The sequence below is a fragment of the Phalacrocorax aristotelis genome, chromosome 1, assembly GCF_949628215.1.
Source record: "Phalacrocorax aristotelis chromosome 1, bGulAri2.1, whole genome shotgun sequence".
NCBI lineage: Eukaryota > Metazoa > Chordata > Aves > Suliformes > Phalacrocoracidae > Phalacrocorax > Phalacrocorax aristotelis.
This window is the reverse complement of record NC_134276.1, coordinates 21854326-21998504: the sequence shown is the minus strand read 5'-3', so window position 1 is coordinate 21998504 and position 144179 is coordinate 21854326. Positions and strand designations below refer to the sequence as shown.

Below are 144179 nucleotides of genomic sequence, written 5' to 3'. Positions count from 1 at the left end.
CAGGGCATGTATCCATTTGCCTCTATCGATGTTTTGGGGATTTTTTTTTGATAAGTGATTCAGTCTTGAGATCCTGTCACTTCTGTCACTTTGGTTTCACCAAAATGCAAGATTTGGACAGGAGCAGGGGAGGTGTTTGGCCTTCTGTGTTGTGGGTCCTCCTAGAGGTTGCTTCCCAGGGAAGCACTGATTAAGTGTAGCCTGGATCCATGCCTCAGCACTTATTAAACTACAGAGGCGTGAGTCACCAAAGCTTGTCTGCGACAGCTCATGCTTTCCCAGTCTCTGCTTTATGTCACTGCCACTTATATTCAATATGTTGCGTTTAAATAGCATCTGAAGATGATTAAGTACAAGTTTGTATTTGGACCGTTTTGCATGGTCCTTACTTTCCTTAAGAAGAGTCCCATGTCACTGTAAATAACAAAATCATAAACCCTTTGCTTTGGACTGGCATGTGTCAGCCACTAAGGCTCCCTAAACAAAACACGGTTCTGAATTAGTTACAAAAAAGACAAATCAAGTTATTTGTCATTTCACATAGCCTTTCACTGTCTCTTAGAGCACCTGCTATTTAAGTTGCCTTGCTGGCATCGGGCTTCACAGCACACCAGACTTTGTACTACTTAAATACCTTATCCCCATGTCTATAAGTTGAATGATAAATTATAGTGAAGAGGTAACTGCTGTAATTAGGGTTGAGTAACATTTTGTTTGCAGACTGTATTTTAAGTGCTGCAAGATGTGTCTGTTGACTCATTTATGTTTGTGCCATGCAGAAGTCAGTGGTCCCAACTAATCCACACTGTGCTGTCCCCCAGTGCTCAGCTGCTGGCAGAGTTGAGGTGGTCTTTCCTGTACAGGTCTCTTGGCTCTGATTATTGAGCACAGATGGCTTAACTTGGGGGACAGCTTATGGAGGAGAGGAAGAGAAGCTGTATGGGTGTGAAGACAGAGAAACTCAGCTCTGTCTTCACTGTTCATCCTTCTGATTTGTTGTTTCAAATCATGTCCTCATAGTGAAGCACCAAAGGATGGTGGCTGGATGTGGTCATGTTCAATACCCGCAAGGAGCATACGGCAGCCAGGAGCTGAGTGTGGGCATCCTTGGTACCTACTGCAAGCTCCTGAGCACTGTGGGGCTGGGCATGAGCACACGTGCTGCGAGTTAGCTGATTTCAGCTGTCTGAACTCCTCTTCTTGGATCTATTCACCTCTGGTTCATCCACATGCAATTTGGAGTGTGGCTTAATCAGCTTTATCTGTATAACTGCAAATGTGCTAAAGTGTGAAGCATGATTAGATAAAGAAAGGTGGGAACTTTTTAAACAGAGTTAACTCCTATGGGAGTATTTACTACCAGAGTGAGGACCCAGACTCCAGAGGTGCTCTGGTCTTGCTGGCCACAGGGCCTGAGGACAGAGTAGCAGAGCACTGTAACAGGCTCTCAGCAGCATCTCTGACAGCAAACTGCAGTTTCAGTTAGACCGAGTGACACTGGATTTATGCTAAACTCTCTGAGCTGTTCTGCACAAGTCAGGATGTGTTCACACAGTGTCTCCACCCTTCACAGTTGCTCAAAAAGCGACTTCCAAGAGCGCTTGCACAGAGCTAAACCAGAAACCACTGTGCACTGCTACAAACCCAAACTGCAGAACCGATCACTGAAATGATGCAGAAGGGAGTCCTCAAACGACATGTGTATCTTCCCGTCACAGCAAAAACTCTTCCAACTCACTGCAGCAGAGCTGTCTGCTATTCTGTACAGCTTGTAATCATTTGTTGCTGTATCCTCTACTAGGAAGAAGTAAAACAAGGCAGTGGTGACTAATCTGAATTCTGGATCAGGTTAAATTTTAGACCAAGTAACTGCAGTGCTGAATAAAATTGGCCATTCCTGAAAACTGGTAGAGTAATCCAAGGGTCATTGCCATCCCTGCAAATGGGTCTGTGGATGCTGAAAGGGGGAGTTGAAATGGACTCCACTGCAGTTAGGCTGGGGCAAGCTGCTCCTTTTCCATATTGCCTATGTGCTTCTCTGCTTTTCCAGAGTGCCTGATATTTGAATCTGCTGTAGCTCTCCTCTGACACCTCAGTAACACCCAGGCACTGCTCACCCTGGGAACATGAGTAATAGAACTCCAGAGAGTGGAATGGCACTTCTGGCCATGTAATTTGTTTTTTACATTGAGCATGGTGTTGAGTTGTCAGCATTGAAAATCCACCTTGATGTTGGGAGGTTGCGATGTCCAAATTGAGCACAGGCAGCTGCAGACTTTCCTCTGAGCCACCTGTGTTTCCCCTTTCTGGCATCCAGAGGCTGCTGTGCTGCTCGTGATACCAGGATGCTGAGCGGGATGCTGTGGCAGGGTGGGAAACTGGCCAAGCACAGCAGCCTTGACTCTTCCTACTCCAAGCTCAACCACAGCAGCCTCGCCCTTACTCCATGCTGTAGGAAGTAATAGTTTGCAGATGTAGAGTTGTCCAAGACAGCTCCACCCCACGTAAGCTGGAATTTGTGACTGCTGCTGGGACCTGCTGGTGGCAGGGCTTGGGCTTGGGCAGAGACAATGAGGCTTTGCTCTGGAAGGGTGGAGGGGGGGGGGAAGCAGAGGACCCCTGCCTGAGGAGACACTAAAGAGATGCAAAGGCCTATGGCTTTTTATGTTTTACTCTGTTAGCATGAAGTTCCACTTTCAACCTGTAGTTACCTGGCTTTAGAGGTTCACCAGCAGATGTTACAAAGGCAGTCTGGAAGAAGTTTCTTGTTTTGCCAAATAAAAGGAAAATGGACGTTTTTAGGCCTGTTACTTGATCTGAGGTGTTCTGAGTCGACTTAAAAATTACTTAGAGATTTATTTAGGGATTATTAATGCCTATACATCTGCTAAAAAGAGGTGGAGGATATGAATACTCCCTTACTGTACAGCACATCCTTGCAGTTCCAGTTCAGATACTGAAGTAAAGAAGGAACAGTGTTAGAGCATCACCCAGCCATCCCCAAGTATCAGTCACTGGAAAACTAGTGGAAACAGTTTTCTGGTTTTAGCACGCTTGCATTTTTATATGATTGAGGAGGTGATTTCTGCAAAGCAAATACTTTTCCCTGCAAACTCCCCTATGCCAGTTGGAAATGTTACCTGATTTGGTTTTGGAAATGAGTTAGAGAAGAGGATGAAGGAAATCCTTGAGGCTGAAGAACAGATCTGAGAGTCATGAGATCCACTTCTTGTTTCCAGTTCAGCCCTATGCTTACTCTGTGACTTACATGACTTAACTGCTTTGTGTCTGCTCCTTATCTGTGAAATGTGGATATTAGAGGTGAACTTGCTAATCATGATAAGACACGGTGCTGAGAGGGAAAGCATTATGCTTGTTTATGTCAAGCAGGCTTTCAAGGATCAGATTAAGTGAAGCAAACCTGCCTTAAAAATGCCTTAGAAATACACGGCCAAATGTTTTTTGTGGCTGTGGCTATATAGCCTGATCTTTTAATGTGGTTTTATAGATGTATTTGTTAGTTAAGACACCACAATTGCTTTGGTGTGAACAAATCCTAAAAGTAGAATTATATGATTTTTTTTCCAATTTCTAAAACTTCTGAAATGAATGTTTTACCACAGTAGCTTGTGTTGCTAATGGGGATTGATTTTACCATATTACAAGGCACAGTAATGTAATTTTACCTTATGACAATGCATAGTTTTTACTGCATCCTTTCTAGGAGCTTATAGTGGTATAGTGCGGTGGTGTTCCTTTAGGGGTCCCCCTTTGAAGCAGTGCAGTGTTCTTCCAATTTTTAATCTGTGGGTCTGGGTTCACCCAGTTTTGAGGGGGGCAGGAATGAAAAATAGGCAGATTATCTTGCTACAATGTTTATAACTCCCAAGCAGCTAAAACTTACGTTAAAATTTTAATATGGTTGTATTACTCTGCTTTCTTCTGCTTTGCTTGTTTGTATAGGTGTAAGTGCATACGTTCTTAAACAGTTTTTTTGCAGTTGTTTCACAGATTGTATTCTCCTGTCTTGCAGACGAATAGCACTGTGTATTCTAGAGATAGATAATCAATGCATTTATTTGGGGCCTTCTCAAAGGCTAATTAAAAAGAACAGATACTAGTGGCAGAGGAGGCACAGGCGTGTAAAGAAAAAGGATATAGTGCAATTTGCATTTGATTAGAAAGGAATTGATGAAAATTTTCTTCCTGTAAGTGAATTGGACTGGTTTAATGATTCTGGTTAGTTTGAGATAGAAGATGCAAACATGGACTGAATGGGTGCTTTCTTCTACAGTAAAAGCAGTCATTTCCATGGTAACTATTGCTGTGATGGTATCACGGTTGGAAACTGTCAGCCTGTTGGATCAACAGGGAATCACTGGGCGCTCAGGATCTTTTTATAAAATCTGGAAAGAAAACAATAAATACATATTCTCTGGGAGGCTGTATTGTATCCAGAGTCTCGTAATCTCTGTATCTGTCAGAACAGTTTGCAAATAAAAATACTGGTCATGTCCATGAAACAAAAAGCAAGCTTTTGACCTCAGTTCGTAGTGATGATAAATAAACTTCAACTATTGCTTCCCCTTTTAGCGACAAGATAAAGCGCAAAGGTTGCCTTTTATCATGTACCTGGGTGGAGACACATTGTCCAGACTTCTACTCTGTTAAGTGAAGGTGATGAAATAACTTACGGCCACTAGGTCATTATCACTTTGTCCTTTATAGTTTTGCTAGCTTGTATGAATTGAAAAATCAATTCCAGTATTACCACTGAGTCCCTAGCATTTGGCAGTTAATGTGTTATACAGAAATATCAGCTAATTAATAGTAACCAGTTATAGTACTGGCACGTAGCTGTCATCTAGCATAAGAAGTTTGTACATTTTTATATAGACTCCTAAATGCAAGCAGAAATGTGTATTCATGTGATCAAAACACAGAGATACCTACATGAAATAGCACAAATGCCATGATTTTTCCTTATAAATATTCCAGTTTATGCTTTTAAGCCTTGTCATTTACAAAGAACATGACTGATTACCCATCACAAATTTTCACTGAGAATATGTGGTAATCGTGTTCTAATACTTCTCAGCCTACTCAGGTTTTCTTTGTAATTTATTCTCAGCCAGAATTATTATCTCTGGGATTTATCACACCTTTTTATAATGGCATTTGGAAATGAATATGCATTTCTTACAAAGACATGATTAGATTTTCATTATCTCCTTTCTCTAGATTAGAAAAAAGCAGCCATAGTTAGGTTGCATTTCAGCCAGGCAGCTCAAAAATACCAAAACAAGAAGCGGTGCAAGTTACTGTAGAGCTAAACAAACAAACAAACAAAAAAGGCAGAAGGAGGCCAGTTGCTTTAGTGAAAAACAGCTGTGAAATATCCTTGTGCATCAGCTCCCCTGGTGCTGGTTGGCAGCAGCAGCCTGTCTCTGTGGCCCTGTGGCACAGCTGGCGCTTTGGAGAGGGAAGGGAGAAGGATGCTCTTTCCTGTGGAGACCAGCAAGGCTGGAGGCCCTTGTCTAGGAGGTACCTACTTGTGACTTCCCAGCAGACTTCCAGGTAGAGAAAAAACTTTAGGGAGATTTAAGGTCCCTTAATACTGTCATGCTTGTCTATATATATACATTACGAAGCATTAATTGTATCAGTTCATTTAGAACACAAAAATAAAATTAAAAAAATCCAAATAGGTAATGGGTAGGGGAAGAAGTGCAGATTAGTGGGCAGGGAGCCTCAGCAATGTACACAGACATCAACATATTTCAAGAGTGGTGATTTTATTTTTATTAGGGAGTTTATTGGCATAAGCACATTAACAAAAAATCACCCAGGGATTGATTGTTTTTCCTTTGCCATCAGGATGGCAACTGTATGTCAGCTCTCACAAGTGTACCTACAGCAGCGAGCTGGCCAGCAGTGGGCTGTGTCGAGTCAGACTCATAGTTTGGGCTTTTTCTGTGGTGGAGGGTGTGGTCAGCTATAGGATGAGGGGTTATTCATGGTTGGTATAACTGTGCCAGCAAAAGTCCTGCCATGCAATTTCAGGTACTGGCAATTTTTTGCCATTTCACTGATAAAAGTTGCATCCATATAAGCAATGCTTTCTCTGTACTGTACCGATCAGATCTTATGCAGCTTGGGCAGCGCTCCCTCGGAAGACAGTTTTGGGTGCTGAATTTATCAAATATACACTGTCGTCTGAGTAGCACTGTAGCTGCAGAACCTGGCTTTCATCTGGCAAAGCTGAGATTTCAGTGGTTAAATACCTGATGCTGCTGTTGCTTACATTGGTATTAATGAGTAACAGGGAATGCCAACAGCAGTCATGTGCCATTAAGTGCAACAGGGTTGTATCAGTGCCAGGGTGAGTTGAGTGAGATCATGATCAAGTCCCTGAAGCTGCCATGCCTGAATTGGGAAATCAGTCTGGGTCCAGGCAAAGGAGAGATTTGGTCTGTCTGGGCTCCGCAGTGTAGTTGTCTACCTGGGAACAGCCTGGGAGAACTCCCGTCGTAGCCTGGTTGGTGCGGTCAGGGGACCCTGGGGAGCACACTCTGAACAGCACCTGGAAGTGGCACACAGAGCTGAGCCAAGTTACCTAATAATAGCCCTCAGGTGCAATAAGGGACAGGTACCCAAGACAGCTGCATACAGGTGGAAAGCACCTTGTGGGGAAGCTGCACCTTGCTGGAGTGGGAGATGGGGACCAAGCAGGGTTCCCCACAGTCCTGGGGAACATGGTTGTGATGCCATCTACATCTACCTGCAGTCGGGTTTGGCATGTGATTCTTGCCTGTAATGCTCTGTAGGCTTGGCTGACACTCTTGTTTGGGGGCTCAACTTGACTGCCTGAACATCAGCACCTTGCGCTGCTGGAGATGCCCTCACTGGTTCCCCCTTGTCTCCAGGGGTTGCTTCTGGATGGCCCATGCCTCCTGTAGGTCCTATGTTGTACTTGCATGATACATGGTATGTGAAGATATATTTTAGATCCCTTAGGACATTCACAATGGCCCCAGGTACCTATGTTCAGGGAACAAATTCTCACCCCACATTTCTGAAGGCTATGATGGCAGCTTTAACATCCAGCTAACATACAGACACCTCCATTGCAGATGTCAAAATTTACATGTGGGAATCTGGACCAGAATCCTACCCTAAGAGTGACATATCACATGGAACAATAGCAAACAGAAGTATAGCCTGGATTGAAGTAAATGTTTATTTTAAATGGTTGTATTTGTAGCTATACTGCTGTCAGGAAAATGACTGAAATACAGCAATTTAACTAATACACTGTTGTAGGAATTAGCTGTCCAGATAACATTGATTAATTTGCATCAGTATAAATAAGTAGAGCTGTTTGTGTTTGAAGTCTCAGAAGAAACCTAACCTAGGATGCAGCCTAAAAGACAAGATCAATAATCTTGATTCCTAGCATTGGTGATCCCGTGCGGTAGCTAGGCTAGCAGGTGTGAATTTCAGAAAATCCAGTGTGGATTCAACTTAGACCTTTGCTTCTCGAAAATCTAGGAATTCCTTGAATTTTCAAACCAGCACTTATAATGCGTGAGTCAGCACATGACATTTTGATTTTCATCCTATATGAAGTCCTGTATACCTCTACTCATGTCTATAGAAGTTACTGGTAATAATTGTAGAACATAAACCTATTTTCACTTATAAGGGATTAATCAAAAGAAGGTCATTTGAGGTCAGCGGTGCTGCACTGGTGTAAAGCCAATGATAAGTGGAATAGAATTGTTTCCTCTGAATTTTTTCAATGATTTCAAGATTCACACTTATACTTAAGTGGCTGCAGTACTGGAGCCTATGAGTTGTGTGCTGGATATTTCATTCCTACTAGTAAGTGGTCACTTGATCAGGTCCTGCTTGAGTAGGTCACTTGGAGGAATGAGAGGTTATCAGTCTGGTTTCCTCTGATTTTTCTATGAGAGGATTATGTTTTCTGTTTTATTATTATTCTTCAGTGCAGTTTATAGATCTAAGCCTAAAAATACACATCCTTCAGCATTGTTTATTGTACAGCAGAGATTAATCTTGCAGTCATTTGGATCACTACTGTAGGTGGAGTGCTGCAGGAGGAGAGCAGTCGTCTCTTTGCAAATGTTATTGCTCAAGATAAGGGTGTAAAAAGCAGATTAGGAAATGACATGTGATGTGTCCTTCTCTCAGTCTAAAAGTACAGGATCATGGGGTGAACTTTGCCTGGCTGGTTATGCAGAGAGTGTGCTCACATTTGTAGCTCTTACAAAGACTGCAAAAACAAAAAGATAAAATGACTCTTATGAGCTCCTTTCTCAGTCACTGCATATGTGGAGACCCTCTACCTGTGTCTGATTCTGAGGTAAGAACCTTATTTAACCTGCGATTTTGCTACTCTGACCTTGGAGGGACTGGTTTAAGGGACAGCTTTGCTGACTCTCTCTCAGTGCACCAGCCAGGGAGTCACACTCTACCGAATCACTTATACTACTAAAATTGGTCCTGAGCTAAAATCTGCAAAGAAGCTGAAGCGTCCTTGAGTGACAGGTGTGACGCCATAGAAATCAGAGTTTATGCAAGTGCTCTATTTAGAATAAATTTCATGCTGTAAGGGAAATAATTGGATGTAATGGATGACATTGATAATTTTTCAGACCTTAATAGCAGTAATCATATTAAAATGCTGACTGTTAATAACCCTGCCTACTAGCTGAAGTGGTTTCATACAGTGAAATTTGTCTTAAGCTGTCCAGTGTACCAGGTGGCCTTCTAAAAAAGGCTTATTGGAGTTGTATGGGCCTGGTTGAAAATGGTAGGTGGAAATGAAGGTGACAGGAGGTAAGTCCCCTTTCACAGGCATCATTGTAAAAGGCTGATTCTAGGCTACATGTTTGCTTTGAATATGCAGTACCTAAAATGGCTTCACCCTGTCAGGAACATGAACAAAATATAGCCAGAGGCAGACAAAATGATGCCTTTCTTTTTTGGAATGGTTATTAGCTTTGAATATCACCAAAAATGCACATGGGTAATCTAAAGATATCCTAATAAAGAAGTAGGCTGGTTTTTTTACCAAAAAAGAGTCAGAATTAGTTCATAATTTGTATGACAACTTGGGACAGGGCTCACTTGCTCAGCAGTGCTTTGGAGTTTGCCATTCACTCCATCAGGCATTCATGCAAACTGTCACCCAGCCCAGAAACACCTCTGTTTCTTTTTTGCTCTTTATAGAGGAGCCAGAAAGAGCCAAGGAAATACTGAGAAGTTGGAAATTTGAGGGAAAAGTGAATATAAATTTTTATGTGCGGTATTTTTTCTCAAAATAAAAACTGCAGGGGTTTTGCTAGAAAAGTTTTTGGCAGTATTACTTCAAATGCATTGAAATCTTTAAAAGCGTCCCTCTAACAAGTATCTCAGTTGAGGTTATTTTATTTCCAAACTTGCAGTACCAGTGCCATTATGATACCTGTAGGCATTAACCTCCATGAGCCAGATGTGCTATTAAATAGGAACAACAGGCTCGTTTTCCAAGCTTCCTCTCTAAAAACTTCGGTTTTTCCTGCATTTGTGGTATAACATATCTCTGGTCCTACTCTTTATGACTGTAACCTCCCTGAGCATACAGAAAATTTGCTTCTCCCTCCCAAACTGGATGAACTCACTCACCCAGTTTGTACATGGCTACACAACCCCTAGATGTGACCCAAGTGAAAGTGTGGGAGTAAGTGGCAGGAGGGGGTGCAACTGCCTGTTTTGGTATCAGCTTACAGTTACGTGGGATTGGCAAACAGTCAAACTGCAGCCTTACTGTTTATTTGCATTACTGAATAGAGGTAAAGCAGAGGAATATCATAGAATCATAGAATGGTTTGGGTGGGAAGGGACCTTTGAAGATCATCTAGTCCAACCCCCCTGCCATGGGCAGGGACATCTTTCACTATATCAGGTTGCTCAGAGCCCTGTCCAACCTGGCCTTGAACACTTTCAGAGATGAGGCATCTACAGTTTCTCTGGGCAGCCTGTCCCAGTGACTCACCACCTTCGTTGTAAAGAATTTCTTCCTTCTATCTGACCCAAATCTAGACTCTTACAGTTTGAAACCGTTGCCCCTTGTCCTGTCACTACAGACCTTGGTAGAAAGTCCAAAAACACAGTGTGCTTGTTGAATTATTTTTACTGGTGTTACATGTAGCATCCTACTTGTGCACAGGAACAAGTCCCATGAGTGGCAGAGCTGTCTTTCCAAGACAGCATTCAGTGAATTCAGTGGTTAAGATAGGTAGGGCCTGTCTGTACTGCTGAGGTAATAGGTGAGTTTTTAGCGCTGTTAGTCATGTTTGCCTAAGAGGTACTGATGGTTGGGTGCTAACCTTACTCAGCACAAGCATCATGATGTCTTCCCTTTGCAAAGTTACTTTCTTCCCAAATTGTCAGTTGCATGTATTGTATTTATTATGGTAATGCTTTCTTTTTAGCAATGTTAAGTTGATGTGCCATATGAAAAACGCACAAATTATTAAGTGTCAGAAAATTCTGTGGCTTATTTGACTTGTTCACATTTAAAAAGGTTGTTTCTGATGACCACTGGAAGAGGTCCCCATCCCAGGAGGACGAAAAGACAGACACACAAAAGGTCACACCCAGGAGATGGGGCTCTGGAAAAAGATCTCGTCCCAGACCTCTCTCAGACTATGGCCAAATGTCCATCAGAAGTTTCTCAATACCAGAAGATGCAGTTGCGGTGGAGTCTCAGAAGACAGACTGCACAGATGGAGAAAATCAGCCAGGACTGGCTTCTGTTGGGTCTGCGATCCAAAGCAATACAGTAGGTTACCACAGAGGGCGAAAAAGAAGACCCATCTCCGTAATAGGTGGGGTCAATTTCTATGGAAGCGGTCCGACAGAAGAGATAGAAGGTCTGCTGACACAAGTAAGATAAGAGATGTGCTCTCTGCAAACTGCAAAAGACCCTTTCACTTCCTTGTCTCTATCTTCAGCCTAGAAAATAGAATGGATGCTTCTTTCTCTTCCTTCCCTTTTGTCAAGCTGACATCGTGTGCTTACAATTCTGCTTTCCTGGTCACTAATTACTTTGTCTTGTTTAAAAAACAAAACAGCATGGAATAAAACTGATACTGTCTTTGGGATAATCTTCTTTGTATTGTAAATTAACCTTATTCCTTTCTTGGAATGGTTGTTACGTCTCATATTGGTGTATAAGAGTTGATTTGTGTGTAATACAGCTGTGTGTTTATTCACCTTACAGAGTATAGGGCCTGAGGAAGAGAGGAGTACAAACAATATGATAGTAACACATTATTTAGTGATAATTTCAAATTCTGCAAAAACAATGCCTGTTCAAAACCTGTGGCATTAACTGTGGTGTTCAAAATCTTGGTATTGGCATAGCAATGATACTTAAAACTAATAAGGAAGTAGCTTTAGAAACTTGGTAATAAATTAAGGATTTAATGAAATAAAGAATCTAATAAAACTGTGAATATGAAAAAAAAAAACCCAAACCCACCCTGTTTATGTTCTACTAAATTGACCTGATGGAGCATAGGAAGCCAGTAAGAAAATAGTGTGCCATTGAGTAAGTACTTGAGCAGTACTTATGTACTTATTTGCCTTCTCTGTTGGCTTAGGTAAGAGACTTAGAAGTAAAAAACTTCTGAAGATAAAAATAGCTGCTTTTGTCCTGGAGGTAGTCCTGAGCGGGTACAATATGTAAAAGAACTTACTGTTCTGATGGTAGTGGTGGCCCTATCTTGTAGCTGGTTACAGAGCTTCAGGCTCATATGTTTCTGTAACACTGATCAGGTGTTTTCCACTTTCCAGAAAAGCTGGAAGACTCCTACCTAAAGCAATTGTCAAGCTGATAAAGCAACAGAAAAAAGAAATAATATTTACATCCTCAAAAACTGCAATTCCAGTGGTTATTAATGGAATCTGAATCTTCTTAATCTTTCTCATGCTACTTGATCTCCTGTTGGGAAGTTCAATGCAGTGTCATTCATGGGTACGGTACTCCCATAACTGAAATCAAATGCTGAAACAATTTCAGGATTTTCAGTCTCCAGAGAAAAGCAATTTTTAACACGAACATTGTTATTGTATATTGCACATTTTTTCTTTATAATTCCCTGATGCAAAAATGCATCTTGAAGCAAAACTCCAACTAAAGCCAATTAACTTTTTACCCAGGCAAAGGCCATGGTTTCAAACCCTACATAACTGGGATATTTTAAAATTAATTTTATCGCTACTTAGCCTGGGGGGGTGGGGAAGGAAGATAATTGTTGTAAATTCTAGGCCATCTTAGTCAAGAATAGTAGATGGATTTTAAGGGATAATAAGTATTGGCAACCTAAATAATCCTTGCTGTAACATGGAAGTGATTTAACACTCTCCAAGCCCTTCATTTACTGCTGGAAACAACTTGATCTCTCTTCCAACCTTATTAACAAAGGAACATGCATCAAAGCAGCTGTTTGAGTTGACTTCTTCTGTGCTCCAGTGCTGCCACAAGGGCTGGCTGGGGTTAAATGAGCACATTGCTGGATCACTTTGGTCAAGACCAAAACTATGGAGCATTCCCAATGGGGACACATTTTTAACCTAAATGATGGCCTTCCCAGGCCTGCCACTGAGTAACAGCACATCCTTCTCTGTCCGGGGAAGGGATCTGGACTGAAGCCTTATAAGAAAATGTTAGTTCCCCAGAAATAAATAGCTTTGTTGCTTAATCAGCCAGTTATTTGCACACAGTAATTGCCATCACTTCTATTAGCTATTTGATGCAATATGTCAGACTTACTCTTTGTGGTGTTATTCAGTGATAGGATCCTGATGTATTGCTAAAGCACCAAAGAAATTAGGTTTAAAGATGAGGCTGTAGTTAAATCATATTCAATACGCACAAATTTTTTGGCAGTCATATTAGAAAGTAAATTTGTAGCTTGAATGTAAAAAAGAACTAATGAAGCAGGAATATGTGTGCTGGAAGTATTTTATGTGGGGCTTAGCAAAGACTGATTTTTACCATGCTGATTTTTTTTCTTAGAAGCTTTGAAAACCCACAGGAATATTTGAAAAGTGTAATGCTAATTTGTTCTTTGTTGTGTATTATTTTTGTCTGACAGCTTAGGTGTGAGAAAAGTTTTCAAACAATCCTAAATAATTGGTTTCATAATAGAGTGTCAAGAGATCACAAAAACCCCAACCCTGATCTTTCAAATTACTTGACAGAAGGGCCTATGACCAGTAACAACTGAAAGATAAGAGAAGATGTAAAGACGAGTTTCTCTGAAGTTCTTATGTTGAGGTCAGGTTGCTTAATGTTGAATGTTTATGCAAAGTCATTCAGCATGGTTAGCGTGGAGTTGTTCAGGGACGACATAGAATTAGACTAAATTTGCAAATAAAATGCGTAGGTTCTCTAATCATAATTAAGCAAGTGAACGGTTTAACTAAAGAAAATGGCTTCTAGTTAAAGTTACAAGTAAACGTAATATTATCTTTTTTTAATGAGACTCCTGGGATCTTTGGAGGGAGGATAATTTAGACAATTGTTTTTGTCTTGTAAACTATGTTTATTTTACTTAAAAGCAATACATGTATTTGAAGAAAGCAAGCATCCCAGGAAGTGAACACAACTTCCAACCATAGCATTTCTGGTAATTCTTTCACTTTGGGTTTCCCTTCAGATGTGTGTTTACAACGCCAGCCGGCATCGTGCAGGCTGTTCTCAAAGCAGTTAGATCCCAGAGCATTTGGGCACAAAGTATTACAAGATTAAAATTATAGAGCATATCTGATCACAACAGAAGGCTGAGGAGCTTTTAATGTAACAGAGTACTGTAGCGTAATAAAATATTCTCTGCAATGCTGGTGGATATGGTATGCAGTGCTTAAGCAATGTTGCTTCAAAGTAGGGGATTTTACTGCCTCTGTAATTAGCCAGACTATCTGACGAAACCTTACTTCATGCCTAAGTTTTGTGCAGTGGGACTTGCTGGTAGCTTTACTAATACTGGATTTTCCTGTTTTCTCTGTAGCCTGTTACACGGCCACCTGTTCCAGCGCACCAGGTACCCCCTTACAGAGCTGTTTCAGCCAGGTTTCGGCCGCTCACCTTTTCACAAAGTACCCCCATTGGCCTGGACCGGGTCGGACGAAGGCGGCAGATGAGAACATCTAACGGTAAGATGGGCGAGTCTTTTTAACTTTCTAGATCTCAACTTCATACCCCAGTTTGGTCAGAAAGTAGGTTAAGTGTGGACCACAAACGGGTGCAAACCAATTCAGTGACAAAGCAGTACCCAGCTAAGTTGCTTTGTTTTTTTGACTTCCCATTAGTAGCTTTTCCAGCTGTGTACATGTAAAACTTGTTTTTCACATGTACTGTTGACATTGCTATGGTTTATTCCTCTGTACCAGTTGCACTCCTATATTTTCCACTCTCCATTCACATACTTGCCTGAAGGTAATAACGGAATATGAAGGAAGGTGTAATATGCTTGAGTTCATACCCGAACCATAGCCACACTACACATGTATTTTTTAATTTTCTCTTTGCCATGCATTCAGCTTAACTACCTGGTCAGACAAGCCTTAAATAATTAAACAGCTTGTTTCAGAGAACTGTATGCCGTTGCAATTGCTTACTCAGTGGTGAGTGTAGCCCAACCAGGGTTCTGGGACATGATGGACAAATTCTTGAAAAAGATTGCCTTTTGGAAGCAGTACCCTTTATTAGACTTTCTGATGTGCCCTGTTTATTTTTTCTGTAATTGTTTACTGTTAGCATGCAATGCTATCTTGAGTTAATAGAAAGTCGTATCTAGTATTAGTGGAATATTTCTTGGCCCGTGGGACCAGAAGAACCTGGGTTTATACCACCTGTGTTCTTTCAGACCGCCATGAGCATAATCTAAAGAGTTATTCATGTTTCACTGGCAAGGGTTGGACATAAAAGCAAAATTTTCACTTTATATTCTTCACTTAATAAGGAACAAAACACTATGGGGAACCTTCACTTCTGCCTCTCTGTGGAGAGAATAAGTAAAGGTGTCTGGATCAGGGCTTGCCATAACTGAAGTAGGAAAGTTAATAAATAGCATTTTCAGTGTTTCTTAATTAAAATTATACATATGTTTACTAGTCAGTTCTTGGCTTTTATGGTTCTAAGTTTTAGCTGCAATGATACTCAAATTCTGCTCAAAAAAAAATCCTTCAAGTACAAATTTATTTATATAAGAACCTTTCCCAGTCTTCAATAGAGCATGACAGTTTTCTTCAGAAGGTGCTCTCCAAGGAACAGAGTTGAGAATTTCTAACTATAGCAATGAGCTACATTATGTAATATATATATATTATATTAGTATTCTCCTTTTAATTTATATTGTAGTAAAATATTGGGAACTACTTTAAAACCCATCTCTGGAGTGTGTCTTTGCTGTATGCATCTCAATATACTAATGATACAGATTAGACATCAAGGTAAATTTGACATCTAATGCAACCCTTGCTGAGAGTACGTGGTATCTCAGTCCCTGATTCCAGAAGGCTCACTCACAGAATAACAGGTTTGCCATGAGCTGGTTTTGAAAAAAGAGAGTCTTTACACATCACAGAGTAGGGATTCCTTTTTTTATTTTTAGTTATCCTTTCCATTTCATGTTTGCAGGTATTCAGATTTCGAATAACTGGTCTCCTAAAGATAAGCAACAGGATGACAAATACATAAAGCAAGGTTTCTGCTGCTTTTCAAGACAATGAAGCCAAAGCCATATTGATTTTGCTAGATGTGACTTTCATGACTCATTACAATAAACATAGCAGCTGAGCAGGAAAAGCTGAAATCAAAGCCCTGAAGGCAAGTGGGGAATATCATAGACTTTGCAGTTTGAGAACAGTTGCAAAGATCTGTTAAGTAGCTCCAGCAGAAAATAATAAAGTGACTAGTGTCACACATTCTGATCTCTTTCCTTTTTCTCTTAAATTCACAAGGCATTTCCTTGTCTTTGAACATGTGAGAGTTTTTTGTTTGCTCATGTACAGTGAAATTTGATAGCACAAAAGCCCTTTATTATAGAAATTCTAAACCCAAGCACTGAAAACCAGTGGTATCTTTAGTTACTTGCTAAAGCCTAATACATTGCATGTCTGCTTTTATAACAACGGGAGATAGAATTGGAGATGTACATTTTTAGAAAAACAGCTGTTACAAGACAGTAAATCATCATACTGTAGGAGACAGATTAGCAACCAGCCAACACGGAAGGGAAACGTCCCTTGAGACTTATATTGCTACTCTTGTGCTTAAAGGGTTACAGGTTTTAAATTATATTAAAGAATTTACCTATTTTTATAAATATTTTAAAAACTAAGCTATCTTTTTTGCATATTGTGGTGTGGGACTTGAAGTTGTCTAAATTAATTGGTGAACTCCTTTAGATAGGTTCAGCTCTGAGTAGGCGGGGTGGGACTCAGCTCAAATTTAAGTCACCTAAATTTATCTAAATGTAGGTACCTACATAAGAGTTAAACTTTTGAACACTTCTTAGAGGCAGTGGAGGTCTAGGGCTTGATTCAGTTACCCACCCACCCCAGGGCCCAGATATGTGTGGGGTACCCGAGTATATGCCTGCAGCAGGAAGATATGATGGAGGTGGGAGACCCATTCCTTTTTCCAGTGGCAGGTGGACGCCAGCGGGATATCCAAAATACTTAAAATGGCACTAAGTATCTGCGTTTAAACAACGGTTCTGAGGCCCTAGCCATTGCAGTCAATGAAGGTTTGAGTAGGAGCTGCCTTTGGATGAGGTGAATTGCTCTCTCAGCTGTTTTAGTTATGACCAATACCTGCTGATTTAGATGGTTAGTCCAAATGTGGATTTCGGTATTTAGATTAATACATTTAAATGTCTGTAATTCAAGTAGTATCCTGACCTGGATGTTTGCCTACAATGTTAAACTACCATCAAGCTTTTCCCAGTTCATCAAGATTGGGTAACCGAGTAGGTTTCAGGCTGTGGAGCACAGCTCAGGAACGGAGGTGCAAACAAACTGGCTTGTTGGAGATTTTCGGGTTCTCCATCCCTATCACCGATCAAATACACAAACCTCACCCCAAATAGTTTTTGGCCATGGAAGTGAATTAATAGAAGCTGTTAATCACTCCATGAGAGAAAACCATCTCCTTGCTACCCTGCCGCTGCTTCCCCACCCCAAAAGAGTGAGGACGTAAGTAGGACAATATGCAGGAAATGCAAATTCCTGGCTTGCTATACTGCGTGCTGTATTTGTGATTACCAGGAGGTGGGTGGCATATGTCTGATGTTGCAAGCAGCTCCATGGCAGTTGCTGTATTCTGCAGCCAAAATGCCTGAAAAGCTCAGGGAGACAGAAAGACACATGATCAGTACCTGAAGTGGCATCATGAAATCCACTACTGCAGGCTAACAAGTCCCAGTGTTGCTGGGGACAGAAGAGCCTCTGGACTGGAGGATGATGGCTGTATGATACTTTGAAGGATGGGGAAGGACAAAAACTATGCTGGTGGGTAACGGGATTGTTAGTCGCATAGATAGCTGGGCTTGATGATGCAGTGTGCTGGAAGCAGCTGGTGCACCAGGTGAAGCACCTAGGCAGTCCTGAGGACCCCGGAGGGGAGGTGATAGCTACGGGGCAGGTCGGTGCCACGGAGAGTGTGGTGGCAGGAGGCAAGCACTGGAGGTAAAGTTAAAGCTGTCACGTAGAAGCTAAAGGACCAGGAGCCCAATGGTAAAATTGTCCAAAGGGCTGCCAATACCACGATCAGTGTCAGAGAGGCCTTTTTACCTCCAGGCACCTTCATGCAAAAAGTTGTATTCAAAAGAGGGAGATTTAGATTATTTATGAACAGAGGAACATTTGAAATAAAAAGATCCTTTGTTTTCTGAACCTAAGCAGAACCAGGCTGCTGACATACAGGTCAAGAGAGCATAGAGTAGTTTCTAAACAAAGAATTAGGGGAGAGCTGGCAAGGTGAAATAATACACTGTACATGACAGCATGTCCTTTACAGGCGATGTCAATGATCACTGCATCCTCGAATGAAGGATGGGGCAGAAGCTGACAAAACTCAAGCAAGAAATAGTCAGGACCAGCTGGACAAATGTTGTTGAAAGAGGGTTTAGAAAAACAGGCGTCCCTGCTAGTAATAGTGAAAGTTTAAAAAGTAAGATGGAGAAATAAACATATTTTTAAATAAGCTGGATGGCATACATCAGAAAATTAGTTGAAGGAAGATATCCAGTGGAGCATAACCAGCATATTGCCATCGTGCAAGCTGTATAGGAATAACAGAAAAGATTAGAACAGTGAAAGAGGGTCTCTTAATGTATTAAAGAAAAGCTAAGAGCCAAATCAAATAAACAAATTTACTGTGTCATCCAGTGTCACAGGATCCATGGACTGGAATGCCATGCCTAAATGGGGAAAAAGTATAGTGATAGGATTAAATTGTGAACCACCTGAGATCACCAGGATGTTGACAGTAAATGTGACAAACTAATGAAACCAGGGAAGTTTTAGGGGCAGCAAGCACAGTCATAAAAGGACACTTAAATTGCTGTCATGTGGGTTAAGCGTTGTAATGGGGCACAGTGCTATGTTTTTAGGGGTACCATAAGTAATTCCTTGGTGCAGCTGATCAGGAGACCTACAGGAAGGAAAACAATTCTTGAACCGTTCCTGAGGTGTGTGCAGGATCACACATAAGAGCTACTCTGAAAGGGTGGGATGTGTCTCATCTGACTTTATAGACTTCTAAGCTAAGCTAGGTGACCTTGACTGGAAGAAACAGGTAATTTAGGCTGCTGTTCATTGACCAAATACAGACAGATAATGAATCTGGCCCCCCATGTACATAATGCGCTCTGAGCCAATATCCTTGCAGGGGTGAGAAGAGTAGAACAATCCAACACAGCGTGTGTTTTAATTTAAAAGAGGGAAAGTTAAATAAAAGTGAGAAGTCGTTTATGTAACAAAGGAATTTAAAGGAGCAGAAAAAGGTGTTGAATGCTTGCAGGCAGCACTGAGGGTGTTCAAGGACAGCATATTTGATGCTCAGAGCAAATTCACGTCACCTGTCAAAACAGAATTTGGCAACACCAGAAAAGGGTTCTGTCATTAAACACAGGGGAAAAGAATCTATCAGAAGGAAAAAAAAAAAAACGTCCTTCAGATTGTTCAGCTGTATCCAAATAGAAAAAATAAACCTCTCGCAATTTTGAAGTAAAGCTACAGGAACATAGAAACAATTTGTTAAAGAGATAAAAATTACGTCCTTTTTAAAAAATATGAGAACCCGGTAGACTGCCAGACAGTTTGTAGGCCTTGTAAGTGACTAAGAAATAAAACCTGAGCTCAAATTAGATAAGGATCTGTCTCAAAATATCAATAAAAGTTTTAGAGTAGATAAATTAATAGTAAAATATGGCCAGAACCAGGACTTCTAAAGGGATTTAAGAATGAAATTGCTCAGCTACTGCCTCAGCATGGAATTCATTCCTCAAAAATTGCCTCAACAGAAGCAAGAAGGCAACAATGGGGGATAACCATTTTTAAAGAAGTATCAGGAGGGATATAGTGAGCAGTAGTCCAGTGAGTCTGACTTAATAGCACATAGAATATATAAAGGATGCATTTAGGACTTAGAAACGACAACAGAGAGTAACATCAATAGACTGGTGGACCCTTATGATGAAGTTAAGAGTCCATGTGCCCTATGTAGGGGAAAGCTGTGCCCCACAGATGGATTAGATTTTTCTGAAAAAAATCACTGAGGATGTGACCAAGGGGACTTAGTAGGTATAGGCTACTTGGATGTTCAAAAGGCCTCTGACAAGATCTGTTACAAATGTCTCTTAACAGAGGCCTGGGATAAGAAGGAAGATCCTCCTATGCTGTAAGAAGTGACTAAGCACTAAGTAATGGAGAATAGGAAAGCAGTTGGTTTCCTTACGGAGAGAGCCTACGGGTGGAGTCAGATGTTACAAATAATGTGGGAAGGGAGGTGTGGAATGAAATTATTATTCTTGCTTGTGTGCTGAATTATTCATGGTAGTAAAAACACAAGCTGCATGAACAGAGTTGCAGAAGGATTTCACAATACTGAGACACAATGTACTGGTGGCAGGTAAATTCCGTGTTGATAAAGGCAAGGTGGTACACATGGAGGAACACAAGCTTGGTATGCTTGCAGAAGAATGGACTTTGAGCTGGATATTGCCATTTACAAAGAGTCTTGCAATCCTAACAGATAATTAAAGTGTCTGTTCAGTGCATAGTAACAGTCAAAACAGTAAATAAAAGGGCAGGAATTTGTAGGAAGGGAATAGAGAACAAAACAGAAAGGCCAATTGTGCCACTGGTGGCATGTGGGGGCCATCTCCCTGATCCTTTCCACCTCAAAGGACATTTTTTACAGGGGTCGATACAGAGAAAGGCAAAAGCACAAGAAAACCTACTCAGTAGCTTTTTGTGAAGAATGATTAACACAGCTAGAGCTCTGCAACTTGGAAAAAAGGACAATAGGGGAATAAAAGTCTGATTGGCATAGGAAAAATGAACGGATAATAGTTACTGTTTCCAATAATGTAAGAACTAAAGGGCACCAGGTGAAGTCATCAGATAGCAAGTTCAAAATAAAAGATAGTTTTTACACTCTACAAAATTAAACTGAGACTAATTGCTACACATGATATTTCACATCCCAAAAGTTTACTGAAATTCAGAAAGTGGTTTGAAAAATTCAGTTCATTAAACACAAAGATATCACTTCTGCCCCAGGAGGAATCTGACTCTGATCTGCAGATAGCTGCAGTTTACTAAAGTACATCAGAAAGATGCCATTACATGCCTTATTTATTTTTATGTTCTTTCCTGGGCATCTGCTGCTGTCTGCTGTCAAAGCAGTGGGTGGGGACATTTTTGGTCTGCCCCAGGGTGGAGGGTCCTATGATACCAGAGGGATATCTAGAACTGGATTTTCCTGAGGCAGGTAAACTAGCTTTTAGCTTTAGTATTTTAGTATGTGCTACCCACAGCCTTTTCCGAGCGCCCAGCTCAGTGCATAAGCCAGCTCGGCATGATGCATTTGGACAGGGTCACTCACTGTGGACTGCCACTAGAAAGGACAGCCTGCACCTCCTCCTGTCCCTGGCAGATCCTGTGAGGAAATGAACCTGCCACCAGCTCACCCCAAATGAGTACTTTTATGGTGGTTCAGTTTGTGACTGCACGGTTGCTAGATGTGCTCATGCAGAGGAGGGAGAACAGATCTGCCCCCCGCCCTGCCAGCAGCATCCCATGGTAGCACTGGGTTAGTCATTAGGCAAAAGCACACAGCCCATTCTGTTCAGCAAAAATCAAACCAAATGAGTGTTTTCCAGAGGTAATTTTTAATGTATCTTCTAGAAGAGCTGTGTGGGGTTTGATCTTGTTTTCCTTTGGCAGTTCAGCTGTTTTTCCCCTGTGGGTAGGGGTTTGACATGGCAGAGAGCTTGTGCTCTGGCTGATGAAAAGCATGAAGCCTTCACTTGCAGGTCGCAGGATCATCAGCACTTCAGTATCACTTCTGTTTACTGGGTTGGTTTATTTTTTAATGATTTGTGCCGAGAAAAATGTGTGGGGCTGTGTATAAATTTCTTATAATATGTGATAGGTTGTTTTTACTGTGCTATCCAACAGTCCTTGCAGCAAGAAATAATAGGGAAGTTTGGAGATTCGGAATAGAATTCCTATCGGTTTCCTGTGTAGTGTAGCACAGCCTGGATTTTTGTAGGAAGATGGCATTAATATTGCAGGGCGATGTTTGGCCTTTCCTTCTCCGTCTGAGGCAGCGCTAGGGGAAACCATGTGATTTCAGTGGGTGTTGAGAGGTCTCTGTGTGCAGAAATGCCTCCAGGGTTCTGCGAACATGTCCCTGCTGGAGGCAGTCCCCAGTGAAAGGACAGGCTCAGCTGAGCAATGCAGTTTGCAGGTAAAGAGTGAGCCACAGAGATTTTGGAGCTTTCCAAATTGTAAATGTAGTGCTGTGTACAAGCACAGGTTGTGGCAGGCTTTGCAATGTGCAGATGGGAGCAGCCCTTGCTTCCAGTGCATGAACCGATCCAGCTTCACTGCAGAATGACACAGATGTAAGGGTGGTACACTCTGGCCCATGGTGAATGAATGAGGTTGTGCTCTGGCTGGGTCAGTCCCGGTGAAAGCTTGACTGTTTGGGTGCTTTTCTGCTTCATGCCCTATTTTCTGGAGCAGCTGAATTAAGTTTGTAGTTTGAATGAGAAAATGTCCCCGTCCTTCCCTCTTTTCCTGGGAGCAGTCTGCTGCAGCCTTAACACTTTGGCTGCTTGTGCCCTAAATAATGATACAGCATTTGCCTGTGAAGGAAGTGAAGTATTAACAGGCATGCAAAAAATACCTTAATTGTCTGCTTCTACTGGAATTGTAACTGGTATAATGTAACAAAGATAGACCGATACTCAGAACAGTGTTGTAATACAAGGAACTCCCCAACTCCCATCCAAGTAGTCTTTCCCTTTGAATTGCAGTCGTTTGAATATAGATTGAGATCGCATTAAGCTGCTTTAATGAAAAACAAATGTACTTCTTGGCTTGCTGCGTTTGAGATGTTCAGGCACTTTGGGCAGCGCAGGCGGCTGCAGGCACAGCGCGGCTGGGGCCAGGCAGCCAGGTTTTTGTTTCTTTTCTGGAACTTCCTCCCTAAGGGCACCCCATGATGTCAGCGAGCTCTCGGGCGGCCAGGCTGAGCGCGCCGCTGGCAGTTCCCAGCTGGGCTCGGCCTCGGAGGCACAGCTGGGAGCCGAAGGCAGTGAACAGGCTGTTTCTCTGCGCTGTCAGTAGCTCAGAGCCTTTTGTCATCCTCCGCCAGCCCTTTAAGACCGAGCATCACCTGTTAGAGGTCAGCCCTTGCCCTGGGCTCGAGTCTGACGGCAGCATGGTAGCCAGGGGGGGAATGGCACGATTTTGGAGTCTGGAGAGCCTTCAGATGGGTACGTGTGAGTAGAACATGCTCTCTCTCTCTCTCTCTCTCCCGCTGTGTGTAGCTATTTTTTTTCAGTGTTTTTAGATTGAACTAATAAAGTGCGGCAGTCAAGGGGCCTGATTCTGATCACGCTTATACCGTGTCATCCACGGGAGCCTGCAGCCTTACACTGGTGACAAAGCTGCTAGAAGATCAGAATCAGTCCCAGGCTGTCTTTTAAGTTTTTGCATCCCGTTGGTGTGATCAGGAAAGCCCACCCCTACCTCTGATATTTCTCTCTGTAAACAATAGAGGAATTGATGAAGAACGCAAGCGACTGATTTTCGCTTGAGAGTCTTAACTATGAAGACAATGTGAACTTGTTGATTTGGTACAGAATAATGAACAGTTATCAGTCCCAAAATTGCAGTCATTTTTCATCTGGAGCCAAATGAATTAGCTTATTTTGATGTGCCGTTGTTACTGGAACAAACCAACAGGCAGTACTGGTAGTACAGTGGAAATCTATAAACAATCACTGGGATTAATTTTTTTAATGTTGCTTTAAAAGCTAAAAATTGATTTAATGAATTATTTGTTTGCAGATTTTTTTTATAAAGCAGTTTCAGTAAGTTTCACAACATGTATTTTAAAAGTTTATCAGTGCTCACATTTCTGATATTTCCTACAGGGGAAAAAAAATTTCGTGTGTTTTAAGTAGGGTTTCTGCATCCTCCCTGGTTAGGCAGATTATACCATTAATGTGAGTGTGTATTTAAAACGCTGGGGAGTAGAAGAGAATGGTGGAATAGCCTTGTTCTGTTGCATCAAGACTATGCCATATTTTTCTACTTTTAAAGGAAAGAAAAATTCTTCCAAGTTTTTTAGTGAATCTGTAAAGTAATCAGCTTTGATCTCTCTTGCAAATTAATACCCAAATGACCAAAGTTGCTAGTGATGTATAAGCGCCCATAAGGAGGGGGTAGAAGTGTTTCTCCCTGTAAGGTAAATAACGGGTAGGTAACGGCATGCCTGTTAGTTGTGTAGGTGTGTGGAGTAAAGCCAGGAGTCATCTCTTTGAGACTGTCACCCGTCCGGAGCCCAGAGGCTGGCAGGCGGGCGGTACCCAGGCTTGAAGCAGGGCAGAGAAGAGGCAGGGTCCAGGGCACTGCTGCTCAGCCTTGCTGCTCGGTGGGGAAGTGGCAGGTTCAGTAACTCTGCTTAAAGGTCCCTTCCCAGCACTCGGGAGTGAGCGAGATACTTTGCAGGCTGCATGGCAACTTATCTGGAACACAGAAACCATTAGGAAAGGACTTCAGTGCTTAGCAGCCCGTTCTGAGTTTTATTTTTTAATTATTTTTTACTTTTTATTTTTTATTGGATTTTTGAGCACTGTATGATCTTCAGACTCTCTAGATATTCACAGCTTGGGCCTGCCGTAGGAATAAATATTTAGGGATAAATTTACAAGGACCAGAGAGTGCACTCAAGCACTGGGCCATTGGTCATGAACGCTTCTTGATTACTAGCTCATCCCCTGATCTGTTTGAACACAACAGCTAGCTTTCAAAGGCAAACCTCCTCTGAAAGGGTCTAGCACTGGGCAGTATGGACGTGAGTCAGTCAGTATTACTTGGTCCTGACATCAGTCCCCAGTCCTTTTCATCTGCCAGTATGGAGATGATCGCCAAAAGGATTTACCCCAAATGTGTTTTACCATTTTATACAATAACTGCAGATTTACGTGCCCATAGTGACAGTCACTTGCATGACATTTCTCTTGGTTTTATGTGGCTGTGTAATAAGATGAAGCCCATCTTAGTTCCAGCCTCTATTTCTGTACAAAGCTGCCTCTTTGGTCAGAAAATGTACAATTGTCAAGCCAAGAATTTTCTGTGATTTGGGGCAATTAGAACAAGTTTTTTCTCAGGCGGTTACACTGTACTCAGTCCAGTCATGCTGTCCCCTTGGGCCTCCCAAGTATCTCAGTGCTGCTCTCAGCATCTTGGTGCTGCCAGAGCCTCCCCTGGCACGTGGGAGAGGTGGCTGTGGTCAGCTCAGAGCAGGGTCTGCGGCGTGGGCTGCCCACCCCTCTCGCGGGTGGGTGGGCACGGAGGTGTTGGGTCGTTACATCCCTGCAGGAAGTGACGATGTGACGGGACCCAGCCTGGGACTGGCAGCGGCCCCCTCTGACCGCCAGGGGCCCACTGGGGCTCCCATCTGCCATGTGGGAAACGGCATCGAGATCTCCCTTCTGATTCAGGTCATTTCAGATTTCCTCTGGGTAAAAAAAAATAAATAATCCTTGTAGTTCTATTTTTCACACAGAAAAAGGAGGAATTCTCAGTTCCAGCAGCTGCTAAATGAGAAAATTCTGAAGCAGAGTAAAAAGTATTTAATGGTAGAAAAGCAGTTTTCCTGAGAGCTCTGCTCCCTTCACTTCAGCTGTTACTGTTATATTTGTGACAACAAAGGCAACTTCTCAGCAATTCCTCTTGCATTGTTTTTTTTTTTTTTTGATCATAAAAATGATGAAGCAAACAGCTGTTGCACCTTTGTTTTAGTTGCTGCAGATGGTGGGACTGAATCTTCAGCTTTAGCGGACGACAATGGCAGTGAGGAAGACTACAGTTATGAGGAGCTCTGCCAAGCCACTCCCAGGTACCTGCAGCCCGGAGGAGAACAGCTAGCAATTAATGAGGTAACGTCCTGGGCTTTGCATTGCTGTAACGATGGAGGGGAGGAGGGGGGATGGTTTCCACAGGTCTGAGGTTTCATGTTAATAGGAAGTGCCACAGCAGTACCCAGCATAGCAAAGAATCCAGCAGCCACGGTGTCCTGTGTCTGTCAGGGCCCATGAGCAGATGCCAAGGGAAGAGCACAGTGGCTAGTACGTCACTGGGAGTGTAACTCGTTACCGTATGTAACTGCTCTGGAGTTGGACTTTAATTGTTCTCACTAATAAATATACGTATAGATTTCTGAAAATCTAGAATTTTAGTTTTATCCTGTAATAGGAGTAATCATGGGCACTCTAGTAAGGTATTTTGATCTTTTGGTAACTTATAAACAGTTTGTTGTTTATCTTTCATCCTTCACAACCTCATTTTCTTCCCATCTCAGCTGATAAGTGATGGCAGCATTGTCTATGCAGAAGCTCTCTGGGACCATGTGACTATGGATGATCAAGAGCTGGGCTTCAAAGCTGGAGATGTCATTAGAGTTCTAGAAGCTTCCAACAAAGACTGGTGGTGGGGAAGAAACGAGGACAAGGAAGCCTGGTTTCCAGCTAGCTTTGTCAGGGTGAGTAACTCTTGCTTTTGCACCATTGTCACGCAAGATTCCTAGCAGAGTGCAACAGCAATGGTCATGACATTGTGTTTAAGTGAAGGGCCTGATCCTCAGCATCTTTGTATCTGAACATCAGTGGTGCAACTCCTAATGACTTCACACTCCAAGACCCCTTAGCTCCTCTGAGACTTTTTACTTTGGCTTCTTCTGTTGTGTGGTCCTTTTGTAACCAAAGGAATTTCTCAAGCAGAAATGAGGGCAGCAGAGAGCTCAACCAGGAGCAGTCAGTGTACATGGAGAAGACACAGCAGTTTTCATGAGGGAGTGGGGAAAGCTATGCTGCAGGGATTTCTTGGTAAAATAGGGCTCAATTTATTATCACAACATTTTGTAGGAATCTGGTTCACAGTCTGAACTCCCCAATCAGAACTCAGCCAGATCAATGACAGTATAACTCTTGCATGGTATAAAATTTAACTATGTTTTAGAAATTAATTTAAATTAGTTTTTGAGAGCCTGTAATGAAGCTTGGCCCATGCTGTATGAAGGACTACACAACGTGCCAGAGATGGTTCCTGCCTTTGCCTTTCCTAAATCTCCAGCCAACATGGGCAATCAGACAAAAGTCGAAAAAGGAGGTGCTGTTATCCACATCATAGACATGGGGAACTGGGGCAGAGGGAGAGTTTTAAAAAGTGTTTGAGTTGTCTACTTTTGTAATTTTTACCCATAGACTGGCTTGGCCAAAAGAACACATATGACTTAAGTCTGAAAAATGCACAGGCGACACAACATGGTATCTCTCAGATACCGTGAGTAGAAAGCCATGTATTTAACCAGACAGAAACCTCAACACTTTATTCAAATATGCAGTGGGTACAATGAGACAAATCCTGTTGTGGAACCCACTCAATAAGGTATGAATGGGAACATTTCTGTAGCAAGTCCTTTCTTAATTGTAAGAAGTTTGTTAACAGTTTTATCACATTTTGTAAGTTTGCTGCTTTACTCTAGTTTGCTTTGTCTGTTCTGGCTGCAGCTGCGAGTTAATCAGGAAGAAGTGCCAGAAAATTGTAGTAGTATCCAGGATGAAGAACAAGATGCAGATATTAGCAAGCATCGTCAGAAAATAGCTGAAAACAAGGATCAGATGAGAACCAACGTTATACAGGAAATTATGAACACAGAACGAGTCTATATCAAGCATCTCAAGGACATCTGTGAGGTACATGCTTTAACCTGAGGGCATTCTGCTGACCTAATGTGAACAAAACATCCCATGTAAGCCGAGAACCATAGCGGTTTCTCATATCAAAATATTCGCAACTGCACTTCTGAGGCTGTCAGTCAGACCCTTCTTGTGTCCTCATATGGCTTTCCTCTCTGCCAACTGCCACAAGGCACCGCTTCCTTCGCTTCCTTTTTTTTTTTTTTTAAAAAAAAAAAAAAATATTCCGCTTTTGACATGGGAAAAGTGCTTTGCTTATCTGACTGCTATTTCCATAATAATGAGAAAGGGAAATGCAGTTTCTTTTAGAACTTTTTACCACTTGGTTTAGATAGAAATCTTTCAGTAACTTAAAGAAAATCAATTACAGTTCAGGGACAAAACTTTTTGCAAGTAACTTGCAAAGAGAATGTTTGCTGGGTGAGACTTTTTTTGTTTCCTCCAAGAAGCAGATTTTTGCTGGATGCTTAGAAGCTATGAAGAAGTCTTGAAAGATGTTTTAGAACCGCCTTGCTTGTTTGAACCATAAAATGTGCAGGGTTTTCTGCTTTTTGTTTAAATTTTGTTAGAGGCCCATACTTGCATGAGAAACTTCTTAATACCTTTCACTAAAGTTTGCCTCTTCTGACGTGGACTGTGATGCATTTGACCTGTATTTGACTTGTATTTGTGGTTAGCATCTGGAAGGGTGCTAAGCAACCTACCAAAATATTCTTTGTACCCTTAGTTTACTAGGTCTCTCTCTGTATTTGTCATGTTGTCATCCTTTAGTCCACCATTCATCATTGGATTCTTTCATGGACAACAAAGTAGGCAAGACAGCAGTGTTTTTTGTTTGGGTTTGTTTTTTTATTTTTTAGATCAGGCCTTTTTCATGCATTTTGAAGAAAGAAACAATGGAAAACAAAAAGGCAAAAATTGGTTGCTAATTGGCTTGTTTCAAAACATTAAATGTAAGTTTTGTCATTTAGATTCACTATTTACTTAAGCTAGGAAGCTTGACTGTGTGCCTAAAAGATCACGGGTCAATTTGTACACGCAGCTGTGTCGCTGCCATGGTTAGCTGAGTTCTAGGACATGACTTCATATTTTACTGCCTTGTTAATTCTTAGACTGATCTTAATAATTAATTTTCTCTAATACATACATCCTATCACTCTCTTTAAATCTGACATGCCTCTGAGTTTAGTACAAGAGAGCAAATGCACATTTTCCAAGTAGAGAAGTGATGCTCCATGTTCAGCATGCCGGGTAGAGGTGGTCTGCTTTCCTCAGAGTGAATCTGTAGGGTGGTGCAAGCAGGAAATAAGGCTGAAAATATACTTGGGTAAGACTAAGCCAGAAAAGCTACTTCAGGTAGTAATCCAAATTTGCAAGCTCTGCACTAGAATGAATCACTAGGGCTGGTTCAGTCACGATCATGAAGCCGGAGTATACCCAGAAAAACATTTTACATTCAAGAAGTGTCTGCAGTCCACATTACAAGAGCTGCACAGGATTTAGTTTTCCATGTTGGAGTTACCCTCCTAACAGTAGTAAATGTGGTAGCTGGCTTGCAGCGTAGCCACTGCACAGCTGTCAGAGCAGATGCCTGTGGAAGAGACAGGAATATTCATAACAGTGCCAGCAGTATTCAGGGTTACTTCCTGGTAAACCTCACCGGAAAAACTGCAAGGCTTTTTACAGCTGTCCGCTCCCAAAGCGATTTGGGGGAAACCTGCCTGAAAGCAGCCAAACGGAGGAGCCTGGCAGATAACCCCTATCATACCAGTTAACCTTCGCACTCGTCTGTGCCCCGGCGCCATAACTGATATGAGAGTATGAGCACAGCAGCTATTCCTGGATATTCAGCCCCTGCACTGTATCTGCCTCGCCACACTCAGCTTTCTGGATCGGGTACCTGAGGATGTGCTGGCCGCGCGCGGCAGCTGCTGCTGCTGCATTTCAGCCCTAAGAGGCCCCTGAATGTACCTTCGCTTCTTAGCTATGCACATGCCGATGTGATCTATTGTCAGTTACTGATCGCAGAGCAGAATTTGTTTCAAGAGTGTTTTAAAACTGGAGGACTCAGTTGTGTACCTATTTAATGCTAGATACAAATAAAGTGAACTGGACGCCTCTGAAACATCACAGGTACAATTAAAGAGGGAAAAAAACACACTTACAGGTAAAGAGAAAAAAACTGGAGAAGTGATTGTATTTTTATGTACAGTCTTGCCAATGCTGTTACCTCCTGCCAATACCATATGGATTTTACCAAGGAGCAGCATCCTGAATGCATTATAAGTTCTTAATTTTGCTTTTCTGGCTTAGACTGTGCCATACTTACCTACTGTTTAAGGAACCAGTACTTTAGCCCTGGTAGAAGTTGTCTTTGTATTAATTGTCTTAGGGTTTGTTCTTATTGGCATAGAGAAGAGCTGTTATGGCACAGAGAAATTGCTGTGAAAAAGCACGGCAGCTGAAGTAGTAGCATGCATGGGCCGTGCGCAGGGCTCACCTCCAGCTTGGCAGGCAGTCGTAACAAGGGCTTTACACACACTGCAGGTTTCTGGTTCCCGGATTCATTTACAGTACTGTGAGGTAGAATTTGGACTGAAAGAATCACTATGTAAATGTTTCAGATGCAAATCTGAAATTGCGCGCGCGCGTGTGTGTGTGTGTGTGTATGGCTGGGAAACCACTCACCTGCCCGCAGATCTCAGGGGTTTTGCCAGCTCAGATGGGCTTGTTCAGGGTAGGACCTGTTTTCACGTCTTCAGACTAAAAGAGGTTTTTTTTACTTAATTTCCAGGGTTATATTCGGCAGTGTCGCAAACATACAGGAATGTTCACCACAGCTCAGTTAAGCACCATTTTTGGAAATATTGAAGATATTTACAAGTTCCAAAGGAAATTTCTGAAGGATCTTGAGAAACAGTACAACAAAGAGGAACCTCATCTAAGTGAAATAGGGTCATGTTTTCTTCAACATGTACGTTGCAGAAGTCCATTTTATTTATGAAATTAACAAAATACGATAAGAAAATGCCAAGTTACCACGTTAGGAGGGGATTTTAGTAACAAGTACTTATCGAATACTGAACTATGTATAGGTAGTGTTTTAGACTGCAAAATAATTTACAATTAAAGAATTATTTAAATGTTTTAGATTTCTACTCATCTTAGCAAGCATGTAACTTTGTATACAATTTTAAGTTTTCAAAACTGTAACGATTGCAGATGAGCTGGACTATTTGCAGTGATCTCATATTGGGCATGCAATAACTTCCTAAAGAAAATAACAAAAGAAGGCGGTGGGGAAAGAGGCTGTGAGTTCATGATAGACACTTCCTAAATCCTATAGCTGTCTCCCCCAAAGAAAAGTACTTAAAGTGCATTTGATTATCCTGACTCAATGAAGGCCTTTATTTCTGTATTCTTACAAAGAAGGTACATAATTTTGACAGTTACAAAGTAGATTTCTGCATAGTTTCAGGGCTGATTAGCCTGGAAACAGTATAGGAAATGAATTAATTATTCTAATTAGTCATAATAGTTGTTATAAAAATATCTTTCCTCCTTTATAGAGAAATACTTTAGTTAAAGCTTTGACTTTTATTTTTTTTAATAGCAAGAAGGCTTTGCTATTTATTCAGAGTATTGTAACAATCATCCCGGTGCCTGCATTGAACTTGCCAAGCTAATGAAACAGGGCAAATACCGTCACTTCTTTGAGGCCTGTCGCTTGCTTCAGCAGATGATTGACATTGCCATTGATGGTTTTCTTCTCACGCCTGTTCAGAAAATCTGCAAATACCCTCTGCAGCTTGCAGAATTGCTCAAATACACCACTCAGGAACACAGGTGAGAGAATGAAAAAGCCAAATCTTAAAATAGTAATAACACCTAATTACTCAAGCTTTCTGGGTGACACAACACTGAGGCTTTTGAGATGAGGAACAAAAGTCCCATTGACCGCTATAGACAGGAGCTCCTTACTAGATGGGCACCTTGGAACCATTGCAAGTATTAACAAAACCAGTATCTGATAATGAAGCACAGGGGCCTGACAGGGTGCAAGACAGAATGAGGAATAAGTGAAAGAGGGGGAAGGGAAGGGAAGGAAAGGAAGAAGGTGCTGAAATAGGATGCAGGGTGGGATGTGTAAATCCAAGTGGAAAAAAGCCAATGTGTCAAAGAAAGGAAGGAGAAGAAAATCCACAGAAGAAAGTGAGAAGCTGCATAAAAGATGTGGATGCAAGAAAAGTTAAAGAAGGCCTTAGAAAAAGACACAATCTGAGCAAGTTTGAAGGTAATGTTTTTAGAAAGTTATTAGTAATAAACATTGCCTTTGTTTGCAATAAAGTCCAGAAATTAGATTTTCAGCTGGGATAAATAAGAACTGAAGTTGCAGGTTATTAGCCTTTCTAATGTACCCCTGAGCTAATTAAATCTTTGACTAAATTAAGATTTTATGTTTAAATCTCTGCCTTTTTACCTGTACAACTGCAAGAACAATTTTCCATTGTGACCCCTGTGCTCAAAGTCCAGATGCAGCCTGGGGCAATGCTTCCTTGGCCAAAGTCTGCACTTTAACCTTGAGAAGACTCCCCTTGGAGACCAGGGGCAAAATAAAGGGGATGAGAAGTACTGACATTCAGGTGTGGCTACCTGGGAAGTCCTGTAATAACAATTACTAACATAGAGATACCCTTATCTCTTTCACTGCTACTAATTTTAGAAAGATTGTTCTGTGAGCTATGAAACCTGTAGATGAAGTGACAGGAAGGTCTTGCCACCTTCCACCCATAGTACCTGTTTTCCTTTTCTGCGGCACAGCATTTGGAGATGCCTACAGGTGCAGACAGGCGCCCAGTGTACAGAGGTGTTCACAAAAAGGCAGGCCTACACCCACAGAGGGCCTTGGTAAAGAGCCAGCCAGCTGGTATTTTTGAAGGTTTTTGTTTTGTTTTCATAAAAAGTTTGAAGATCCAATGTGCACAGCCTGCCGTGAAGGGCACGGGTTATGCAGCAAGTGTGGACTAACGTGCGCACCAACAGACAAAGAAGGAACTGAGATAAGGAAGGGCAAGTGTAGCAGTGTGGATATCATGCGGTCACACTGTGGGACATCTCCCTGACATTAGTAGGATCCTGTTATTGTTAATCTTACTTTTTGTATACAGTGTGGCAGAAAAGAGTTCCCATAGATATAAACAGAGGGAGGAGAGTAACCCGCAGATTCAGAAGGGAAGCGCATCCATCAGCAGCAGCCGATGAAAATAGGAACTAAGACAAAAGCAGATAAAAAGGACAGCGAGGCTGACCCCTTTAACAGGGTTTATTTCTGGCTTGTGCTGTTTTCTACCTCTGGCTCCCTTTTCTGCAAGAGGTATTTTGATAAAGAGGGGAAGGCAGCTGCTCTGCTGGGACTCTTAAGGCAAGAAATAGGTCTCTTCCCTTCTCTCTTCTCAGAAACTCCGTTTGAGGAAGGTGAAGGAGTGATGGATGCTATTCAAAGGGGATTGAAAACAGGTCGGAGAGATTTGTATGCATGTGGGGAGCTCAGGGAAAGGAGGAGGGGAGCAGAGCAATGCAAGAAGGACAGGAGGCTTGCGTTTGACCTGGAGCAGGCAGGGGAAGGTGACTGTCTTGGCTCTAATACACGTGTTTCATGAAAACAGGCCACTTTGTCGGCATTGTCTCCTTTACCTCTTTCAGTGCCCACGTTCTTGGGTCCTTTGCTTACCCTGTTTGAGATTGCTTTTGGTATTTTTCCTGCCGACATAGCATTCCCTGTTTGCACTCATTGACCCAGCCATTGGGAACAAAAAGGAGAAAATAAGGTTGTTAAACACAATTAAAGAAATGCCATTCCCAATAAAATCCCACTAAAATCTTGCTTAAAAACAAATTTCTTTGGTGAAATGTAGGTATCACTGAGGTCAGTGGGAGTTCTACCATTGTTTTGAGTAGAGGCAGTATTTCAGTTCATTAATCTACCTCCTCTGCCTCCTTCCACTGGTTTAATAACTTGCTCCTGGACAAAGCCTATCAGTACAGCAGCACTGAAGTGTACAGGCTATGTGAGGCTCAGGATAGCTGAGAATCAGGTTTCTCTTATTTAAGTACCCTGAGCAGAGCAATAAATGGGTAATACTTCAAGCACTGTGTCACAGTTTGTGATTGCATCATATCTATTGCATAAGTGATCTTTGAAACGTGCCTACATTTCACAGTGATTATAACAACATAAAAGCTGCGTATGAGGCTATGAAGAATGTAGCGTGCCTGATCAATGAGCGAAAACGAAGACTAGAAAGCATAGACAAGATTGCACGTTGGCAAGTCTCTATCGTAGACTGGGAGGTAAGTGTCGTCAGCCTGTCCCTTTTCTGAGCAAAGGTACTGTGTACAGTACTTCATGTCCTCTACAGGGAATCCAATGATTCTGTTACTGATTACCTTGTTTATGAGTCAGGAAGAGCAATATGTATTAACACGGACACTTGTCTTTGAGGTGATACTGGATTGAGATGATTTATAGAATCTTCTGTGGATTTTTGGTAGTTCTTTCAGAACTTGAACCTGCTTCACTGACTTTAATGAGTTTCCTCCTGATTTGTGCAGAAATGAAGTAGAACAGAACCACATTCATTGAGTTTACCTGTATGAGATAATCTACGTTCTATGACATTTTCAAATCTAATAATAAAAATAAAAGAAAAACTAATAAACTTAAGACTTTATTATAAAATGAGACTGGTTAGGCACACAGTAAGATCTTAAAATATTATTTACTTACTACATATATATATATATATTCTCTTAGGGACCAGACGTGTTAGCCAGAAGCTCAGAACTGATCCACTCAGGAGAATTGACCAAAATATCAAAGCAAGGAAAAAGCCAGCAGAGGACGTTCTTCCTTTTCGACCATCAACTTGTGTTCTGTAAAAAGGACTTACTGAGAAGGGACATCTTGTATTATAAGGATCGTATTGACATGGATGAGATGGAAATTGTGGACGCTGAAGATGGCAGAGACAAAGACTTTAACATTAATGTCAAAAATGCTTTTAAGATAATAAACAGAGCAACAGAAGAGATTCATTTGTTCTGTGCAAAAAAGCAGGAGGATAAAAAGAGGTGGATGGAGGCGTGCGAAAGTGAGAGGAGAAGAGTTCAGGAAGACAAGGAAATGGGTGAGTGGAAGGATTTCCCCTATAAAAGGTGGTAAAACCAAAGGGCAATGTTCTTGCTTTTACGCTTCTTTATCCTTTATGCAGATGTGCACTCTGCCTTCTGGGACTGGTGTCTCTTTCTTACCCGACATGACCTTTAGCTGTGTAAGTGAAGCCTGTTCAGGTGTGTTTGCCCTGTCATTGTGGACCAAAGGTCCAGGGCAGTTAGCTGTCATCCGCCTCACAGTGTAACCCATGTGATTCCGATGCATTATGGAGCAGAATGAGATATGACAAGATGGAATTCACAAAGACCAATCAATAATAAAAATCCATCCAAAATTGTAGCACTTTCATATAAATCAATGGTCCAAAACAACTGTTCATAAAGGACACTGTTATACAGCCAATCAGCAATAATTGTAGATTTATACTGCCCATGTCATATAATGGCACTGTCTGTGTCCAGGAGAGCTGTGCAGTTGCACCGTATCATCAGTTACAGACCCAAAAATAGCACCACTGGGCAGTTTACAGGGAAATTAAGCCTAACCTTGAGTAAGCAGGGAAAAAGGCAGCAAATCCTAGGATCGGCTTTAGACCCACAGCTTGTGGGACATTCTTAAGGGCAGTGTCTTTTGTGTGAATGTACATTTTTGAGAGTTATTTGATTTTATTTCTTATATAGTCTCATGTTTCTTTTAAAATCAGTGACAAAAGTTCCATTTGCACAATTCCATTGGCAAAACATACACAAAGAAGACAGCAGCACTAGTAAGAAAAATAAAACTCTTTTTAATGTTCCTAAAGAAGTAATGAAAATATTAGTGCATCTGTGTGTGTTGACTGCATGAGAACTTCTCCTTTTTGTAACACTTTTCAGGCCTAGGCTTTGGATGACAGCAGGTTAGAAGTGGAAGTGCAGTGATATAACTCAGAAATTATTAAAATTTAAACAAGATGCCAAATCTCATATTCCATGTTCTCTTAAAACACCTGGTCAGAAGAATAGGAAGACAGGAATAACCCTTAGATTACAAATGTAAACCTTTGTACCTTAGTGGCTTTCTCTTGTTCGATACTGTTGTAAATATGACAAAAATAAGGCCTTTTCCACATGTATTGTAGAAAGTCTGTAAGCTGAAGAAAATACTTTTAAGTTTACCAATTCATACTCTAAAACCAGTTTTAACTCTTCCCCATTGCACCAACTGTTGCAATTAACCCCAGTAGCCTCAAGTCTAGAGTAAACAGTGAAGCAGCCACAGGTGTACTTTCCTCAAACTTTTCAAGCTTTTCCAAACTAACTCTTCTCCTGTGCTGAACATCACAGTGTGACATTATGATCCTGTTGGGCACGACACTGATGGCTTTCACAGGCTGCTCTGTGTAGAGCTTGTTCAGTCACCTTGTACTCAGGGGGATGGGTGGTGGCTGCCTTTCCTAATTCACCTAAAATAAAGTGGATATTGCAAAAGGGTGAAGGTGATCAGAAGGTAATAAAGCAATGCAGAGGATCCGTTGATGAGTGTCCAAACAATCCCTCTTACAACAAAGTTACAGAAAGCCTCCTCCCCAGCATATGATTTGAACAGTAGTACAGTCATACAGAAGGGTGATAGGAATAAACCATAGCTCCTGCACTTTTGTGAGCAGGACTGAGCAAAAGAAGATAAAATGTGAACATTTTCCATTGCCATCCTTTCTGAGGAGCGTTCCTGAGCTCTTTAAATTTGTATCTACACCTCCTCCTGCAGTGGTTGCTTTATGGAGCACTGTGAGAGTATGTTGAGCAGGCTAAATACTGTATGGCAGGATGCTTCTGAGGCTCACACTAGTGCTTGCCCTTGGCAGTAGCAGGTCCGTCTTGTGCAGGCAGTGGGGTGTTACCATTCCTTTAAGTGACAAAGTGACACTGCTGCAGAAATCCCCAAGCATGAGGAAACTGCAAGGGTGTAGCAGCTACAGCCCTAAATTTCGTAATTTTTCCTACTGGGACCTCATGAAAATCAACATACGATATTCAAAAGGGTAACCATTCAACAATGGTGGCAGTGATAATGATGAGATTTGTCATAACAGCACTAACCCTTATTTAGAGCTGGGTCACAAATTCCCATGGTGCTGAGCACAAGGATTGCAAGGGAGGGTCCATAGTGCTCGCTGCTTTTCAGGCACTGCAATATAGTGAAGAAAATTCAATATAACAAGAAATGGTATTTTTGATAATGGCACATGCAGTCTTTTCTTTTCTGCCCATGTAACATCCAGTCTTCTGGAAACTTGCTTTTCAAATGCCGCAACTCATTATTCTGATGTACCTGTTTTGGCACAGGTATCACGAACCAGAGGAAAGATAGGTGAGTTGTAGTAGCTAATGCCCATCCGCTCTTGTGAGTCACAGTGGCTTGGATGTTTTATCTGTTACCCAGAAGACTGCTTCTTTTCTAAAATTTCTCTTTTTTTGGCAAAATGGAACATTTCCTTTAGCCAAAACCAGTGGAAAGATGCCAGTATTCTCAACCTCAGGTTTAAATTTATCTTGTTGATTTTGTAATCTGTCTTGCTGGGCTTCACACAAAGCCTCTGATCTAACTACTCTGAGAACAAATACATACTCTTCCAATTCAGAACTGCAAATGGCATTTTACTTCTATTTTCAAATATAGTTTGTTTCAAGTCGCTGTCTCCCAAACCATATCTAGCTTTTCTTAGCTTTTATGAATATATGGGAAGAAAAGGCTACAGCCAGAAAATCCTTTTCCAAACCACTAATAGTAACCCTAAGAGAGTGGTCTGATCTCTGTTGATGAAATTGCTTTTTTTTTAAATCTGTTTTCTTGTTTGTATAAAGGAAAAAAAACCCCTGCAGAATAAAATAACTTCTGCTACCCCAAAATTATGGCTAACTGCTGTTGTATTGTAAGTTAATAGGCTGATTTGTAATAACGTCTTCCTAAGTTCAGGCTGAAAAAGTAAAGGGAATTTTAAAATATAGAGAAGTGTGGGAAGATGCCAAATGGAACCAAACCAGACGCTTCATTGTGACTTTGAATTGCAACTTTTGTGCTCTTTATGTGCATATGAGTGAAATGAGAGACAGGATGTGTACCCTGTTGTCTCCTTGTGCAAACGTAACATACCCATGTGTCTCAACTGTCCTGTACACCGGGAGAGGAAATGGAGGTGCCTGTCCATGGGCTTCAGATGACACTAGTCACTGGCGTCACCTTTCATAGCAGATGCTTGGCATCTCTGTACTCAGCACAGATCAGTCACACACCTACCACATGATAGTAAATAGCATAGCGTTGACCACGTACTATAGCATCATGTAAGTCGTACAAGTATGCAAACAAGTACGTGAGAAACCGGAGTGAGGGATCCAGCCCCAGTCTGATGCAGCTACAACTACATCACAGCCTGCTTTGGTATCTGGCAGATTATATGGTACTGTCTCCTCCGAGTGGCGGGAAAGATATCCAAATTTGTACTACTGCAATACCAGTGACTTCAATTTGTTACCCCAAGTTAGCTCAGAGTGAGTGAAAAAAGAAACAGGTTCTGCATTTGTGATCTATTACTTGGTGGCTTGTAGCTTTCAGAAGTGTTCATTTACACTTTTTTAAAAATTTCTTGTTATTTGGACTTATCTATAAAAAGAACTTTTTGTGTGGTTTGTTCCCTAGTGATTGCCATTTGCAGGAACTGGAAAACAGCTTTTCCCAGTAATCTACAGACAAATTAATCTTCCTATTGTTATCCCAGTGAAAAACTATCTCTAAATTTATATGACAAGGTAAAACATACTTCTAAAAACTTCAGGTATATACTATTAAACTTTACTAAAAAATGTTTAAAATTTAGTTTACTTATTTGTTATAATTTAATGTAGTCAAGTATTAGATAAAGTGTCTTTATACCAGTGCCCTAATTTACACTTTGACATAGGAATGGAAATCTCAGAAAACCAGAAGAAGCAAGCCATGCAGAATGCCCGAAAGTCAAGGCATGGAAAAATTAAAGGTGGGTGTTCAGAATTGTTTTACATTCTTACCATGTTCCAGTGTTCTTTATGTTAGGAAATAGCACAATCTGGCTATGGTTGAGTTCTTCAATCTTTTTAAAAATTTTCATGGTTTACATGGAATTCAAATAATTTCCATTGACCTGTATTTCAATACCAAATTCCAATGCCTTTGTAAACTTTCTACTAAATCAGCTCCCCAGAATCCTTCAGACAGGCAAGTCGGTATTGTCTTTATTACAGAAGAAACTGAAGAGGTAAGGCAAGTGGTTTATTTAAGGATGTAAGAAAGCGCACGTAGAGATTAAATTGGAAATGAGGGTTCCTAATTCCTTCCTTTGCTTTTACTCAAACAGCATGTTCTACTTGAGCAGTTCTGTGCTTTGTTTAAAATATCCTGAAGTTCTTTTTGCAAGCCAAATGTTGCTGTATTTATGATAACACACTCAAAATGGCTTCCTTCTGTCCTAGACTAGAAGGATGGGGTAGAAACATCTTTCTCTGGAAACAGCTTTTTTATTCCTTTTCTCTCTCAGAAAATGTGTTGTGATTTTGTCCTTATCCATCTTAAAGTCAAATTTGGGAAAATCTGTAGTGCACTGAGAGATTAAACCAAGAAAGTGGGACCAGATTAGTCTGAATTTAGGAGTGAAGGAGTTGATGTTAGGTAGTCCTCTGCTGCCTGGGGGTAATACTATTAAAGCATTTTCTCTTTATCAATCACTAGATGCCTGTAAAACCTGTCCAGATTTTCAGGGGAGTGGCTGAAAATTGCAATCAGGATATTGTATTCAGAATTCACAAGGGTCAAAGTCTGACAATATTAGACTGGAAAAATATTTTCCAAATTGAAGAAATAACATTGTTGCTGGTAGCAATATTTTACCTAGCCTTATTCCGAGAGTTGACTAAACTATGAGTATCTACTCTGTTAAGTCCTTTGAAATACCAGAATGTACCTGTGCAAACAATATAGCCAGGCTTTGAGAAACTGCTGCTTATTTTTGGTAATTCTGTCATGTTATTTTTACTGGTATTATTCTCCTCTTCAGCCAAATCAATGCAGCAATTAAAAAGTCTTAACATCAGAAAAGGTGACCTTTAGCAGTGCTTCCATTCAAGATCATGGCAAAATTCATACTGGCTTTATTGACCATTGAATTTGGTCCATGGTCCTGTGCTTAAATTTTCCCAGTATTGATTGCTCTGCTTGCTGACTCATATGCTTTTTTAAACTGTTCCTTTTGCAGGTGTAAGCTATAATGGGTGTCCTGTGCCTCCTCCACACCAAAGCCTGCATCCTATTCATCAGCGCCACATCACTGTGCCTACCAGCATCCCACAGCAGCAGGTTTTTGCCCTGGCAGAACCCAAGCGGAAGCCATCCCTCTTCTGGCATACCTTCAACAAACTCACCCCCTTTAAAAAGTGAGGGAACAAGGACCTGGGAAGGACATCAGCATGGAGGGAGACTTACTCCAGAGAGGGACCTTGGAGATATGGTTAAGCTTATTTGAACTCAGTGAGTCTCCTATTCCAGAGGGAAAACCTTGGGCTCCCTTGAGCCAGAAATACAACCTGTGTCTAGAAGAAGAATGAAGTTCCTCAAGACTGCTCTGAAGTCAATGTGGCCACCTGTTAGCATTGCTGATGAAGAACAGTCTCCCTTCTGACAAAGACAACTTACTGTTACTCTGAAGCAGCAGTATTTGATCTCTTAGTTATGTTGAAGTAGTGATGAAATCATGCAGGTCATTGTAACATTTCATTTTTCTTAACCTTATATTGACGGCCAAATTTAGGATAGAGAGGAATTTTTCCTTAGGGGTATATCAGCAAGGAATCTTAGGAGAGTTTTCTCCTTCCTTGTAGAGCACTGAGCAGAGACCACCCATTAAAACCAGGTGGAGACATCCCATGTGATTAACCAGCTGTTGCAGAGTTTAGTGGACCCTCATTCTTCCTGTCTTTTCCTATTAAATTGCCAAATGGCAGGAGAATATCCCACAAGGCCTTACCATATTCCAGATTGGAACAGAGAAATTTTATACTGTCATATAGAAACATGAACAGAGTGTGAAATGGACTATAAAGATATGTGCATTTATTGCACACAAGTAGAAATACGAGGAGCCATCGGCATCTCAGATTGGTTACTTTCAGTCACAGCAATACACTGCATGCATGTATGCTCTTCAGTATAGAGCTTTTATATCACTTTTTGCGCACTTCCTCCCCTGAGAGACGCTTCTTTATATTTCCGGTATGTTTATTTCTCTGTGTAAAAAGTATTTTTTTATTTTCTAACGGAGATAATGTGAATGTACAAAGTCAGAGTTGAGTCAGTACGTGCTGACTGCTGGCTATGTTACATAGTTCTCACACTTTGTATTCATATAGCTTGACTTAGGAAACGGATAAATGGTAATGTAAATATGTTGAAGTGGTCTGGATCCATGCTTCTTACAGACAATTGCCAATGGGTTTTGACCAATTGTTTCTTCACAAAGAAAGAGAAATCCTTTCTGGAAGGGACAGAGAAATTGCGTGGACTGGAGATGGATTTTTTGTCTCAAGAGTCATCAGTCTGTATTGGAAGGCGAAGAACCTGACTTGATTAAGGTCAACTCTGGCCAGCATATGCAATATGTGATTTGCATTGCTTCGATTTGCCGACGACATTAAGTTGATTTGGGAGAATAACTTTTAAAAAGCCACCAGGAAGAAACAGGATCTTGATATTTGCAGCACTGATCATTTCTGCTTGATAGCTCTCATTAAGGATGACAAGACTGCTGGTAATATGGAAGGAAAGACAGACTCCATATGTTTCAGAACTGATTTTCTATGAATGTCTTTACAATACTTTATCCTATGCTGCTGATTAGGGGCATTATCTAATGATAAGGATAGATCCAATGACAATGGACACAATCAGCTTTGTCATGAATCTGTAATATATGAAGAACAAACAAGGGGCTAGAGGCCAGGCATCTTTACAACAATATAAAAAAGCCTTATTTTAAACACGTATTTGTTCCTGCTACTATTGTTACCTCTATATTTTTATTTATCGTCAGTGTTGTGAAGCCCACTAGTGACTAGATTTTGTGATTTGATAACTTTGTGGCAACTTCTGCCCAGGTTTGTGGTTTTGATTTTAAATTACATCTTTTGACAACTGTACATTTCAAATGCCTTGTGTATATAGCTCAGCAATAATGCAAAGTCTGGTGATGCTCAGCTGAATTGTTCACTGAATAGTGGACTTCATTGTTTGTGCTTTCCCGTAGCGATGGAAGATGACCTGAAACAGTTAAGAACTGGAAATATGCACTGACATTTTCAACGATACAGCTTCAAGAAAATGCACAGGAAAGTTAGTGAAAAAAAAACTGGCTGGGTTGTATTTTTCTTTTGATGTTTAAAACAAGCCATTTCTGTTCAGATTTTTTTTTAAAAGGATAATTCTAAATGCTCAATTTAAACACAAGGACCAGACTTCCAAATGCAGGCATGGATGCATGCCCTTCCCCTTAAATGAGTAATCCTTTTGTGTTTCCTACATACCCATTTTTGTGGGTACTAGCCACGTTCAGGCCTGCAAACCAAAGTGATGCATGTACTGTGGAAGTGGAGATGATGTTTTTCATATTCACATTTTGAAAGACTTGTTCTAGATGCAAAGTCTGAAGTTGGATTGCAGTGCTCACCCAGAAACTTTCCCAGCTGGACCCGAAGACATTGCAAATGTCCACACTTACATATGTGTCTTTGCTAAAACCTACTTCCTTCCAGGGCTCGGTTCTGTGGAGTGCTGGGAAAAAAATGAGGTTTTGGGATGTATCTTCTGATGTGTCAGTGCCCATGAAGGCTCTTCCCATGTAGCAGTGCTGGTGCCTTAGCCCTAAAAATGAACAGAAATGTTTGCATATGGTTTTGGATGCAGCAGTTTTTTTCTCAAGAAGTGAATTTCAGAGAGATAAAAAGCAAATGTTTGATGGTGCAGATTACTCAGGACAGTTTTACATGTAGTACCCTACATATAGACATGGTTGTTTTATAATGTTCTCTGTGTCTTTCTTTGCAATCTGACCTTGCAACAGATTAAGATAAAATACAACAAGACAGGCCAAATTTAGACTACACCATAATCTTTTAAACAAATTATAGTTAAATGAAAACACACAATTACATCATCCAACAATTAAGACACATATTTACTTGGGGTTCAGCCTGACTTTAGAGTCTGTGGGAAAAAGAGTTGCAACTAAAATATAAAAGTTTGTGGTCTAGCAACTCTTGCACTGATCCTCCTTCTGATGACAAAACTTACATATGATCAGAAAGGTGTGACAGCAACATCTGTTCTGTTCCTCTTGCTTTTGCATGCTTTAAGTTACTATAAAAAATTGTAGGGCAACTACTAAGCACATTTGTGCCTCATTTAGATAAAGCACAGCCAGAGCCTTCCCAATGGCCTGCTGAGCAGATAACCTCAGACTTTATGCATGAGATGCAGTAAAATATAATTGTCCTCAAATGTGTTCCCACTGAGTTAGGAAAATGCCAAACCATAATTGCATCTAACTCGGAACATTTGATGTATAAAATAATAAGATTGTTTTACAAGTGGCTCTTGCCATGCTAAATTTCACATTGAGTTTTAGTGGTCAGTGTAATAATGGCATTCAAAGACAGACTACTCAAATGTTCCACATTTTAGTTGTCTTTTGAAAATAATTATAACAGAGTTTTGGAGCCAAAGGTCTTTAGCCATAACTAAGACAGTACCTTTCTTTGACTGCCTTTCTGCTTTTTTTCTATATGTGTGGCATTTGTATGTAGGAGATGCCTTCTGAACGATCTCTAATTTAAAACTATTCATTGTAAATACTAGGGATGACATGCATATGTATTTTATTTTGACTAGTGTTTTGTAACATTTTCTCTTACACACATTGCTTTGTGCATCCCACCATCTGTGTGCTGTTACACGTGTTGTAAATGAAGTGTCCTGGCTATGGAGCAGACGAATTGGCTGTTGACGGCTGAAGTACAATGTACAGGACTGCAGTAGCTTGATGTGCATTTGTTCTGAAGTAACTGCTTTACAAGGTTTATTTACTCTTGGAACATTGTTTGTCAAATGAATCTATTTTCTGGAAATAAGTACAAACTTACATTCCCATTTTTTTTCTCTTATTGTACGTGTTTGAATTAAATAATGTACAAAGCTGAAGTTCCTCAGCTGTGTCTTATAAAACTTTATTGTGCAGTTTTAAAATTGTTGGTTTTTAATTGTCTACAAAATATCCTCTGTGATGCAAAAATGTATCAACTGTCATATTTATTTTATTACTTTAAAGCAAAAAAGTCACACCCTCCTTTCTTGGTTTTGCAGTAACGGCTACAGTAATTCCCAGCATGAGTTCGTTTTAACAACTACTAAACCTGATTCTGGGATGGAAGTCTTCATCATTCAGGCAAAACCCATCCTTGCCACTGTCCCAGCCACAGGCATCTGCAGTCACTGTGCTTCACCTTGTCCTGGCAGACAGCTCCCACAATACCCCATGGAAATAAATGCAAATGCAGCTTCTGTATTAATAAAGCTCGTGCTCACACAGGATGGTGACTTAAGTACTGTAGTTTAGGTAAGGAGAATTAAATTTTATTTTCTTTGGAACCCTTTTGAAAGGCTTCACCCAAAAGGTGGGTTCTGTAAATGTGCGTGGACAGGCTTACTGGCCTGCTTGTTAGAGCAATGGGCAACGCTCCTGGAGAGTCAACTTACTGCTCTGATTCAGGCAAGTTTTTTGTTTCTTGTTAATCTGACAGAGCAGGGCACCACATCTGAAAGGCATGTGTGTCCTTCCTGCTCAAAGCTGCATCAAAAAATATGTTTCGCTGAGACACATGAGCTTTAACAAAATAACATACTTTGCTGAAATCTATTCATCAAAAATGCTTTGGCAAGTTCAAATGCCGACAGAATAGTTGGGTTTGCCAAGTCTTTCCCCCTCCTTCCAATGTCCAATCTCTTGTTTCTATTTCTTGGTTCACCTCGAAGTTGAGAATTTCCCAGGCCTCCCAAGTGCTGCTGCTGCAGCGGGAGGCGTGCCAAGTGCTCCAATATCAAAGTGAAAGGCTCAATCTGAGCACTTAGTGAGGTCGCTCGGATTACCAAAAAACATACCTTGAGCAAACACTGGAGTAGGACGTTGTGATCAATAGGCTTTCTAAGGAGCCTGCAGTTCATCTGGCCATGGTGAGCTCATTTGTGCATTTTATTTCATGCTTTGGCCATCAGGCTAAATGCTGTAGATAATTGCATACCATCAGCTTTTAGGTTCTTTGAGAGCTGATCTATCAGGTGGAGCTTTTAGTGCGCGCAGAAATAGCACTGCTTGTCTTGGGTTTTTTTGGTTTAGGGGTTTTTTTTAGAGGCTACATGATGATCTGTGCTTAGTAACAGAGACAAGGATTTGGGCCTGTGTTACAGTAACAAAGGAGAAATTAAAAAGTCAACAATGGAAAACTGTACATCATGTAGCCTGTACAGAAAGCACGCAAATATTTAGTGTGTTTCTGACTACTTTTCAAAATTCAGTTATTCTAACTAGAGAACATACAATTGTGAGAATATGTCAAAATTGTATAAATTGGCAGCACAACATAGGGGTTTTTTAATCTTAGGTCTGTTAGGTTTAGTTCACTGCAGTCAGAACTGATTTCTGATTGTGCAGGTGAGCACCTAGGGCTGAGAACTCACTGCCACTATTAGGTATTTAGGCTCTGATTTAAAAAAAAGATGTGTGTGTGTGTACGTCTATGTTTACACACACATCCCCTTTATAGACTCCATACGGCATCTCCAGATAATGTCTCTGCTGGCACCTACAGCAGGTTGACCAGACGAGTAATCCACACCCATCACACCCTCCTTCTCTTTATGTTGCATCTTATATTTGTGTTCTGCATCTTGGTGGGGACACAAACACACAACACACAACACCTGGGCAAGGTTCTACCTGAGTCATTTTAATGTTTAAGCATTCAGAGTGGGCCACCAGCAACGGCAGACATATCACTCCACAGAGAAGTGAAGGTTGGAAGGTGTCTGCATCACTGGAGGCTGGTGTCAGCAAAGTTCAGAAGGGCAAATCTGAGAGGGCAGAGGTTAGCAGAGCAAGGAGTACCACTGCTCTTCAAGGGCTGAGTTTCACTCAGAAGAGAAACACAATATGATGTAGGACTGATCGACTGTTTCTCCTGGTGATTTTTGGAAAGCTAAAACTTCTTCAAGGTGAAGGAGAAGCTCCAGGTGCTCCTGAGGGACTTTGCTGGCAGAACCAGGCACATGCCAAATTCCTCCTGTTGCTGGCACGTGGAAGTAAGAAGGCAGAAGGCCCAATCTATACACTGAAGTGAACTGTCAGTAAGCAGATTTGCTAGGCACAGTTAACCTTGGCCTCTACCTATGAGCGTACTCCAGGCTTTCGAGAGATCAATTCATGAAGGACTGAAAAAGTGTCTAGAAGGTGCTCTGCTAATATGGTTGGGCATATCTTCTTTTATTAACCATCCATCTCATGGCCATTACCACCATATACAGTTCCTAGCAAAGGTAATTAGCAAAGCAACCAATCAAAAAAAAAAAAACAAAACCAAAAAACCCAACCTGTATCTCCTGCCATTCAGATGCAATGGTTTTTAAGAGCAATTGATGAACTTTTGCTACTGTGTAATTGTTTTCAAGGCATTATGCCGTGATGAGACAAGGCACACTAGAAAGCAGCGGACCGTAATGTTTGTCTTTAAGGCCTACAGCAGTTTTCTTGGTCCTTTACTAAAGAAGCATCAAACCAAACTAATTGCAGAGTCCAGCTACTGACTTATGTAATGAATTACGTCATTCTCAATTCAGGATTGGGATAGACAGACCGTGACTGTTGTCACTGTAAAATTCACAGCCTCTTTTGGATCAGTGTAATGACCCTGCCACCCAGGGGGCCCTGCTGCTGCTGGTGCCATGACCCAGGAGCCCCCACTGCCCCCAGTGCTGACCTCCAGAGCCACCGGCCCTCCCAGCACCCTGCAGCCAGGAAGGTTCATCAATAAATCCAGGTTTTCTGCATGGCGTGACAGATCACTGCAGGCACAGTGCTAAGATGGCAGGGTGGGCTATTTTTTTAATGACTCAAATTTCTGAAGTGTGAGAGGAGGCCAAGGCTAAACAATCTTAGAAAATTTCTGATGCAAGTAAAGAGAAAAAGGTTGTTTGCCATGGATCTCGTTTTTTCTTCTCTCGCACAGCAGCGAGGCTAATTTTGCTACAGAAGTTCATTCAAGTAGAGCAGCTAATTGCTGCACATTGTCCTTCCTTTTCCTCAGCGAACAGTAGATACAATGTCCCAGATACAAACCGGGCACCAAAACGCTTGCAATATTTCCTTATTACCACAGGGTGGTGGTGAAGACCTTAGCAACAACTATTCATTGCTCCCCTGTGCTGAGGATACATTATTTGATACGGAGACCACACATACATCTTTGCAGTGTGGGAACGCCCTCAGACACAGTGTTTTCAGTTGCTTGCACCAACAGGAGTGAATTAAGGCCACTTCCTATAACAGATTAACTACCACTACTGCTGGTTTTATCCTTCACTGTTCATGATCAGCATTTAAGGAGTTGATGATATGCTCAGTTGCTTTACTTCTACTAGTCCTTACACAGCAGCAGCTTCAGTAGTTTCAAGAAGACACAGTTAAGTAACAAGTTATGGCTTCTTCAAATTTAGTTACCAATTCAAATTTAGTTACCAACAACTTAGCAGCGCAGTAGCTTTGACTGATGCTTGAATGGCTAGATGGGAGCCTGACAATTACACATGAAAAGCTCTCTTTGACATTCAATTTATTTACTTTAATTCAACCTTGTTACTTCTTTTCCATAATCAGCTAATATTTGTAATGCCACATTCATAGCACTGTTCTTTTTAGTTTCTACAGTCTTTTTGTCCCTAATTCCACTGTAAATTGCTTGATCCAGAAACTAAGCTTATTACATTTTTTTGCAGCACAATAATGGTATGAGACATGTTTTCCATCCTATAAACCAATGAAGCTGTAAAAGGCTAACATTTGTGTAATGTATTTGTATAACGGAATAGGCAAATCAAAGCCTTAATAATGCATTTTAACAATTTTATTTCATGTAACAGTGGTAAAAGCCAAAGTACAGAGCACTTCAGCTTAACATTGGTATAAATAGGAAGATTCCAGTTTAAACCTCTGTTTTAATTATTGAACAGCTCTTAAAATTAAATCACTGACCTTTGAGAATTTAGCGACCAAACAAGTGTTTGTCCTCAAGGCACATATTTGAAGCATGTGTTCCTTTACATGAAGTTTTTATACTCTGGTTAGAGGTGCCCAAGAAGACCACAAGTACAAAGTGAATGAGGTAAGACCAAAGATCCTATATATGTGGTGATGATATTGATGTTGTCAGTTTGTGGAGATGAGTGCACGAATGGGGACCAAACTGTCTAGTCCTTGGGCAAGAAACACTCTCTTAGACAACTGGGAATGGGGTTGTCTGTCAGTGGACAAGGACTCTCAGACTTCTCCATGGGGTGCCTCATATCCTAACAGCATCATACAGAGCACTTCCTCCTTTTGCACGCCTCCGGAGTCCTTTGACTAAGGCAGCAAATGTTATATGGCTCAGAAGTAGCAAATGTTTCATCTATTCTCAACTTTCTTTAGTGCCAACCAGCAGCAGCAGACAAAGTGGGATTTTGCTGGTGGGTGATCAAACATCTCTCTGTAGACCATTGGCAGAGGTGCCATAAATCACATTTCCAACAATTGTTGCATAATGGAGAAATTTTCTGAAGACATAATAAAAAGATTAAGGAATGTGTCCCAAAGTTAAGGTCTTCCTCTACAAATTAAGTTAAAAGAATATTTAGATTGAATATTTCTAACAGAGAGTAATTATTTTTACTGAGAACATACTAGCCTCTACATCATATTTATGTGCATTGTTTCATAAGACCGAGAAATGATGGCAAAGAGATTAAACAGAAGACAGTATTTTAGACAATGCTAGTTAATATTTCAAAAGGAATACTGATCTTAGTATTAAGTTCTGATTATGAAATAACTGATTCAAAAGACAATTATGTAAAATTTACTCATTATGACTATCACTTTTGCCTGTGTAAGTACTTAACCTATACAGCCCAAGCTTCTGTGCCTTAGACATTTATGAATATTAATTCCAAATAAAACAGGCATTATTTTTGCTGCTATTTGATTTTTGTTCCTCAGCCTAATCTCTTCCCAGTATTTGCTCTTACACTCACTTAAACCTTTTTTGTTCAGAATTAAGTATTAATGTATTTTGGTGGGCCTATATTAAAAGACATTATGTAGGAGGGACACTCTAATGAAAGGATAAATATAAGCTGGACTTTAAGTAGCATAGTTACGTGAAGGCGGAGAACCAGACTAAAGACTTGTTTTTGCCAAAAAGCTCTTTTACTTGATCCTTCACCTCCTTGCCCTCATCTCACTCTGCTTCAGCTCTGACCCCCTGTGAGGTCATTCAACTTATTAACCCAGCAGGCAACTAACTCCAATGGAAAAAATTAAAAAAAAAAAAAGATTGCTTTGTGCTGAATTAGGGGGTTGAACTGCCCTAGCTCACCTCCTGTGACACCAGAGCCAGCTCCTGAGAGATGAGAGGTACAGCTGTGCAGTCATAAGTAGGTGCAGGGAGAAATGTGGATGGAGAAGTGGGCATTAAGACCTCTGCTTCTTCTTGGTTATGAGCTGTTTGCCTGGCTCAATTATTAATTATCAGTTAAGAAGCTGTTAGACAGATACTGGGTTATTAATGGCCAACATTGATAAAAGGTTGGAGACCAGAAAGAAGAAGGGTTTCCTTACAGACTCCAAATGCCTAAGATGTCATTTGGCAGGAAGTCTTTGAACTAGGAAAGAGGACACTGGAAGATGTAGACAGGCTTATGCAGAAAGGCTTATGTAGAAAGGCAGCAGTGGCTATGAAATAGCTCCAATTTGGGCACTGTTTTGGCCAGAGAAGTTTACAAAGAGACTTCTGAACAAGGAGAACACCTACATGTTATGTAAGCAAAGCTACAGCTCAGAGAAACAGGACGTCGTACAAATCGTTGTGGATGAATGCAGGATCACTGGTCCTACCTGAATCATGCCCCAAGACTTGAAATTTTAACTGTCCATTTGGGCTCAGGACAACAACATTATTATTAGCACACTTCCTTGTAGACTTTGCAGACATTGGGGTTTCATGGTTTTGGCTGCAATAAGACAGGTCACGGGAAGTTCTTTGGCATATAGCTGCTGCAACCGTATATTCCTTGCTGTAATTGCTGGGGCATGGGGGAAGTGGATCACTTTTGCCCAAGTTGGCTATTTATTATGATCTTGAAATTTGGGTTAAGTCAGCCAAATCCATGAAATCTGGGCTTTGTCAATGCACTCATGGTTTCAACAGAACAGTGTGAAACTCTATGGGATGCACTGAGCTGTTGTTTTCTTGTTTGCCAGCTAGGTCCTGAGGACATCACGGGTAGCTCTAAACCTCCCCAGAGCTTTTGTGACTTTCAGCTGCTCACCATCTACGTGCATCAAAACGTCCCTTTGCAGAGTCACTTATTTCCACAGGTTATACTGCATAAGAAAATATGAAACAGAACCTGATGCTCCAAATCACAGGGAATTAAGGAATATTTTAAATTGTGTAAAGCTGAGTCAATATTTCAAATGTATAATGATGCTATGGCTGATATTCCCATTAAATTATTACTTGAAATAGCACTCAGTAGTCTCCAGGACTGCACTTAATGCATTTATAGGTCTCTATAGACCTATAAATAAAACAAAACAAAACAATAGACACGGTGAAAACCCATTTCCTTTTTTTCCTCCCTCCCCTACCCTGCATCCCCTTCTAAGGTAGACTTATGCATATGTACTTTTGCTTTCTTAAATCTTTCAGCCAAAATCATATAACCTATCTAAAGAATGACAAGCTGGATTATACTGCTGGCTATTGTAGTCAGCGCAGCAGAAACACGAAACCAGGACGTCTGTACCCAAGGGTATCCTGGCATCCCTGGCAATCCCGGGCACAATGGCATACCTGGTCGTGATGGACGTGACGGTTCAAAAGGTGAAAAGGGAGATACAGGTACAGTGGTCAGAATAACTGATTTCATGTATCAAATGCAATGCCATTAGTTCCAAAAGTTGTCTGTAGTCACTCTGCATTAACGGGATTATTCTGCCTAGCCTTCAGAAAACATTTCAGACATTTGTCATTTACTTGTTTGAAGAAGGAAATATAAAGAAAGACCTAATAATGAAAGCAAGATACCTAGTACTATGGAGAGGTCAGGTAAATGGGATAAAAACAAAAGAACAAAGACTTTACATCCTGTTTTGGGAGTATCTACATGTCTATTTGAAAATTTTTAAGCCTGTAAACCTACTCCTACATCTTTAAGATAGCAAGTCTATTTCTGCAAAGAGCTTCAAGCCCAGTAAAAAAACGCAACAACTGATACCTTTTTTGGTGTCATAAGACATGTGCAGTGGTAAGAATATTTCTTTTTCTTATCTAAATTTTACATTTGTAGGACTTGCTTCTGAGTGTGCATACTTGTTGTAAATCAAGAGCTATTAGAGGGAAGTTCAGCAATGGAGATTATTGAAAAACAGTGTAGGATTCATGTCTGCTCTAACAGGCTACAATAGAGATTTTTGTGTGATACTGTAGACAGAGGTAATCTTCTCAGCATCCTAAAACTAGTAATTCCCATAGTACATTAAGCCTCAGGATAATGATGGCCCCTGCATCCATGCTGGAGTATCAAGGCCAGGGTTGCACAAGGTGACAAATCTGTCCACATGTGGACATATAACACTTCATATGAAGTGTCACAACTCCAGAATGCGAAGCACAGGACAAGTGCAAATCTGCTGCTTCAAATTTGTTCACAAAATTTTGGGGGTGAACTTCTCCCCAACAGGCTTTATGTTAACGTCAGCTATTGTGTGGCATCACACAGGTGGCATTATGGCTTCATGCATAGAACTGCCACACTGTTACTGGGGGCCTGGCTAACTCAGCTGCACAAATCAATCCGGATCAAACTTGTACTTATACGATAAAGCCTTCACCGAGCGCTATTCTTAAGGACTGTGAATCACAGCTCTTTTCAGTGGAGTATATAATGTAGTACGTAAACCAAACTGAGATCAACAATCTAAAAGAAATTAACTTAAAATGCGCTAAAGTGTTTTACTATGTCTTTCAAGATAGTGGAAATGTCTGCCTTTAACAGACTGGGTTGCTAAACTAATGGATCACGTGCTCCACTAGAAAAGTACATGCCTCCACAGACTGTGCTGCAGAATCGGTGTTGAAGGTGTAGTTTGATGTGCAGTTCTTTGACAGCTATGCTGGCATAGGCAGGATCCTCTGCCAGATCCCCTTCCGACACTTGACTTTTCTCTCTTATACACCACAACTGTTAGTGTGGCTATACAGTGAGGTAGATCAGCTGAAAAATAACCAGCACTTATAATGGCAATTATAAGCAGTTAGTCACTGCTTATGGCCTGCCCTGGACACTGAAAGACCCACTTACATATTTACCTCAGTGATTGCTAAAGAGTTACTTTGAATTCCCTTGTTTACAAAATTATTTAGAGTTCTCTGTCAAGCAACCACTTACATGCTGCTTCTGCTTTCAGTGCCCTAGCCTGGCTAAACCCAAAACCTTTTAAAATCCAGAAACAAACAAATAAAAAATCCATTAGCCTCTTAATAGGCACATACAATTAACTACTTTCTTTTTTCTATATACGGGGGTCCTGGAAAGTCTGAAAATGGAAAAATCTAGAGCTTACTTGGTTTCATTTATCTTATAAAGCTCCTCACTTTACTCCAGTGAGTTATTGCATGACATGGCTAGTTTCTGATAAAGTCCCCAACGTTTTTCCTAAATTAAGCTATTATGATGACTGTACTGACTATTCTTTGTTTGAACAAATTGGGGTGACCGTACCATTCTTTATATTGTATGTTTATATTGTATGTACATTCACCTTTGCAGTTAAATAGAGGAGACTTAGCTTTGTTCCTTACCAAGTCAATGAAATTTCAGCTGGATGCTGGACTGTGCCCATTGTGCAGAAAACTGCTGAAGAACCATTCTCTAGTCCGTATGGCTGGAGAGCTACTCTTGCAATATGGTTACAACCAAACTGCCAACTCTTTTTCCTTCTGTTGCATTCTGGATGCAACTCCAGGTATTTGATCACACACCTCCTGGTCACCTATGATGTTACTACAAAAATGACTTCTAAACCTGCTCTCTTTAGAGCGTTGAAAGTCTGTGTCATGCTTGATACAGGGATCAAGAGTGTGTATGCCTTCCTCAGATCTACAGGCAATATTATTCCACAGTAACGTTTCGTTGTCATTGGCCAAACACCTGCAGATGTCTCTCCTTGAGAAGGGCGTTCACCATTGCTGCACTACTAGGCTTCCTGTCCCTGCAAAGCTTCTTGATGAATGTGACTTCCTCACTCCTTTACCTGCTGGCATCTTCCATGGACGGAGGCAGCAACAGGACAAGAGGTTTTCACACTGGTGGTCCTGACCAGGGTATAGCTCTTCTACATAGCTCAGTAACCCGCCTCTTTATGCCAAGGATTCCTTCTGTCTCAAACAAGCACTGTCCTCAAGCAGAGTTTCTGTGCTCTCTGTCAATCTCTCCATAAGATAAAAGTACCAGCAGTGGCACCCACTTACAAGTCAGGAATAAGACTACTCTTTACATTACTGTTTAGCCAGGCTTGAAGAGGATGGATTAGAGAAGGATTAATCCTAAGTTTTCTGGTAATTTAATTGTTTAATGAAAATCTGTTTTTCTCTTCTGTGCTAGGTGAAGCAGGACTTCCTGGCAGTCCAGGAAAAGATGGTGCAAATGGAGAGAAAGGAGAACGAGGTCAGGCCAGAAGTGTTTCAATTTATTATTTGTCTATCTGCTCCCCTTGTGTTTGTGAGCACTGGATGTGCTATACATTCTAGCTGTAGCAAAAGTACCATAAAGTTTAAAAACCTTTTTTTTTCCAGAAGTAGTAGAGGCTGCACACACACGCTGACAATACAAGAGGAATTTGCCACCTCCGATTATCCCACTGACTCTGACACCCTACAACTTGTTCACTCAGCCTGTTATCCTACCTTTCCCATTTCTGATCCTTTTGTCAGCTGCTGAGGAAGACACTGCATCTGCAGCTACCTCAGGAAAGTGAGGCTCCTGTAGCTACGTATGCAACTTCAGGGAAAGGGACTTTTAAAATCAATTTTAGAAGACACAAGTTATACACCTAAAAATACAGTAGATCCTGTATATTTCACCTGTGTAGCCAACCTATGCATATGCAGCATGTCTCCTGTGTCAGATGGATGTACATGTGCAGAGTGACTTGTGTGTAGAAGCAGGGAGTCAGCCATTGTGCAACTGGCATCACATCATTCTGCACAAATTCAATAACTCTGAGACGCTAGACTTGTTTATCCTTACAGTAATTGTACCCAGACCATGTATATATCAAAAAACATGGAAGCCTGCCAAAGACAGTGTCCAGGTTCTCCAAAATCCTGAAGCTGACAATAGGGTATATGCATTGCATGGGAGTAATTACAAGCTGCTTTACACCCCTCAGACTTTTCTCCAGTCTGTTAGAAATGAACCCAGGCCTGGAAAGAGCGTGAGCCATGAGGCCACAAATGTTTAAAATTACCAAAGCTACCTTCTTTTCCTGTGTCCTTGTCCTGATGGACCCACATTGCTTTTCCCAGAGGCTCACCATACCATCTCGCCTGTTTTCAGTTCATTTCTGCTGTTAAATACTCTCAGTTGTAAACTGAGAACAGTAAACTATGTAAATACAGCACTATTCCTAACAACTGAAGCCAGAGGCTCCTGTGCAGAAATTGTCAGCTTCTTTTCCTCATCAAGATATGACAGAGTGTATGATCATTATGGTAGCTTTTGTGTATCAACTGCTAACATGCCCTTCACGTCTTGAGACCTTCACCTTCAAACTCTTGTGAATCAATCAGGATTTTCAAAGGCTTTGAGCTTCAGTCCAAGAGTGGAGGAAAGACAAATGGAGCATGTGGTAGCAAATAACAGGGGCAAAAAGCCTTTAATTGCACTGCAGTCGCGATCTAGGCAATCCAAGCAATGTTCTATCACACTGAAATTACAGAAACCCATAGCGAGCAAGTTCTGGGTGTTCTCCAAATAGAACCTTCCTCTGATTAAATTGTGAACCATTTCCCCCATTTTGTATACCAAAGGCTGAAAACAAGTATCTGGACAGAAGCTGCTTGTGCCTGAGATGATGGGAGTTGTCAGTGCTACCATCAGCCTGCAGACAAATCTCACCTTCCTTTCCTTGAGCTTATTTTTGCTGCTCTCAGACAGGGCACTTGTTTTCTAACACGACAGCAGGTTCTTCAGATCTTATGCTTATCGTGCACTTAAATGTATGAGAAATTGTATGTACAGTGAGCACAGTATGTACAGTGGTGACACACACCTTGAAACTTGCTGAAACTTGTGTTGTGCCCCACTAATCCAGTGGAAGATCACAAGAAAGTGTCTTTTGTTTTGTTTTTTTTCATTTAGGAGCCAATGGGACTGTTGAAGAGAAGGGGAACAAAGGAGATAAAGGAGAAAGAGGACATCCTGGGAAACTGGGACCAAAAGGAATTACAGGGTCAGTGGGTTACAAAGGTCAGAAAGGAGAGCTGGGACTACAAGGACAAAAGGGCTTAAAAGGAGACATTGGGCCCATAGGTCCAAAAGGGACAAAGGGTGAAATTGGCCATCCTGGAAGAGTTGGTTTCCCAGGGCCAATTGGCCCAACTGGTTATCCAGGTCCTAAAGGTAATACTGGAGATCTGGGGCCACAGGGTAATCCAGGAGTTCAGGGGGAAAGAGGATTGAAAGGAGACAGAGGAGATAAGGGGAACGTAGGTGCCCCAGCAGTCCTGCCAAGGAGTGCTTTCAGTGTCGGCCTTACAATCGCCACCAAATTTCCCCCTGGGAATCGCCCGATCAAGTTTGACAAGGTGCTGTATAACAGTCTAAATGACTACAACTCAGTTACTGGTAAATTCACCTGCAAATACCCCGGCGTTTACTATTTCACCTACCACATCACTGTCTACTCAAGGAACGTTCGAGTAGCTCTAGTTAAAAATGGGATCAAGATGCTGCACACAGTGGACAGGTACCAGAGTGGAGAGGACCAGGCCTCAGGAGCTGCCATCCTCGAGCTACAGGAAGGAGATGAGGTGTGGCTGCAGGCTCACCAAGGAGAGACATTCAACGGGCTGTTTGCAGATGCTGATGATGATACCACCTTCTCTGGGTTCCTCCTGTTCAGCACCTCTGACCCACTGCCGTCGCCTGCTATGTAACTCCACATTATCCATGAACACTGTATGTCTGTGTCCTTCAGCCCTCCCTAATAAAGTTGTTATCTGCTGGCCAATTTCTACTGGATTCAACAGAAAACAAAAATCATCCAGAGAGGCATGCTGAGGGAGACTTAGGACAGCAGGGGAGGTTGGGACTAGCTAGGCACCTTCCTAAAAGTTGAGTAAAATTTTTTATTTTACTGAAGTCATCACTGTGGGAAGGTGCAGGATCACACTACTTGTATCTGTAGTAAACTAGGCCTCATTAGGCACGCACTGCTCGTTGCACAACTGATTGTGCTGAAGTTTTCATGACCAGCTGCTGAAAGAGAGCTCAAGGCTTCAGAGCCATACTCAGAACAGTTTGAATTAAACACCTTCTTGTCCCAGTCACAAGACACCAGGTGTTTATTTATTAAACTGTTGTAATCTACTGTTGTCATCTTTGTTTTTTAAAAGTAAAAAAAAAATCCTTATGTGCATAAACAGTTTTTATGCCTGCAGTTGCAGGACAGTTGGTTTCAGGAACAGCTTCTGCACAAGAGAGGACAACTCTTACTGGGCTTGACACATTGCTGGTTTGATGACTTACTGTAGTTACACATGGGTGTGTACACCAGTTCTGAAGGCAAATGTTTTAAAAGAAAGTGGGATGAAATAAAAGATAAAATTTCAAGGTCTGGAATTACAACATGTGGGTCACTACCGTCTTGTATAAATATTAAGCAGCAGTTACTTCCAAGACAGTTTATATCTTTCTCGGTGGCTTGCGTAGATGGACTTGAAACTTGGTTAGTTTGCACCCAACCATTTAAAAATAATTTTTAAACTTGGGATTAGCGTAGTTTGAACCTCCAGTTCATCCTGGAGGTTACCTCCAGGCATGTAGAGGAAAAGAAGGTTATCAAAAATAGTCAACATGGATTAACCAAGGGAAGATCATGCTTGACCAACCTGATAGCCTTCTACGATGGTGTGACTGGCTGGGTCAATGGAGGGAGAGCAGTGGATGTTGTCTATCTTGACTTCAGTTAGGCATTTGACACTGTCTCCCATAACATCCTCACAGACAAGCTAAGGAAGTGTGGGTTGGATGAGAGGACAGTGAGGTGGATAGAGAACTGGCTCAACAACAGAACTCAGAGGGTCATGATCAATGGGGCAGAGTCTGGATGGAGGCCTGTCACTAGCGGTGTTCCCCAGGGGTCTGTGCTGGGTCCAGGCCTGTTCAACATATTCATCAGTGACCTGGATGATAGGACAGAGTGTAACCTCAGCAAGTTTGCTGACAATACCAAGCTGGGAGGAGTGGCTGATACACCAGAAGGCTGTGCTGCCATCCAACGAGACCTGCACAGGCTGGAGAGCTGGGCCGAGGGGAACCTCATGAAATTCAACAAGAGCAAGTGCAAGGTCCTGCCCCTGGGGAGGAACAACCCAGGCACCAGTACAGGCTGGGGGCTGAACTACTTACTGGCTCTGTTGAGAAGGACCTGGGACTGCTAGAGGACAACAAGCTGACCCTGAGCCAGCAATGTGCCCTTGTGGCCAAGAAGGCCAACAATATTCTGGGCTGCATTAAAAGGAGTGTGGCCAGCAGGTCTAGGGGTGTTATCCTCCCCCTCTGCTCTGCCCTGGTGAGACCACATTTGGAGTACTGTGTCCAGTTTTGGGTCCCCCAGTTTAAGAAGGATGTGGAACTCCTTGAGCAAGTCCAGCGGAGAGCTACGAAGATGATCAGGGGACTGGAGCATCTCCCTTATGAGGAAAGGCTGAGAGACCTGGGTTTGTTCAGCCTGGAGAAGAGAAGACTGAGAGGGGAATCTCATCAATACCTATAAATATCTAAAGGGTGGGTGTCAGGACAATGGGACTAGGCTCTTTTCAGTAGTGCCCAACGTCAGGACAAGGGGCAATGGGCACAAGTTGGAACACAGGAAGTTCCACCTCAATATGAGAAAAAACTCATTTACTGTGAGGGTGCCAGAGCAGTGGAACAGGCTGCCCAGGGAGGCTGTGGAGTCTCCTTCCCTGGAGACATTCAAAACCCGCCTGGACGCGGCCCTGTGCCCCCTGCCCTAGGAGTGCCTGCTCAAGCAGGGGGTTGGACAAGATGATCTCCAGAGGTCCCTTCCAACCCCTACCATTCTGGGATTCTGCGATTCTGTAGTTTGGTACCTCCACAGGGGCTGCTTCCTCTGCAGCACAAATGAGTTCTGTTGCAGCTGGGCAGATTTTACAGCTTTTAAATATGGTTCTTTGCTCTCTGTGTAGCCAAAGGTCTGAAATAGAGTGAAATGGAGTGTCAGGAGGCAGTGCCATGTGGATTCTCTGCTGTGAACAGATATCCAGTGCTGGTGCCAAAATATAGCATAATGCTGCTGTACTTCAGAATTGGCTGGTGCAATACAAATTATAACCTTTAATCAACAGTGAAGCAGACATACTGGAGAATTGATCAAGAGATATTTCCTGTGTCATAAAACTTTCATTTTTATCAGTGTCCTCAGAACTTTTTTCTTCTTTTTTCCCTTTTTCTCCAAAATTGAAAAATGGAACAAAGATGCTGGTAAGTCTCACTCCCTCCCCTTAAAAGAGAATAAAGGAGATATGCCAACTGACATGGGTCAGCATCATGAAATTCAGCGCAAATGCAATGTAGGAGCATGAGGCCTGGCTTCCCATCACCCCTAAGGAAACATGACACATCCCCACAGCTGTTGCACCCCGACTATGGATCACAGACCAAAAACAAACATGGCGAGGTGGGTTTCTTCAGGAAAAATGGATGCGCTTCTCATGTCACCTGAATTACAGTCAGAGAGATACTAGGACACTAAGAAGCACAGGGTTATGCAAAATTTTCAGTAAGAGGAGGTTTTTTCCCATAAGGCACAGGCATAAGTTTGTGTCATAGAAGCATTTAGACCAAAAAACACTTTAAAACGGACATAAGTTTAACTGGAAAACATGTCGGAGAAATTTCAGTCGGCAGAGACCCCTCCTTTCACTGAAGCCCTGGCGACCACCAGGCCCCTGCAGCCCAGCCCAATCCTTCCCCTCCCTCTTCCCTTCCTTTCTCCCCTTTCCCTTCCCTTTTCCCTTCACCTCAGCGCCGGGCCAGCCAGGGCGGGCCCCAGCCGCCCGCAGAGGCCGTCCCCGCCCGCAAGGGCAGGGGAAGCAGCAGGGGCAGTCGGGCGAGCTGAGGGGAGGCGGCGGGCAGGGAGCTCCGCCTCCCTCCGCGCTGTGCTCGCCGGCCCTCCTCCTCCTCCTTTTCCTCTTTCTCTTTCTTCTCCTCCTCCCTCTTTCCCTCCTCCTCCTCCTCCTCCCCTCGGCCCGGACGTGGGGAGGTCGCGGCCGAGCCGGGAGCGGCGGGGCCTGTTCGCGGGGGCCGCTGCGCTCCGCGCCGCTCCGCCATGCTGTCCGGCTGCCGGCGGGCGCTGCCGGCGGCGCTGGGCCGGGCCCTGCGGGGCCGGTGGCCGCGGGGCCGGGCGGCGGGGCCGGGCCGCCGGGCAGTGAGCACCAGCTGGTGCCCGGTGGGCGCCGCCTTCGATGCGAAGCAGCAGCAGCAGCAGCTGCGCGGGAGCGCGGCGGGCGGGGAGACGGTGAGCGGCGCGAGAGAAGGGCCTGCGGCGGGCAGAAGGCGGCCGTGGCCGCGGAGCCTTGCACTTCCCTTCGCTTGTCTCTAATTCTTTATTTTAAAACTTTTAAATCGCGGTGGCGGGGCCAGCCGAGCCGTTACCGGAGGGTTGGGCTGTTACATCTTTGTAATGGCTTGTTTTGGTTCTCGTGAAGTAAAGCATTCTGTCTTCTGGGCACGCAAGAGTTTACAACACGACCTCCTTTATTGAAGCCTTTGCTTAAAGCCTCACTAGATGCCATAGGCATATGTATATGCGTTACCCCTTCCCCTCCCAGCTCTTACCTGGCTGTGCCGTTTTAATCTGTCGGTGTCGTGCCAATGCACTCTGGCAGTGCTTCAAAATCTGTTAGACTGCTGACATCCCCTTGCATGGATATCGTTCTTGACGTTCAGTTGCTTGTGGCAAAAAAAGCATTTGTTTGCTGGGTTGGGTATGCTCAGACTTTTTGATCTATTTCTTTTTAGGACGAGTCGGGTACGTTTGTTAACGAGAATTCTGGGAATCTAAGCAAGTTCCTGGACAGCACGAGATGTGTATTTTCAATCACACAGTGCATGCAGAGTACTTACACCTGTAAAATCCAGGCGTTAGTCTGCTGGTTTAGCTATTCCTGCGCTGGTGCACCAGGCTGGTGAAGCTGTTCAACTCTGGGACTAAAATATTCAGTGAGGACCAATCTGACCTCTGCCTGTAACCCAGCACTTGTTTGGGAAACTTGGGAGGCCTTCCTGCCTCTGCAAGCACACTGGTCTAAGTCATGCTCCAGGAATTGGTGTAGGTTGGGCTCGTTCCCTAGACCAGATTTGCCTGGCCCATGGAGAGGATGTAGAGTTCTGTGGGGATAGAGATGAGTATTTCAGGCTTGCAAAGAGGCTGTGACAGGTAGGGTGTAAATGCTGAGGCTAAGCAAAGAGAATAATGCTGCAAGTCGTGCAGCCGCACCATTAAAGAACACAGAGATCTGCCCCAGGCTTCATTTTTTTGTAATTTTTTAATTTTTACATCAAACTTGGTGTCGTATGGAAGAGGAGCTCCATGGCTAATTTAGCTCTAAGGGAGGATACCCCCTATTCACAGAGGACTACATGTGTGGGAGGAGCTCACTTGGAAGGGTGAGTGATGATGTAGGGCAGTAGGAAGGGCAGGAGCCCTCTGGGACGTTGCAGGACAGCGTATCAGCTGGCTGAGGATCTGAGTGAAGAGGCAATTTTCAGTCTTTTATATGCAAGCATTACTGAAGGGCGGTATGGTATGTGTATGTTTATGTTTGTGTGTACATGTTTATGTACGTGTGTATATATATCAAACTATCTTTTTCAGTGTTCATTTCAGTCCAATTCCTGTTTCCAAATAATAAATTAAAACATGGGAAGTGTGAGGAAAGGGTTTCTGTCTTTGGGTGGCCAACTTACAGTAAGAGCATTAGGGGAAAAAAAAAAAGACAAAGGCAGCTTTAGCAACAGTGGCAGAAAGAAAATAGGACAAAGCAACTCAGAATGTCCCAAATACTTACTTTAGGGGATGATTTTGCTTCAGAATATATACTTCTACAGACAAACTGTCAATTTGCAGCTTTTTGTTTGGTTTGGATAAGTACTTGAAAACTACACGCAAACCTGCAACTGACTGCTATAACAGAAAGATTTTGCAGATGATGCATTGTAAAGTGACTGGCCTGCAGATTTTCAAGTCCAGATTGTGATTTTTAGATGCTGGGGTTGAATTTGGAAATGTTTGGATGTTGTATGAAATTATGTACCTCATACTGTTAGATGCTGTATTTAGGAGGTAAGGAGATGTTCATGTTGCAGTTGGGCAGTTGCAAAGGAAGCGTATTGCTTGCAGAAATACTGTTTTATCTTAGATTTTTTTACTGTTGTAGACCTGTATCATGGAACTTCTCTAGCAGGTAGTGTTAGCAATTTCTGTTTGATCTGCAGTAGGATCTCTTTAACTCTTCCACTACTGTAGAACATAACTGCTGTCTGTGTCTACCCTGCCCAAGCCAGTGTGTTTACCCTGCCCTGTTGGACAGGGCCAGGGCTGGTAAGAACTTCAGGAATAAAACGGTTCATACCATAAGATTTTTGAGTTGTTGCTGATCATTCCTTTGATATCTGGTTCCAGTATTTGGGGCTCATTTAATAAGCCTGAGATGACTGTCCTATTGCTTGCAATCTGTTGATATCTAGGGCTGCTGGCTAGCTCATCCACCGTGTTGACACTCCTGCTTAGTCCTTGCATTCCTTGATAAGTCTCTTGTGCTTCAGAGGGATGACCTTCCCTCACTTCAGAACGTAAATAGACTTCCTATGATTTGTTTGTTGTCCATGCTTTGTAAGTCAGATAAAAATACCATCTTTGAGAAAAAGGTGGTATAGGAAGTTATGGTGTGAAGAGGAGAGTTTGTGAAGATTTGATGCCAAACTCAAGGTTTGCTGAGAACAATTCTGTCTGAGAGAACCTCAGGGAGCTTTTGCTCTGGGAAATGAAGATGTTTTCATGTGATACCAGTGTCTTTGACTGATTTTGTGACTAGTCTTTCTACAAAGACACCCATGTGGGAATGTTTTAATGAAGTGTCACAGTATGCCAGCTAGGGTCATTTTGGTAAAATTTTGTGGTAATAATTCCATCCTTAAACAAAGGGGCAGAAACTGAGGAGGGTAACAGTGATGTGTTTTCATTGTGTTTTGTTCTGCAGGGCCTGTTTGGTGTTCCAGAATTGAGCTGTCCAGAAGGATTTCAAGAGGCACAAGACAAAGCATTGCAAGAATCGGAACAGCTAGTCCAGAAGGCATGTTCAACACCACCTGGGCCAGAGACTGTAATGATCTTTGATCAGCTTTCAGACAGCTTGTGCAGAGTAGCAGACTTGGTAAGTTACTTTTTTTAATTAGTACTTGAAACAATTTCTTTTAAACTGAGTGACTTAATAAGCCTATGCCACGTTGTTCCATTTTATGATTTGCTGCACTGAAGTAAATAGCAGATCAGCTCTGTGAAATTTTGTGTTAAGAAAGAAAATTAAATTGATTGAAAGTTAATTACAAAGGCTTTTACCGAATGATAGGTAACTACAAGTCCTGTCAAACTGTCAAGTTAATTGTAAGAGAGATGAAAAAATAGTATGAAGGTCACAACAAGAAAAATAACAGTGAAATCAGAATTGTATTTCTGCTGTAATATTAACACATAAGCTTTCAGGGATTGCTCTCAAAGTTAAAGCTGGGATTTCAATGCACATGGTTTTAAGTTATGAAAGTTTATAGGTGAAGGTCCATAAAGAACTTCCAGATTAAAATCAGCAGATGATACTAGACAGTATTGCCTCTTACTAACACCAGAAAAAAAGGCAGGTATTTCCTAGATTTCAGTTTCTGTGGTCCATAGAATTCGAGTACTTAGTCTGATATTCTGTATCACAAAATGTTAAGTTTAACAGAGCATTTTGTATTGTTCTCTGGAAACTGTTTGCCTGCAGTGTATCTTTTATCAAAGCATCACTCTGTTTGAAGGAAGCAGACCCAACCTTCAGACTGAAATAAGTTCTTAATAAATAGATCACAGAATTTTTTGAATTTGGTTTTGATGTTTGAATTCCTCTGTGTATTTTCAGTTCTCAAATCTTGTTACTTATTCTTTTCTAGATTCAAGACATCTTTTGTGCCAGGCACTTCTTCCTTTTGAAAGTACTTACATGCTCTGTTGAGTCACTAATTCTCCTTTTGTCTTTTATATTTTATATAGACTATGCCTAATTCCTCATAATCAGTTAATATCTAGCTAAAACACTAATGTCAGAATTCAAAGGTCATAGTTTTGTATCAGTTTGCTGAGTTAAAATTACCTCCTGTGTACTACTTTCAGGTTTATATGTTCAAAGATGCAGAGCTTGCAGACCTCTGTCTAGGAGGAATATGGTAACTGGATGGCAGGAATTTTATGATCTACCATTTAGCATGTATTCTCTCAATATTATACAAGGTTTTAAATAGTGATTCTAAGAAGGAAAAATCTTAAGCATATAATATTTGTAAGGTTGCTTTTTCAGTCAAACTGTAGTCATACTGTTAAAAAAGTCAAACTTGTTTCATGTGCTTTCTGTAAAATCATGCTGAATGTCTTCAATGTGTTCCTAATCTTTAATTAAATATATTCCTAATCTTTAATTATTTATCATTTCAATACCAGAACCTCCCTGAATTCATGTCAGCAGTCATGGAAGCACTTAGCTCCCCAGCCCCATTTTAGCATCATTTTAGTCTTCTGAACTCCTTTAAGTATTTGGAGACTTAGTAAAAATCAGTAAGTCAAATAAAAACCCTGTTCCAAATCCAAAGAACTTCTGGGTTTCCTCTTTAAACATATTTCTTCCTACTAGGTAATGATGTCAAAGCATAGCTTGATCGTCTATACATACGAGTAAAAAGGGTTTGAAAACAAACCCTCTACGCACATTTGGTGGTGTGCTTTCTTAACTGTGAATTTAAGTTTTAGAAATCTTTTGTAATGACATTTAAATACATTGGAGTATCTGTATGCTGTAAGGACTCTAAGATATACACGATACTGAAAATGTTTTCAAGAAGTGTATGGATTAAAGATGGTTTAGTAGTTGTTGATACCGTTTTCCAATAAGCTTTATTTTTGGGGAAAAAAAGAGGCAAATTCTGCAAATATATTGCACAGCACTGCAGAGACAAATGTTAATGTAAATGGAACTACTTGAGTGCTACTTTGTTTATAATTCAATATTTTTTTAATTTATCTTTTTGCCTCACTGTTTCCTTCTACTACGTTAGGCTGATTTTGTGAAAATTGCCCATCCTGACTTTGCATTCAGAGAGGCTGCTGAAGAAGCTTGCAGGAACATTGGTACTGTGGTAGAGAAGTATGTTTTTGGTTTGGTTTTTTTTTTTTTTTCTATTTTTATATGCATTTCTAAAAATCACTGTATGATCATTTCTGAAAACAGCAATCAACAAAAAAATATGTAGGAAGGATTTGCACATGAGAACAAAGTGTCAATCTTGCTGTTACAGATATTTAAGGATTTAGCTTCATTATAGTATCTCAAGAAAGGTTATTCTATTTGAGTTAAATTTAATGTTCTGAACAGTTTTTAAGTTCTCAGCTGACTCCATGTCAGTGAAACCCATCAAAAACTCAAAGCTGTATTTTTCTAGGATTTATGACAGTGAACTAACTGTTGTAAAGCATATGGACAAAACACTGATTTATTTTTAAGATTTTAGATTTCACAACACTTTTTATTCGGGTTTGCTGACCCCTTGAATTCCAGCCAGTGAGTGGGACATGTGGAAGCAGAAATGACAGTCTCCTGTTAAAATGAGTGTTTAAGGATGCGTCTGTCTAGGGCTGTGAGATATGCCTGGTCTACCCTGGCATGCCTGTGCTTTATTTAAAACCCTATTTCACAGAACATGTTCTTAAAGACTTCTGTTTCTGAAGTTTGACTGTTCTTTGGGTCCTTTTTTTAAAAATATCTTAAAACCTAAATCCTGAAAGTTACCTCTGTGGTCCTTGACTACAGTCCCTCTTCTGCTTTTGGTGCTGAGAAGGTGGAAAGGGGTGGTCCTTAATCTCCAAATGCAGTGCCCTTTCAGTATCTTCCCTTCCTGTGGCTTTCAGGAGTAGCCACCTTAAGTGAAAGCTTTACCAAGCAGTACTGTGAAGGTGACCCAGAGTCTGCTGCTTCCCTCAGGATTCCTAGTAACCGTGGAGGCAGTGACTGGTTGACCTGGTGTCCCACAGTAAGTTGCAGAGGCAGCAAAGCCGCCTGTAGTCTGAGGAGGACAGCAGTGCATCGGTTTCTTTAGTAAGCCTTGTGACTAACGTGGCTGGCTAAAACAAGAATTCTAAGATTAAATTCAGTGAAACTGTTGCTTTGGTCTTGCCAGTGTATTTGAGAAACCTTTCGCTTGAAACTGGACTTTTGAAGACTTAGACTGAGCATACCATCTATAACAATATGACTTTAATATCTGAGTACCACTTCAGATTTAAAATTTGGAGAAAGAGGAAAGTATTCACAAATTAACCTGGGAGGTTTATGAGCTATTGTAAATGCTCAGAACTAGCTATTGTTGAATGTTTGTTTTCATGGGCAAATGGTATCCCTCAGGAACTACTAACAATACGTATTTGCTTTTAGCCATTTTCTGACAGAGCGTTAGGCTTCTTGTTTAGCACCTTCTGTACAGAGCCTTTTCTCAAGTATAGGTATGATGCAAGGTCGTCTTCTGTTTCTGAATTGGGTATTGGTAATTATTAAATTCATTTTTACAAATGAGGCTGCAGAGGCTTTTAGCACTTCAGCTAATTTAAGAAATTAGTGCTCAAGACTGTCAGGCTGGGGGTGCTGCCCACCGCAGCTATGATGATGTATATGCACGTGTTTCATTCCCCAGTGTGATTCCCACCCAGTAATCCAGGTTGACATACATGCCTGTAGTTAACATGCCAGCAAATCTGATGGACATAGTATTGTCTAGCACAGGGATGGTGAGAAGCATCTGGAAATATTCTGGGGATACTAAGCTCTTAGTCTACTTCAGTGGCAGACAGCGGCACATTTATCTGGTGGCAAACCTGAGCACAGATTTTCCATAAAGGGAGTCCTTTCAAAGTAAGGATTAGAAAACAATTCTCCTGCCTTTATGCTTTTGCCATGTTTTCCTTTGTGCATAAAAAATAAGCTGTCAGTCTTAGACTTGATGCCACCCAGAAGTATTTTCCTATTGGATGCACAAGACCTGTTTCCATGCCACTTTGTCCACACATCTTTTGTATACAAATTTTGTAGTTTTCAAGTGTGTTTGTGAATCAGAAAGAATTTTGAAAATACAGTCCTTGGTTTTTAAAGTTGTTTCAGTAAATACTAAGCTCTGCCTTTGAATGGGTAATACCAAGAGACTGAGATATTAGTGGTTGTTCCTAATGCATGATTCTTTTACTCTGTATCTTTCCAGATTAAATACAGATGTTGAACTGTGTCAGAGTTTGAGACGTCTGCTAGCTGATGAAACTGTTATGAGTTCCCTGGATCCAGAAACCAGGTACTTATTAATGCTTGTAGGTTTAGATTTTTATTTAGTATATATCATTCCTTATTGTGCTTATATTTTGTGTTTTTTAAATTAATACAATTGGAAAACTTACCACATCTCTGTTATGAATTTATTAGTCACTACTAAATTACCTGCACAGGAGTTAGGAAGTTTGTAGTTGTGTAGTTGTGGAGGATGCCTCTGTGACTGTAGAACACAAGATATATTTGAGCTGAATAACTTGAGATCTATAAAAACAAGAAAATGAGAACTTTGGATTTTTTTCAATAACACTATTTTGATTAAAATGAGGTGCTGTACTGTGGTGTATATATCAATGTTTTTAGCAATAAAAGTAGGAAACAGTCTAACTTGATTTCAGTTTATAGAAACTTATTTATGTATCTTTCAAAATCACATTATCAGTGTATGTATTTAAAGCTTATTTTATGATTGCTATAAAATGTTTTATCAGCTGCTTATTCAGTTATGGTTTTGAATTATTTCTTTGCTGACATAGTTAGACAAGCTTAATGTTTGAGTAAGTTACCTCCTTCCTCCTTTTATCATCACAATCAAGGATGTTAGATTTGAAGAGGTCTTTTTCTGATCTGTTAGAATAGATGAAGTGTCAAATTAAAACAGTCATTTGCAGAAATTGGTTAAACATCTAGATTAATATAGTGGAATTATTTTGAAGGATTTTTTCAATGCAGATGACTAAAATAACTACAAAGGAAAAATCCTATTTCACTGAGTAAACTGTTAAGGACCTAAACCGTAGCAAGCCTGTGTCCATAATAAAAGTACTCATATAATTGTGGTGTTATTCTCTGTAAAACACATGAAACCTAAATAACTACTAAGGGCAAAGTCTGTTAAGAAATTATGCTTACTATCAAATGAGGCTGTTTTAACGGGGATTTACTGTATTTCTAGGCGAGTGGCAGAACTTTTTATGTTTGATTTTGAGATCAGTGGCATTCATTTGGATGAAGAAAAGGTAATTTTTGGCTACAATATATGAACAGAAATTTGCCTGAGTACCAAAGACCAGATAATGAAACGTGGGACATGAATCACGTGATTCTGGGCCAGTTTGCCCTCCAAGATTCCCATTGTGCTCTGTGGAATTTTGTCTTTTCAAAAGGGATTAATTTTGTCTATTTTAAATCACTTCTAAAGTGTGTTTTTTAATGTTGTTTTAGATACTAGTTGACTGTTCTTCCCAGTTTGGCCTTCATCATTCCTTTGTCTATTCTGAAGAGTTATAAGCCAGACCTGGGATCCTGCTTTCTTTGATTGGTGTCTTCATCAGATATTTAAATAGCTGCTTAGCTGTCTGAACAACCTGTTTACAGAGGGGGAAAAGCAGCAGCTCATGCACTGTGATGATGGGTTAATCAAGTAGAGTGTTTTAGAAGGGATCAGTATGAGTCCAGGCTCTCCTTTAGTGCTCACATAACCAGAAGTTGTAAACCTTGTTCAAAATTGAATGCCTGGGCATGGTCTGATTACCTCTCTTGGAGCTTTTACATGCTTTTGCAGCAGTTAGTGATGGATTTGCCAGAACCATCAGCTTTCACCATGCTTTGTGGTATGGATGCTCTGTTGGATGTCTGTTCATAGCTCAAATCCCTATATAAAGTTAATACCTCTTTTATTTGAGTGGTCCCCTCCTAAAAGATCTGTACAAAGGTTCTTTTACCAGATTTATGTAGTAAAGTTACTCTTAAGATCATGGTTTTGATGGTGTTTAGTGACCTGGAAAATGCTTCTAGAATATATTTTTACAATTCCTTTGTACAAAGAACAACTTTGAAACTTGGGCTCTGTGTTTTATTTCTGATTTGCCTATTGGTTCTATGGTGCTTCATCCCCTTTTAGTTATAATTTCACTTGCCCCTTATTTTTGCATGTTTTCCTCCTCCTCCCCTGCCTATTCCACTTCTATTGCTTGCTGCTTAGTGTTTCTTTTCAATTCTCATTTCAGACTTTAGAAATCCTTCAGTGTCGTAAGTTGAAGTTTACTTCTGCTACAAAGAATTTCTGCTTTTCAAAATAAACTCAAAAGATGTGCTTTAAAGAGTAAGGGTGGAATGGGGGGACAGAGATCTGCAGGTTTTGTCAATCTTTGGACTTTACAAGTATGTTGTATCTGTACCCTCAGCCTTTTCTCTTGGGCTATGGACACACAGTCAATAGAGACCATACGTCACTAACATGAGCGAGTTCACTGAAGCAAATCTTATAATAAGGTTAAAAATGTGAAATGCTATATTGATGGTGATAAAACCCTAAGTTACAAACTCCTCAGAGAAAGGTTGAAATACCATAAATTCTTTACAATCTCCAGAAAATAGTGCAATACAAACAGTAATAAGAGAACTGTAATTCTGATTCTATTTCAGGATGCTAGTAGGATTTATCTGTCCAAATGATGCTTTTTTTTCTCTCCTCTGTGTTCTACATAGCAATCATATTAGGCATAGTTTTATAAATGCCTTCTAAGCAGCTAGCAAAGCTTAAGTAAATTCTACTTAAATTCCACTGTATGTTTTCTTACTGCAGGAACAGGCATTTTCTTTCAAATTTCAATCCTGTATGAAATTATTGATCTGTATGAACATCTGAACTTGTTGACTTCAGCTCTACATTAGGATTTTATTGATGCTGTAGGTCTAATCTTAAATTTGCATTTTCTGCTTAATTTCTGGAGAAGTCCTTTAAAGTTTTAGAAACTTTGAGTTCTGCTTATGCTATATCTGAAAATATTATGTATTTTGTACTTTATTTTTCTTACAGCGTGAAAAGGCAGTCAACCTCAACGTCAGAATATTGGATTTATGTAATGAATTTCTGACAGGAGCTCACCTTCCCAACAAGATTGACAAACATGTTTTGCCAGAGCATATTCGGTATAATTTTACAGCTGAAGGCAATTACTTACAAGTTGCTGGTCTGCATGCTGATTGTCCCGATGATCTGGTGTGTATTTCCTGAGTTTCCTTTGGCATATTCTGTAACAAAAGTGCGTATCAGTTATTTTACTTGTTATTGAGGCAAATGCATACAGAACTGTTTTAGAGCATAATAATCAATGGCAGCTTTGGCTATAACAGCTGTGAAATAATGGAGGTAAAGATCCTGAATGGATTGAGGAAGAAGAGGGGCAGAATACAGACCCTGGATTTCATGCAAGCAGACTTCAGCTTATTCAGTAAACTGGGAGGTGGGATCCTATGGGATATAGCTCTGAAGAGTAAAGGAGCTCAAGAAAGCTGGCAGTTCTTTAAAGGTAGCATCCTCCAAGCACACAAAGATACTACGATACTCAATATCGGCGCACCCTGATCCTTAGAAAGCCAAGCAGATGCATCAGGAACCAGGTGTGGTGAGCAGGGAACTTGAGACAAAGCTTCATCTCCAAAAGGTAGCAGACATGAGGTGGAAGCAGGTACGAGATACAAGGGAGGAATTTTGAAATATTGCCTGTACTTGTAGGGATGATGTCAGGAAGGCCAAAGCTCAACTGCAGTTGAGACTTCCAAGGGACATCAGAGGCAACAAGAAGAGCAACCACTGCTGCATTAGTACTAAAAGGCTGGACAAGGGAAAGGTGGGCTTGGTGCTGAGTAAGGGGGGTGACTTAGGGGCAGCAGACACAGATAAGGCTGAGATGCTGATCCCTTTCTTTGTCTCGGTGCTCACTAATGAGTTCTCACAGCACACTGTGCTTAGTGAAAGGGTTCAAAGAGAAGAACAACTGGCAGTAAATGGGGACCCAGTTTGGGATTACTTGAGAGAACTCAACCTGTACAAGTCCTTGGGACCAGATGGGCTGCATCCAAGGGTTCAGAGAGAAGTCGCTATTGTCCTTGAAAGGCTTGCTGTCTTCGGTAGACTGTGAAGATCAGGGAAGAACCCCAATGACTGGTAGAAATAATATGTTCCACCCACCTTCAGAAAGGCCAAAAAAAACCCAAATTGGGGAACTACAGGCAACTTAGCTTCACTTTGATTCCCCAAGAAGGTTATGGAGCAATCCAAGTTAGGAGTTTACAGTCTGGACTGGTGGATAACCAGATGGGTAAAAAACCTCGTTTCATGATCAGACTTGGAGAGTAGTGATTGAAGCATTGTACTCTACTGGAAGGCTGCTAATGAAGGAAGTGTTGCAGGGGTCCGTCCTGGGACCTCTCCTGTTTACCATCTTCATGAGTGACCTAGAGGAAGTGACAGAGTGCTTGCCTACCAGATTTGCAGGTGATAGCAAATTGGAAGGACCAGTCAATATACAGAAGGGCAGGGCCAACATTCAGAGTGGCCTGGAAGCTGAGGGAATGGTCCAGTGGCAACCTCATATAATTCAAGAAGGACAAATGTGAAGTCGTGCACCTGGAAAGGCAGAATTCCTGGCAGTAAGACAGGCTGGGACTGCCTAGCTGGGTCTGATCTGTGGAAAAGGCCCAGAGGGTTGTTGAGCAGCAAGCTGGGCATGAGCCAGCACTGCCCCTGGCAGCAAGGAAGGCCAACAGCATCTTGGACTGCATGAACAGGGGTGGAGTCAGAGACTGAGGGAAGAGATTATAGCCCTCTACTCATCACTCCTTAGGAGTGACTTCAATGGAGGCCACAAAGATGGCCAGGAACTGGAGTGCTTGCACTGTGAGGAGAGGCTGAGGGCTCTGGGCTTGTTCATCCTGTAGCAGAGGTGGCTTTGGGGGGACCCTGACAGCAGCCGGTACCTGCGAGGATATCAAGGAGAAGGTAGAGCCAGGCTCTTCAGAGTGTGCATCACAGGAGGACAAGTGGCAACAGGCACAAGTTGGAAGTGAGAAAAGCCAGTTGGAGAAGTTTTTCCTGATGATGATACCCAAGCAGTGAAACAGAGAGGTCATGCTGTCTCTCCCACCTGTGCAGGGTTTTGGGACATGTCTGGAGAAAGCTTTGTGCAACTTGGTCTTACCTCATAGCTGACCCTGCTTTGTGCAGGAGGTTGGATTAGAGACCTATCTTGTTTGTCACAAAAAAGAGAAAACCTTAGTGTGGTAGAACCCAAGCTGTAATGTTTATTTTCTGTAAGAAATTAAAAATTAATTAAATCATGGCACTGATAGGATATAAATAAAGAATTGATACTCATTGCATGTCATCTGTAAACTCTTGTACTGAAAATAGCGTGATCTTTAGAATTGCTACTGAAGCTATGAGTAATATATCAATTAAAGGATGTAGTTCTCAGCATCAGAGGCTCTTTGGGAATCATGTATTTTAAGTTGCAAGGGGCCTATGGAGCTTGTCAGTTTGAGTCTGATCCTGTTCAGAGCAGGATCAAGTAGATCAGGTTCCTCAGTGACATGTTCAGTTGAGTTTTGAACACTTTCCAAGGATGGAGATTGAATTATCATAAAATCATTAAGGTTGGAAAAGACCTAGGATCATGAGGTCCAACCGTTAACCTAACACTACCATGTCTCCTAAACCATGCCCTGAAGTGCCACGTCTACATGGTTTTGGATCATCTCCAGGGAAGGTGACGCCACCACCTCTCTGGGCAGCATATTCCAATGCCTGACCACTCTTTTGGTGAAGACATTTTTCCTAATATCCAATCTAAACATCCCCTGACACAACTTAAGGCCATTTCCTCTCATCCTATCGCCAGTGACTTGGGAGAAGAGGCCAACACCCACCTCACTATAACCTCCTTTCAGGCAGTTGTAGAGAGCAATAGGGTCTCCCCTCAGCCTCCTCTTCTCCAGAATAAACAACCCCAGTTCCCCCAGCCACTCCTCACAAGACCTGCTCTCCAGACCCTTCACCGGCTTCGTTGCCCACCTCTGGACATGTTCCGGTGCCTCAGATGTCTGTGTAATGAGAGGCCCAAAACCGAGCACAATACTCGAGGTGCGGCCTCACCAGTGCCGAGTACAGGGGCACCACTTCCCTGCTGGCCACACTATTCCTGATACAAGCCAGGATGCTCTTGGCCATCTGGGCACACTGCTGGCTCATGTTCAGCCACCTGCCAACCAACACCCCCAGGTCCTTCTCTGCTGGTCAGCTCTCCAGCCACTCCTCCCCAAGCCTGTAGCGCTGCATGGGGTTGTTGTGACCCAAGTGCAGGACCTGGCACTTGGCCTTGTTAAACCTCATATGGTTGGCCTCGGCCCATCAATCCAGCATGTCCAGATCCCTCTGCAGAGCCTTCCTATCCTCAAGGAGATCAACGCTCCCACCCAACTCGGTGTCGTCTGCAAATTTACTTCTCTGGGCAGCCTGTTTGACCACCCTCACCGTTATCTTTTTTCTCCTGATACAAAATCGGAATTTTTCATCTTCCAGCTGGTGTCTGTTACATCTCTTGTTCTGCACTTCCAAGAGCAGTCTGGTTGCATGTTCTCTACACCCTAGTGCTAAGTAAAGATTAAGAACTCCTTTGAGCTTTTTCTTCAGGCTGGACAAACCCAGCTCTCTCAGCCTCCATTCTGTGTCAAGTGCTCCAGCGCCCAAACACTTGGGAGGCCCTGCACTGGACCCACTCTAGTATGTCAGTGTCTTTCTTGTCCTGCAGAACCAAAATCTGGACATTGTGCTCCAAATGTAGTCTGGACAGTACCAAGTAGAGGGAAATGATCATGTCTGTGGACCAGATGGCTGTACTCTTTCCAATAGAGCTCAGTATGCTGTTGGCCTTTGCTGCTGGCCTTTGCTGCAAAGACACATTGCTGAACCATATGCAAGGAAGGGGAATCACCTCAATTACTTTATTTGCTTCTTTTAAAATGAAAGCTTGGTGGAACAGGGCAGGTACAAAATGACTTGGGAATTATTGTAATTCTTTTTTTATAAACTCAGGAACTGCATTCTTGTTGACTATATTATCCAAGAGAGAAGCTTATTTCAAACGAAGACAAGCATAAGTTGTTGCTGGATTTCTTAAGCCTACTCCATACGTACAAAAAAAATATTATCTTCAGTTGGTTTGTGAAACATAAAAAGCATTTTACCAGATTTCCTGAGGCTTGAGGTGATTTTTTTTGAGAGACTTATGGAAAAACCCAAACAAACCAGACATAGGAGAAAAACTGATTGTCCCTGGGCAGATGGGCAGACAATAGCTTGCTACTTCAAAAGAAATAAGGCTTTTCTCTTCCTCTTTTTCATCTCCCCTGACCCTGTCTTTGCTTCTTATCAGATCCTTCCATAAGCCAGCTTAACTATGTGCAGAGAACAATTTGGCTTTCTTTTGGGTTTATTTTAAGAAGTTTTAGTGAGTTAAGATAGCCCACAGAGTGTTCTGAGAAAGCACAGACGTTGGCAGAAGGAGGGAGGCAATGAGCATCAAGGGGACTGTTGACAGGAGTAGAGAAAAGACCCTTTTTGTCAGTCTTGATCTGTTAGGTTGTCTCATTGCATTTCTTCATTCCATCTTTAATGGATAAGAGAGCTGTAATTTTCAGGCAGTCCTAATTACTATTGTTAAAAGGTGTTAGGCCTTTTCTCAAGAGTATCAGTGAAATACAGCTGTAATGACAGACCTTCAGTTGCATCACTTGTTGCCATTAAAAATTGCACTGTAGTAATGTGACCTTTTTGTTTTGTTTTTTCTTTTATTGTTAGGTGCGAGAAGCTGCTTACAAGATTTTCCTTTACCCAAACGCTGAGCAGTTGAGCCGTTTAGAAGAACTGCTTGCTAGTCGAAACAGTCTGGCACAGTTGGTTGGGTACAACACCTTTGCCCACAGGGCTCTTCAGGGAACAATGGCCAAAAATCCAGGTATAAGGCATGTGTGGAAGGACATGCTGAGAAATCAAATGCACTGTGTTAGGTATGAGGTCAAAAGTTGTTACTTTCTTTTGCAAAGTTTACACATACTTCTTCCAGTGAAGCATCTTCTTGCAGTTACATTTTGCTGTATGCAATACTCATGCTTTCTATAAATGGCAATACTCACTGACTAGGAACCAGTGTTTTTGTTCAGAATCAATGCTCGCTCCTTAGATTATGAAGTTGCCATTATCCCAGCATGTAACAAAGTAAATGTGGTACTAAATTCTTCTGAAATTATCATCTTTTCCTTAATTTTTTTCCCCATTTAACTTATAGAGACAGTAAGACAGTTTCTGGAGAAGCTTTCTGACCAGTTGTCTAAAAGGTATGTCTTTTTCACTAAGTTATTTTTCTAACCATACTATTTATTTCAAGAATAGAGGGACTTGTGCACTAATAAGTCAGTCAGCAGTACTTATTGTATGCTCTGATGAAACAAAAAGCAAGACTTTCTCAGAGTTTTGAGGGGAGCTGTCAGTTTAGAATAAATTCTGTGTCTGTGACCAGAGAACACCCAGGACTGAATGCAACAAATGATGTGCCAAGAAATGCAGGCAACAGCAAACAACATGACCAAGTTTAAGTGTTGAAGAACACCTCTCCAGGTCTTCTCCCTGCATGCACAGCTCCATATGATTTACGTGGATAAGCAAATTCCCCTCTCTGTCCTTCTTGCCTCCCTTAGTTCCACACAGCACAGGACAGTTTCATGATTGTGTATAGTAAGTGTATTGTAAGAAGGAAAATACTTTGGAGGTGTACAACCAGAGTAAGAGGGACTTGATTTGAAGGTACCTGGATGACAAAAGCAAAATGGAGAAGTTCTTTTACTGTAGTGTATGGGTCTGCCATATTACGGAGTACTATCAATCTCTGATGATGGGTATTTTCTTAGGATGGAGTATTATTGTGTACTGTATTCCATTGCTCAAAAATCTTTCATTAACACTTCCATCGTAAAAATATTTTTCAGAACTCAGAAAGATTTTGAAATGATGACAAAGATGAAAATGAAGCTCAACCCCCAGAATTCAGTAAGTTAAATATTTGTGTGTGGTCTTGTATTTTTTTTTTTTTTAAATCTAGTATAACCTAACCTTGTTCTACAAGAAAAATTAACTCTATTTTAGTGTACAACACATAGTATAATTAGAAAGAGAAACTTTGTCGTCTGGCTTTGAATGCTTTTTGAATGCTTAGCTGCTATTTGTATTAAAACCAAGCACTGAGTGCGAGATAGCTGTTGCTTTATAGAAAATGATACTGAGATAACCAAAATATAAAGTGGTGAAAGTAAATACTACTTTGTTTTGAATTAATTGACTAATTTGAAAAATGAAGGCTGTACTTTAGGTTGATGCATGTCCAGTTTGCATACTGTGTTGTAGGTATCCTAATTCTGTGCGTGGCTAGGTTTATCTAGGTGTATTTCTTAAAATCTGATATGAAGTCCCATTATATATTTGAATAAGAAGCACCATCTTAAAGCAAATGTTAAAAAAAAGTTTCAAGTTATGATACATGATGCTTTTTCTGATTACGTTTTTAGCACTGAATGTTTCTCATTAAGTTTTAAAGTTCTGTGACTTGTCGAAACTGCAAAAATATTCAGAGGAAACAAAACTTTTTTTTTGGGTTCACTCATGTCCATTACTGCAGTTATAAGCTGGAATTCTCTTTCAGAAGCTGATGCCCTGGGATCATCCTTACTACAGTGGCGTCCTTCGTGCTGAGAGGTAAGCTCTTTATGTTCATGATTGTGATGTAAATGAGTGTCTTTATTTCATTCCTTGCAATAAGGATAAAGAAAGTCCTCAATGTAAACAGGATTTCCTTCTTTGAAGATGTACTTCAATATGAAAAAGAAAGAGTATCTGGTGGGGCAGTTGTTTGTAACATTTCTTAGTTACTGCTGGAATGCCTGTAGAAGTTTTTGGCTCCTTTGTTGTTTTACAGGGAAGTATTGGCCATCTTTGAAGATACAAGAGGATGAAACTGTTTCAGAACAGCTAGAATATCCTTATTCTTGTTTTGCTTTAGGCTTTTAGCTGAGCTGCAGTAGTGTTTAAAAATAAACTTACATTACTGAATACAGTCCAACTCCTGTTCATATTTTAACTGTACTGTACTTCTTACTGAACATGCACCTATCATCCCCTTCTAGAAGTTTGAAATAGCAACTTCCTGAGTAGATCTTCACTGTTTATGGATAGAATTAATTCTCATCTCTCCTGCAAAGACTGGGAAATAAATCCTCTACACAGACTTAAATAGTGCACAAAACCTTTGCAAATAATGAGATGCCAGCTCTGAAAGACATAAGCCCTGCATGTTGCCTTTATTAGATCAGCACTGGTGACCTTTTAGGTTTGTGTTGGAAAAGATAATTTAAAGTTGTGCTTCTCTCACAAGAGGAAGAGGAAAAATCTTCCTTCGCTGCAGATTCCTATTTTTTTGGTTTTTAAACAAACTTAGACTAGATGTATCTGATTGAAGTAGTTGTTTACTCTGGATCAGAAAGCTGTGGTAGTATAGACATGGCGTGGAAGGATTGCTGGCAGTTGGCCTGGCTGTTCTGCTCCTTTCTTGTATTTTGTAATGGAGGCAGTAGTTTTATGAGCAGGACCTCTAATATTAGCCTTGTCTTAAGTTACTGCATGCTCAGATGGGAATTGAGGTATGTATGTGCAGCAACATTTGCATCCTGGGTGTGCAGAACTTGTTGTGCAGGGGAGGGAGAGGGATGTCCAGCTGCTGGGTTTGCTCCCTGTAGTGGATGCTGGAGCGTGCAGCACTCTGCAGAGTATGTGTGAATTGCGTGTTTGTGGCACAGCCTGGGAGTGGCTCCTTTTGTTTCAAACTGGACAGGTAGCAGATATGCTTCTGTGAAAGTGGGAACAAGGTAGTGGTTATACTGGAGGAGAGCCAAGGTCCATGTAGCTCCAAATCCCGTTTTAGCAGTGGTCAATAGCAGTCTGTGGAGGAGCACTGTCATACTTTTTCAAGATACTACCTTGTAGCTTACAGATAGATCTCTTTTACCTTGGCTGCATGGTGTCTTCAACACAGGATTACATTTTGATACCTAGTACTTAACTTTACTGTCTAACGTTGATTAAATTTCTTGCCTATGTATCGTATTTATTTTCTACATTTCCTATAGTGTCTGCTTTCTCTGTTTTCAGAATTAGTGTGTCCCATAAGGGTTAGAGCATTTGGTATAGAAGGCTCTGTGTTTGTTTCTTTCTCCTCCTGGAAGAGTGTCTTCTGATACTGTCTTATTGTCCTTCTTAGATCATCTCATGAAGCTAACCATATTGTAATTGAGTTGCTGATGATCACAAATATATTATTCTGCTCATTTTGGCATTAGGAGGAAAAATATTTCCTTTCCTGTAGGGCTTTGTAAAAGACCCAGTGAAGTTACTTTAAGAATTGCATGGTAGCTTCACAAAGGGAGAGCTGCAGGTAAAACAGACCAAGACGTTGGCACTTTGTCTTTGCAATTTTTTATCTATTCAGACACCAAGTCTGGCAGCTGGATCAGTGTGCCCCCCTGATTACAATGCAGTGTTGGGGCCCAACCTTTTTCTCCCTCCAGGTTGCACGGGGATATTTTTTTTCTGGCAGGTATAAAAACACCTACAAGACTGCAGGAAAAGTGGTTTTCCTCTCTGTCATGTGCAGCAGTGTTTCCCCAAAAACCAAGGGCGTAGGTCTTTCACTCCCCTGTTTTCTGTATAGTGGTCTGTCTTTGGAAAAAGTTCTTGATCTGGCAGTGACTTAACAGTGCTTTACATTCATTCTGCCCATATTGTAGGTATTTTAACAGGGTACTGGATACTGGGTAATCAGCCCTGGAAAGTAAAACTCACTTCTCCACTGCATAGTATCAGTGGCTGAGCTTTATGACTGAAACCAGCCAGGAGTCAGAGAGTATTTGTACCACAACCAGAGGACAGGAATATACCTTGTCATGTCTGTGTCCTAAACATGTTCTATTTGCCACTTACTATCTATGTAAATGTGAATCTACTATCCTTTATTTTGTACTTTTACTTACCTTTGTTTGACCACATCCTTTCTTGAAAGCCCCTTGGATGCATTGGTGTGTTCAGTTCAACACTTTTGTAACTGGAAGATGAGTACTGTATCTGTCACAAAGCTTCATACTGGCGGGAGTTTGACTTTGGGCTGTTTGTTGCTATTCTTTTTCTAGATAAGCCAATTACCTTGTAGCATTATGTGTCTAAGGAAAAGTGATGTTGTTTTCCTTGGTTTGCTCTTTTTTCCCCTGAGAAGATAATTTATACTTTCTGTTTGTTTTGTTTGTTTGTTTTAAAAATTTTATCTTGTTTCATTTTATTTATTTATAAGATAAATGATTTAATTTTTACTTATTGTATCCTATTTTATTTTGCGTTTTTCCATTATGGAATGGCAAAATATGTTTTCAAACAAGTTATATTTACCTGGTATGCATTTCTCCCATTATTAGTATTTGTTTAGTAGATGAGCTGTTTTGGTCTTCAAGGGCTTCTCTTTTTTGTAAGAAATTTACTTTTATATAAATGCCATGGTCATACTTGTAATAGTGCTGGGCGCAGAGCATGGCTTACGTTTTTTTCTGTTGTGTTTTGGGACTCAGTAGTAGTTTCTGTGGTGGATTTCCGTATTGTTAGGAATTTCTTTTTTTTCTGCTTAGTAAATTTTTTTTAAAGGGAAGCAAATATGTGGTTTTTTGGTATTTCTTTTGGACTACTATTGTCAGTGTGGCTCCAGGTGATGTACAGAACCATAGTTTCCTAGATATTGTCAGGTACATAAGGTGCAGATTATCTTTACAAACCTAGGTATAAAGAAAATTATTACAGGGGTTTAGTTCTTGATTAAGTAACTTAGCAACGTTCTATTATGTCACACATGCACCACGAAGGGGTGCAAGAAACATCGGATGGGACAGTGTCTGTGTCTGTTGAAAAAGGTTTACTGTTTCCTATTTTGGTCTATATGACCGTATTTGCAACCAGAAGTGTTGTGAGCAGGCATAGATAATGTGATCTTGATGTGATCTTTTACTTTGTCTTTAGTTTTCCAGATTTTGACCAGCTACATCAATTTGTCTCAGATGACAGTAAAACTCATGACATATTTTTATTGTGTCTGTTTTATATCTACCTGTTGTATATTTTGATTGTAAATATATTTTAATATTCTAAATATATGTTTATTCTATATTAGAACAGGATTAAGGAAAAAAAATCCTTCATTAGATTCCTCATAATTAGTTTTAAGAGTTGGATATTTACATCTGAAGAATGTAGGATATTCACATGCGTTTGGACTACTGAATTTTAATGACATTTGCTGTCATATCAGGTTGCCTTTATTTTCACTCTTTGCTTCTACAGTTATTGACCATTTCTGCTGTTTTGTAAGTTGAACAGAAGGAGGAGCTCCAGACATAATTCACAGAGTACTTTTTCTCTCTGGAAACAGCCACAATAGTTTTTTTCTTGTCAGCTTTCACCAAGTCTTTTCCCTGGAAACTTGATCCTACTTCAAAAGTGTAAGTCTCCCATTGGTGGTAACAGGATAGTTTTTTTGGGTTTTGTTTTCTGTTTTTTTTTTTTTTTTTTTTTTTAATTATGTTAAGTAACCTCTCTGGCTTTAAACCCACACTTATGACAATATAATGTTTTTGTAGCTATAGTTTAAGTGGCAGAAAAAATAGATGTCAGTGTAAATGTACATTTAAGAGAAACTGGAGACAAAAGTCCAAAATTCATGGTAATAGTATCTTAAAAGAAGATAGAGTAATTAGGAGAACCTCAAGAATTTTGGCAGGCTAAGGGTAATAAAACAGTGAATGCTAGAACATGCTTCAGCCTCTAACAAGCAAGAAGATGTCTAATATGTATATTATAAATATAATACTGTTGAGTTTTAGTGCAGGCAAGCACCATAGTAATAATTATATCCCATTACTTCTCAGTAAGTGCAGCTGCATTTATAAATAATTCACAAGGCCCTGATCTTGCAAAGATGTGGTAGCTTTGCTGACTTCTTCCGGGTCATAAAAAAAGAAAAAAACGCTGGAGGAGACCTTTTGAGGTCAAATATTTGCCTTGAAGGTAGGATTGACTGTGCTTAAGTCACGTCTGATGGAGGCATAGAACTGTTCTTGAGAACCGTCAGTGGTGAGCTTAGTGTATTTGGTAATGACTCCTGTTTCCCTAACCTTTGGTGCTTCCCAGGCTGTGCTGACTTCGCTGGCTATAATTCACTGTTGGGATTTTTGCCAAAATGTCACAGATTGTATTCAACTTGTAACTGGGATGTGCTTGCAGGACATTGTACTCTGTGCTGGTCTGTCTCTTTGGGACTGCAGGAATAAGTAAGACTGGCCTTGGGGATGAACAAATCAATGCCAAAAGAAGCCAGTTTCCTGCTGTGTAGGAAAGATAAGGAACTGCAGGTGTTTGGGGTCTTTGGGTGACCAGATGAGCAGAAATTAGGAATAACTTATCACCTTTCTTCTTGGTACTGTACATAGGCTGCTGGCTTCGGGGGGAGTGGTAGGTTCAATACCAAGGTATCTAAATATGTATGTTTCTCAAGTTGCTAAACGCTGCAACTAATGTTGAGGTTTGCAAGTTACTTGTAATCAAACTTGTATATGGCTGCTTTTTGTTAAATTATTTTTAGTTTTATGAAAGAGTGTTTGTTCTCTGTTGGGAACACCATGTAGAAAACCAGCCCAGACCTTTTGTAGAATATGTAAGAAAACTGACACTCTGTTCAAAATGAAAGCTGAAGTGGAAAAATAATGCAAAATTTAAAAAGAACCAGGAAATCTTTCAAATAAAGTACACATAGAGAAGGAAAACTTTCTATAACTGTCTGTTTATAAGCAAGGGAAGGCATGCCTTCTATTAAAACAACTAATGTAGGTGCAAAAAGTCCATTTAGCTTACCAGTCGCTGAGCTAGTGGACTAAGCTTTTTGGGATAAAACCTGAAAGTTATTGAAAAGGCTTGCTGTAAAGCAGAATTCAAGTTTCAAGACATTTTTTGTTTGTTCAAAACATTGTGGAAAGACAAAGAAATTGTTGATTTGAAAAGAAAGTCAAATCTAGAAGTTCCATGCAGTGTCAATACCAAACCAATATTTCAAATTATCCCGACCTCCTCCGAAATATTCTATGAAGGGCAATTAACAAAAAAAAAAAAGGAGTGTGAGATATAGGCGCTAGTTTATGGTTGATGAGAGTACAAAGGCTTACTATTATTATTATTATTAAGAAGTCCAGAGTCTTCAATAAATCATGATTAAGAGTCTCCCTTCAGGTAAAGAATTAAATTTCATAGTCTGGCATATAATGAAAATTGGAAGGGGTTTTCCTTGTCTTGATCTCTCTAAGTTAACCTGAGGGGTTCATCTCACTTTTATCTTCCACTAACAAGATTTTTTCAAGTTTCTTTGAAAGTTTTGACAGAATCTGTTTTATTAGAGGTAGTTAACTTAGTGTTCTATATTTCGTGGACGTCAACAGGATAATAATTTTTCTCAAAAAAAAAGAAGTCGTCAGAATATATTGGGGACTACATTTAATAATCACTAATAAGAATTCTTGCCAAGCAGTTAATTTGCAGTTAAGAGTCTGAAGGCTCATGTTCTGAAGAACAGTGATCCTTACTCAAATATCCCTAATGTCCAAGTTTATAAAAAGCATTCTTAATAGAATAGATGAAAGTCATGCTACACAGAACAGTCTTAGTTTCCTTCCAAATATACAGCTTAAATGAAAGTGATTTTAGAAGTCTGCATTTTATTTAGGCTCAGTGAAGTCATACAAGCTTAGAAATAATTATTTATAATCACATAGTACATCTTTGTTCTTCATAGGGACACAGCTTTTTTGTTTGAAGCCTGCTGTTCTTGAAGAATAACCAAACCTCATTGTGTCAGCTAACTTCTTAAAATTGGTTTTTAAATTGGTTTGGCTGTATTACTTCTTTTAAAAATAGTGCTGGGCTGCATACGGTAAAAGTAAGGTGTCTGGATTTTTTAACATAGTTTATCCTTTAATATAAAGCAGGAATTTACATCAAAGAAACTACTGTTTTCTTTGATATTTCTACTTTCTTTAGGAGGGTTCTGAGATTTCTCTTTGTAAAGTTTCTGAGCTCACATTCTGACATAAAGTGCATAAAAAAATTTTCATTCTTTCCTGGGCTTTGTTATGAATACAAATGCTTTGGCATTTGAAAGCAGATGTTCAGAGTGAATTAAGTTATTGGAATATGTTTTAAGACAAAATGAAAGCAGAGCAAACTTCTTTTGTTCATTTTTGTGCTTCTCAGTCTTTCACAGTTTTGGACATTCAAGCATATGAGTTATGCAGTTCTACAGGAACAAAATTTGAGATTCATTATTGCAATAAAAGGGACTACTTTTAATTCTTGATTTTTTCTTTTATGTCAAAGTAGCTAACTGAAAGTTTGGCACAGAGAAAAATATTCTTTTCCACTGTAGATGAGTTCATGTATATATTTGTTGATGCTGTTTCTGATTTTTTCAGAGTGAGATTTATATACCGGTGTCCTTTATATTTTGACATAAATGTAGTATGATATTTACTACATCTAAACTAAAAGCAATCTTCTTTTTTAAATATCTAGTCATGTAAAAATGCCGCCTTGATTTCAGGAAGACATCTTTTAGATTAATAATTGTGTTTTCTGGTGTGTATGTCTGTAATGGATAGAAATTTTGGTATTTCCTTTTCCTGCTCTTCCAGAAGTGCATTCAGATGCTTGAAGTTGCACATAAAGTCTTAAGAAAATTTATGTCCTCAGGTTCAAGGGTTTTTGGGAAAACTTTTTGTAGCACTGCAAGTATCAGAAATCAATCCATATCTGTTTATTTAACCTCAGATATCCTAGAAGAAAGGTTCTATGGTAAGAAGTCCTTCTGACTGGAGTATGTAGTTCTCTGCAAAGTTCTGTTGTGATTCATCAGACCACCATTCTTCCATCTCCTTTGCCTGCATTTTCAAAGGCATCTTCCCTCAGGAAAGGCTGTGCTGTTCATCCTCTTGGGATTCAGGTATACAACATGCATTCCAGGCAAGGAAACCTGAGGTCCAGAGATGAGCAAGAGCTCATAACTGAGCTCAAGACTTCTGCTAGTTAGGTCTAGTTGGTGCCTTGCTAAGCCTGAGAGAAGCATATTTGTGTTTGCCTTCCTCTGGTGACATAGGCATCCTAGGTGCCTATTTGAAACACTCTGAATCACCTTGCAGGGGCCCAGGACTCACATTTTAAGTGAAAAGGTATCCAGAGAGGTTGTTTGATTCTTGCACTGGCTTGCTTAGCTGACCTGAATCCTTTTTCTTCCTTTGGAAGTGCTGTAACCATGTTTCCATGTATTTGCCAGCTTTGGAGACAGCAGTATAATGTTCTGCTAGTGGCATTAGCATGCCATGTGTGTCATCCTCCCCATTGAATATTGCCTGTCTGCTTAGCTGGTGCAGTGAGCAAGCTGCAAATTACAGCATACAAGAAAACCTGTCTTCAGGCACTTCTTTGCAGTTGTTGTCACCAAATGGAGCTCCAGCTGGTATCCAATGTGGATTTTAGCTGTCTGTCTCCCAAACCTTTCCTGCTAGTAGCAGTAACCCTTAGCAGAAATGTTACTGGTAGCAGAATGCCTGTCAGCATAGTTCAATATGGGTTGTAATAACTTCCTGTCTGATTTCTTCTCCCAAAAATACTTGAATGCATTTCATGGAGATAAAAATTGTAACTTGGCTGAATAAATGTAGAGGCAGCTTGCCAAAGAGTGACCAGAAAGAGTGTGCTCATATTAAAACAGCTGTTTCTTGCAGTTTTATTGAATTTTTTACTATTCGTTTTAAATAAAAGGAGACAACTATCCAAGCCCACAGTTGATAACAGCTTGAATATCTTGCCTAAAGTAATTCTTAGAATGGCTTCTACTTTAACATGTATTATAATAAAAAAATATATGCACAGTAGGATCATTAACAATTATTAAAACATAAATTATGAAAATTGTTTTGCTCTGACCAGTGGGCAGTTCAGGGGCAGGCTAAGCTGCAGTACTTTGGAAACTGCTGCTTTTTATACAGGGTGAGTCACTATCACTTAATTCATTAACTAAAGTTTTTGTCCTTTCATTCTATCAAAAGAGAAGTACTGAGCAGTGGAATGCCTTGTTTTGATAGGGTTTTGTTGGGAGGCTTTTGTGTGCATTTTCAAATACACTTGGTTTCACATTTGAAAAAAATGATCAAAGAAACACCATACACCTGGGATAGAAGGTGATGAACTTTGAGTTCCCCCTTTAGCTTCAGGAGAAATTTATTTTACAGTCTTGGATAAGCCCCGAAAAGGGCTCTCCATCCTACACAGACATGCTCTCTCTTTGTTACAGGGCAGTTTAAAGTGCTAAAGGAGCGTATTGATAGAAGCCTCCATCTTGGAATTTTATGTAGTCTTTTGGATAGCCTGGCCCGGTTCAGAGAGTGTTCTGGAGATACAACCCGAGACCCTTGAACAGCATTAGAAATTTCATTCAAAGGGCTGAGGGAAGAGAAGTTTGGCTTGCTGTCACAATTGCAGTCCCCATTGCTGCCAAGAAGTTGTGCTACGGTGTTTTAGATTAGCATGAATTTGAACACTGAAATACCATGCCTAGGAAATGTTGTGTTCTTGCACTTTCACTAAGGTGATGAAGCTGTGAATAACTGAGGTTGGGTAATCATTTGCTAGCAAAGAGATGCTTTTTTTCCTGTCATCTGGAAACAATGAAGTCGCTAATGGCTGCTACTGTTTGAGTGCCTGGAATCAAGAAAGAATCTTCAGTAAGGGAGCATGTAGTTTGTCTGTAAACTCTTCCAAATACTTTTCCACCCACACCCTACAGCCAGACATCAGCTTTACAGATCTAGTAGAGATTGTAGGATTTCCTGTTCTACTCATTGCGTATTCTTTTCTTTGGGAAAGATTCAAGTCTTAAATTAATTTCTTCCCTTTTCCCCATTGTCCTCTAATCTTATCTAGTGTTTCACCTTTCATTCTGCATTGAGTAGCATTAAATCTTGAAGGTGGGGGCTCAGAAAAGAGCCCGTTATATGTTTGCTCTTGCTACCGAAAGGCAAGATAATATATGAAAAATAATTCCAGGAACTGCATTTTTGGTTATAGAACATCAGCTTCAGATAGCTGAGGTTTTGGCAATTTTTATTCCTAAATTAGCTCAAAGAGAAAGTTTTCCTGGAATCAGTGCAAGTTTGGGGTTAGGCTTTCTTCAATGATAGTTGGTCTTACTTGATTTGTGAAAAGAGAGTTCATGTATGAGGTAGGACCAAATTAAAAACTTGTGAATTAAATCTGTGTTTTGGTGTCTGGAATGCACTAGACTGGTATTAAAGAAAGATTTTTGAAGGTGTACTCCACTTCCTGGAGCAGTAGCATTTTTTCAGTACCCGATACTCATTTTGAAGTGTTATTGATTATTATAATCTGATTGTGAAAATTGCTTTATATTATCATATTTTAACCACTTTCTTTGTAACTCCTTTGACATTGCAGTGGCTAGCTTAGGGTATAATGATCACCACTGATTGCTGTCAGGATTGTCCAAAAGTAATTTAAATATCAGTCTTGTGTCATAAGACACTAGGGCTATTTGAGGATTTTTCAATATCTATGTCTTTGATCTTTGCTTGTACACTGGTATAGAAGGCAAGGCAGAAATGGAGAAATAAGTGAGATCAGAACTAGAAACATATTTTTTTTGCATTCTGTATAAAACAATGTTGGTTTTCAAAACTTTTTTGCAATTTTCCATTGGCAAGAGGAATATTAACACATATCTTTCATTAAATGTGGGAGAGGTTTGATCCTAACAATGTTCTACTAGGAGTGACTGACATTAACTTTGTGTAGTTATTATTAAAATGGTTGTTTAATCAGGACCTCATTGTACTTAAAATGTCAAGTTTGTCCCGTCTTGAAACATTAGCCAGGGTAGGGGACTAGTTCCCCTGGGCAGTCTGCCTTAAGTGAGTATAGTCTGTTACTGCTGTTTTCATGTGTGGGTGGATAAGTACGTGTTTTTTCCAAAAGACACAAATATTACAGACTGATTTCCCTCCCTGCCCCCCCCCCTACTTTGGATAGTGGCAGTGTATTACAAAATACCTATCAGAAAGCCTTCTCCCTATTCTCTTCATCATTGGCTAAGTTCATGGGGACAATGCACATGTTCAAGGAGTGCTGAGAATGAGGAAGAAATAGGCACTTATCTTCTCCCTGTAATATATTAATGTCACCCCTTCTATTCATGAAGAAATATCACTATTTTCTCCTGCTAGTAACTGTGTTTTTGACAGAAATGAAATGAAACAAAACATCAAGTAGTTTCAGAGTTCTTCCCCTCCGCCCCCAAGCAGACATGTTAATCCAGTATTTCAACTGAGTGTGGAAATCCTTTGCATTTAGTATGAAACATTGTCCTCCTCTGATAAAGCTGTAATCTATCTCATACTGCAGCTGTGTGGTCTTAGTCCTATGCATATGACACCTTCACAGAATCAGAGAATAGTTAAGGTTAGAAGAGAGCTCTGGAGGGCATCTGGTCCAACCTTCTTGCTCAAGCAGGACCACCTATAGCCAGTTGCCCAGGACTGTGTCCAGGTGGCTTTTGAGTATCTCCAAGGAGTGAGACTCCACAGCCTCCCTGGGCAACTTGTGCCAGTCAGTGCTCGGTCACCATCACAGGGGGAAAAGTGTGTTCTGATGTCCAGAGGGAACCTCTTCCTTTCAGTCTGTGCCCGTTGCCTCTGGTCCTGTCACTGGGCACAGACTGACAAAAGCCTGGCTCTGTCCTCTTTGCATCCTCCCTTCAGGTACTGATACTCATTAATAAGATCCCCCTGAGCCTTCTCTTCCCTAGGCTTAGCAGTCCTAGCTCTCTCAGCCTTTCACCATGGGAGAGATGCTCCAGACCCTCAATGGTTTTAGTGGGCCTTTGTTGGATTCTCTCCAGTATGTCCATGTCTCTCTTTGTACTAAGGAGGCCACACAGCACTCCAGGTGTGGCCTCACCAGTGCTGAGTAGAGGGTAAGGCTCACCTCCCTCAGCCTGCTGGCCATACTTTGCCTAATGCAGCCCAGGATGCCATTCACCTTTCCAGCACGGGCCCATTGCTGGCTCATGTTCACCTTGGTGTCCACTAGGACCCCCAGGTCCTTTTCATCCAGTCTCCTTTCTTGCTGGGTGGCCCCCAGAATATACCGGTGCCTGGGGTTGTTCCTCCCCTGGTGTAGGACTTCGCATGCTTCTTCCTGAACTTCATGAAGTTCCTTTCAGTCCATTTCTTCAATCTGTCAAGGTCCGTCTGGATGGCATCGTGACTCCTGGTGTATCAGCCACTTCTCCCTATTTGATGTTATCAGTAAACTTGCTGGGGGTACACTCTACCCCATCATCCAGGTCAGTAATGAAGATGTTGAACAGGGCTGGACCTGGTATTGACCTTTGGAGGACACTGCTAGTTACTGGCTTCCAATTGACTTTGTGGCACTGATCACATCCCTCTCAGCCTGGCCTTTCAGCCTGTTTTTAGTCCACCTTCCTGTCTGTTCATCCAGCCCATACATCAGCAGCTTCTCTGTGAGGATCCTATGGGAGACAGCATCAAAAGCCTTACTGAAGTCCAGATAGATGATGCGCACTGCTCTCCCCTTGTCGACCAAGCCAGTTTTTTCATCACAGAAGTTTATCAAGTTGGTCAAGCATGACTTGGTGAATCCATGCTGACTGCTCCTGATGACTTTCTTGTCTTTCATGTGCTTGGAAATGGTTTCCAGGATTAGAAAATCAGTAGTCCATCAGAAAAAAATTATACTCTTCAGAAAAGTTTGAGCAGTCTGGTCTCTTGATATCACACTTCTTTTGATTTTTCTTGCTTCCTGTGTAAATGTGGCTTAATTTCATGAAGTGTTTTCAAGGGTGCAGTTCTTGACTTTATTACCATTTTCATATTCTCTTTTCCTGCAGCTGAACTCACTGGTATGAGCTACATGTTTTAATTTCCTACAACTGTGAAAATCTCATGGTTTCTTATGACTGTGAGCTGTTGGTGTAGTTAAATTTTGATTTACTGAAGTGTGTATTTATAGTACTGTATCATGTTTTCTTTCTCAAAATATCTCATACAATCATCTCTCTTCTCCCAGTTGACAGGGAGGAAATGACAGGGAAACCCTGGATGATACTGGATGTCTCGGGGAGGAGGATGTGAAGGTACTAAGAGGCCGCAGTTGTAAGCAGCATTTTGCCAAACTGAGTAAAAAACTGGCTGGATGGCTGAGCCCGGAGAGTTGTGGTGAACGGAGTTAAATCCAGTTGGTGGCCGGTCACAAGTGGTGTTCCCTAGGGGTCAGTTTTGGGGCCAGTCATGTTTAATATCTTTATCAATGATCTGGATGAGGGGATTGAGTGCACCCTCAGCAAGTTTGCAGATGACACCGAGTTGGGTGGGAGCGTTGATCTCCTTAGGGTAGGAAGGCTCTGCAGAGGGATCTGGACATGCTGGATTGATGGGCCGAGGCCAACGATATGAGGTTTAACAAGGCCAAGTGCCAGGTCCTGCACTTGGGTCACAACAACCCCATGCAGCGCTACAGGCTTGGGGAGGAGTAGCTGGAGAGCTGACCAGCAGAGAAGGACCTGGGGGTGTTGGTTGGCAGGCGGCTGAACATGAGCCAGCAGTGTGCCCAGATGGCCAAGAGCATCCTGGCTTGTATCAGGAATAGTGTGGCCAGCAGGGAAGTGGTGCCCCTGTACTCGGCACTGGTGAGGCCGCACCTCGAGTATTGTGCTCAGTTTTGGGCCTCTCATTACACAGACATCTGAGGCACCGGAACATGTCCAGAGGTGGGCAACGAAGCTGGTGAAGGGTCTGGAGAGCAGGTCTTGTGAGGAGTGGCTGGGGGAACTGGGGTTGTTTAGTCTGGAGAAGAGGAGGCTGAGGGGAGACCTTATTGCTCTCTACAACTGCCTGAAAGGAGGTTATAGTGAGGTGGGTGTTGGCCTCTTCTCCCAAGTCACTGGCGATAGGATGAGAGGAAATGGCCTTAAGTTGTGTCAGGGGATGTTTAGATTGGATATTAGGAAAAATGTCTTCACCAAAAGAGTGGTCAGGCATTGGAATATGCTGCCCAGAGAGGTGGTGGCGTCACCTTCCCTGGAGATGATCCAAAACCATGTAGACGTGGCACTTCAGGGCATGGTTTAGGAGACATAGTAGTGTTGGGTTGATGGTTGGACTTGATGGTCTTAAGGATCTTCTCCAGCTTTAATGATTCTGCGATTTTGTGAAATGCAGTATCCCCAATGGACTTTGTTTTTAGCTTATTTTCTTTTGTGTGTTGGAATGGGAAGGAAGAAAGGGTAGGTAAGCGGATAGCCACTAGCTGACTATTTCACAGCTGGTCTCTAACTAAGCCTTTTGATCATAGGCCTTCAAATAGCATGGTTCTCATCTTTGGTGTTCAGCTATTGTAGTGTGGCTGATGCATGTTTAAATTGCAGTGACTAGTTACCATTTCATTAAGAAGCAAAAGCACAAGAGCATGAAAGAAGAAAGAAGATAGAAGGGTGGGACTGTGATTCTCTAGAGTTAAACAGGCTTTACTCCAGACCCCAGAAAATGGTATAAATAACTTGGACTTCATATGTGAAATGAGGGAGCAATAACATTTTTGCCATTTGTGTTGCATGCACAACTACGAGAGAATTCCAGTTCTGATTTTGCTGTCCTGTCCAAAGAGTTGTGTGGCCCTGAGTGGCTTGTAGAAGGTGTAAGTTTGCAAAGCATTTGTTTGCTGGATACACTTTTTATTTATTTACTTTTTAGGGTCAGAGTCTCAGCAAGTTTGAGCCCAAGTATAGGCTGCATACGCCTCTGAACTACTTTTATAATTGCTTTTTGTTTGTTCTCAGTTCATGTGTGTTCATGCATGATGTCTTCCTCCCCATGTGTATCTTCTGTGCTACAGTGTCTTGAACATACTTAATTGTTTGTTGTTAGGCTCAGGAAGCTTGGCCATGTTGGAACTCCACATCACATCTAAAATCTTCATGTGGCTCAAAGCTGTAAGATACTTTCTGCAGCTTCAGAGAGTCCCCAGAGCTTGAGGTGTGATTCTTGCGTGGGAGGTGATTGTATCTCCTTGGTGTTTCTGTTGCTCCAGCGAAAGACAAGACTGCATAATCAGCAGTGCTTACTGGTTGGTTTCCTGCCCTAGTTGAGGATTTGGCTTATGCCATAGCCAAAGCCAGCTCCATTTTCTGATGAGTGACATGGTGCAGCCTTGGCAGAGGAGTGGCACTTGAGTGCTGGTGGCCTCCTGTAAATCAAAAACCACAGCCTGGCCACCTGTGGTGTTGCCATGGTGTGTCTGAGTTACGTGTTTGCCACATCTCTGAAAATCGTCGTCAACATCTGCTGAATTTGGTATGCAAATTTGAATATAAGAAAAATTGAGTTACTGTGAAGCACTGTGCCATAACTACTCTGTGACTTAGTTTCACTATTTGAAAAATAAAGCTCAGTAAGGGGCTTGAGGCTTACCTGGTGTATTTTGTCATATCCTATGACTTGGAGGTGAAGACTGTAATTTATGTAGCTCAACTAACTGGCTGGTTTGGGTTTCTTGTATTTCCCTAGGTATAACATTGATCCTGGCTTGTACTGTCCATTCTTCTCTCTTGGGGCATGCATGGAAGGTTTGAACTCTTTGTTCAGTCGGCTCCTAGGAATCTCCCTTTATGCTGAACAGACACAGAGAGGAGAGGTTTGGTCTGAAGATGTTCGAAAGTTGGTAAGTATTCGTGTTCCCAGCATCTGAAACGACAAAGGGAAGTTAGACTAGCTGACGTGTTCCTCTGAGCCATGAGTCAGGTTTTGTTTTTAAATTACTTGGGTACCTATCAAAAACACACACTAGCTGTCTACTTCTAGTTGAAGCCAGACCTCAGGGACTTTATACTCTCTCTAAGTGCCTTTTGTACGCTTGGTATTTTAAGGCCTTTATAATGTGTCTCTGTGTAAAGAGTGCCTGAATCAGAAGCAGTTTCTCTGTTCAGAGATTATTGTTGTACTGTTCAAGCCATCCTTCTGAATGAGCCCTGCTAGTTTTTCTAGCTTCAATTTGTAGAATACTATAGACTATACTAGAATGCTATTTTTATTTCCATGGTAAATCAAATTCTGTTATTGTTGACTTCTCAGAAGTCATCTAGGGGCTACAGACAATGTTACTTTTAATACTAATCTTTGACAACTAGTTTTGAGTGAAATGCAGAAATGGCTGTAGTTTGAGGGACAAATTGTGAATCCTGTATATTTTTTTTCCAACTAAAATTACCAACAGTTTTAACATTAATTATTCACAGCTTATTTGTCATTTATTAATTATAAATCTTTGGATTAGGTTACATCTTCAATTTACACATCTTATCAGTGCTTTCTCTGTGGAAATGATACTTTTGTTTCTTCAGGCTGTTGTTCATGAAACTGAAGGTTTGCTAGGATACATCTATTGTGACTTCTTTCACCGACCTGATAAACCACATCAGGTAACATTTATGATCTGATTCCAGTGTGGATTTTATTTGAGTAACGACTGTAGCATTAGGGCCATTTGCATTCAGTGTAAGTTTAGTAAAAGTTATCTTGGTTTAAAATACATTAAATTTAAACAGGGACAGTCTGTAACTTCAAATATCCTTTTAGGTAAAATATTTTTGTGAGTAACCTTTCACTTAAAAAACATTGTGTGATAGGCTGAACTCAGACTCTTTGTTCTACAGAATAACAGGCACTATGAAATGTCTTAGAACTCTTCAGAGAAATGGTAGATTTTAAAACACCTAATTTCTGGCCTACTATTTATAAATAATAACAATCTGAAATTTTAAAACTTTCTAAAGGTGAAAACTCATAATGACAAATAATTTTCATTCAAAATCCTACTTAAAAACTGTAGATGGTTCCAGCTGACTCATGCTGCCAAGTGCCAGTATATTAACTATACGATACAGTACAACAGACACTTCGCTCTGTAGAATTATCTGTAAATTAGCACCTTTAGTGAGGTGGTAAGTGGACAATCTTTAAATCTACATTAGTTTAATATATTACTCTGTTTTACTAATATTTCACAATATAATAGGAGGTCCCTGCAGTATATTTTATAAAGAAGTTACTGCTGAAGAATGAGGAGGGAACTTAATCTATAAATGATCGATTTGGCACATCAGTAAATTTCTTTGAGCTAGTGATATTTTTTTAAGAATTGAGAAGTTTTGATGATTCTAAAACAAAAAAATAGATTTTATTTTCTAGAAGCAACACAATCTTTATGGAATAAGGTAGTTTATGAATATGAAGCAGATAAGATGAAGAGACAGTGTGCTGCTATTGAACAACACTGTTAATGATCATTGAATTCAACTTGTGTAACAGAGAATATAGGTTTGATTTAATACTTTAAGTTTAATTTAATAATTTCATCATTGCTTTAATATCATTGATATAATGACATTGGCTGTCCATATGTTTGCTTTTATCTTGAAAAGGATTGTCACTTTACAGTTCGTGGAGGCAGGCTAAAGGAAAATGGAGAGTACCAGCTGCCTGTAGTTGTTCTTATGCTTAGCCTGCCCCATTCAACAAGGGGTGCACCAACGCTACTAAGTCCTGGCATGATGGAGAATCTCTTCCATGAAATGGGACATGCCATGCATTCTATGCTGGGAAGAACTCGGTACCAACATGTTACTGGTAAGAAAATAAGAATAGTGATTTTTTTTTTGTTTTAGTTAAACATTTGATTTCTAGAAGATGGGAGTAGATAAAAAAAAGAAAGAAAAAAAAATAAGAAAAAAAGAGGATGAACCAGAAATTATTGAGTCATGTTGATACTTCTACATCTTTGATGACTTGAAAATACAATACCAGATCCTCAGATATTATCTAAAACTCGACCAAACAACACTTGAATATTCTTCTCCTAAGAAGAATTAGGCATTTCGATCTCTTCTTTCTGTACTGCTGATCTTTGCTCCAGTGGTGGTGTCCACTCTTGCAAGTTTGCAAGACGCCACCACAGAGGTGGAGTTCATAATGATGGAATAGTTGGAAGATTGAAGATAAATTGCGCTAAACTTGTATCTACTGTAAAAGCACGATGAATTCTGGGCTGGCAATGGAAACTGGATTAAGGAAAATTAGTAAATTAGTTCTAAACTAGTTGCAAAGAACATACACTGGCAGTACAGAAAAATCTGTGAACCCAGGCCTTTTCTAGTTGATTTTGATTGAAGCAAAGTTGATAAATTAAAACTGTATTGTATTTGCAAGCATGATTAACTGGTAGGCCTTTTTATCATATGTAAATGAACATGAATTAATATGTAGTCACAGCTTAGTGGGTGCACAGGAAAGGAATATTGCCTTTTTTCATTTAGTTCCTCTTCTCAAACAGTAGCAATGCATGTATTGCTGACAGTTCACAGGCTACTCTAGCCTTCTGGAGTTGTGGCAGATGGGTCAAAGACGTGTTCTGGCTAAAGCAGCTTGGCACGCTAATTTTCTTATCTATGGACAGCTTGGTATATCCCCTTCTATAATAGTGTGCTGGAAATCCCATTTGCAGTAGATATTTATTTATTAAAAAAAGAAACACAACCAAAGAGATGAAACTGTAGCTCCCTTGTCTGAAGGATTTTTTTTAACGTTGTACTATTTTTGTATTATGCTAATGATGCAAAGGGGATTCCATGGTAGAGTTTTGTGCTATCAACAGATACTTTGCACCCAGTGACAAAATATTCTTTCTTAGGTCTTCCACTTAAAATTAAAATAGACTGAGTTGTTTCTAAGTATGTCACTACTGGACATTGTTAAAACAAACGAACACTGTATATGCTCTTTCAGTATAAGCTCTGTATACTCCTTGGGACAGGTAACTGCTCTCCCTCCTCCCTTCCAGTCATATGGTCTTGATCTTCTTGACCTCTAGGGGTACTTATATGCTTTGTTCGGGGTTTCCTGTTGTGGTGGTGAATCATATTTGTCTTCATATAGGAGAGTCTTGAAGGGGCAGGAAATACCTAATTTTGAGGCTCAAACTTTCCATGAGCCGCTACGTATGGTTTCAGCACTGCCTTGCCTCCAGGCAGTCCTGCGTCCCAGGGGGTTTCACTCCAGATCTAACATTGCAAAAGCAGCATGGGAGGCCAGTCATGTTGTTTCTGCAGAGAACTTTTTTTAGGGTTTGGAATCTGTGACAATGAAATGGCTCATCCCAGGGATGTCTGTTAGGGGCCATCTGCTCTCATGAAACATTAGGGTGGCAAAGTGTGGAAACAAGATGACTACAGGCTATTGTGAGAACAAAAAATTTGACATTCTACTTGAGATACACTGAATATTTGACATCTTTCCTCCTCTCCCCTGCCTCCCTTTTCTGATTAACATTCCGAAGTATTCAGGAACCCATTCTGCTGCTAATGGGCCCAAACCTTGAATAATACTGTGCATTTTTGACTTAAGATGTGCTTCTTTTTAAGCTAGTCTGTCATTTTACTATATGCATTTATTGATTGTTTAATGCATATGGGCATATATAAGATCTTTTTAAAATCTAGCTTGTATTCCATTTTAGTTTATCATGCAGTAGAGAATACCTACATTTGTTTTACAGGAGGACTAGCTTATCTCAGATAACTGCCCTACCTTTTACCTTTCTGACTTTCAGATAATGCAGTTTTTCAGGAGTCTCTCTAATGGTTATTAAAAGAATTCTGTCACTTTATTAAGGAGCACTAAGAAAGCATAAATGACTACGGAAACATCAATATAGTTCTGCAGGCATTTGTCCTGGGACCTGCCTTATGTTAGGCTTTTTAGAAATTATTTTCAAATAACAACAACAACAAAGACTCTACTAATGAAATGTGATGGCACAAAAGAAGGCTTTGGGGTATTGTATAAGAACTGAATAGATGCTGGAATGTTAGAAGTAAAATGCAATTCAGAACTACACAGTGCAGAACATGCATTTAAAGAGTACAGAGAGAATTTATGCTGTTGAATGGATTTTTCAACAGTGGTAGAGGAACAGAAGAACAGTTTTATGTGTTAATGCAGAACTACAAATAGCTAATGTGTCTGTGAAAAGGGTGAATGTGATTTGAAATTACATCGGAGGTGTACCTAACAGCAATAAGTATTAGAATGATTAAGAAAGATATTGGTGAAACCTCATGCAGTGCTTGGGCATGGTTTTGTGTCTCTGGTCTGAAGGTGAATTGAAACTGAAGAGCTAAAATGGATAGTCTTCTAGATTTTATCTTGCCTTCAGATAATGATGGCTGAGAGAGAATGTAGTTTCTCTCAATTTAGCAGGTAAAAACCAGTGCGGGAAATGCTCTTTAGTATAAAGAGCAACACTGGTCTGAAAACATTGAGTATAAACAGACTATGAATTCAGATTAAAAGTTACAGAAATATTTGTAAGGATCAAAAGACTGATTTTAAAAAATAGTCTTCAAGAAAGAATAATAGAAGCAAACCCCATATTTAAATTTAAGAGTAGTTTTGAATGCTGACATTGTCTCTAGCAGACAAGGATAGAGGTGATGACTCAGTGGGTCTGTTATTAAAGCAACAACTTTGTACATCTCTAATATAGAAATTAGAAATTCAGCTTTGATTTGGTGATGTCTTAAATTTATTAATAACTTCCATTGTGTAAGGTGCTGATAAAGATTAGAGTAAATGAGATTTTTGGGAAAGTGCCTTATGGAAATACTAACTGCTGAGATATTACCTCATTGCACTTACTTAAAACATGTCTTCAATCTGCAAGAGTGTTCCTTGGATGAATGACTTAGTATTATAAAGCAAGGTTAATATAAAGCATAAGTAAGCTCAGCAAACAGATGGAAGCTAAAAATTGTAACTGTGAATGGGATTAAGGCAGAGTTTTATTTACACTGTAGTTTGATTTAGGTTTAGGACACTTAAATAGATTTGGTGTTTCATGTAGGGCCAGTTTGGCTGCAATCTGGTTTAGTTTAAAAAGGGTGTGATCCAGAGCTTTATAAGGTGCCTCACCCAGCTGTTCAAATATTTTGTTTTACTTTGTGATTTATAGTAAAATATGTAGGATTATAATGAAGCTTTTCTGGCAATATGTACAATAATGCTATGGAAATACAATATTGACTTTATAAACAGAAGAACATTTAAAGTTCACCAAAAGTCCAAAATGAAAGTTGCAAAACCTTTTGGGAAGAGTTAACTATTTGTGCTAATGAAAATAGCAAATGTTAATGTGTACAATTATTCTATCTCTAGGAACCAGATGTCCTACTGATTTTGCTGAAGTTCCCTCAATTCTCATGGAGTACTTTGCAAATGACTATCGAGTGGTTAACCAGTTTGCAAGGCATTATAAAACGGGACAGGTAGGGAAAATTAATATGTAAAATATTGAAAATAGGAAAAAATGTATTCAGGTAAAGGATCACATTTCCATGTGTTATTTGTTAATAATGTTTAAAGTAGAAATAATCAATGGATTGAAATTGTTTCAATATTACAATTTTAATTATTCAGGAAAAAAATGTTAATATTCTTACTGCGGAAAAGATAATTGTAATCTGTAAAAGAATACCAGATCTTTTTATCCAAGGTACCAATTCCAAACACATTTAAAACTTTTAACCTTTTTTTTCCTACAAAGTTCGTGTAGTTCCTACACTACACAAACTTAGTGTAGTAGGTGAACAATTTCAGCATGAATCAAGTTGTGTGGAATGTTTTAATTTAATTACAGATGAGTTTTGACAAAAAAAGTCATTCATCATCGAACTGTCTAAAGTCTGTCTTAAAATAAAACTCTGGTACCAAATCATGGAAGTAAATGAAAATGGTCGTGGTGTTTAAAAACTCCCATTATCGGCACAGTGTAGGATAGTAATTGAAATATTTTGTGATGAAAATTGTACTGCTTTATTTAGAATTAGATTAAGATTAGGATTAGTTAGATTCTGGCAGTCGTGAATCTCTGCCTTAAAACTCTGATCCTTTTTTACATAAAGCTGTTCTATGCCAGTCTAATGCAAGGATCTGCTTTCTGTGGGAAATTTAGAAAACGGTCCTCTTTGGAACCAGGTGACTTTTGGTTGTTGCTGTAATGCATGGCAGCATAACATAGTTTATATTTGTACAGCCATTTCAAAAATACAAACCAGTAAACAATAACCAAAGATGTTTTTCCAGCGCTTTTGATTGAGGCAAGTTTCAATGTACTCAAATGTAATGGCTGAAGAATAGACTACCCATCAATGCAAAAACTTCATTGAAGCTTTTTATCCAATACTAAGCATTCAGTATTATGAAAATGGAATTATGTTTACCTCCACTGTAACAGTTAGAAAAATAGGTTGCAAAACTTCTGTTCTAATAGATACTATCTGAGAAATTTGCTCTGTAAATCTGGTTTGGTTGGTTTGGGTTTTTGTTGTTATTTTTTTGTTTTGTTTTGTTTTATTTTTTAAAGAGTAATCAATTCTGCAGAGCACTAAGACAATCTCCTTGAAACCTGGGAGTTAAAAGTACTCAGTTCACAAGTGTTCATCATTTGTACGTTTGAATCCACATATCAAAATACTTCTTTCTAGTGTTCACTGTAAAGTTCTTGTAGTGTTTAAACGTTGTGGAGTTAATCTGATTGCATATGAGTTCAGAGAATGAGCATGACTGAAACATCTGAAAGAGATTTGTGGAACATTATTTATGGCTTTGTATTTTCAAAATGGCTTAACAAATCTAAACCATGTCTAGTTGCAGTGCAAAAACTAAGAACCAGGCGCTGTGTCCCATTTGGCATTTCCAAAAACAACTTCTGTTTATTGGTGGTGAAATCTTGCCCTTTCAGAGAGCAATTGAGAGAGGTTTAATGTAGAAATTCAGTCTTGAAGGGGGCAAGAATGGATTATTCTGGAAGATGAGAAAAAGAGCCTGAAACTGCTGTGCGGCTCTTGAGGGTTTTAGACTGCTTCCTTTTAATTGCTTTTTTGAAAATTTAGAATGTATTTTTAAGCCATTATCCAACATATAAAAATCTGCTTTTGCTTATGTTGGTTCATCTAAGCTAGTTTTAAGAATCTGATATCAGATTTCTGTATCTGCCATTTAAATACAGATGGATTGAGTAATCTTTTCTGTTCCTGACATTCAGTGATGGCTACAGGAATTACTTGTATCTGTTGTGTATATGTTACAAAGTACTTTGAATAGAAAATCCCAGCTCTCTTACTTTTACAACTTCACAAAAATCCTTTTGGGGGTCACATTTTCTGTCTTTGTTCCCCGACTAATTTCTTGGTATGCCAATGGAAATGTGAATCAACATTTTCTTCTCCAGTTTTTTAATTATATGAAAGAAAAATGAGACCACTTTACCCTCTTTTTAAGGGGGAGTGAGGAAGGTAGATGAAACAGAAGATAAAATTTGTAAAACCATTTCATCCAAATGTTGTTCCATATGAGAACTTCCATTAAGTTTCTTTTTTATGAATAAAGATACTGAGTTTTTCAGTGCAAGAAGGATCTTTCCTGTAACAATTATGCCAACATAGCTCTGCTAGATATTGACGGAAAGAGGGTTTTTTACTGACCTAGAAATGCAGATAAATCGATAAAGCATTTTTGCACTGCTGCATCTATGCTATAGTTTTTGCATATAAGTATTAGGTGGTGTAATTTTTAACACTCCTCCTGAACATAATTACGTGAGAAAAACTTGGTAGTGTAGTCTCAGCTCCTGATTGTCTTCACCATAAAAGCCAATTGTAGAGGGATTGGTCCTGAGCTGCAGTCCTTGATGAGGATCAGTGCTTATGCTTATGGGAAGAGGAGGGGAAAGAGGTGGTGTTGTTTTGATTATTAAAACATATGAGCTGTTGAAAACTGGTTTTTAGTAGCACTGCAGGAAAAAGATTTGGTGGGCAGGCTTTCAAAGATGAGAATGCATTATGCATAAGGATGGGTGTCATGTGGATCTGATCCAACTTATCTTGAAGTTTATAGGAAGCTGGTCTGCTTTCTTTGCATTTTGGATGGTTTTGCTGTTGAGTACTGAGGAGTGAAAAAGCTTGCAAGCTCTTCTGGCAAAAGGAGCAAGTCTTGTGAATTTAGTCCAAAAGCTGACCAAGACAAAAATATTTGTTCCAAGAAAGTAGCAAGCTTAGTTTTCCTTTCATCTGAAAGATAACAGAAAATCCTTGAGGAAAAATAAAGGAGAGGACTGTGTTAATGGGTTACTCAAGTTGAATTGCTCAGGTAAACTCATGAATTCAAGCTGTATGAAAGTGAGGTAGTAACAGTGCTTAAGCGGACAATCTGGTGCATGTGTACCATTCTGTATCACTATGTTTGTTTGTTTAATTTCATTTGCTGAGTGTACGGATATGCGGTAGGTCTGTTGAGCTAAATCATTTTAAGCTTGTGTGTCTTTGGAGGCTCTCTTGAACAAAGACCAGTATTTCAGCTGTTCAAATTTGAATTGACTTCATTTTTCACAGAGATGGAATTACAAAGGCAGTATTGTATTAGCAAGATTACAAGAATAAGCCCACAGATAGTAAACAGTTGTAATGTGTCGTGGTTGCTACACAGCAGTAAGGAGTTAAGCATGCTTTGGGAGACAGGGAATTCTGTTCTTTTAGCCACCATGGCAAACATGCTGAAAAATTCATGCCAAGATCTTAAAGTTACTTAATATAGAAGGATGGAAAAGTGGAACCCAAAGTAGAGCATGTAGTGTTTAAATTTAAAAAATGGAATGGTTATTCAATTAAAATAGTTTTAGCCAAAGCTCTGTTAAGTCTTTCTTTTAGAATGAGGATAACAGTTTGATTCCAGTTTTATCAGAGAGCTCGTCTTTCAGGATAAGTAAAATAATCCTGCTGAGGTATTTTTTGTTCTTCACTCAGCTGCTTATTAAGGGGCTGTATGAAATTGTACTGGAGCAAGGAGAAAAGTTTCTATTGTCTGAAACAGTACATCTTCCTCAGTACATTCAAGACCTCAGCATATCTGTATGCCTAAAATTCACAGAAACAAACTTCGGGGATGAGTGGTGATCTTTGAAAAACCCTCTGGAGTCTAATTTTAGTTCCCTGAACTTGTAAATTCTAAAATCCCAAAGGTGCTTTGGGAAATATAAGTGATCGTTCTCTCAATTTAATATAATTTTGGCAATGTTTCTCTGGTGCCAGATTTGCTTGACGTGTGAATTGTGATCACAACACAATCTTTGAGACGGATCAGTAGCACTTATAGATTTAATCAAAAGAACATTTATGTCTTTCTCCTGTGCCTCTTTGTCAATAGGTATTGTCATAAGAGTTATTTGTAATTTCCTGCTGATTTTAATATGCTCAAACAGTAGAGCTTGATCTTCAGAGCAGAGTAGATCCACATCGTTTGTTTGATATTCATGTGGCTGCAAAAAAGATAAAAAGATTTTCTTGGAGGCTCTTGGTATTACCTACATTTTACTTGATCTGTAGAAGGTGGTGCTAAGCCATCTCCTGTACAAAGAGATTTTAGTACATTATTAATGATAATTCTGTGTCCCCCCGAGGAGTTCAATTTAGAATAGGATAGATGCTTGTAGCAGAACATAAAGAAGAAACAGGTGAATGCAGAAGCTGCCTTTTCAGCAGTCTTCTCCAGCTTGAGGTCAGCTATTTGCAGTACAGTCAAAAGACGGCAAGACTGTCTTGGGTGGACAGTCTCTAAGTATTTCTCTGAATTGAGAATTAGACCTGCTTCATTTGTTTCTTGAGCAGGGCTGGATGTGACCAGCTCTCCCAGGGAGTGTGCAAAGTCTGTCCACATCGCCAAACCTTGCTGCTCTGTGCCCCAGTGAACTGCAAACTTGGATTTCCCAATTCAGCTGAGGATTTGTGGGACTGTGGTTTACCAAAATGCCAATTAGAAAAGTCTTAGTGCCTTTTGTTCTATTTATTTTGTGTGCCAGCTGAAAGCCTGTGCACTTAACTTCCTCTTATCATCATTTAATATAGCTGAAATATGAAATTGAAAATCCATTATGTGGAAAGAACTGGTTTGACCTTACTGGTAGGAGTGCTCTTGGCTTTAACACTCTTAAATTATAGCTGTGCAAAATATACGTATTTGCTGTTGCCAGGCTTTTGGATGTTCAGCATTTTAACACTGACAGATTACAATTTAAGAATTCCCATCCGGTTTTCTCGCACTTTACTGTATCCAAAATACAGGTGCCCCTAGAAGTTGTCAGTTTTGTTTAATTCCATACTGCACTACTTCACTAGGAAATGAAAGCCTCCAAAAAGCTGCCAAAACTTGCGGACAGGTTTGGTGCTTAATTACAAAATCTGTTCAAAATTCTATAGGTTTTGTTAACACAAGGGTTTCTTGCATGACAACTGAAACTGTGTTATTGCAAACCCACATGTGCTTTAGTTCCAGGATGAAAAGTCATTTAAGTGCATGCCTTACTCTGTGTAAGAGGATGAGAGAAGAGATGTTCATAGCGCCAGGAGAAAAATTGTCCAACCAAAATACTTTTCACCATTTGCAGTTTTTTTCTACTTTTGCTTCTTGCCTTAATAGCTTTTCTACATAATTAGGTAGTATTTTGAACAATCTAAATCCAGTATGGAACCTCAAGGTAATCAGTTACTAACATCTTTATTACTATGGATAACTGCCCGTTTATTTTTACTTTAGTAGTCCAAAATCATCATGTAACTTGAAACAGAATTTTTGTATTTGGGAAATGTAGATACTGGTCTAACAAGGATATGCTGTAGGACAGACTGCCTGTCCAGTGTTCATTTTTCTGCACTGAAATTTAACAGCTGTGCACATTTATGACAGGCAAAATAGTGGGTGTTGTTCTATCCCATTCTTAACCCAGCTAACATTTGTCTTGGAGAAGAGGTTGCAAGCCTCGGCATGCTACTGCATAAAACAGCCGTGCAACTTGAGAGTTTTTGTTATCTGCTTTAACTTCCACAGACTTAATTGATAACATTTTCCTCACTTTTGTGTAACTTCTCTGGAGTTGGGTTTTTATTCTTTGAACATTAACATTGTTTGTCTTGAAGTCATATCATTTGCACAGAATCTAAACATATGTTTCTGCTGTCAGGATCTGTAGACTTTCATGTATTATTTCTTCAACACTTCAACACACCGCAAAAGTGTAGGTATGCTTTTAGACTTTAGTGCAATACCAAACATTTGTATCACATTGTACAACTTGTAGTAACTTTCTTAATATTTTAGCAAGAACGCAGTTATTTTAACCATATCTAACATGGTCAGTTAATAAAACTGCTAGCAAAAAAAGAATATGGTTACTAGAAAAAACATCTATTTTCAGGAAGCAGTGGAAGAAGTGTAAGGTCAAGCATTCATATACAGATATTCTTGAAAATCTGGCATTAAAAAGTGTTTTAGGCATCTGGATAGAAAGTCAAAAAGAGTTTGCTTAATGACTTGAAAAATGTCTCTGACTTTCAGCCTGTGATGGCATGGATAATTTTATTGCCATAGATGTGGAGTAAATTCAACTTTGTTAAAAATTTCAAAGGGTAGATATTTACTGTTCAGTATGACCAAACATTTTTATGTGGGTTAGGAAAGAAGGCCTGATGCTGTCCCAGTTGAAGTTATGAAAACCCCACCAGCTCAATGGGAATTACATGGGCCTCCATGTAAATCTAAGCGAACTATGCTGAAAGACTAACAGGAGACTGTTATAATATCTGCTTTTGAAGGTTAGTCAGGATGACCCGGGAGGACTTTAACTGCCCCATCTGTTCTTTATCTCTAAAGATACTCATAATATTTTTAACAGGCATATAAGGCAACATAGGATCAATTTATAGAAGAACGAACACTGAGACACAGTGATTTCTTGATTGCTATGTAAATTACTGCTGATATCGTAATTGCCCATTTAATGCTTTGTTTAGCAAATGAGATTTCCTTCTTCAATGCAAAGCACTTCAAATATGTTTTTATTACCACCAGGAGCCATTTTTTTGGTCTTCAGCCCTTTCTAGTAGCAATCAATCTATTTACAAATATACAACAATTCTAAATATATTCTGGCTTTTTTTTTATTCAAGCCGCTACCGGAAAACATGGTGTCAAGACTATGTGAGTCCAAAAAGGTGTGTGCTGCAGCTGATATGCAACTCCAGGTACGTTCTTTGCATTCTAGTCTCTACTGTCTAGCCAGAACTTACAGAGCATATTTTAAGTCTTACAATTTTGCCAAATTTCTGTTTTAATGTAGACACATTATCTAACTGTATGCAAATTAGTGAAAATTAATTAATTTTTATATTAATTTTCATGTTTGGTTTTGTGAATGTATTCTGTGCTGTCTTCTTAAAGTTAAATGTCTAAATCTGTTGGAAAATATAGTGAAAACCACAGCTTTTGAAAATGGTTGGATTATCAGAATTCCCAAATGTGGTTAAAAATTGAGTTCTTAAATTAAAGGAATCATTTAAGGAGAACTTGCAGTAGAGGAAGTATTGCATACCTTTGGATCATTACAGTGTAGCAGGACTGAGAGATACAGGCCACCTTAGTAAAATCAAACCAGGTCATTTGTTTACTAGAATGTGATCTGAGCTTCTTGTCTTCTACAGCTCCACTGTGAAAGCGGCAACTTGTTGCTAGCATCAGAATTGATGGCTGAGCTATAAGGCTGTAAGACTTCTCCCTCACAGTATTAGGAGCAGTAATTAAACTCATAAACCTTTATTTTCTGTGGGTAGATGTGATTAATCAGTCATTCCCATAAACTAATTATCAGTGTTGCTTTTCTTCCAAGGAAGTAAAGGAAATTAGGGTTCTGTCTAAAATGAGTATTCAGGTTTTTTCAGTTCTGCAACAGCAGTTCTGAGATGTGAACAGTAGCATTACCATCCAGCCAAGTTTTTTTTACAGTGGGAGTTTGGCTGCATTTAGTAAGCTACAAGCGTCTGCTGTGTGATTTTGTTTTCTTTGTTTTGCCTTAAGCCAGAAACATGATTTTTTTCTTTTAACAGTTGGCCTAGTGTTTAGGTGAGATAACTCTGCTAGTACCTTAATAAAGGGTAGTCGTTATTTTTGAGACGTGGAAAGGAACAAATTTAAATAACCAGATCTTTGTAATTCTTCTCTTTGAAAAGTGCCCAAATGGTTGCAACCCTGTCTACATATACGAGTTTTGCTGGTTAACTGGAGTTGATTTAAAAGAAAAGCTTAGTTAAATATTTGCAGTTTGCTCTGTGCAGTTATTTATAGTGATTTAAAACTAATCAGAACACTGACGTGTGGACCTGTAAATGTATATGTGTCAGTTACACTAATCAAAACCAGACTTAACACTGTTTTCAGTGTATACATTTATTTTTCATTGGTTACACTTAACAGATTTTTGAATTAATGCTTTCAGTGCAGCAGTGGCTGCCAGTGGCTGATGTTGGCTCTGCAGGTGTGAACAAGGAGGGTGCTACCTGTATGACATGAAAATAACTGCAACCTCTCTGCAGGTCTGATTTTGAAATGCACACTTCTGGCACTGAAAGGCTCTCATGTAGAGATAGCTGAGAATCCAGAAAGAATGTGGGCAAGAATATGATGAATTCATATACGAGTATTTTTGGAAAAAAACAACCAATTCTGGATTGAAATAAAATTTATACTGAGAATGCTTAGCAGTGGACCTCTGTTCATGAAGTCTACCAACATAGAATAAACTGCCAGTGTACAGACCAGTAACCACCAAAGTCATAATCAAGTGCTTTCGCATGTACCTATTCTTTTCTGGTTTGTCTGTAACAGCTATGTATAGATCTGACAGATTGCCTTTCAACTTTTAATATTCATCTGCTAGAATCTTGTCAAGGTTTGAGACCAAACTGACAGTGTGGAGGCTAAATGGGCTTGGATACCAAGAACACTTTAAATCACAGATACTTTAACAAGTGACATGGCCTCTGCCCTGTGGTGGGGGAGATGGCATGCTCCAGAATTAAGCCAAGGAAGGGTCACTGCATCGGTCCCATCGGGTGGACTGTGCAATCCCCCTGCTGCTGTTTGCCCTCAGCTGCTCTTGAGGTCTCTGTAGGGTCTGTCCTGGAGTGACTCCAGACCCCATAGCTTCAGAACCGGGGAGAGATTACCAAATTCTGGTGGGCTCAAATTCCTGTGGGCACCTAATGATTGACTGGTGCTGGCAATGATGCAGTGATTAAGCAGGCTGCTTGTCCTCACATTACTCTTGTGTAACTAATGTTCAACCACTCATGACCCATGCCAAATGACCACAATGCCACACTGAATAATATTATTCATTTCCTACTTCAGCATCATGTTTTTGGAGATTCCAAATGTAATACCCATAGAAGTATGCACTCATTTCAAAAAGACAGGGTGGCAGAGCCATTCTCTTTATTAATTCAGAAAAAAATGTCGCAGAGAAGTTGACTGCATGGTAAAAATAAAGTTCATACCTTCCTTTGTAGAAGTGTGTATTGTTACTTATGTGGATTTAAAAGTGTAATAATTCATTGAAGGAAAACATATATTTCAATCTGCAGATGCCAAAGTATATATGTACCACTAAGGTATGTACCTGAAAAAACTGTGAATGATGACTCTAATACCTTTCCTTCAGACTTTGGAAGGAGTAAATTCTATATTGATGACTAGATGTAATGTAATCCATATTTGACCTTTAAAAGAAAGAAAAATGCTTACAAATTTTCCAGTGATGGGGAAGATGCCTAAAGGTTCTTTTGTGGTCTGTTCAGAAAATAAGTCTTTGGCATGTGAAAATAAGAAATGATGCTGGTTTTTCATCATAACTATAATACCTCTGTGTTTTCTTCCAGCTCATGTAATCAGTTACTCGAGGAAAGATAGGGGAATCCATGCATCTTCTCATAAGGCTTTTGCCTTGCAAATTGAGTCCCAGAGTCTTTCAGTCAGTAGTAACTTCACTGGAAAATGCATAACTGTTTACATATTAATGCTATTAAGCTGAGAAGGAGCTAGAAAGAACTGGAATCAAGTGAAACTAATAAATACTAATATCAGTGCAAAATAGAGAGTATGAAGATAGATAACCATTTGATGGCCTTTTAACATTTTTATGTTTTTTAGGAAATGTGTTTTCCTGAAATTAGAAATAATCTTCTAGCTACTGCTTAATATTAAGTGTTAGCATGCTTCTTGGCAGTATCACCTAAAATCCTGTGGTCCTGGGATGTGTCTCCCTTTCCCATTTCAAAGGCCTGTGTAAACACACAGAACTGTGGTTTGTAGATGGGAATGCTTATGGCTATAAACTTCATCCAAGTTTATTTTCAGGGATGGATTTTTTTTCAACTGTGCTGTCCAGGTGGCCTGGCTCATAGCTTTCTTCCCACGCTTTACATGTGCCAGGATTGGGGGAAAACTTATAGCTGGCTTCAGTGACTCATTTCCCTATCAAAACGTTCATCTTTAGGCAGTCAATTTCACTGACTTTCAGCTGACATTTCCTCACTGCCTAGCTGTGAGTTGAGCTTTTGCCCCAACTCCCTGACAACAAACTACTTGACTCCAAATTTTACTTTAGAGAGGGTCCACTGCAGTGCAATCTGCTCCATCTTGTGAGGAACACTGAAGAGCAACTGTCAACAGGTCCTAACAGTGCTGGGAGATAGAAAAAAGAGAGTTAAGGCTGGACTGAAGCAGGATGCGAACATCTGTTGTCAGATGCTGAAGTTTCTTGTGTTTGGTCTGGGTGTTTTGGAGAGGAGAGGGAAGTCTGTGTGAAATGGTTCCTGCAGAGAGGACAGGGAAGTCTGCGAAATGGTTCCTGCAGAGTCACGTAGGCCTAGGGTGACAGGAGAAAGTGAATTTTCTAGGACTGTTATATCAGGTAATGTTCAGATCTATTCATGGTACTTACTGTTGGTCATCTTCTCAGTGACCCTTGCTACCATAAATACTGTAGCTTTTGTTAAACTTTGTTAAAAAATGAACCGGGATTGAAGAGACTAGCTCTGATGATGAAAAGTACAAGCAAAGGCATTGCAAAGCCTCTTTCTCTTCTAAGACAGGAGTAAAAAATATTGTAGTTTTTACAATCTAGCATAGGTTTTTCTTTAGATTTTTAGTTATTCATGTTACCCATATAATGATGGAAAATTTAAAATACCCCTGCAAAGTTTGGTTTTAAAAAATAAAGTACTCATTGTTTGCCAGTTGGTGCAGTGTCTTCATGGATTTATCCTCTGAACAGATATTTGCTGCCTACTCTGAGTTTGTAATGGGTGATGTTAAGTGCTTCCATCTCTTGTTCAGTGTTGCTATCTGGGACACAAAACTTGCAATGTCATTAATGGCTGATTGTGCAGGTTTAGGTCTTACTGACCTCTTTTCTCCTCATTAGCCATGTAGGAAGCAAGCAGGAAATTCAGGAGTAGCTCCTGCAAGTCATGGCTTCTTCACCCCTCTTCTTATAACCCTCAGTTTTTCTTGAAAAAAACCAATTTTCACATTTATAATTTGTCAACAAACACTGTCAAAGCATTTATCAAGGTTAGATGATGGCTTATTCAAACAGAAGAAATATGGTCTTTTAGAAACAGTCACAATTTTGGTGAAAGTATGTGTTGTATCCAGCCCAAATAAAATAAATACTGAATTCTGGTAAACTGTTAAAGGGTTCAGAATGGTTTTATACCCAAATTTCGTAATAAAGAATCTTTTCGGGGGTTGAGGAGGTTGTGTTATTCAGATTGCATAAAACATCCATTCTCCATGGACGGAGAATACCTCCAAAACCAGCCTTTTCTCCATAAAATTTCTGCATTTCATGTTTTTAATTCCTAAAATAGTGTGTTTATCTCATTGGGAATGGTTTTGCAGTGTCCCTGGGAGTGTGACTGGGCCTGAATCTCTAGCCAAATAATTTGCTTCATCCCTTGCACAAAAGCTTTTTGAGGCTCCCTGCAATCGATTTCCCTATGAAATGTGCCTACCACAGGATGTCCTGGCCTGAACTTGGCTTAAATATCTTGATCCACCAAACTACTCAAAAATATCTTGTGTTGCACAGCAACACAGAAGAAGAAAAGTCCTCTTCTTCTGTCTTTCCTGCACTTCCACAGAATACGAAATCTTCATATTAAAAAAAATGCTGCAATTTTTTTCAGTGATGGCACACGCTGAGCCTTGGCACTGACTTCTGTCCATGCCTATTTCGTGTTTGCTGTTAAAGTGCCAGATACTCAGCTTTGCTATCTTTGCTTGAAAAGTCTTTTTATTGGTGCTGCTTTCCTGACCTCCAAACACCTCAGTAATTTAGTGATGCACCCTTGTTCTGCTGTAGTTCACATTCTTCTGCACAAAAATTGCCTATGAACCAGCTCTTACCTCTGGCAAAGTACTCTCCTGGTGCAGTGTGATCTCAGGCTAAGCTTAACACTGCAGCGATTTATTGCTCTGATTGTGAGAGCTAAAATAAAGGAAGCATCTGTCTTAGTACTACTCTGTTCGAGTCCATTAGCAGAAACTCAGGGGCATCAGCAGCTCTGTGTGCAGCTGCCTATGTTCACTGCCTGGGCCGTAACGTGCCCCTGCAGGTGTGATGTGTTCTCGTGGCTGCATGCACACATCTTGGAACAGCTTGTTTTGCTCTCAGATAACTTCAGGTCTTTTTACTAAATTTATTTAAAAATATTCTTTTTGGAAAGGTGAATTGCTGGAGAGCTTTAGGGACAGATCTTAATTTTATTAAAAAATGCAGGCGATTTAGTACGGCCAGTGTTCTCAGTGACCTGATCATGGTTTTTTGATAGGTCATGATGGTGGTGGTTGGTTTACCCCAAAAAACCATTTCTCTCCTTGTGTGTCTTACTAAAAATAGAAGATTTAGAAACCCATAGATATTTAAACTCTTCCCTCACCTCATTCTCTCTCTCCTGTTCCTTTCTATGTCTTTTTTGGTTGTCAAATGCCAATGCCATGTGCCAAAGACAAACATGTTTATTTTACCTCTTCAGGTATTTTATGCTGCCTTGGACCAAATCTACCATGGAAAACATCCTCTAAAAAAGTCAACCACAGAAATTTTAAGTGAAACACAGGAGAAATTTTATGGATTGCCATATGTACCTAATACAGTGAGTAGAAACATACTAACTGTATAAGCTATACCTTTTCTTTGATTGCATATTAATACCCCTACCTCTCCCTGCCTCTTGCCCCACACACTCACATGCTTAATGTTGTACTATTACATTGAAAGAGTTTTCTGTCTTTCAGCCACTTTACCCAGAGAGTAGGGTGTTGGAAATTTTCAGATAAAAATAAAAAATTTAATTAATGTACCTGTTTTTCTACAGGTGTGGTCTTGTCATGCTGAACTTGCTTACTTTTTCTTTTATTTTCTTATTAAGGAAGTCACTGGAAACAATACATTGGAAAGAGGGTTTATTCTAGCTTTGCAAAGGACTGTTTGTAAAAGGCAAGAACGCTGTGCTGCGTGTTGGTGTTTGTGTACTGTCGGTGTCAGCATGTGAGAGCAAGTCAGTGTGAAGTAGGCCTTGGAAGTGAGTTTTTCTCACTGTAGTGCTGTAACCTTTGGCACATCGCTTATTTATCCTTTCGTGTGGTGTCTGCAAGTGTTAAAGCCTTGAGTTCTACTGAGCTACATAATTTTGATCTTCATTATGACCAGTCACGCACTTGTTCTGTACTTCCTGTGACATCCAAAGATACAGTTTGCATAGATGATAGTCACAGAATTTCCTAGGCTGTCTGGAGCTGAATTCCCAGCTGGAGCATGGCCTGAATCACTGTTTGACACTTTGATCAGCAGACCTAGATGCTTTCTCTGCTTTCCGCTTCTCAGGAAACGTACATTTCTTCTTAGCGAAAATGTGACTTTTATTCTTCGAGAAGGGTATTAGGAGATCCATGCGTCAGCCCTTTCTTCATTGAAACTGTACTGCTTCTGCTGGCCTGGCAAAGCCAGAGAAGTGGAAGCAAGGTGTCGTCAGAGTATGATGTCTGACTTCTTAACATTTTTATGAGTGTTGTTTTACACCATTTCTCTGCAGGTGTTAATCATCCAGTGAACGGAACAGTTCCCCCTGCTTTGAAAGTTAGCCGGCATTTTTTGTTCCTTTTAAAATACTTTTTATTTAGCTGTTACCTTCAAAAGAGTGTAACATCTTCTAATGAGCATAGCCTCAGTATGAAGAGGAACAGCAAGTTTAGGCCTGAAACTTTATCCCAGCAAAACATACTGTGAACTTTTAATTTTGTCTTTTGTCAGAAAGTCTATGAATTCTATTGAATTTATTAAATGTAGAATTAGTGTGTTTAGTCAAGAACTGTAATACAATTTGAATTTCAGTAAAACTTAGTGAAAAATGACATTAGAAGAGCATTAGCACTCTTAATGTCTGTAATTTGGCTTGCTGTCCTTTGCTGCACTTTCTTCTGAACTTAAGGTATATCTTCAGTTTAATTTGTAGTCTGGATTAAAAAAAAAATCTTGACAGTATAAGGTTTTTTTTATTTTTGAGTGAAGAGAGTATATTGCTTCCTTTCTTTTAATTTCAGAGCTAGACACTGAAATATAGTACAAGAGACCAGCTTTTTGGCTGGTCATTTGGCTAGGTATATATATAGCTATTTGAATGTTACCTGCTCTCTATAGGTTTAGATTCAATTACAAATTGCTTAGACAGGCTTGTATATCGTAAGTTAGTGGTGTTGGGTAAAAGTAATTCTTCCTTAGTGAAGATCTTAACTGCATTCATGTGTTTTTTTGTAGTAGCATTGTCTTTCACGGCTGCACAGACATCCATTATTATCTTCTCCTGAAAAAACTTAATTCCCTCTTACTGCTCTTGACAGGCGAGTAAATGTCCCCTGAATGTACTTGGGCTTCAATCTCGTTGTGCAGACTCGTTTTATGAAGTAGAGCCACAGCATATATCTTCAGCAGATAGACTTCTGTCTTTTTGAGGCACAGCTCAGATAACAGGACAATTCGTATGCATCTTTTTGTTATAGTACTTTCAAAATGAGGCACATAAACTACACCTAATAAGTAAATGCTGCTGTACATATGTGGCAATACCTATTTTAAGGTAAACCAAAGCATCATTCTCAGCAAATATTGTGTCTTATGCGCCAACAGTAGGAGGGATGGTGGGAAGAAAATCCTGTCAAAGCCTGTATTTGCCATTCAAATAGGTTTTACAGGCATTGGGGCAGCTGGCACTGCATGCGGTAGTATTTACATTGACTGCATTGACACAGATGGTCGCAGAAGCTAGTGCCGCATGCAAGGAAGAATATAGCAGGCTGTAGACACATGGGAGAGCAGAGAAACAGCACTCCATGAGACTTTGTTTTCCTGAAGAATGCAAATCTCTATTTCTGGCTAGCCATTGCTTATCTGTTCAAAAGTACACAGGGTTTGCTACTGGCTCCTGGAGGACAAAATTCTGCTGGGATTTCTTTGCTCTATTACCGTATCCAGAAGCTGACGACTGCCAGGCAGGGGGCAAGGAAATGTATCTGCCTGTTTTTATAGTGTCTGGTGGTTTTGTTGCCAGAGGAGATTTGTGTTACTGAGTTTGGAAAATGAATAGAAATTTTGTGCAGGCTGGATTCTTGGGCCTTTGTGATGCCTTTAAAAAGCAGTAAGTCGTCTTTTTGACTCTTCTAAGAAAGCAAGATAAACCAAATAATAATGACCACATGCTTTCCTGCCATTTCTTCTGAACGTCCTTGGTATCAAAATCTGTGTGCTGTGGGGAATTCAGTACTCTGCTTTTACTCCAAACTTTTCTTCAAATCATAGCTTGTTTCTCATCTCTTGTGAAGCCAGTTTCCATTTACTGTGGCCTGCCTTGCAATTGATAACACAGTCTGCTTTTAGAGTATCTGCCTATGTCTCTTCTGCCTTTTTCTCCAGGATGCCCAGAGAGACTTTTTTAAAAGTATCAGGTGAACCTTTATCAACTTGAGACATGATCAAAGTTTCTCCCCATGATCTGTTGCTTAGTCCCCTGTCTGTCCCCCAAGTTCAGACTTGAAACTACTTTCCTTTGAGACAGTCATCAAAACTTAATGATATGCCATTGTTACTCTTGTGCCAAGCATAATAATTCCTATCTCCTGCTGTGGGTTTCGGTTCAATATTGTAACAAAAACTGAGACATAGGGTAAACAGGCTCTGCAGCGATAGTGGGGATTGCAGGCTCCTGCAGTTACAGGAAAGAGCTCCCAATAATGAGGTTGTTTTACAATAAACTCCAGCTGCCCAAGTCATCATACCTGAATTTTCTTTGTGAAATATTGAATCAGCTTGAATTATTGATTCTTATTTCCAGAAAATTATTGTGGACTTACATATTAATTGTCCGTCCATCACAGTAACCTTTCTTCATAATAATCTGGAAGTGTGGTGGGAGATGCTGGTTTGACTTGTGACTGTGAGGAAAAAAATGATTTTGAAGAGCGAGGCACAGTGAATCTGGGTTCTTTTTTAGATTGCTGCCAGATAGTCACTTTTGCATTTTTTAAAATTATGTGGCCTTCTGATAAGCTTTTGTTCCAGAGAAGAATTCATGGAAGAATTTCATGTATGGTACTTGAATACAAAGTGCAATGTAGGAATTAACCTGCACACATTATTATAATTACATTTGATAGGAGGGAACATGTTGGTATGTAGGGAGCCTTTTGATATTTTTTGGAACACTAAATAATGTGCTATATACCTTGTTGTTCTAGCAAGTTAAGTACATACTAGTTCAGAAGGACCACCTCTACTGGTGGCCTGAAATTTACTGCAGGTAACAGGTTTAATTATGCTTATATACTTTGGTCCAGAGTGCAGGTTTCTTTGGCAGTATGAGAACTTCTTAATGGCCTATGGTTGCTAGTGATTGGAGAGACCAAAACACCTGTAAGACCAAATATGTTAGCCAGCCAAGTTTGCCAACAGAAAACAAGGCAGCTATTGTTATAGATACCCTAGAGGGAAGAAGTATATGAAAAATGGTGTATCACCAATGTGGTTGTTAGTCTTCTTCCTGCAGCTGGGGGGACTTTGCCCAGACAGGGATCCTGACCTTGGAAGGCTCCACCTAGGTCCTTGTCTTAACTTGCTGGTGTTGTGTCTGTCGTGTTCCTGACAAAGGAAATCAATGGATGAGATGAAACCTCACATTTGGAGTGCTTCCTCAAGGAGGCTGTCAGGCACTGCAGGAAGACACGGCTTGTTCATGGGTGCCGAGAACACAAAGATTTCACTAACAGGGCACATATAAAGGCATCTGGGAGGTTGGTCAGCTGAGGAGAAGTTGGTGTTACTGGACAGGAGAACTAGCTTCTCTGCAGAGAGAAAATAGTTTCTGCATCACACATTGTCACCAAGTGCCCAAGCCCCTTTTTTATTTTGTTGAAGAACACTTGAGAGCACAAGAGCAGCTGTATGCCTCCTTTTCCTTCTTAGGAGACTTTTCTTAGGAGTTTGAAGGTGACCTGACTTCATGCTTAGTTGTGTTAGGTAAGCCAGAGGCCAAAAATAGAGACAATGTGGTTTCTGAAGTTCTGTATCAGTCTTGTACTGGTCATGATCACTGTCAATAGTGGTGCTGCAGTGAAGAATCATAGAATCATAAAGGTTGGAAAACACCTCTAGGATCATCAAGTCCAAACATAAACTCAACACTACCATGTGTCCTAAACCATGCCCTGAAGTGCCACGTCTACAAGTTTTTTGAACACCTCCACGGAAGGTGACTCCACCACCTCTCTGGGCAGCCTGTTCCAGTGCCTGACCACTCTTTCAGTGAAGACATTTTTCCTAATAACCAATCTAAACCTCCCGTGATGCAACTTGAGGCCATATGGGTAGGAGGGTATCATTTTTAATAGGCCTGTTCCTCAGCCCACTAAGGGCTGTCTGGCAGTGTGAGTGAAGTATCTTGTTACTGCATCTGCCATATGTGTCGTTGTGGCATCTGTTGTCTTAGGATTTCTTGTTACGTCTTTGGAGTGACTACTAATGTGTAGTTATAACTCTGGTCCTGTATAACATTTCATGTGAATATCAGTAACACTACATAAAAAGAACAAATAGACTGAGCAAGCGATGAGGCAGCTGTCTTAAAATAAATAAGTGATAACCCTTAACCTCTGAAGGTAAAAGTGATTTTGAATTCTGAAAACTTTACTCAAGTGGTGAACATAAATCTTGAAATTTGGCATGGAAAGCTAAGCAGCGGCTGCCTATTAAATGTCAAACTGTGATTTCACTTTGTATTTATTTTTTCTGAAATCTTCCCAAATTTGTCTTAGATTTATGAAGTTAAACTAATGTAACCATAGAACCTAAGCAAAACTGAAAGCTAGATTAAAGGAAATGAAAAGGAACAGCTAAAAGGTAGAATTGGTGCTGTTGGCAAAGAGCTTTTAAATGACCAATACTGGGTTGAGGATGAAGGAATAGAATTTATGGTGCTAATCAATAAGATGCTGAAAAGAACCGAGGGGGAGAAAAAGCCTATATGTTTGAATGTCTGAGAAAAGGAGGTTATTAGAAAAGTAGAAGCCTTATGAAAGTGTGAAAAATAGAGGCCAGGATAAGCTCTAATGAGCCAAAAGTAAAATTGTGGAAGTTTCAGGCAGCTTAAATACCAAAAATATCAATAATGATTTAAAAAAATGCATCAGAAAGAGCAAGGCTGCCAGATATTTGCTGGAACTGGAAAATAGTTAAGTACGATGATTCAAAAGGCATTATGTAGTTATCAGAGAGACTGAACCAAAGACACTGAACCAAAGACATAAACTATCCTGATGCCAAAAAGATTTGGTAATAGGGGACCAAGCCCTTTAAAGACCTTATTAAGATCACAAAAAATAGAAATCTTGATATGACTAGAGATAAGTACTAAAAGAACACAAGAATTCAGAGCAAAAAAGGCTAGAAATGCTGAGTTGCAAAATGCAAGTAGTGAAGGTAATAAAGTTCCATAACTGCTGAAGAAATAAGAGGAGGGTGGGGAGAGAACAACAACAAATGTCAGAGAAAGCAGAAATAGTCCATGCCTCTGGCTCGGTGTTTTTTAAAAAATAAGTGAATTTTGATTCAGTAAGTAATGCATATAATTTTTGAGATGGATAGAAACACAACTGAGATTAAGGAATGAAAGAGGGGGAATAATTAGATTAGATGTAGTAAGGTTGTCAGAATATTTAAGTTTGCCAAAGCAGTTACTGATCTGGAGGAATTACCACTCACAAACTTGTGATAAAGTGGTAGTGCTATTATGATAACTATTCTTATGAAGGGAGGAGAACTTAGGAATCGTAGGCTAATCATTCAGACTTTGTCACTCAAGAAGTTGTAGAACCAATTATTAAGCAGCTCCTAAGTACCTTAAGGACAACTGAGTGAGCAGAATAACCACAGTTTTGTTAAGAATCATCTGAGAAGGAAAAATCCTCTTTTCTTCTTGAGAAACTGATTGACCTTGGGACTAGGAAGGAAGTGGTTGATAGCATAACTCTAGACTTAGCAAGCTTTCTGACACTTGCAAATCATAATTCTACAAGCAAATTGTGGAGTTATGGCTGAGGCAACATGTAGAAAACATGCTGACAGAGCAGCTGAAAGCTTAGTTTCAGACTGGGATATTTAAGTGGAAGTCATCAGGGGTCTGTCCAGGAATTACTACAGTTCTGGTTTTTTGTTAATAATTTGGATGAGAATTTATTTATAATATTTATAGGTGCTCCTTCAGTTCACAAAGAACTGTGAAAAGTAGAATTTAAATGATCCAGAGAATTTGGATCCAAAGTAGTTGGATGACTGTGTCAAGCAAGTGGGGCAGAAGACTAGCTTGGCGGAACAGGGAACTCTTCGTGGAGCTCAGGAGAAAGCAACTTTATGATCTCTGGAAGAAGGGTCACGCTTTGCAGGAAGAGCACAGAGCTGTGGTTCGTTTATGCATGGAGAAGGCACAAAAGGCCAAAGCTCGATTAGAGTTGAAACTGGCCAGTGTCATTTCAGATAACAAGAAGAGCTTTTTTAAAACATGTTAATAGCAAGAGGAAGAAGACGTTGGACTGATACTCACTGAAGATGGACATCTGTAATAGGGATGAAGAAAAAGCAGAGGCATTCAATGCATTTTTTGTCTCAGCCTTTAATAATACTGATAGACCTTGGGCTGCCCAGTCCCCTGAGTCAGAGGACCAAGAGTATGGGCCCAGCGACTTTCCATTTGTGGACTCTGAAATTGTAAGGGACCAGCTGTAACAGCTGAATGTTTGCAAGTCCATGCAGCATGATGGGATTCTTCCCAGAGTACTGAAGGAGCTAGCAGATGTTATGGCAAGACCCCTCTGGATCATCTACCAAAGGTCTCGGGAATCTGGGGAGGTCCCTGCTAACTGGGAGCTATCCAATGTTATTGCAATTTACAAGAAGGGCAAGAGGGAAGACCCAGGGAACTACAGACCTGTTCATCTAACCTCAGTTCCTGGGAAAAATATGGAGAACATTACACTGGGTGCTGTTGAAAGGCATTTAAAGAATAATGCAATCATCAGGCACAGCCAACATGGGTTTACAAAGGGAAAGTCCTGTTTAACTAATTTGATATCCTTCTATGATAAGGTCACCTGCCTAGTGGATGAATGGAAGGTGGTGGATGTAGTTTTTCTGGATTTTATTAAGGCTTTTGATGCTATACCTCACAGCATCCTCCTGGACAAGTTGTCCAGTTGTGGGATGAGCGGATTTACAGTGTACTGGGTGAAGAACTGGCTGAAGGACAGAGCTCAAAGGGTTGTAGTGAATGGGGCTACATCTGGCAGTTGACCGGTCAGCAGTGGTGCTTCTCAGGGTTCGATTCTAGGGCCAGTCCTGTTCAATATATTTATCAACGATCTGGATGCAGGAGTTGAATGCACCATTAGCAAGTTTGCTGGTAATACCAAACTTGGAGGTGCTGTTGGCTGTTTTGAGGGACAGGGGTATCCCTCACAGGAGGCCCTGCATAGGGATCTAGGTCGATTGGAGCATTAGGTAATGATTAACGGGATGAAATGTAACAAGTCCAAATGCCAGATTCTGCACCTGGGATGGAGTAATGCCGGGCACAAGTATGAACTGGGAGAGGAGTGGCTGGAGAGCAGCACCACAGAAAGGGATCTGGGGGTGCTGGATGACAGCAGGCTCAGTATGAATCAGCAGTGTGTCCTGGCAGCCAAGAGGCCAAACCGCATCCTGGGGTGCATCAAACACAGCATAACTAGCCGGTCAAAAGAGGTGATTATCCTGCTGTATTCAGCGCTGGTGTGGCCTCACCTTGAGTACTGTGTGCAGTTCTGGGCCTCACAGATTAAGAAGGATGTGAAGGTCATTGAATGCATCCAGAGGAAAGCAACAAAGCTGGTGAAAGGGCTGGAAGGCATGGCCTGTGAGGAGCAGCTAAGGACTTTGGGCTTGTCTAGTTTGGAGAAAAGGAGGCTGAGGAGTGACCTCATTGCCCTCTACAGCTTTCTGAGGAGGCAAAATGGGGAGGGAGGTGCCGGTATCTTGTCCCTGGTACCCAGTGATAGGAGGTGTGGGAATGCTTCAAAGCTGCTCCAGGGGAGGTTCAAAATTAGGAAGCATTTCTTTACAGAGAGGGTGGTCAAACACTGGAATAGGCTTCCTGGAGAGGTCGTTGATGCCCCAAGCCTGTCAGTGTTTAAGAGGCATTTGGACATTGCCCTTAATAACATGCTTTAACTTTTGGTCAGCCCTGAATTGGTCAGGCAGTTGGACTAGATGATTGTTGTACATATCCCTTCCAATTAAAATAGTCTATTCTATTCTAGTTTGCATTAGGAAAGAACTTAAATGCATAAGTATTTAAAGAATAATAAATGCCAAAAGAGCATGCTTTTATCCATGGGATGCTGTTAAAGAAAATCATATCTGTTTTTTAAATGTATTTTAGTATTTGGTGTTGGGGTCTCAGCAGTGGATAATGTTGTGTCCTGTAGTAGGTGTCTACCTCTTAAAAAGATGTAGAAAAAATGGAAGAAATACAGAGAAGTGGTTTTGGAAAGATAATAGGTTTGAAAAACATGACCTCTGAGGAAGGTTGAGGAAGTGGAGTTCATTTGGCTAGCAAAAAGAAGATTATATGGGCACACATGAGTATGTTCTGGTATTGAAAACCTTTATGAAAAAAATATAATTGGAATTGAGACTGTGATCATTTGTTTCTTATGAGTGAGCAGATAGTAAGAGGAAAAAATGGTATAGTTTACAGCAAATGTGATCATGGTTAGTACCTAATCTTTTACAGTCTTGTCAATCTTTTCCCCCATTCGTTGAAGAGGGAAATAGACACCCAGTTAGGTCTAGGATCTCCCTTACAGGGAGTTCTGAAGAAACCACAGTGGTAGATTAGAGACATAAATTTCATAGTAAAGGCAGAGAGCCTTCATAGGAGATTGCTTTTCTACTTTTTCTCTCTCTTCAGTTACTTGAAGAAGCACTGGTGTTGCTCATATTCTACTTTTTGTAGTGTTTTGAAGAGAGATGAAGTCATATGTCATTACTTAACCTCTTGAAGTTTGTGTAACCCCTTCAAAGTAGTTTTTTACCTTGCCTTGTTGGAAACCAAAGTTGTTTATGCAAAGAACAAATCCCTGGATTAGTTTTCATATGAGCCTTCTTAAAAGTATACTATAAAATCAAGTTGAAGAGTCTGCGTCTGAGGAAAAGATTAATAAAGGAGTGCACAGTGAACTCTGGGGAAGTGATAGTTCTATAAATAATTAATAGCTAAAAGCCATTTCAAAAAGACTGGTGCCCTGCTGAGGTCAGTATTAAAGTAGATGCTGGGACTTTCAAAAGCTCTTAAAGTCACCCTTCAAGGTTTGTTTAGGTTTCTGTCTTTCTGGAGTTGAGTTCATTTTATGATAAAGAAAATGCTGATAGCAAATACTGTGAAGATTTGTTTTCCAGTGGTAATATGACACTATTCACTGGGCAACTATCTACAGCAGCAGAGTGTTTACAGATATCATAAGATATGAAGCACTTTTAAGGAAATTCTTTTTGCAAGTGTTAGCCCCATGAAACTCAAACATACTTCAGCGATAGTATTTACCATGTAGTAGAGCATTTTAAGAAACAGTGCAGGAAGTAGTTGCATTCATCGCCTGGCAACATTTTGAAATAGATATATCTAAATATATATCTCTCTAAAGATATATCAATTTATATATATATTATATATATTATATATAATATATGTTGTATATAATGATATATTTTATAAATATATATATAAACACAGATTGCTTTGTTTAGTTTTATATAATTCTATTCTCACAGCTCACATGGGCTTTCTTTCCCCAGGATTGCAGTACTGGAGCTATATTTGATAGTGATAGATATAACTTGAATATGTCATTGCTTTAAACACAGCTTAGAGGGCCTGAAATTAAAAGCTCTTCAAATGTAGTGGAAGATTGTCCTTTCTATGAAAAGCTTGCAGTCAAAATAGAAAAGAACAAGAGAGAGGACCTGTTATCACCCTTGCTTAACAGGACATGGCAGGTAGTCTGAAAGGGGAAGAAAGGTAGTTTCTTCAAGTTCATACTGCAGTTTGTGGCAGATTCAGGATTAGAATCATGATCCCCTAAATATCTGTCTGGAATGGCTCTGGCAAAAGATAGAAAATGAGCATTACTGTAAAACAGGAGCTATTTCATCTTCCAGGGTAGGTACAGGTAATTTACATGATTAAGTTGTGCTGGCAAATATAGTTTGCAGTTACCGCATTGCTTAATATATTTATTGTTTTTAATAAGAGCTTACCTTGAGCAGCATTCACGATGTTTATTGTAAAAGAATAGGTCAATACCTAAAATTAAGTTTAGTTGGTTAAGCAGAATAAAAGCCTTGGCCTTGGGTGTGAGTGTGTACCAAAAGGAAACCTGTTGATCTGATTCTAGTTATCTCGGGCTTATGAATCTTTAAAGTTTAGGCAGTAGCAGAAATTACTAATTGGTAATAGAATAGGGGGAGTGTTGCATGTGTATGTATATGTGTGTAGAGTTACGTGTTACAACATGAAGGACTTGTTTGGAAATTGATTGCATATTTCTTATATTTTACTTTAAAGACTAGTTTTAATGTTTACAAGTAACACTGCCAACTTGTCCAAATAGGGTCATCAGAGGACACAGTATACAGTAAATTTTCATATCTCTGTGTCTTTTAATCCGAGTTTTAAGAACTGTGGGCAATGCAGATGATACATACAGCTTTTTGATATCAGCATTTTTTGTTATCTCCCATGTCCCCCTTCCCTCAGCCCCTTTGTGGGGAGAAGAGGGTGAAGAGGAAATAGTTTAAAATTATTTTTCTATAAGCAGCTCAAATGCATTAATAGTTTATAAATAAAAATGAAATGTTTTTATTTAATTCAAAGGCCATATGGTACATATCTAGAATCACCTAAGTGGTTAATTGCATGTTAAATTCCTTTCCTCTTCCATAGTGTAAACAACTGCAAAAATATTTACATTCCCTGCCTTGCTAGATTTATTTATCATTTTATAATAAAAACACAGAAGTGTTATAAATTGAAATCTTAATCTCTTGCTTGACTCAATTGCTAAAATGTCAGTGATGTTTCTGGGATGGTTTACTTTCCCACTCCTAACACAGAAATGCATGACACTGAAAAACTGAAGAGTATTGACGTTAAGCAAGTTAGGGGTGCAGCACAAGATGTGGTTTCTTGAAATTAGCTTTCTGTTATTCTAAACAAGATTAGAAACTGCAGCAAAGGAAGTGGTTTTAAAGCTCTTCATTGATTTTTTAATTATTATTATTATTTGAAACTCCAGAACGGTGATGATGTAATTCTATAAAACTTAGAGGGCCTCAGGCCAAAAATACAGAAAGTAAGTTGACTGAGCAAGCCACTGCGTACCTGTGTAGAGAGTTGTTTCTGCCAGTCAGTGAGTGCTCTAGCTTTTCCCCAGAGGTAGCTACTGGCACAAATAGTTTGCAAACTCTGCACTTCAAAACTCATTAAACTGTTTCTTCAAGTGAGAAGGAATTGAGGACATCTTCAGAGCATGCTGTAAAGTTATGTAACAAACTAATACAATAAGGAAAAAAATTCCGTGATTTGTTTCAGAACAAAAGAGTGAATTCTTTCAGCTGCAAAGTGTATGTGAAAATCCTTTTCTTGTTTTGTAAAGTAAATGAGTAGTTAAACAGAAAAGTGGGAGAGTAAATTCTGCTGCATGACAGTTTGGCCTCCCTAAAATAAGCACATCCAGCAGCAGAGCTTGTGCTTTGGAGCCTGGAAGCCACAGCCCAGGCTTCGGCTAGCAGTGCTGGGCTGCTTGCTCCCATTACTGTGCAGGGGCAAGGAAAAAAGAAGAGCCGTAGCAGGAAGCTTCTCAGCTTGTCTAATTGCAGGGCTCTGTTCTTTTGGGAAAGGGAGCATAGAAGAGGTTCAGAGAAGGGCATCTAATGCAAGTAGGTTAGCACACTAATTCTTGGAGTCACTGTAATGAATGAATGAGACTGAAATTTTCTGTACGTGTTGACTGGGTGTTGTTGCAGTTCTGTGCTGTGAAGTCTCTTGAGTGTCTTTCCTGAATTTTGAGAAAAGTGATCTTGAACTTCCATCTGGGACAGAATATGGGTGTGAAGAGCATAAAAATGCAAAGCGGAATCAAAGAAAAAAAGTGAAACCAGATCTCCTGGTCATCAGATAATACAGGTTTTTTCTTTTACTAAAAGCACTTTTTCCCTCTGATATTTTAAAATGCGTGCACAGCTAGTACATCAAAATGGGAAACTTGCTAAGCTGAATGTGGAGCATCCCTCCAATCCGCACCCCACAGGAAATTTACTATTTTTCTCTGCTGGAAAAGGGCTTTTTAGTTCTTGACCTGTAACTTGCAGTTCTTTACGTCCCACCTCCAGCTCCTGCTGTGTGAGTGGCTGACAGAGTGCTGAGAAAACATTGCCTGCACTAACTTCATGTGCTTGTTTGCATGCCAGAGTGGTATTGTCCTGGAGTTCCACTAGCCCTGATAAACCTTGGTCTCAGCAGAGGGGAACAGCCTGTACTGAATTCTACGCTAATCCCCAATCTCTTCTGGCTCCCTAGTTACCAGACTCTGGAGCTTCTTCCTGACTCTCAGGAGTTTTCCACCCGTGCTGATAGCTAAATTCAAGGGCATTAGGAGCCATAATATCAAGTTAGTGCCAGACCCAGGGGTTCTCCACCCAGTAGCCCCTGAAGGAGATAAGTTGGCTGCTCCTCTATTGGGTTTCCTGCCAGAATAAGAATTTAATTAAGAAGGGGGAGGGCACCAAATATCATCTCCATCAAATATTGTTCCTTGTGGAAACTATTCAACAACTCACATTGATGTAATTACTGAAGCACACATTTTGTAATTAGAAGACTTAAATGATGAAAATACTTCTCTCTATTTAGTGTTGGGTCTTTTCAGGTGCTCACTTGTGCTTTTTGTCTTAAGATGCAAAGCAAAAGGGACTTAAATATACTTCGAAGTAACTGAAGTCACAGCAGAAACTGTTGGAAGAGCATTTTGGAAAGTCCAAGCACTAGTCAAGAATTTCTGTAGGTTTATTTTTATTTCCAAAAGATGTAGTCGGATTTTGTAGCACTGATTCCATGGAGTTAGTGGAGTTCCATGGAACAATGATTACCCACACAAACAAAATCTAGGTTAGTATATACTAAACTATCTGTAGGTTCTATCTTTCAGTTTTGTCTTTTTAGAATCACATCTAATTTTTTTTGTATCAGATTATTTTTGTGATAATCTTAACAGTTCTAAAATCAGAATTCAAATAATTGAATTCTAAATTACTTTACATAGTCTTCAAAACAGTTTAGTTTAACTGATCCTACCATATTGTTAAATGAATAAAGTGGCTTAGCTTTTCAATAGAAGATAAAAGTTGTAGTAAAACATTCAGATTTCTCCTAGTGCAGTAGTCCTATCCTCTCCAAAGATAACAGGATAAATACTTCTGTCCTCTGACTACAAAGGAAGCCTATGTGACTAGTTTGGGCAAGATGCCTGGTTTAAGGTAGCTAAAGTAAAACAAACTGAATCTTACCCTAAGGATGTATCCTACAAGGACTTTTTTAAAAATTCCTGATAAGGTGTAAGAATACAAAAGTATCAGTGAGATATTTTTGTTTGTTACAGGATGGGCTGGAAAGCCATTGCACATGGAATTTTGGAAATATTTCAGATATGGTTGTAAGAGAAGATTGATAATGTTGGTGGAAAAAAGGCCCCTTTAATAACTGCAGTGGATCAGCCACACACCTTTATTTCAGTTTGTTGTGTTGGATAAAAAGCAGGCATGAACATGACCTGTGGATGGCATATTATCATAACCCATGGGCTATGCTGTAAAATGTTCTGTTTTATAAACTCCTGGAATGGGTTCATGGAACTTTTTGAAGTAGGCGATTACTCAGAGTCTTCATTAGCTTTCTAGCTGCTTACTAAAAAATATAACATTTAATAAGGAGGGTGCCCTAGTTCTACATGTCTAGCCTTTACCCTTTCCAAAAGGGAAATTGATGTCGTCTTCTTCTTTTTTTTAATATGGAGAAAACATTAAAATCATTCAGCATTGGAAATAACACAAGAAATCAAGTCATTTTGCATCTATAGCTAATGTTATAAAATGAAGTTTTATGTAAAAAGGTGAACCATCTAGTTTTAAATACATTTTCAGTGATGTGTTTCATTTTTATTGATCATAGAACTTTTTAAAAGACTTAGTCTATATAGTCTTGGGCTTTTTGAACATTTTATTGCCTAGTTAACAATCTCATCTGTATAAAGTAGGAAGAGTTTTGTAATGCAGGCAGGTAGCTCCTTGTGAATTAGGGTAGAGGACGTGTCTTAATGTTTAATCATTTGTGTACAGGTAGCCAAGTCCAGTTTTGGAAAATTAATTGCTAGAACAGCATAGAATCAGAAAATGCACTTGAGTAATGTAATAGGTACTGGGTAATGGTGAAATATTGAAGACTGGGAGTTCCTGATCAGAAACTTTGGGTGAGGACTGACAAAAAAGTAGTGTCAGGGAATGATGACATGCTAGAGTTATTCACACTCTAGAGTGGGGAAAACCTGTACTGGTTAAAGACAAAATTTAAAATCCAATATAGTCTTCAAACTTTACTAGGGAATAGCAGTGTTTATAACCAGATTTCCCTGACTGCTTCTGGCAATATGAAAACAATCTTAGTTACAGTATGCCTTAGAGGATGGTAGTCATCTTATATAACTTGAGCTATCTAAAAGTCTGTTCCTTATAAACTTCCAATGAAGGAAGAGAGAGTCATCTATACCTTATCTGTCTCAGGCATCTGTCTTAAGATGGGTTGACTCATCCTCTGTTTTTGTTACCTTTTTTGGACACTGTCCTGCTGCCAATGAATTTTTGAATTCTCAACTTCATTGTATTTGAGAACCTCCACAATTGCAGGTAGAGAGGCGAGCAGTGTCTTTCCTCGGTCTTTCTATGTCCTTTCCTTTTCTCTTTAGAAAGGAACCAATGTGAATTTTCTTAAGTATATTAGCAAAGACAAGGTCAAACAAAATGTCTTCCATTTGAACAGAGGGTACTGAGGCCTGTTTTAGGTGCAGACTCTGAAGCAAGCCTTTAGTCTTGGACAGGTTGCTAAGATGATGTTCTTTTCTCCTTGCTTACTCGTGATAGAGAGTTCCAACAAACCTGATGAATGGAATGGCTGATCATCCTGAAGTGCAGACAAGCTGGTTTAGGTGCAGACCATTACATTCAAGAGCATTTGATGTGAACAATGTAATCTGGGCTGTTGACAGAGACATACTGTCCTAGTTACAATTTATATGATGCATTAAAATCCTTCCTGATGGGAGAGGTAAAAATATTCTTCCCGGTGTCAAGCTCCTAGAAATTATTTTTGTTTAGCAGAAAAATCAACTTGGATCTTTCACTGAAATGAACTATTTGGAAACTATTTAAATTTCTGAGTGTGTGACAATTAATCAGCAAAGCTCTCCACATTCCCAAGAGAGAGTTGTACTTTGAAGTCAAAACTTTTAATCCTAACTTTGAAAAGGTACTGTACAATAAAATAAAAACTGACATGTTTTCCTGCTCAGTCTTCTAAAAATGTAGGCTTTCTGATCTGTTTCAAAATGTGCTTTTAGTTTAGTGATTGTGGTTATAATAAGGGACTAGCTAGAAAAACTGTAGCTATAAAGTATAAACATGGCAACCACAATACTTTTCAGAGCAAACTGGAGAATCTGTATCCAAACTGAATGTTTCTACATACTTGCATTAAAATGAGGTATGGTACAGTTGCTGTTTACTTTAAAGAAAAGAAAAAAAAGTTAATCATTCTTAAGAATTTGCATCAAGCATCGAGCCTCACAGGGAAATTGAAGACTGGAGACATTTTTTCATCTCCTCTAACTTGGCTGTACCTGCTTTAAACTAGTTGTGCATGCTACCAGTAGAGGGTAGATTGCTCACCCATGGCATATTCCATCTGTTTTGGACACCTGTCTTATGGTGAAGATAAGCATCTTGTTAAAAGTAGCTTTTGAATGGCTGAATTACAGCTACCTTTGAGAACTTTATTTGTCGGTGTTGCTCAGAAAAGGGAGCTAACAGCCTTGTTTTTCATCAGCTGTTCGCAATGGTCTAGATTAAAGGCCGCTGTTTGCTACCTTTTTTAAGGTAAAAGGACCGATTAAAAGCCAAATACTTTCTTTTTGTACCTTCTCTTTTTTTTTAACGTACACATACATCTTTGACTTGGCTAATGGAGAATAAGATGATGATCAGCACTTTCTTGAATAACGAAACATAGTTTATTTCAGCTGTCTCAAAAATCAGGAGATTGTTACTTACAGTGTGATGGAGAATCAAGGTCAAAGATAAATAGTTCTGGAAAATTGCTAATACCCCTTCGCTTTTCTGTTTGACTGCCTCAGAATTTCAGTCGCTGACTCTAGGATAAGAACAAGCATATGACAGCCCACAGATTTAAATGTAAAATATGTTATGCTACTTTATTGTTTATCTTCTAGGTCCTCTTTAAAAATCTGTTTTCTATAGTACCTACAAAAATCTTGACAACAGTCAAATCACAAGAATGTTAAGAGCTTCAAATTTGGATAAGAGGACAAATAACATATGGGGCTTGTCTCCGCTTTGGTTTCCTCAGAGAGCTGAAAGGGCAAAGTAAATTTCTCACTCCTTCATCAATACATTCATCGATCTTCAGTTCAAAAGCTCAGATCTGTTGGGAAACAATGTCTTTTCAGCTTGGACCTGCTTGCTTTTCCATATTGCACCAGAAAGGTGATGAAATCTTAGTCCTGGGGATACTGAGACTTTAGACAGAGCCCTTAGAAACCTCATCAAAGTTGGTTCTGCTTTGAGCAAGGGTTGGACCAGATGACCTTCAGAGATGTCTCCCAATTTAAATTACTCTGTTACAGTCAGGGAAATTAAAAAAAAAAGTATTTTTATATTTTTATTTCTGTGAAAGTAAGCTGATACTTCTGATTTTCTTTGCTAAGAAAACAGAAGTAATCAGTCAACACCAAACAGCATTAAAAAAGGAGTCCACCGTCACTGGAATGAGTCATAAAGCCAAGTAACAATACATAAATGAATAACAATACAATTACAGATGATAGTCTGCTATACGTATGCATTTAAAAATGTGCAGACAAATCTGTGAACAATGACATTGCATGTGGATGTAATTTGTCTACTGCTGAGTTTTTTGGCATATGGGAAGCTGTATTTTTTATACTATTAAATGCAAGCCCTATTATAATCTTTTTTTGTGGCAAAAGTTTATAGATTGAACTTTTCCAAGTGCGGCACTGCACTTGTCCACATGGAAAATGATAAAATGTGGTGTTACTTGTAATAAAGTAATTAAGGTTTTCTTTCAAGGCCAGTAGAATAACACACCTATTATCAAATATGAATACGCTTTTTTTACTGCTTGTTTTTTTCTCTCCTTCTGACCCTTCTTACATATAATTTCATTGGTGATGATCAGTATATTGGATATACAATATTTAGGTTGAAAAATGCTTCTTATGGTAGGGATGTGTTCATTCTGGGATTTCTGGTGGTGGTTGTGGGTTTTTTTGTTGTTGTTGTTGTTTGGTTGGGTTTTTTTAACTGTTTGTCATTAATAGTACCAGATTTCTGCCATCATACTTCAGAAAATGCCGAACAATTGAAAGGATTTAAAAGATTACTCTGTTCTGGTTTTTTTGTTTTTGTTTTCTCCTTACAGGCCTGGCAGCTGCGATTCAGTCATCTTGTGGGCTATGGTGCCAAATATTACTCCTACCTCATGTCTAGGGCTGTTGCCTCCATGGTGTGGAAACAGTGTTTTGCTCAGGACCCGTTTGATAGGTAAAACCAGAAAAAATATTAAATAGAATGAAGTGTCATGCTACTTGTATCTGGAAAACATGAAGCAAATGGGGCCACGTAGGTTGATGGGCTTTATTAATGACAAGTAGTTTTTAGCCTTGTTCTTGATTTTAAGAGGATTGCAAAACAGGAAATAACCACAGGTATAAAGTGTACTTTGGGACATGTTCATTGATGCAAAAAAATTCATGTCGATGTTTTAAAATATAGGTGTGCCAGTTGGGAGGCATTGAAATCCATATTTAGATGTAATTAGAGAGCTTGATTTTCATAGATGCCTAATTACTTGTAATTTTCTATTGAAATCAAAGCAGCTGCGGGTATTAAACAAGCTTCATGTCACCAACTTCAAAGCTAAGTATAGCTACCCTGCTCATTTTGCTTTGTGAAATTAAAAAGTAAATTGTGAGATGATAAATTGTAGATGTTCTTGCACCGTAGGTGAATGTTCAGAGCATTGTAACAGAGCAACTTTTCCCCTTGGAGCAATGAAGGCTGAAATGTTGTTCACAAATTAACTTCTGTAAACACCAACACATATTCATATGTATAAAATTTGTCTAGTTCAGTTACTCATAGTGTAATTTTAAATGTAATTTGAATTTGAGGAGTCAACATGGGATCAAGGCAGTCATTGTTTCAGGCAGAAGATTTCATTTGATCTCTGTCTCTGAGTTCTGTAGGGATCCTAGAAGCAACTCTGAAAGCTGAACAGGTTGCATTTGCAGATGGCTCTAACATCTGTGTTTCTCCAGGGCAATGGGTGAGCGTTATCGTAGAGAGATGCTGGCACACGGCGGTGGAAAAGAGCCCATACTTATGGTTCAAGGTATTAAAAAAATAGAACTGTTTTATTCCCTTGCTCAAGGAAGAAATAATTTAACTGCATTTCGCAGTTTGGTCTTTTTAGTTTAATTATGATTTTCATTGGATTTATGAAATAAAACTTGTTTATTTATTTAGTTAAATGGACTGGTCATCAACTTTGTGTCACGGTCAGTAGAACTCCTTGTGATGCACAGAATAAAAACCACACAGAGTTAGGGTGAGGTGTTGGAAGGGGTTGTTTTACAAGGCTGTCTAAAGAATTGAGAATAAGAGTATCACAAACTTGAAGGAAGATAGATGGCACCATTTTTGGATACAAAAAATGAGTAATCTCTACATAAATGGAATTAATAACAGATCTGGTTATTTTTGATACAAGAATTTGAACTTGCTTTGACCACATCATTTTAGCATCATCAAAATAGCTTTGGTTGTATCAGTATTTTGAGTATACATTCACATGAAATGTAAGTCTGAAGACCGTAATAAAGAAGCATTGTTCATTATTTCTCTCAGTACCATATTTGCCTTTTGAATCTGGAAAATAACTTCTAAAAATCTTTCCTAGCAATGGCAAAAATACTATATCTTGTATATTGAAAAAAATGTCAGGAGGATGAAAAAAGTTTGAGAAACTGCTGACTTTATCTCACATCTATCAGTGAGATCAGGATAAAGACTTTCCTCTGTAACGTTGCAGTATTCAAATCAAACATTTTTGTATTAGTGTCGCTGTTCCTGATATGAGCACTTGGTAAGAACTTCGTCTAATAGGGCATCTTTCAATTCCCTCTGAAATTCTTAATATTAATTCATTAGCCTCCTTTCACTCCAGTTTGGTACACTGGAAGTTGTGGGTTTTTTCCTACAGATAAGGAAGACAGTGGTAATGTGTCTGTATTTCATCATGAGATTGGCACAGTTTCATAACTAGAACATTTCAGTTCTTTGACCTATCTGTTTATATTTGAGGCCGTAACCTCTGCTCTCCTTAGACTCATACATTAAGCAACTATATATTCTCTAGATTAGTCTATTTGTATTTCTGATATACAGGGTTATTTTTCATTCAGCCTGACTTTGCAAACTTGCCTTTCTTTACCGTCCTTACAGAGTCTGTGTTTATAACCTCAAAAAATAGTAGCCCAAAATTGTGGATTAAGTAGTTGCAAGACAGGAATGTACATCTTTACAAGCAAATCCAATTACAGTCATATGGTAGAGAAAGAAAGAAAGAATGTTTAAAAAGACCAGTTATGCTTATCATCTCTTCTATTTCTGGGACATATTTTTAATTTTACTGAGCATGGAATCTTCCTAGAATGTCCTAGAGGCTATGTTGAAGTTGCTGGCAGTGTGCTCCTTTGAATCAAATACTATTTGAATGAAGTTTACAAAGTTAATGTGTCGATGGATTTATATAAATTTTATGGAAGTAGAACTGGCTTTCCCCCTTGTATGTGAGAGAACACAGTGAAACATGGTACAATCAGTTTGGGGTTGAGAGTGTGCATCAGTTATTTTGGATAAAACTTGCTACTGAAATTAATATGGAAAAAGTGCCATCATAGTCCAGGAAATTCCAAGTTTATTTTAAGTTTAAAGGAAATCCAAGTATGATGAAGTCTGGCAAGGTACAGTGAAAGCACACAAACAAGTTTAACTCTTGTAATGCAGTGATTATATGTTTTAGGCATTTCAATATTCATATTCACCCAATTCATTTAGTGCAGTAGCTTCATTGGTGAGTTGGTAGGACCAATGGTGACAGATGAAGAGGCAATAGCTCTGCAGCCTGGGGTTTGAAGAAGAGAGTAAGCTATGTTTAAGGAATAGTTGTGCATACTGCAGGGCAGTGAACTTGATGTTAGTGGTAGAATAATGGGATCTTTTGTAATGTGACAAAAAAGTCTGTGTGTAAAAGATATACAGTTTGATTTTTTTTTCTTTAAATCAGTAAATCCATAAACCACTAAACATAACTTTGTGTCACATTAAGGTCAATAACTGTAGTGCACCTGCTGGTGTGTTTGTTCACGTGTAATAGGAGAACCAGACAGCAGTAACTCCTCTGTGTCAGCATTAGCATGAGTGGCACTGGTGATAAGAGTACAGACTATGACTTACAAAAACTGGCAGAAGTTTTCAAGATGTTTTCACAGAATTACATAACCACAGAATAGCTGAGGTTGGAAGGGACCTCTGGAGGGCATATAGTCCAACCCCCTTGCTCGAGCAGGGCCACCTAGAGCCAGTTGCCCAGGATCGTGTCCAGGTGGCTTTTGAGTATCTCCAAGGAGTGAGACTCCACAGCGTCCCCAGGCAACCTGTGCCAGTGCTTGGTCACCATCACAGGGGGAAAAGTGTTTCCTGATGTTCACAGGGAACCTGAGTGCTGAATAGAGGGAAAGGATCGCCTCCCTCAGCCTGCTGGCCATACTTTGCCTAATGCAGCCCAGGATGCCATTCACCTTTGCAACAAAGGCCCATTGCTGGCTCATGTTCAACTTTGTGTCCACCAGGACCCCCAGGTGCTTTTCATCCAGAGTGCTTTCTTGCTGAGTGGCCCCCAGGATATGCTGGTGCCTGGGGTTGTTCCTCCCCAGGTGCAGGACTTTGTAATTCTCTTTGTTGAGCTCTGCCCCATCTAGATCATTAATGAAGATGTTAAACAGAACTGGACCTGGTGTTGACCCCTGGGCTACACCACTAGTTATTGGCCAAACAGACTTCGTGGCACTGATCACCTCCATCTGGGCCTGGCCACTCATCCAGTTTTTAGTCCACCTCCCTGTCTGATTATCCAGCCCACACATTAACAGATTCTCTGTGAGTATCTCATGGGAGTCATTGTCAAAAACCTTCTTAAAATCCAGGTAGACAGTATGTCATGGCTCTCCCCTCATATACCAGCTCAGTTGTTTCATCATATAAGGTTATCAAGTTGGTTAAGCATGGCTTGCCCTTGGTGAATCCATGCTGACTATTCCTGATGATTTGTTTGTTGTTCATGAGCCTGGAAATGCTCCACCACCTTCCTAGGGATTGAGGTGAGACTAACCAGCCTGTAGTTCCTTGAGTTCTCCTGCTTGCCCTTCTTGAAGACAGGAGTAACATTTGCTTTTCTCCAGTCCTTTGGCACTTCTCCCAGTGGCCATGATTGATCAAAGATTACTGAGAGTCACCTTGCAATGCCAGCTGCCAGCTGCCTCACTACTCAGCATCCCATCAGGGCCTGAGGGCTTATGTATGTCCCAATTGCTTAGGTATTCCCTGATCCGATCCTCTTTCACCAAGGGTACATCTTCCTTGCTTCAGATTATCGCACTGGCTACTTTTATGTTTTGAATTTCACTTTTATACTCTGAATTTCTTTAATATTACTTTAAACAGAAATTTTAGAAGATATTCAAGATAATAAAAATAACCAGAATTCATCAGCAGATTCCTTGCCTGTGCATATTGTGATGTTTTTCTGTCGATAGTGCAAAACTTAAAAAAAAACATGCTTGACTGACTCCCTGGAAAATGAAATTGAAGTGACTCAAGTCTTTTGACAAGTTAATAAATTGATTGCTTGTTTGGGATTATTTGGGGTTAAATCATAGAACACACATGATGGAAAAGCTTATTATATGTTTATACTTAATTGCGCTGAATGTATTACAAAAATGGAGAATTTAAGGAGACAAGTAAGAACAGTTACTTGTTCCTTACTTTGTTTAGGTTCAGTCAGCTTCTGACTCCTTTTGCTGCATTTTTTCCTTTTCATTATGGGTGTTCCAGAATACTTGATTTCCATCTTTTGTTGGTTTTCATCAGTTGTAACACTGCGCTCCCATAGCAGATGACCAAACAGATTCCTGATTAAAGACAGATTCCCACAAACTTAAAAGCTTGTTGATTTTACCCTTCTTCAGGGAAGCAGTCCAGATTCTGTGCTCACTAGTGCCATATTTCAAAAAACATAAGTTCCGTAGGCTGTTATTTCAGGCATTTTTTTTAATATAAAGAAATGTGCTTGTACAAGTCTGACTTCTAGATGCACGTATGTAGCCTCACCCTTGAAGTGCTTCCGTATCTCATTGTGATGTTAGCCATATCAACTGACTGTTTGATAACAGATAACTTCACAAGCATATTTCATTTATAGTTTCTTTGTTAGGTTTTTCTTCTCAGAAGCTATCTATTGTCTTTCTTTTGTGTTTGGATATGACCCTAGCTTTTCATCTTTCTCCCACATGATTCCATAGATGTACTGATTAGGGAAGATAAAGGATCTGACCTGCCATCCAGTGGAGTTACTGACAAGATTCCTGTTTGGACTAGTCTTTAATTAGAAAACATAATATACTTTTTTGTTTTTGTTTGAATTTGATTCTCTTGGCATTTGTTTCCATTTAGAAAAAAAACAACCACAAAGGCTTTATGAAACCTTTTTTTTTACGTTTTCTGAAGGGACCCCCTTTTACCCCTTTGATAATCTCCAAAATACAGAAATAGTCACAAATATGGATAGCAGGAACAATTAAAAAATGGGTGAACAATGCTTTGTCCAAGAGGCTTGTTTGGTTTTTTTTTTCCTTTAGAGAGGAAATACAGTTTGAGAAGAACTTGATTCCTCTGTCATTTTGGGTTGGCCACATGGCTCTTTCAGACCCTCTCCTTCCCAGGACTACATGGCATTAGGGATTCCAAATTTCTTTAAAGATATGTAAACCAGGTGTCCCTTCCAGGTTCGGTTGTATGGTTGCAGGTCTGAACAAGACTCAGGTGTGCACCATCCCTCCCTCTCTCCCTTGGCACTCCCTGGCTGGAAAGAAACCCAGGTGCATAGGCAGAAAGTGAACTGCAGTGTGAAAAGTACTGGGTTGGATGTTCTGGGAATGGAGAGCATGGAACATATCCTGCCATGCACTTCTGCAGTTTTGATGCAGTCACATTGTCCTTTGAGTCTCAGAAGAAGTCCTAGTCAAAATACCTGCGAAGTTGCATTCCTGATTTGTTAATGCTGCATTGCATGCAGACAGACATAGTCAGCCATGTGCACACGTGGTAATCAAACCACCTGAATCTGTAAATGAACATGCATTTGCTCCAGTGCAGTTGGAAAATTTGTTTTTCTGTGCCTCAAGTTATACTTCATGGAATGATTATGATTTGAAGAGGCTCTAAAAATCTTCAGATTATGATTGTATGTCTCTTTGAAAGTATAAGAAATATGCAAAAATCCTAAAAGGTGATGTTAATGGCAGCTATATGTTAACTCAAACTACATGGACCCAAAATAATTAGTGTTCCAAAGGGGCAGAGGCCAAATTTTGCCACAGGCTTTATTCTTCTCCCAGTTTTCAGTGATTGTAGGTTATAGCTAGCCATCTCTCAAAAGGGTGTGGTTAACCACAGTGCTGTAATGTGAAAGAAGACTTCAAAGCAGGGAAGATAAGCTGTGCAGTTGCCTTAGGCTTGGGAGAGACTGAGCTGAAATAGGAGTTGGGCTAAACATATAAAATACACTCCTAGTTTTTAAAACTGCAACCATCAGACCTTGTGGACATCTTACTAAATCATTTAGACTGAAGTGCTGAGTAGTTACAATATATCAAAGCTGATCATGCTTTGATATATTTTAATTGAGTTTAAAGGGAGACATGACCATTCTTAACACATCTGTGTAGAGTAAGAGGTTGAAACACGGAAATACCGTCGGTGTCTGTTTCTTTTGGAGCTGTCTACTCTAAAATCTGTAGTTATTTATTTCATAAGGGCATGATCATTTTACTACAGTAGGAGTTCTTCAGCAATGACGTCAGTTACTCTTCATCCTTTCCTTGCAAAAGCAAATTCTGCTAGTGTCTGCTTTTGATGTCAGTGTTGGGAAAATAGCAATGCAGTAGACCACTAATGCAAGAAATCTGAAATCTGTTTGCATTATCAAAAGTTGGAGCTACTGGAGCTACTGGCTAGGAGGTAATTTGACATCACTGTTGCCAAAATGGTTTTGAATTCTCCTTTGTATTTAAAACAAACCATGTGGAGTCTGAATGAATGCAATTTGTAACAAGTTTTGAGAGAGATTTGGTAAGACTGTATTCAGCTGCACTAAAATACATCCAAGTGTACTGTAGTTAATTATGCTTCTTTTATTCATTTTGTAATACCCAGGGTTGGAATGTTTTTGTTATAATTTGCCATTTTTATGTAAGAGGAAAATTAAATCTACTTGAAGATAATCCCAGCATCAATCTCTCATCTTCCCTGCTAATCATTATACTGTTAGCTTTTCTTCTTTTACAATGTATGGATAATCATAGTTTTAAGAATTGTCCACAGCAGAATAAATTTTAGCGTGTCGAAAGAATTGGCTAAACATCATCTGGGCTGGCTGTTTTTTATAAAGTTAGTGTTGGAAGGGAATATTGGAATATTGTATTTTGGGGCTTGGGGAGTGGTGGTTATGTCTATTATGTCCATCTTTATATACTGTCTATGCAGCATTACGGTCATCCCTTCGTATTGATACATGACAGAAGAGGGCATATTGACTATAGAAAAATGGTTCTTTTATATAGCCACATCTTAAAAACTGGAAGGAAGGAATAATTTCACTGACTTGAGATTTTTAGACCTCAGCTAGTCATCCAGGTTTCCTTTCTGGGATACAGGGAAAAGTAGGTTCTTCATAGGCACAGCTCTTCTCATCATAAATTAGACCTGACAAAAGGTCAGATGAGTGGCACCCATGAAGGTCTTCCTACTGCTCAGTCTGGAGAAATAGAGCCAGTTAGTTCAGATGTAAATGTCTGAGGCAAAAGGAGGCCAAAAAAAGGCAAAATGAGTTGCGCTGTTGGGACTGGACTGCTCCAACTGAGTTTGAGATGTAGTCATGCATGACAGTACGTGTTCCAGCAGGCTGCCATCCATGTCACCTTCTGAAGGCATGCTTTCCACTTCTGAGAAAACTGCAGGAAAATAATACGAGTTTGAACTGGAATTTTTCCAAGGTTGTTGAGGAGCAAATACGCCTGTCCCTCAGCCAGCCCACTCAGGAACCTGAGAGAGGGAGTCTTCAAGAGGCCATGGCTCTCTGGGGAGGTTAGATTAGTAGTTGGTATCTGGACACATCTGTTTCTGAGCCCAGCATATAGCAAGCCGTTTTTCATTGTGAACTAATTCCACATTGTGAAGTAATTCCACAGCAATTTTACTAACATTAGAGTAGATGTCAAGTTTACCAAGTTTTTGGAAATACTAATTCTGTTCTCTTTGATTTCGAAAATAGCTTGATGCAAATCTCATTTAACAGCATTTCAGTCAATCTGTATGTAGTACAGGATTTATTTTCCTTTTAGTGCTCAATATTAATCTACTGCGTCATGGCAGTTTGTGTTGATACTTGCAATGTGTTTAAATCAGATTTAAATGGGATTCTGTGATGTCTTAGCAAGAAAATTCTTTTTGGTTGCTCACACAAAATTACCTCAAGCTGGTCTGTTTCCTGGTGGGTTTTGAATCATTGTGTTGTAGTAAAAGATCCTGGTCTTTAGCAGCATGCAATTATAATTTCCACTGAAAGCAAATATTGTTGAGGATGTGAAAGAATATAAAATTACGCTCAGTAGGTACGTTGATCAGAAAGGGTAGAACAAGGTTATATTTGCATTGGCAGTTGTCAGAAAGAACAGATCACTTCAAAGTATGAAGATCAAATTTACATTATTTGGCAGCTATAGTGTTTTTTCTCTGGTACAAGTAATGCAGTAAATTTCCATATATAATCTTGAAAATGTTAATAACAGTGAAAAGACCAATATTAATGTAATATTTAGTGCAAAGAACCATCTGAAAATAATTTATAGGATATATTCTGATGCTTTCTAAAATCTGGGATTCTGGGGAGGAAGGTGTGAAATTTTCAGTTGGTCTGCTTATAGATTTACCTGACAAAGTACTTGAGCATGATTCTTCATTATGCTAATTTCCCTGCCTGTTATTCTGTAGCTATATGCTACAGCTAACATGCACTAATTGAAATTCTTAATAAAAAGTAAGTCCTGGTACTGTAAAAAAAGCAAAACTAAAACTGCAGTGCACTGAAAATGCATTTGTTTGGGTATGTTTCATGCCTTGTGAGACATTTTAGAGGTATGTGTACTTTAACTACTAGATTAACTGCTTTTAAGGTGTGTAACACTTTAAGAAAATACATTGTTTTTTCTGGCTCTGTCATACCTGAGGCTTGGCAGATACAGATCTAGATACCCACTCCATCACTGATTTATTCCAGTCGTTTGGAAATGATTGAGTCTATGGTTGCATTGCTTTAAAATGAATATATTTCCCTGCTCAAGCAAGATTATAATGATAAAAATCAGCTCACAGTCTTGAAACTTCTCAATTTTGTGATAATGTGTAACAGGTAGCGTGAAGAAATCAAATAATACCTATGCACTGTAACTGCAATTATTTCTTGATGAAGAAATATGATAGAAGTTTCTGTCATATTGTGACATTAAAATTTAGTTAGCAATAAGCATTATTATTGACAAAGCTTTCAAGGTCATAGTATTCTTGCTAAGAGTCTGTTGTCTTGGTTTTGTAGGTATGCTTCAGAAATCACCTTCAGTTGAAGATTTTGTGGATGCCCTTGTTTCAGACTTAGACCAGGACTTCGAGACCTTTATCATGGACTCATAAATATGTTCAACAGAACTGAATTATTTTATGGAAGAGAGCATACATCTAAATAATTGTGGACAAATTATTGTTGTGACTGGTTTTGGTTCTTGGTGAACACTTGTAAAAGTCTGAATGTTCATGTCGGTGGAACAGTAATAAATAATTTCATTGTATCACGTGGTTTCATTTGTGAAGGTGATGGCTTTCTGTTGCATAGGAGCTTTGGCATGGAATTTGAGAGAGCAAATCCTCTAGCGTGTACTGTTAGAAAATGTGATCTTGTAGGAACTGCTGGTTAAATGGGAATTGAACTCATCCTCAGGGTGGGTGGAGTGGTATGAGTGGTCTTTTGGTATGCACCCTGGATTCAGTATTAGGACATGTGTCATGACCCAGAACCGTTTGCATGGGTCTTTCTCACATGCTCATGGATACTCTTTATACTTGTTTAACCCTATTTCTTGCAGGAGTTCTGCACTGGGGAAAAGCAAATTGTGTTTGCAGCTGAGAGGGGAAATTGGAAAGAAAGATGAAGTGAAAAACTAGGAACTGTATTTGAAATAGGGAACAAAAAGATGGGAGAAGAAAAACTAGTCATAAAAGTAGGTGATGGAAAATGTTGAGGTGTGGAGGAAAGAGATATCTTGCAACACAAAAAGAGACAAAGGAGTAGAAAAGGTACCCCACAAATGTTTCCTAGTAGAGGATAACATGGAAAGTAGTCATGCTTTTGTAGCTGCGATGATCCAGTGGGTATATGTGTGGCCACGTTTGAAGTAAAAGTAGTATCTTTTGTTATATAAAGCCATTGAGCAGGTCTTCTTCAGGTTTGGAGCAGAAGTAGCAAACTTTAAAGCTAAATACAAAAGATGGACCGTTCATTGTGTCAGGTACATAAAATGGTTGGGAGGAGGAATGGAATTTACAAGGTGCCATAAAACTGGTATTGTTCAATTAGTAGTTTTTATCCAACAGTGTTAGAATTTTAGTTCCTGGGCTTATATTTTGGAGGTCTTTCACTGAGCTTCAGTACTCACAGGTCAGGAGTAGAGCAGTTGTTTCCTGAGGAGTGTTCTCCCATTAACTGGGCCCTTTTGTCCTTTTATCTGTTATCTGGGTGTGTTTGGTTTATTGTGTAGCAGCGGTTTACAGCTTTGCTCACATTACTTTAAGAGCTTTACTGGATGAAGTATATCACGTTTTGTGAATATGGATTTGCAGGCATTTTGATGATTCCATCACAGAGAACAATTATTGTGCAAATATGTTGACAAACTCTGCGGCTTAGGGACAGCCGGAATCTGTTCCCTGCATGTTTGTTATAGTTTCCTTTTAATGGTGAGTGGACAAGTGTTGGGGAGCTGTTTAAAGTACAGAAGGGCAGGTTTGAGGGGGACAAAATCATTCAAAACAGATGTTTTTCCAGGATAAGCTGGAGCAGTTTAAGGTTGCTCATCACAGTGGGCGATAAACAAGGGAAACACTACCAGTGGGGTTTTATTTTTCTCTTGAAGTAAATTACAAAATGGTACTTGAGTGCCTATTAAAAAAAAAAAGTGATTAATTTTTCTCTAGAGTAATGGCGTTGTCTTTTGGAGGTCCCCTGTAGGTTGTTGCAAAAGGTGTCGTACATGTCCTGCTCCATGCAAGTGCAGTGAGAGAAGCAAGAGAGGAAGAGAACCAAGGCTGTCTGCTGAGGGCAAATAGCTGGGAGAGAAGCATGTGAAGAATAAAGATAAAAGAAACTCAACTGGAAAAAGTGGTTGTTTGGGAAGGGATAAAGAAGAATAAGAGCTGATTGGATGACCGGGCCCTGCTTTTTAGCAGAATTTGTGCTATCAGGTATCATTTGATATTTTACCCTATTTTTTCACTTTGTTTTTGCGTGGTGGGAATTTGTCTTGTATGAATTGCACTGCCATTCTTTTAGAACTGAGTTTAAACATTTTCTGTATGTTTTGATTAAACAATAGCAGGCATATTTTCAGACGTGGCTTCTGTCTTGTACAACTGAAAGGCTACATTCAGTGTCTGCAGTTGGTCCCTACGAGGAAAGAATGAATGGTTTTGCTTAACAAACTAGGTGGGTGTTTTGCTGTAAGTTAAATGATTAAAAAAACCACAACAATGAAACAAAATTTACATTTAGGCGTGAGTAAAAACGCACTATGGTGATGGGAAGTTCTCGAAAGGATACAACAGCTCATGAACATAAATTTAACAACTCCTCGTAGAGTATTTAGTGGAAGGATGTTTTAAGGGGAATTCAAGGGTGTTGCCAAGGGAGCCTTGTGTTGTTTTTTGCCTGTTCTTTGCACTGAAGCAAGCTACCAGTAATGTTTATCTGGAGTTGGCACATGTTGAAAGCTTCATTGTGACAAAGAAGAACTTCGCAAAAGGAAATCCTAGTGCTGACACGGCCCTGTGAGCACTATGGTAAAGAAAATAAAGCATCATAATTGGCAGAATAAGCAAAGCATTTAAAATTAAGAGATTGCCTCTTTAATTTGAAATAAATTGATGTTGGTTCTAGAATGTAGATACTTTATCAAAATATATGTAGTAGTCACTGGTCGATGCCCATGGCTGCTGTTACTTCCTTAGTTCACTGTCTCGTTTGATCCTTCTGTAAACAACAGTCTTTTCCAGTTTTTCTCAGAGTGGCGTCAAACAACATCTTCCTAATACTAAAATCAGATATAGGCAAAGAAAGGAAGAAAATCTTGTATTTTGCCAGAGCACAGTGGACTTCAGCTTACTGCCAGAGATTCATAGCTCTTGGGACATTTGAAAAAGAAGGGAGCTGGTACAAAAGTAAATATAACTCAGACTGACAGCTTCAGGTGTTTTTGTGAAGAAACTCTGTTGACTCCACTGATTTTTTTTTATGAAATAACCTTTGAGGATTGAAGAGTAGACATGATTAAGCTTCTTGAGAACATATTATATCACCACTACGATGCTTACTACAGAAAGGGAAATATTATTCTAAACGACTTTTTTCTCTTTCTTGGTAGTTTCTAAAAATGCTTCCAGCTGTTCAAATGTCTGATGTTTTTTCCTTTCTTTTTTCTTTTTGAGAGACTTTAATTTTCCAGCAAATATGTGTACTTTCAGTAATGTGAGACCTCTCTTGTGACCAGCAGTGTAACTCTTCTTAAATGTAAAAACCACTGTAACCCTTTTCCAGCATTCTGTATTTTCCCACTGGGGCTGCTGAACCAGCTTTCCAAAAGTTGGTTTTATAATACTGTAACTCAGGGTCATGGTTCTAATCTGAAATTGTACTATGTTTTGGATTTTAGCTGCTATAGAAAATAAGTAGTGACCATCTTTGGAAGAAATTATACCCTTATGCAATCCTGAGGTAATAACATGTAATTAAGACATATCAGAAAAACACACGTGGATTACGTTTTGTAGTCTGAGGTGTCAGGTCTGCTTTTTTTCATGTTTGATGTGATTATTTTTCTGGTTCACTTAAGACAGACTGAAATATTGCTTAATGGTTGCTTTCTGGTGACATAAATGCAGCTGGTGCTCTCTAAACACCTTGCCGACAAAGATAAGAAGAGCAGAGGGCAGCAGTTAAGTGAAGAAGGCGGGGAAGAGAAGGGAAATAGAGCAAGGAAGAATTGAATATAGATTAGAAACCAGTCATGAAACAGGGTTGATATAGAAGCAAAAAACTTGGGGAGAGGAAAAGAGGACAACTGAGCACTGGAACACGTGTGAAGGATGGTGCTGGCGTTGACTGATCAGCCCTAGAAATGCACATCAAAACTGGACTATTTTCTCAAAAATATGCCCTCGTTCAGATTAATTCAGAAAAGCCCCGTAACCTTAGTTGTGCTAGGGGACAGCCGTCTTTTCTGGTGTCATGAGCTATGAATGAAGAGAGTGCCTTTGGAAGGAGGCTTTGCCATGGGAGTACCAAGTCCATGCTCGCTGGGTAACTGTCCTGCTGCCTGCTTCACGGCTAGGGAGGAATTCATGGGGAGCTGGAAAAGCGATGTGAGCCAAAGCATCTCCTCTGCTTGCTGTTAAGTGGGAGGCACTGTGCCCCTGCTATTTCAGATTGCTTCTGGGCAAAGTATTGGATATTTTCTGTTCCCAGAGCCAGGGTTTTATTTACATGGTGTTGGGAATGAGTTCAAGTGAGTGTTTTACTATGGCAGATTTGCAGTATACCAAAAGGGGAATATTACATTAAAATTAGAAGACCTAAAGAACTTGAAAATTGAAAATGCACGATTGCAGAAAGCAAGCACATGGATTTCCCTGGGAGAAGGACCGTGGGAGAACAGCTAGTGCGCTTGGGGAGGAGAAGGAAGGAGATAAAAGATAAGTATAAATCAGCACCAGCAGGACTGCCTGTCGGCCCTTCTGATCTTCCGCAGGCTGAAATTTGTTTACCTTTTAAGTCTGCTGCGGCTGCTCTTCAACAGATGGCTCTTTAAAAGGAGCGGTGTGGCACGCCGGAGCTGCACAGTTGTAGGAAATCGTTACGGCTTGTTCAGAGGAAGTATCCAAAAAATCTGTTAAAGACAAAATACTTAAACCAGAAGCAAAGTGCTGATAAAGATCTGACAGGATGACTAGCTGGTGCTCTGCTGGCATGTAGATTTAGAAACACAGAGGAAAGGGAGTGGGATGCCTCTTGCCGAGCAGTTGCCTATGAGCCTGTAGCCTCTAAGGCAACTTGTAGGTGGCTAAAGCTTGCCATTCCAGCTGGCTTCATGCTTGACAAGAAGAAACAGGCACCTTCAAAATGGGGCATACCCTACCTGTCTTAGGGTGGAATGAACCAGCTCTTGCACATGCCTTTTTGTTGCTCCAGTAACTATGGAGAGAGCACAGAGGGCTAGAATGTAAGTGTCAGGAGCGCTGATTTAAATTCAGAACATCTCAAAGCACCAAACTTCTCGTTTTTTTGATATTACCATTTTTCAGTCGTCAAATGCCACCATTGTTTGATTTTCCTGCCTGTCATATATGATCAAGTTTATACATTAATGACAATATCATGTAGTACAATATTAAAATAGTTGCAGAAGATGCTTTTAAATTTTCTTCAGGACATCTTGGGGTTTATGAGGTGGCCTTTGGCAGTTGTCCTTCAGACTCCTTACAGCCCCTTCACTTTACTCCTTAGACACCTCCAAATGGCTTCCTCTGCCTCTGCTCTTATCGCTGCAGTGGGACACGATCCAAGGAGGAGTAGGAGGAGGCAAGGGGTGATTTGGACAGTGACTCTGACCTGGTGATTGTCATCATGTCAGAGGAATATCAAAATGGCAGCGTGATAGGTGTTTCCCACCCTGCCCCCAGCTGCTACTGGCACGTGCTCATATAGCCTGAAGTGCATCTCATGCTTGAACAGCATTTCTCACTTGCCTTCCCTGCGCCACAGGAGATGAGTCTTGGGAGAGCTGGGCCTTGGGGAAATGACCCGAACATGACCCGCTGCGAAGGCGAAGCATTGCCAAGCCAGGGCAGGTTGGGATGGACGAGCCCCTTTAGGTTGCACGCCACAGGACAGCAGCTCCCCGTACACTGCAGGCAGCTGGACCTCATGAATAATACTAATTTGTCAAGCCGGTGTTTGAATATTGGCTTGTCCCATTAGCACAGTCAGAAGCCTGTATTTGGCTGCTGTTTGCAGCAGCCCTTAGTGTAAGGGTTGGGCAAGCTCATTGAGCTCCTCTAGCACATTTACAACAGGTTAGCAAGGCGGTTGTTAAAGTCTGTTTATTAATGGTACCCTTCAGGAGTAGTCACAAGGGCTCAGTCATAGCCTACTTTTAGTGTTCAAAATACATGTGAAAGAAAAAATGCTTATAAAGTCAGAAGGGGTTGCTGGTGTCACGTAGTGCACACTCCTACCAACCCCACTTTTCTTCCTCATGAAGGCGGAATCAAGTTAACTCACTTTGTGGCCCTGAGCCAAGTCCTCATCCAGGATAAATTTCCATAGCTCAAATGAAGTTATTAAAGACCTATGTTATTTATAC

At 40.0% G+C, this 144179-nt stretch overlaps 3 protein-coding genes across 11 annotated transcripts in view; all 3 read left to right on the top strand.

Annotated features, from left to right (window-relative positions):
- SPATA13 (spermatogenesis associated 13) overlaps positions 1-44045 on the top strand; it is an 82889-nt gene extending 38844 nt beyond the window's left edge. For 4 of the 8 annotated variants that reach the window (XM_075083786.1, XM_075083758.1, XM_075083766.1 and 1 more), the window contains exons 3-14: positions 10592-10954; positions 14085-14229; positions 25627-25763; positions 26186-26365; positions 27393-27578; positions 30376-30555; positions 31195-31427; positions 33803-33932; positions 34396-34768; positions 35459-35521; positions 38699-38773; positions 40025-44045. In XM_075083786.1, the coding sequence (XP_074939887.1) occupies positions 10592-10954; positions 14085-14229; positions 25627-25763; positions 26186-26365; positions 27393-27578; positions 30376-30555; positions 31195-31427; positions 33803-33932; positions 34396-34768; positions 35459-35521; positions 38699-38773; positions 40025-40206 (2247 nt within the window). In that variant the 3' untranslated portion in view covers positions 40207-44045. Of the gene's footprint in view, positions 1-8206; positions 8387-10591; positions 10955-14084; positions 14230-22903; positions 23091-25626; positions 25764-26185; positions 26366-27392; positions 27579-30375; positions 30556-31194; positions 31428-33802; positions 33933-34395; positions 34769-35458; positions 35522-38698; positions 38774-40024 lie in introns of those variants that run through there. The other 4 variants (XM_075083801.1, XM_075083793.1, XM_075083810.1 and 1 more) reach the window with 4 other exon arrangements.
- Positions 44046-50724: 6679 nt separating this feature from the next.
- On the top strand, positions 50725-56342 carry LOC142052023 (uncharacterized). The gene is given in 4 exon segments (XM_075081875.1): positions 50725-50853; positions 50855-51023; positions 53788-53850; positions 55546-56342. Coding segments are annotated over 4 exon segments (1086 nt in total). The 5' UTR covers positions 50725-50796.
- Positions 56343-59661: 3319 nt separating this feature from the next.
- MIPEP (mitochondrial intermediate peptidase) lies at positions 59662-138338 on the top strand. 2 transcript variants are annotated; one of them, XM_075083734.1, is made up of 19 exons: positions 59662-59947; positions 62691-62864; positions 64792-64880; positions 66982-67068; positions 67999-68062; positions 69865-70047; positions 74686-74842; positions 75173-75221; positions 75870-75930; positions 76580-76632; positions 91665-91818; positions 92498-92575; positions 93578-93782; positions 97365-97474; positions 104204-104278; positions 110129-110248; positions 128516-128637; positions 129414-129487; positions 138089-138338. In XM_075083734.1, exons 1-19 carry the CDS (start codon positions 59759-59761, stop codon positions 138181-138183), a joined length of 2139 nt encoding a protein of 712 aa, XP_074939835.1. In that variant the 5' UTR covers positions 59662-59758; the 3' UTR covers positions 138184-138338. The 2 variants fall into 2 exon arrangements, with proteins under 2 accessions (XP_074939835.1, XP_074939845.1); XM_075083744.1 differs by having other exon boundaries at positions 59773-59947; positions 62660-62864.
- Positions 138339-144179: the final 5841 nt, after the last annotated feature.

Bases quoted from the DNA above. Each gene is read 5' to 3' on its own strand.
- MIPEP (XM_075083734.1), top strand. From the start codon at position 59,759: ATGCTGTCCGGCTGCCGGCGGGCGCTGCCGGCGGCGCTGGGCCGGGCC. The intron at 64,881-66,981 runs GTATGTTTTTGG...GTATCTTTCCAG, and splicing joins ATTGGTACTGTGGTAGAGAA to ATTAAATACAGATGTTGAAC. The intron at 97,475-104,203 runs GTAGGGAAAATT...TTTTTATTCAAG, and splicing joins GGCATTATAAAACGGGACAG to CCGCTACCGGAAAACATGGT.